Consider the following 121,032-nt stretch of genomic DNA (forward strand, 5'->3'; position numbering starts at 1 on the left):
TCTCGCTTAACGAGCAACTTCTCGTAAAACAACAGGCAACTTCCTGTGTCTTTCTGCTTTTAATTTACTGCTTTTAACCCTTGTATGGTAATCGGGTCTGTGAGACCCGTTTTCAGTTTTCTTTCGTTTTTTTTTTTTTTTTTTAACAAAATTAAATTTAATTATTTACTAGCTTTCTGTGAGTGAGCAACTTCTCACTTTTTAACGTACGTTTCAAGATAACAGGCAACTTCCTGTGTCACTCTTTGGTGAGCAACTTCTCACTTAACGAGAAGTATTTAAGACAACAGGCAACTTCCTGTGTCACTTTTTCTGAGTGAGCAACTTCTCACTTTTTAACGTACGTTTAATTAAACAATTAATTATTATTATTATTTTTTTTTTTTAAACAAAATTAAAATATTCAAGACAACAGGCAACTTCCTGTGTCCACCAACACCACACAAGGGTTAATTTACTTTATTCGGGGACTGAGGAAGTCGTCAGTGTATCTCTCTGGATCACTAAGTGAAACTTCGTCAGCATATCCCGTTTCTTTATGGATCGATCACTGAGAGAGGCATAATACGGTCTTTATATAAATATGAAAGACGTGTATTTACCTTCTGTCAGCCATCCCACTTCTGACACCAAAATTGAAGGAAATTGCCGTCCCGGGTTTCCTCCGTGGCGTGAGCGATAAGCAGAGTTCTGTCCTTTCCTTCTAAGATTCCTAATTATTTAAAGTAACACTCAGGTATGCCATTCAGCGTGTTAGTACGAGCTCGGGAGCAGCTTGGGAGAACAAGAAAACAGAGACTGCTTTAGGTTGCCTTCCCAATCGACTCAAAGGTTTATTTGATACACAGCAGTTTATATAGAGGAAAAAAAGGTTCGTGTGTCAGCAAGTTCTCAGTTCAAACCAGTACAGACCAAATAAGGAAACGTCTTCCTGCCTCGTGAGCAAAGAAGTATCCTGTGTGTAGTTTATCAGTTCAGCTACAATTTATGATCATCCCAGCAAAATACACAGAATACAGAGTTCTTTCATTAGTGAATTCTGAAACAAACCACCTGGCCTTTAACGAGCCTTTTTCTAAGAGATAAGGAAGGGAGGATGGGAGTAAGGAAGTGGTCTCGTCTCTGTGGTGTTTTCGACCTTGGGGTACCAGCCTGTGAGTCTTACACCTTAATTCTTGGGTCAGAGAGAAAGAGAAAAACAACTAGTAGATGGACCTTATTGAGTAACAGTTTTCCTGTATAAAACAATCTTCTGTAAATGCTAACCGTGGTATCAAAATATCATAACAGTATTAATCACATTATTTTATTGTATGATACCTTGGTGCCACTGGATTTTAACATGTCTCACACTCACACAGTAAGACAAATGGTGGGGGTCTAGTAGGGAAGTTGGAGGAAGCAGACAACTCCACAGGAAGAGTCTTTTGTCTCTTTGAGGACTCTGGTAGGTAGCAAGGGAGTGTGAAAGGAAGTTTTTTGCACTGCATTTTAAAATGAAAACATATTGCATTTATTTACAATTAAAGACACAGAGCAGAAAGTGTGTTACTGTTTTACATCCACAGACACAAGAAAAGAAGCAGGCAACATGAGGTCAAGTTATGGCAATTTTATTTGTGTATTTCAGTACATGTATTTAGATTAGTTTTTAAAAGACAAACAAACGTCCCAAGAAGAAGGATGGGGTGAAAGAAAGGTGGAGAGAGGAGGAAGAAACTATTGATCTCCTCAAACTCGATGCTGCTGGATCAGTTCTTTCTCAGCAGTCTGCTCCAGAATCCCCTCCTGTCCTCGGCTTGCTTTTCTTTTGCCTTCAGTTCTTTTAAGGTTTTGTTGAGCTGCTCCTCGGCATCTTTAAATTTTTCTTTCAGCTGCTGTTTGGCCAGTTTCACTTTGTGTTTGAGGAGCTCTTTAGCTTCCTTTTTGTGCTTTTGTATTTCTTTAAGTGCGTCTTTGCAGTCTTTCTTGGTCACCACAGAGCCAGTCATTTCTTTCATGAATGCCTTCACCTCAATTTTCTCTTCTGCAAGTTCTTCTTGCACTTTCATCAGTTCCTTCTTCATGTTTTGAGTGTAACTCTTTGTATCTTCCATTTCTTTCTTTGCTTCCTGTATTTTAATTTTCTCTTTCTCCAACACTTTTTGAGCTTCCAACAATTCTTTCTTCATATTTTCAATCTCATTTTCTGCCTCATGTTTACGTTTTTTCTCCTCTTGAAGTTGTTGCTTTACATGCAGTAATTCCTTTCTTAGTTTTTCAGCTTCAGCCATTACATTTGCAGCTTCTTGTGTTGCCAACTGCATTTTCCTTTTTCCCTCTTCAAAAGCTTCCTGCACCTCCTGTAATTCCTGAATCACATTTCCTGCCTCCTTCATTGCAGTTAGATATTTATTTTTGGCTTCTTGTGCTGTGGTTTTCTCTTCCTCCAATGCTTTTTGAGCTTCCAACAGTTCTTTCTTCATGTTTTCATTCTCATTTTCTGCCTGTTGTTTTCCCATTTTCTCTCCTTTAAGTTTGAGACCCACATGCAGTAATTCCTGCAATACTACCTCAGTTTCAAACTTTGAATTTTTAGCTTCTCCTCTTGATTTTTCTGCCTCTTCTTTTAATTTGACATTTTCAGCCTGTATCATTTCAAATTCTTCTTGCAGGTTAATCAGCTGTACTGAATTGTGAGGTGAAGCACTCGCCGATCCTCTTCTCGTTCTCCCTTGATTCATTTTGGCCTTTTAAACAAAGGAACCAACGTTTTGTAGAGGAGTGAAGTGACGTTTTTGATGTTTTCTTCGTCAACTGTCGTTTGTCCTGCACAGAGATGCTGCTGTAGATGTGTCTCTAGCTGTGTCTGGATACAATGAACAATGCTGTAACTAAGTGCTTGTGTTGCACAGTTCTACTAAACATTCCATTTCATGCATGCTCCGCCCACATGGTCAGGAATGTCAGGTGCTGTATCACCAAATGCTGCTCCCGTTGCCTAGCAATAACAGCTGTTTACTTTTTGGGGTCTGGTTCATTATTTAATAAAGAAAACATGTCCAAGTATTGGGTGCTGAGGCTCAGCGCATATTCTAGCCTGCTGTGTGGGTGGGCAGCTAGAAATCACTGGTGGGCAACATGAGTGAGGAGAAAACTGGAGCAGCCAAGCAGGGAGCTGCAGGTTGCTGGTTTGAGTCTCTGTTCAGATGCTGGTGTCTCCTCTCTCTGAGATGTCTGCAAACGGTCCCAGATAAAACAATAAGGATAATAAACAAACACGTGACTAAAATAACAATTATGACTCTGATGTGTTTCATGTGTAGCAGGATGGCCTCTATACAGCAGTCGCTGCAAGCATCCACATCGCCACACTTACTTTTCTTTAAGCAGGCGTGCTGGGCTCCTCCAAAGGGAAGTTTGAAACTTCATTTCCTTCATGCTGGTGAACTTTTTACCAAATATTTTCATCAAACCTTCTCCATCACTGACAGGGATTGTTTGGATCTTCACACATCTCCACCAACCCTAAAAAATGAGTCTCACTTTGCTCATATAATGCCAGGAGTGTCTCCATATTTCACAAAAGTCTATGCAAACATGTAACAGTATCCCATATTCATAGAAATATTATTGATATTATAACAAAAGCTGTCACCAACACAATTGTCCCAAGTGCTTTTTTATTAGTTATTGCAAATGCTTGATTGCAGTTCTTGCTAGATGACAAAACCACTTATTAGGTTTAGAAGGAAATGACTTTTTCTACATGAGGTAAAGTTGGAGAGCTGTTTCCCCAAACTAAACGAAATCATCATTTAAAAAACTACAATCTGTATTTACTCTGAACATCTGTGTTAACATTTGAAATTGGAGACATGTAAGTGTAACAAACATGTTAAAACATAAGAAATCAGGAAGGGGCATGTATAGGAATTTCTTTTACTTATGTATTAATCACATTATTTTATTGTATGATACCTTGGTGCCACTGGATTTTAACATGTCTCACACTCACACAGTAAGACAAATGGTGGGGGTCTAGTAGGGAAGTTGGAGGAAGCAGACAACTCCACAGGAAGAGTCTTTTGTCTCTTTGAGGACTCTGGTAGGTAGCAAGGGAGTGTGAAAGGAAGTTTTTTGCACTGCATTTTAAAATGAAAACATATTGCATTTATTTACAATTAAAGACACAGAGCAGAAAGTGTGTTACTGTTTTACATCCACAGACACAAGAAAAGAAGCAGGCAACATGAGGTCAAGTTATGGCAATTTTATTTGTGTATTTCAGTACATGTATTTAGATTAGTTTTTAAAAGACAAACAAACGTCCCAAGAAGAAGGATGGGGTGAAAGAAAGGTGGAGAGAGGAGGAAGAAACTATTGATCTCCTCAAACTCGATGCTGCTGGATCAGTTCTTTCTCAGCAGTCTGCTCCAGAATCCCCTCCTGTCCTCGGCTTGCTTTTCTTTTGCCTTCAGTTCTTTTAAGGTTTTGTTGAGCTGCTCCTCGGCATCTTTAAATTTTTCTTTCAGCTGCTGTTTGGCCAGTTTCACTTTGTGTTTGAGGAGCTCTTTAGCTTCCTTTTTGTGCTTTTGTATTTCTTTAAGTGCGTCTTTGCAGTCTTTCTTGGTCACCACAGAGCCAGTCATTTCTTTCATGAATGCCTTCACCTCAATTTTCTCTTCTGCAAGTTCTTCTTGCACTTTCATCAGTTCCTTCTTCATGTTTTGAGTGTAACTCTTTGTATCTTCCATTTCTTTCTTTGCTTCCTGTATTTTAATTTTCTCTTTCTCCAACACTTTTTGAGCTTCCAACAATTCTTTCTTCATATTTTCAATCTCATTTTCTGCCTCATGTTTACGTTTTTTCTCCTCTTGAAGTTGTTGCTTTACATGCAGTAATTCCTTTCTTAGTTTTTCAGCTTCAGCCATTACATTTGCAGCTTCTTGTGTTGCCAACTGCATTTTCCTTTTTCCCTCTTCAAAAGCTTCCTGCACCTCCTGTAATTCCTGAATCACATTTCCTGCCTCCTTCATTGCAGTTAGATATTTATTTTTGGCTTCTTGTGCTGTGGTTTTCTCTTCCTCCAATGCTTTTTGAGTTTCCAACAGTTCTTTCTTCATGTTTTCATTCTCATTTTCTGCCTGTTGTTTTCCCATTTTCTCTCCTTTAAGTTTGAGACCCACATGCAGTAATTCCTGCAATACTACCTCAGTTTCAAACTTTGAATTTTTAGCTTCTCCTCTTGATTTTTCTGCCTCTTCTTTTAATTTGACATTTTCAGCCTGTATCATTTCAAATTCTTCTTGCAGGTTAATCAGCTGTACTGAATTGTGAGGTGAAGCACTCGCCGATCCTCTTCTCGTTCTCCCTTGATTCATTTTGGCCTTTTAAACAAAGGAACCAACGTATTGTAGAGGAGTGAAGTGAAGTTTTTGATGTTTTCTTTGTCAACTGTCGTTTGTCCTGCACAGAGATGCTGCTGTAGATGTGTCTCTAGCTGTGTCTGGATACAATGAACAATGCTGTAACTAAGTGCTTGTGTTGCACAGTTCTACTAAACATTCCATTTCATGCATGCTCCGCCCACATGGTCAGGAATGTCAGGTGCTGTATCACCAAATGCTGCTCCCGTTGCCTAGCAATAACAGCTGTTTACTTTTTGGGGTCTGGTTCATTATTTAATAAAGAAAACATGTCCAAGTATTGGGTGCTGAGGCTCAGCGCATATTCTAGCCTGCTGTGTGGGTGGGCAGCTAGAAATCACTGGTGGGCAACATGAGTGAGGAGAAAACTGGAGCAGCCAAGCAGGGAGCTGCAGGTTGCTGGTTTGAGTCTCTGTTCAGATGCTGGTGTCTCCTCTCTCTGAGATGTCTGCAAACGGTCCCAGATAAAACAATAAGGATAATAAACAAACACGTGACTAAAATAACAATTATGACTCTGATGTGTTTCATGTGTAGCAGGATGGCCTCTATACAGCAGTCGCTGCAAGCATCCACATCGCCACACTTACTTTTCTTTAAGCAGGCGTGCTGGGCTCCTCCAAAGGGAAGTTTGAAACTTCATTTCCTTCATGCTGGTGAACTTTTTACCAAATATTTTCATCAAACCTTCTCCATCACTGACAGGGATTGTTTGGATCTTCACACATCTCCACCAACCCTAAAAAATGAGTCTCACTTTGCTCATATAATGCCAGGAGTGTCTCCATATTTCACAAAAGTCTATGCAAACATGTAACAGTATCCCATATTCATAGAAATATTATTGATATTATAACAAAAGCTGTCACCAACACAATTGTCCCAAGTGCTTTTTTATTAGTTATTGCAAATGCTTGATTGCAGTTCTTGCTAGATGACAAAACCACTTATTAGGTTTAGAAGGAAATGACTTTTTCTACATGAGGTAAAGTTGGAGAGCTGTTTCCCCAAACTAAACGAAATCATCATTTAAAAAACTACAATCTGTATTTACTCTGAACATCTGTGTTAACATTTGAAATTGGAGACATGTAAGTGTAACAAACATGTTAAAACATAAGAAATCAGGAAGGGGCATGTATAGGAATTTCTTTTACTTATGTATTAATCACATTATTTTATTGTATGATACCTTGGTGCCACTGGATTTTAACATGTCTCACACTCACACAGTAAGACAAATGGTGGGGGTCTAGTAGGGAAGTTGGAGGAAGCAGACAACTCCACAGGAAGAGTCTTTTGTCTCTTTGAGGACTCTGGTAGGTAGCAAGGGAGTGTGAAAGGAAGTTTTTTGCACTGCATTTTAAAATGAAAACATATTGCATTTATTTACAATTAAAGACACAGAGCAGAAAGTGTGTTACTGTTTTACATCCACAGACACAAGAAAAGAAGCAGGCAACATGAGGTCAAGTTATGGCAATTTTATTTGTGTATTTCAGTACATGTATTTAGATTAGTTTTTAAAAGACAAACAAACGTCCCAAGAAGAAGGATGGGGTGAAAGAAAGGTGGAGAGAGGAGGAAGAAACTATTGATCTCCTCAAACTCGATGCTGCTGGATCAGTTCTTTCTCAGCAGTCTGCTCCAGAATCCCCTCCTGTCCTCGGCTTGCTTTTCTTTTGCCTTCAGTTCTTTTAAGGTTTTGTTGAGCTGCTCCTCGGCATCTTTAAATTTTTCTTTCAGCTGCTGTTTGGCCAGTTTCACTTTGTGTTTGAGGAGCTCTTTAGCTTCCTTTTTGTGCTTTTGTATTTCTTTAAGTGCGTCTTTGCAGTCTTTCTTGGTCACCACAGAGCCAGTCATTTCTTTCATGAATGCCTTCACCTCAATTTTCTCTTCTGCAAGTTCTTCTTGCACTTTCATCAGTTCCTTCTTCATGTTTTGAGTGTAACTCTTTGTATCTTCCATTTCTTTCTTTGCTTCCTGTATTTTAATTTTCTCTTTCTCCAACACTTTTTGAGCTTCCAACAATTCTTTCTTCATATTTTCAATCTCATTTTCTGCCTCATGTTTACGTTTTTTCTCCTCTTGAAGTTGTTGCTTTACATGCAGTAATTCCTTTCTTAGTTTTTCAGCTTCAGCCATTACATTTGCAGCTTCTTGTGTTGCCAACTGCATTTTCCTTTTTCCCTCTTCAAAAGCTTCCTGCACCTCCTGTAATTCCTGAATCACATTTCCTGCCTCCTTCATTGCAGTTAGATATTTATTTTTGGCTTCTTGTGCTGTGGTTTTCTCTTCCTCCAATGCTTTTTGAGTTTCCAACAGTTCTTTCTTCATGTTTTCATTCTCATTTTCTGCCTGTTGTTTTCCCATTTTCTCTCCTTTAAGTTTGAGACCCACATGCAGTAATTCCTGCAATACTACCTCAGTTTCAAACTTTGAATTTTTAGCTTCTCCTCTTGATTTTTCTGCCTCTTCTTTTAATTTGACATTTTCAGCCTGTATCATTTCAAATTCTTCTTGCAGGTTAATCAGCTGTACTGAATTGTGAGGTGAAGCACTCGCCGATCCTCTTCTCGTTCTCCCTTGATTCATTTTGGCCTTTTAAACAAAGGAACCAACGTTTTGTAGAGGAGTGAAGTGAAGTTTTTGATGTTTTCTTTGTCAACTGTCGTTTGTCCTGCACAGAGATGCTGCTGTAGATGTGTCTCTAGCTGTGTCTGGATACAATGAACAATGCTGTAACTAAGTGCTTGTGTTGCACAGTTCTACTAAACATTCCATTTCATGCATGCTCCGCCCACATGGTCAGGAATGTCAGGTGCTGTATCACCAAATGCTGCTCCCGTTGCCTAGCAATAACAGCTGTTTACTTTTTGGGGTCTGGTTCATTATTTAATAAAGAAAACATGTCCAAGTATTGGGTGCTGAGGCTCAGCGCATATTCTAGCCTGCTGTGTGGGTGGGCAGCTAGAAATCACTGGTGGGCAACATGAGTGAGGAGAAAACTGGAGCAGCCAAGCAGGGAGCTGCAGGTTGCTGGTTTGAGTCTCTGTTCAGATGCTGGTGTCTCCTCTCTCTGAGATGTCTGCAAACGGTCCCAGATAAAACAATAAGGATAATAAACAAACACGTGACTAAAATAACAATTATGACTCTGATGTGTTTCATGTGTAGCAGGATGGCCTCTATACAGCAGTCGCTGCAAGCATCCACATCGCCACACTTACTTTTCTTTAAGCAGGCGTGCTGGGCTCCTCCAAAGGGAAGTTTGAAACTTCATTTCCTTCATGCTGGTGAACTTTTTACCAAATATTTTCATCAAACCTTCTCCATCACTGACAGGGATTGTTTGGATCTTCACACATCTCCACCAACCCTAAAAAATGAGTCTCACTTTGCTCATATAATGCCAGGAGTGTCTCCATATTTCACAAAAGTCTATGCAAACATGTAACAGTATCCCATATTCATAGAAATATTATTGATATTATAACAAAAGCTGTCACCAACACAATTGTCCCAAGTGCTTTTTTATTAGTTATTGCAAATGCTTGATTGCAGTTCTTGCTAGATGACAAAACCACTTATTAGGTTTAGAAGGAAATGACTTTTTCTACATGAGGTAAAGTTGGAGAGCTGTTTCCCCAAACTAAACGAAATCATCATTTAAAAAACTACAATCTGTATTTACTCTGATCATCTGTGTTAACATTTGAAATTGGAGACATGTAAGTGTAACAAACATGTTAAAACATAAGAAATCAGGAAGGGGCATGTATAGGAATTTCTTTTACTTATGTATTAATCACATTATTTTATTGTATGATACCTTGGTGCCACTGGATTTTAACATGTCTCACACTCACACAGTAAGACAAATGGTGGGGGTCTAGTAGGGAAGTTGGAGGAAGCAGACAACTCCACAGGAAGAGTCTTTTGTCTCTTTGAGGACTCTGGTAGGTAGCAAGGGAGTGTGAAAGGAAGTTTTTTGCACTGCATTTTAAAATGAAAACATATTGCATTTATTTACAATTAAAGACACAGAGCAGAAAGTGTGTTACTGTTTTACATCCACAGACACAAGAAAAGAAGCAGGCAACATGAGGTCAAGTTATGGCAATTTTATTTGTGTATTTCAGTACATGTATTTAGATTAGTTTTTAAAAGACAAACAAACGTCCCAAGAAGAAGGATGGGGTGAAAGAAAGGTGGAGAGAGGAGGAAGAAACTATTGATCTCCTCAAACTCGATGCTGCTGGATCAGTTCTTTCTCAGCAGTCTGCTCCAGAATCCCCTCCTGTCCTCGGCTTGCTTTTCTTTTGCCTTCAGTTCTTTTAAGGTTTTGTTGAGCTGCTCCTCGGCATCTTTAAATTTTTCTTTCAGCTGCTGTTTGGCCAGTTTCACTTTGTGTTTGAGGAGCTCTTTAGCTTCCTTTTTGTGCTTTTGTATTTCTTTGCAGTCTTTCTTGGTCACCACAGAGCCAGTCATTTCTTTCATGAATGCCTTCACCTCAATTTTCTCTTCTGCAAGTTCTTCTTGCACTTTCATCAGTTCCTTCTTCATGTTTTGAGTGTAACTCTTTGTATCTTCCATTTCTTTCTTTGCTTCCTGTATTTTAATTTTCTCTTTCTCCAACACTTTTTGAGCTTCCAACAATTCTTTCTTCATATTTTCAATCTCATTTTCTGCCTCATGTTTACGTTTTTTCTCCTCTTGAAGTTGTTGCTTTACATGCAGTAATTCCTTTCTTAGTTTTTCAGCTTCAGCCATTACATTTGCAGCTTCTTGTGTTGCCAACTGCATTTTCCTTTTTCCCTCTTCAAAAGCTTCCTGCACCTCCTGTAATTCCTGAATCACATTTCCTGCCTCCTTCATTGCAGTTAGATATTTATTTTTGGCTTCTTGTGCTGTGGTTTTCTCTTCCTCCAATGCTTTTTGAGTTTCCAACAGTTCTTTCTTCATGTTTTCATTCTCATTTTCTGCCTGTTGTTTTCCCATTTTCTCTCCTTTAAGTTTGAGACCCACATGCAGTAATTCCTGCAATACTACCTCAGTTTCAAACTTTGAATTTTTAGCTTCTCCTCTTGATTTTTCTGCCTCTTCTTTTAATTTGACATTTTCAGCCTGTATCATTTCAAATTCTTCTTGCAGGTTAATCAGCTGTACTGAATTGTGAGGTGAAGCACTCGCCGATCCTCTTCTCGTTCTCCCTTGATTCATTTTGGCCTTTTAAACAAAGGAACCAACGTTTTGTAGAGGAGTGAAGTGAAGTTTTTGATGTTTTCTTCGTCAACTGTCGTTTGTCCTGCACAGAGATGCTGCTGTAGATGTGTCTCTAGCTGTGTCTGGATACAATGAACAATGCTGTAACTAAGTGCTTGTGTTGCACAGTTCTACTAAACATTCCATTCCATGCATGCTCCGCCCACATGGTCAGGAATGTCAGGTGCTGCATCACCAAATGCTGCTCCCGTTGCCTAGCAATAACAGCTGTTTACTTTTTGGGGTCTGGTTCATTATTTAATAAAGAAAACATGTCCAAGTATTGGGTGCTGAGGCTCAGCGCATATTCTAGCCTGCTGTGTGGGTGGGCAGCTAGAAATCACTGGTGGGCAACATGAGTGAGGAGAAAACTGGAGCAGCCAAGCAGGGAGCTGCAGGTTGCTGGTTTGAGTCTCTGTTCAGATGCTGGTGTCTCCTCTCTCTGAGATGTCTGCAAACGGTCCCAGATAAAACAATAAGGATAATAAACAAACACGTGACTAAAATAACAATTATGACTCTGATGTGTTTCATGTGTAGCAGGATGGCCTCTATACAGCAGTCGCTGCAAGCATCCACATCGCCACACTTACTTTTCTTTAAGCAGGCGTGCTGGGCTCCTCCAAAGGGAAGTTTGAAACTTCATTTCCTTCATGCTGGTGAACTTTTTACCAAATATTTTCATCAAACCTTCTCCATCACTGACAGGGATTGTTTGGATCTTCACACATCTCCACCAACCCTAAAAAATGAGTCTCACTTTGCTCATATAATGCCAGGAGTGTCTCCATATTTCACAAAAGTCTATGCAAACATGTAACAGTATCCCATATTCATAGAAATATTATTGATATTATAACAAAAGCTGTCACCAACACAATTGTCCCAAGTGCTTTTTTATTAGTTATTGCAAATGCTTGATTGCAGTTCTTGCTAGATGACAAAACCACTTATTAGGTTTAGAAGGAAATGACTTTTTCTACATGAGGTAAAGTTGGAGCTGTTTCCCCAAACTAAACGAAATCATCATTTAAAAAACTACAATCTGTATTTACTCTGAACATCTGTGTTAACATTTGAAATTGGAGACATGTAAGTGTAACAAACATGTTAAAACATAAGAAATCAGGAAGGGGCATGTATAGGAATTTCTTTTACTTATGTATTAATCACATTATTTTATTGTATGATACCTTGGTGCCACTGGATTTTAACATGTCTCACACTCACACAGTAAGACAAATGGTGGGGGTCTAGTAGGGAAGTTGGAGGAAGCAGACAACTCCACAGGAAGAGTCTTTTGTCTCTTTGAGGACTCTGGTAGGTAGCAAGGGAGTGTGAAAGGAAGTTTTTTGCACTGCATTTTAAAATGAAAACATATTGCATTTATTTACAATTAAAGACACAGAGCAGAAAGTGTGTTACTGTTTTACATCCACAGACACAAGAAAAGAAGCAGGCAACATGAGGTCAAGTTATGGCAATTTTATTTGTGTATTTCAGTACATGTATTTAGATTAGTTTTTAAAAGACAAACAAACGTCCCAAGAAGAAGGATGGGGTGAAAGAAAGGTGGAGAGAGGAGGAAGAAACTATTGATCTCCTCAAACTCGATGCTGCTGGATCAGTTCTTTCTCAGCAGTCTGCTCCAGAATCCCCTCCTGTCCTCGGCTTGCTTTTCTTTTGCCTTCAGTTCTTTTAAGGTTTTGTTGAGCTGCTCCTCGGCATCTTTAAATTTTTCTTTCAGCTGCTGTTTGGCCAGTTTCACTTTGTGTTTGAGGAGCTCTTTAGCTTCCTTTTTGTGCTTTTGTATTTCTTTAAGTGCGTCTTTGCAGTCTTTCTTGGTCACCACAGAGCCAGTCATTTCTTTCATGAATGCCTTCACCTCAATTTTCTCTTCTGCAAGTTCTTCTTGCACTTTCATCAGTTCCTTCTTCATGTTTTGAGTGTAACTCTTTGTATCTTCCATTTCTTTCTTTGCTTCCTGTATTTTAATTTTCTCTTTCTCCAACACTTTTTGAGCTTCCAACAATTCTTTCTTCATATTTTCAATCTCATTTTCTGCCTCATGTTTACGTTTTTTCTCCTCTTGAAGTTGTTGCTTTACATGCAGTAATTCCTTTCTTAGTTTTTCAGCTTCAGCCATTACATTTGCAGCTTCTTGTGTTGCCAACTGCATTTTCCTTTTTCCCTCTTCAAAAGCTTCCTGCACCTCCTGTAATTCCTGAATCACATTTCCTGCCTCCTTCATTGCAGTTAGATATTTATTTTTGGCTTCTTGTGCTGTGGTTTTCTCTTCCTCCAATGCTTTTTGAGTTTCCAACAGTTCTTTCTTCATGTTTTCATTCTCATTTTCTGCCTGTTGTTTTCCCATTTTCTCTCCTTTAAGTTTGAGACCCACATGCAGTAATTCCTGCAATACTACCTCAGTTTCAAACTTTGAATTTTTAGCTTCTCCTCTTGATTTTTCTGCCTCTTCTTTTAATTTGACATTTTCAGCCTGTATCATTTCAAATTCTTCTTGCAGGTTAATCAGCTGTACTGAATTGTGAGGTGAAGCACTCGCCGATCCTCTTCTCGTTCTCCCTTGATTCATTTTGGCCTTTTAAACAAAGGAACCAACGTATTGTAGAGGAGTGAAGTGAAGTTTTTGATGTTTTCTTCGTCAACTGTCGTTTGTCCTGCACAGAGATGCTGCTGTAGATGTGTCTCTAGCTGTGTCTGGATACAATGAACAATGCTGTAACTAAGTGCTTGTGTTGCACAGTTCTACTAAACATTCCATTCCATGCATGCTCCGCCCACATGGTCAGGAATGTCAGGTGCTGCATCACCAAATGCTGCTCCCGTTGCCTAGCAATAACAGCTGTTTACTTTTTGGGGTCTGGTTCATTATTTAATAAAGAAAACATGTCCAAGTATTGGGTGCTGAGGCTCAGCGCATATTCTAGCCTGCTGTGTGGGTGGGCAGCTAGAAATCACTGGTGGGCAACATGAGTGAGGAGAAAACTGGAGCAGCCAAGCAGGGAGCTGCAGGTTGCTGGTTTGAGTCTCTGTTCAGATGCTGGTGTCTCCTCTCTCTGAGATGTCTGCAAACGGTCCCAGATAAAACAATAAGGATAATAAACAAACACGTGACTAAAATAACAATTATGACTCTGATGTGTTTCATGTGTAGCAGGATGGCCTCTATACAGCAGTCGCTGCAAGCATCCACATCGCCACACTTACTTTTCTTTAAGCAGGCGTGCTGGGCTCCTCCAAAGGGAAGTTTGAAACTTCATTTCCTTCATGCTGGTGAACTTTTTACCAAATATTTTCATCAAACCTTCTCCATCACTGACAGGGATTGTTTGGATCTTCACACATCTCCACCAACCCTAAAAAATGAGTCTCACTTTGCTCATATAATGCCAGGAGTGTCTCCATATTTCACAAAAGTCTATGCAAACATGTAACAGTATCCCATATTCATAGAAATATTATTGATATTATAACAAAAGCTGTCACCAACACAATTGTCCCAAGTGCTTTTTTATTAGTTATTGCAAATGCTTGATTGCAGTTCTTGCTAGATGACAAAACCACTTATTAGGTTTAGAAGGAAATGACTTTTTCTACATGAGGTAAAGTTGGAGAGCTGTTTCCCCAAACTAAACGAAATCATCATTTAAAAAACTACAATCTGTATTTACTCTGAACATCTGTGTTAACATTTGAAATTGGAGACATGTAAGTGTAACAAACATGTTAAAACATAAGAAATCAGGAAGGGGCATGTATAGGAATTTCTTTTACTTATGTATTAATCACATTATTTTATTGTATGATACCTTGGTGCCACTGGATTTTAACATGTCTCACACTCACACAGTAAGACAAATGGTGGGGGTCTAGTAGGGAAGTTGGAGGAAGCAGACAACTCCACAGGAAGAGTCTTTTGTCTCTTTGAGGACTCTGGTAGGTAGCAAGGGAGTGTGAAAGGAAGTTTTTTGCACTGCATTTTAAAATGAAAACATATTGCATTTATTTACAATTAAAGACACAGAGCAGAAAGTGTGTTACTGTTTTACATCCACAGACACAAGAAAAGAAGCAGGCAACATGAGGTCAAGTTATGGCAATTTTATTTGTGTATTTCAGTACATGTATTTAGATTAGTTTTTAAAAGACAAACAAACGTCCCAAGAAGAAGGATGGGGTGAAAGAAAGGTGGAGAGAGGAGGAAGAAACTATTGATCTCCTCAAACTCGATGCTGCTGGATCAGTTCTTTCTCAGCAGTCTGCTCCAGAATCCCCTCCTGTCCTCGGCTTGCTTTTCTTTTGCCTTCAGTTCTTTTAAGGTTTTGTTGAGCTGCTCCTCGGCATCTTTAAATTTTTCTTTCAGCTGCTGTTTGGCCAGTTTCACTTTGTGTTTGAGGAGCTCTTTAGCTTCCTTTTTGTGCTTTTGTATTTCTTTAAGTGCGTCTTTGCAGTCTTTCTTGGTCACCACAGAGCCAGTCATTTCTTTCATGAATGCCTTCACCTCAATTTTCTCTTCTGCAAGTTCTTCTTGCACTTTCATCAGTTCCTTCTTCATGTTTTGAGTGTAACTCTTTGTATCTTCCATTTCTTTCTTTGCTTCCTGTATTTTAATTTTCTCTTTCTCCAACACTTTTTGAGCTTCCAACAATTCTTTCTTCATATTTTCAATCTCATTTTCTGCCTCATGTTTACGTTTTTTCTCCTCTTGAAGTTGTTGCTTTACATGCAGTAATTCCTTTCTTAGTTTTTCAGCTTCAGCCATTACATTTGCAGCTTCTTGTGTTGCCAACTGCATTTTCCTTTTTCCCTCTTCAAAAGCTTCCTGCACCTCCTGTAATTCCTGAATCACATTTCCTGCCTCCTTCATTGCAGTTAGATATTTATTTTTGGCTTCTTGTGCTGTGGTTTTCTCTTCCTCCAATGCTTTTTGAGTTTCCAACAGTTCTTTCTTCATGTTTTCATTCTCATTTTCTGCCTGTTGTTTTCCCATTTTCTCTCCTTTAAGTTTGAGACCCACATGCAGTAATTCCTGCAATACTACCTCAGTTTCAAACTTTGAATTTTTAGCTTCTCCTCTTGATTTTTCTGCCTCTTCTTTTAATTTGACATTTTCAGCCTGTATCATTTCAAATTCTTCTTGCAGGTTAATCAGCTGTACTGAATTGTGAGGTGAAGCACTCGCCGATCCTCTTCTCGTTCTCCCTTGATTCATTTTGGCCTTTTAAACAAAGGAACCAACGTTTTGTAGAGGAGTGAAGTGAAGTTTTTGATGTTTTCTTTGTCAACTGTCGTTTGTCCTGCACAGAGATGCTGCTGTAGATGTGTCTCTAGCTGTGTCTGGATACAATGAACAATGCTGTAACTAAGTGCTTGTGTTGCACAGTTCTACTAAACATTCCATTTCATGCATGCTCCGCCCACATGGTCAGGAATGTCAGGTGCTGTATCACCAAATGCTGCTCCCGTTGCCTAGCAATAACAGCTGTTTACTTTTTGGGGTCTGGTTCATTATTTAATAAAGAAAACATGTCCAAGTATTGGGTGCTGAGGCTCAGCGCATATTCTAGCCTGCTGTGTGGGTGGGCAGCTAGAAATCACTGGTGGGCAACATGAGTGAGGAGAAAACTGGAGCAGCCAAGCAGGGAGCTGCAGGTTGCTGGTTTGAGTCTCTGTTCAGATGCTGGTGTCTCCTCTCTCTGAGATGTCTGCAAACGGTCCCAGATAAAACAATAAGGATAATAAACAAACACGTGACTAAAATAACAATTATGACTCTGATGTGTTTCATGTGTAGCAGGATGGCCTCTATACAGCAGTCGCTGCAAGCATCCACATCGCCACACTTACTTTTCTTTAAGCAGGCGTGCTGGGCTCCTCCAAAGGGAAGTTTGAAACTTCATTTCCTTCATGCTGGTGAACTTTTTACCAAATATTTTCATCAAACCTTCTCCATCACTGACAGGGATTGTTTGGATCTTCACACATCTCCACCAACCCTAAAAAATGAGTCTCACTTTGCTCATATAATGCCAGGAGTGTCTCCATATTTCACAAAAGTCTATGCAAACATGTAACAGTATCCCATATTCATAGAAATATTATTGATATTATAACAAAAGCTGTCACCAACACAATTGTCCCAAGTGCTTTTTTATTAGTTATTGCAAATGCTTGATTGCAGTTCTTGCTAGATGACAAAACCACTTATTAGGTTTAGAAGGAAATGACTTTTTCTACATGAGGTAAAGTTGGAGAGCTGTTTCCCCAAACTAAACGAAATCATCATTTAAAAAACTACAATCTGTATTTACTCTGATCATCTGTGTTAACATTTGAAATTGGAGACATGTAAGTGTAACAAACATGTTAAAACATAAGAAATCAGGAAGGGGCATGTATAGGAATTTCTTTTACTTATGTATTAATCACATTATTTTATTGTATGATACCTTGGTGCCACTGGATTTTAACATGTCTCACACTCACACAGTAAGACAAATGGTGGGGGTCTAGTAGGGAAGTTGGAGGAAGCAGACAACTCCACAGGAAGAGTCTTTTGTCTCTTTGAGGACTCTGGTAGGTAGCAAGGGAGTGTGAAAGGAAGTTTTTTGCACTGCATTTTAAAATGAAAACATATTGCATTTATTTACAATTAAAGACACAGAGCAGAAAGTGTGTTACTGTTTTACATCCACAGACACAAGAAAAGAAGCAGGCAACATGAGGTCAAGTTATGGCAATTTTATTTGTGTATTTCAGTACATGTATTTAGATTAGTTTTTAAAAGACAAACAAACGTCCCAAGAAGAAGGATGGGGTGAAAGAAAGGTGGAGAGAGGAGGAAGAAACTATTGATCTCCTCAAACTCGATGCTGCTGGATCAGTTCTTTCTCAGCAGTCTGCTCCAGAATCCCCTCCTGTCCTCGGCTTGCTTTTCTTTTGCCTTCAGTTCTTTTAAGGTTTTGTTGAGGTGCTCCTCGGCATCTTTAATTTTTTAACTGCAAAATGAACTGATGAAAACAGTACAAAGGTTAAAGTACCACATGTGCTGTACTGAAAGCTGCAGCTGTTTTATTGATAAAGTTAAAGACAAAAAAAAACAAAAGGATTAATCACCCATGTAACTGTGTCACTATATATCAGCATTAACAGGACCTCAGTTTGTATCTCAGACCTGCACAGCTTCCATTTTAAACACTTGATGTACTCAGCTGCATAAAGAGCACGTTTGAGTTTCTCTAACACAATCAAATAAAACCTAATGAAGGTCAAAGGTCACAGTTTTCACAGTTTTTTGCAGATAGTGTGTTATTTACCATAAAGTGATTCAGAGTTATTTATACCAGAGTAACCAGAGAGGATCATATATTTTTAAATATATAACTTTCTACAGGACTGAATATAATATCGTTATGTAAAAGTCCGGAGCCTCTGGGGAGTATCCAAGTATTTATAACATTACACAAACCAAAGGTCTCCATCACAGTGTTCATGAAATGCTGGGTTTATCCATCTCCTGGGACGGGCCTACGGAGGAGTGCTGAAGATTTCCCTGTGAGGGAGCTGCTGGTGAAGATCATGAGTCCTGCTTGATCAATGCGATGAGCTTCAGTGTTCCTGGTGTTTCTTAAATGATGCCTCTTTCAGTGGGTCAACAGAACTTCTGGCACAGGACAGCTGTGATGAAAGAAAGGGAAGAAGTTTCTCCAAACCTCTGGACCCAGGAAACCCAGCTTGGTCCTGATGGTCTCCCTCACTAGTTTCTCTCCAGGGTGAATGTAGCTGTTATACATAATATGGATTATTATTAAATAAAAAGAACAAATTAGACTACACTACTGAAACCTTCTGCTGCTGTTTTCAAAGTTTCCATGTTACTGGGCTGTAGAGATTTAAACAGTTTTAGATCCATTACACTCACAGTCTTAAATGTTAAAATCTCAAAGGACAGCATTATATTTTTGATATTAACAGTAACTCTGGGCTTCTGTGGCGTGTGTAGCCGATCTCATCGCTGTCTAAAATGGATTAAAAAAAACAAAAGAAGTGCTGAATCCTTCAATAACACAGACTATTAGAGTAGCAGCTGTCTGTGTGAAGCACTTGCTGCAGGGTTGCGCCATGAATGTATTCAGCTGCCAACAAAAAGCAGGACTCAGTGCAGGCAACTGCCATGAGTCTGACGATGTTGGGGTGAGACAGTCTCCTAATAAAACAGAAACATCTCCGAATAAAAAACAAAAAAAAAATCACATTTCACCACTGTCGCTAGCTAGAATGAATTAGCCAGACAAAAATAGTACTGATTTGGTTTCGTACAAAACTAGCTTTCCTTCTCTGATATGTAACTTTCACAACATAACCGCAACTTAATATAACACAACTGTGGCAGGCTGCATCCTCCTGAGGACCCGGCCTTCGCGGTCTACGTGGGCCAGGTCCTCAGAAGGTCGGGTAGGCTGGAAGTAAACGGCCGTGAAATTGGACGGTCTAGCCTTCAGAATCAGAATCAGAATACTTTATTGATCCCTGGGGGAAATTATTTTTTGTTACAGTGCTCCATTTTAAACCAACATTAAGACAAGACAGACAATACGCTAACTAAGAATAGTACAATAAATTAGCGTCACCGCTGTCTCGGTGGAGTTTAATAAACTCAGCCGTCTGCTCCTTGCTATCTAAAATATAACAGGACACTGGCGTAAATTCTCGACTGTCTCATACTTCTGTTTAGTCAGTTTTCTGTTTGACGTTTAGTCAGCTGTGTAAAAACCAAGGAGGAACCCACCCGGGGGATTAATAAAGTTTTATTTTATCTAATCTAATAACTTTAATCTCAGCCAAACCGATTTACTCACGAACAAACAAAACACTGAAAAAAGCCCAACAATAACATTTTTAGGTTGTCTAAGTGACTTATATATTACGTTTAACCCGAGCAGCGAAAGTCCGCGGTGATCTGAAAATGATGTGCCGGGAGTTGTGCCGTTCTCGGCGGCATCAGTGACCCTCGAGCTCCCGGCTAGCTATCGAGCTGGTGGGTAGCAGACGTCTCCGAAAACGTCAAAGCACTTTTGCAAATATGCGATATCTTGATAAACCGAGCAGATATTTGATGTTTGCACAGCTACTTTCTTGCCTGAAAATATGTTAAAAGTTTATTTTGTGACCCAGAAAGATTAGTAAGAGTAATTTTAAAACTTAGTAGCGGCCGCCATTGTTGGAAACTGGAGTTTGGCTGGGCCGCGCTATGAATTCTGGGATATGGTAGGCCACGAAGGACACACCCGACCCATCCTTCAAATTCGGGGAAAAGGAGGACACATTTGTCGGCTGCATTCGGAGGAGTCTACGAATTTGGACAGCCTTCGGTGCGTCGCTATGACGTAATCGGTCTACAAATGCGGCCTCAGGAGGATGCAGCCCATGAATTTGGACACGACCAAAGTTAAACTTGGCTGTATCCCAATTCAGCGTCTGCAGCCTTAAAGGCCGCATTTTAAGGCCAATTACGTCACAGCGACACGACGAAGGCTGTCCCAATTCAAAGGCTGCTCGAAATGCGGTCCTCAAATGCGTCCTTCATTTCATTAAATTTTAAGGATGTGGCGGTGTAGACTTCATGGCCCAACATATCCCAGAATGCATAGCATGGCGGTGGGTGTGGATAATTTTGCCGGAAAAAAAAACGGCGGAAGAGTGGCGGCCGAAGAGTAAACTTTTAAAAGTAAGTACCGAATATTATGTTACTTATTTATGTGCGAATGTTTAATAACGAAGAACATTAAAACATTACTGTTGGCCACATGTCGGCAAAGTTATGTGACATTAGCGATGTTTGTACTAACTTGGTTTTAAAGCCTTTACTTTAAAATATACGCCGTTCAATAGATGACCTTAATCTTACAGAGAATATGATGATTTCATGGATATTTAAATTAAGCACTGAGACAAATTTAGTAATGCCAACATATTAAAAGAACAATATTTGTCTCTCATATATATATATATATAACACAGTTATATATACTGTGTCAAAGAAACCTGTCTTTGAGTGAAGATTTAAGGTGACAGGAAATATAAATAATATAAATAAATGCAGCTTGAATCTTTACTGAAGCTCAGTATTTGAAACAGAGTTCATTCACTGCAACTAATAATGATTGAAATTATAACTTTAATATTGGCCATATTATATTTACATTACTAAAGTGAGATGACTTTAGTCTCATGAACAACATTAGCTAATTGTTATTTACTAGGTAATCTTAAATGACTGTTCAGTACAGAAGTGAAGCCCAATAATCATGATTTCACAGTCAGCCTCAGATACTTATCAAATCAAAGCTCATGTACAAACAAACAAACAAATGAACAAAAGATTTTCTCCTTCATTTCTGTCAAACAAAGCTGTATGAAACGTTTCCAGCTGTTAGTGTCATGGTTGCTAGGCATCCAGGGCAGCGCGACGGAGGCTAGACCGTCCCATTTCACAAGCCTCTCACTTCCGGCCTTTAAGTACGCGGCTGCGCACTTTAAGGCTGCAGACCCTGAATTGGGATACAGCCCCTTGGCCGTGTCCAAATTCATGGGCTGCATTCTCCTGAGGACCCGGCCTTCGCGGTCTACGTGGGCCAGGTCCTCAGAAGATCGGGTAGGCCGGAAGTAAACGGCCGTGAAATTGGACGGTCTAGCCTTCTGATTAGCGTCGCCGCTGTCTCGGTGGAGTTCTTGAGAACTGAGACCTGACAATTTTTTGTCTGATACCTGACAACTTTTTTCCTGACAACTGACACCTGACATTTATTTGTCTGCTACCTGACAACTTTTTTCCTGACAACTGAGACCTGACATTTTTTTGTCTGATACCTGACAACTTTTTTCCTGACAACTGAGACCTGACAATTTTTTTTTGTCTGATACCTGACAACTTTTTTCTTGAGACCTGACGATGTCCTAAAATGTACACCGTACTCCAGTCTCGGCTAGTTGTATCCCATTTTGGATGGAGAAGTAAATTGAAATCTCCTGCACATATACATGTACCAACACTTTCTGCGGCAATAAGACTGAATATCTCCTTAAAGAACCCTGTACTACTACCAGGGGGTGCATATATATTACACAGCGTGACGTCTTCCTGTTCCATTTTCCCTTTCACCAACACAAATCTTCCCTCTTTATCTTTATGTTCTCCAGTAAACTCAAAACCAACCTTGTTCGGTATCAGAATGGCCACTCCTCTTTTTTTGCCAGATCTATGTGAGGCATAATAAATATTTTTGAATCCCATTCTCTTCCACTTCTCATGTTCTTCCTTTGATATTGCGTTTCTTGTAGAAACGCAATATCAATTTTTTCCCTTTTTAGCTTTGAAACTATCTTACTCCTTATAATGGGATTCTTTATACCATTTACATTCAAAGACAATACCTTATAATACCGCATATGTTCTATGTATTTCCAACTTATTTTCCTGCACCAACATAACAATACTCCCAGCCCTCAGAACACATAATAAACACACATGAACAAAGACAGAACTTGTCTTAACCAAATAAACCAGGTCTTCCATAATGCTGGGCTTACACTGTGCGATTTTTTCAGTCGCGCGATTCAGCTCCTACTCAAACTGTACGGTTGACTCGCAGGGGTTAGAAGTTCATAGGTCACGATGCAGGGTCTCACACCGATGCTCTGATGCAGTGGTCACACTGTGCGTCCATAAAATGAAGGTTATAACAGAAATTCTGTCGCTCGCTCTCCCTCTCTCTCTTTACTCACACAGACACACCACCACATCAACTTTGCTAAATTGCTAATGAAAAACATGATCAGGCAGCTGTGATTGAGCAGCAATGTAAATCCAACTATTTTCATGGTTGTTGTGGTCGTGATAATTTTGTGAGGCCACATCGAAAAGGCTCGGATGAGCTTTCCAAAGTTCTACAAGTTGTGCCTCCATCGCTTGTGTCCAGATCACACGCTGCACTGCCATGCTGCGCCGTCTTTTTCGCTGACATTTGTGTTTGCGCGTGCGCAGTGTGACAAACTGCGGTGACACCCGGTCGCGAGGTGACGACGGTCGCGAGGATTTCAAACCTGTTTGAAATCCTCGCGACCAAGCGATTGATGATCTGGAGCTGGTCGTGGGGTGTTAATCGCGTCTCGTTACCCCACGTATATTATACGATGCACGACGCACGATGAAGGCCAAAATCGGGCCGATCGCCAAAACGGTCGCACGACTCAAAAATCGGCTCAAAATCGGCCAAAAATCGCACAGTGTAAGCCCAGCATTAACAGCGAAACGGGGCCGGTGGGGCACAGGTGTTACTCCTCCGTGCGCTGGAAAACCTTCAGCTTTTCCCGTGCGCTCCCGCGTAGATCAGCTGTATTCCCGGTGTTGTGCCAAAAAGTGATTGTCTGCCAAAAAGTGATTTCCAGTGTTTCTGTGTATTTTTTATGTGTAATATCTTCACGTATGTTCGTAAATAGACTTCGGTGAACAGGGGATACAAAGGGGTTACATAAAGAATTAAAAAATTATCTGTTTTTTAAGTATCTTTACAACTTGTACTTACATTATAACCATATCTGGTCCTTTATCCCCACTTAACATATTTTTACAGAACTATTGTAATATTTGCTGCCATTTCTGCTGTGCTCTTGGCCAACTTACTCTTACAAAATACATTTTTAATGTTAATGAGATTTTTTTTACTGCATAAATAAAGGTTATATAAAAGTCGCTGCCAAAAACTGATTGCGGCTTGTATCTTGCTACACGAATGTTGTTTGTGGCTCAAGATGACTTTATGTCATCCATAAGGGATGCATTTGACATATGTTTAACATATTATAGCCCAACAAGTTACTTATAGCACTTTAAATATGAGCAATCGCTTTTTGGCAAATACCGGAAATCACTTTTTGGCAGACAATCACTTTTTGGCACAACACCGGCGCGTCGCGGCCCAACCACGCTCGTCGGTAGCATACTGCTGATCATCTCCGCCGTAATGCCTTTGGGCTTTCTTATGGCCACCGGTCCCACCGTGTATCCGCGTCTTCTTAGATCCCCCGCAGCTTCCTCCGCGCTAATAAGACCATTCCCGAGTCAAAATGAACCCGTATTTTAGCAAGCGGGGTCTGGAACTGGATGGCGTTTTCTTTAAGTACTTTTTTAACCGGGCCGTACTCTTTTCTCTTCATTTGTATGTTTTCGGCATAGTCGTGATCAAAGAAAATCCATTTCTCCTTTATATATGCAGGCTTCTTCCATGCAGCGCGTAGGATTTGTTCTTTAATATTGAACTTTAAGAAGCGCACCACCGTTGATTGAGGGGGCGCCCCCGGCGGCAGCTGCACTCCCAGCGCCCGGTGAGCGCTCTCCATCCCTAGGTTCTTCTCGCTGCCCAAGTCCACGCCGTCCCCCAACTCCGATATCATCATGCTTTCCACATACCTTAGCATGGAGGTGCCTTCTATGTTCTCAGGGATGCCATATATCCGTATGTTATTACGGCGTGAGCGCCTCTCCAAATCCGTAACCTTCTCTTTGAGCTGCCTCTGGTTATCCAGCAGCTGAACAATGGCATCCCTCACTCCAATGTCCCATTTCTCCTTCCCTACCATGTTTCTTTCCATTTCTTCCAGACGTTTCCCCACCTCCTCGATCCTGCTTGTGGCGGCGGTAACCTGTTGATTTATCTCGTGTGTTAACTCGCTCATTTGGGCTTTCATGTCCTCTTTCTAACTTGTTCTCACGAGCGATCCTTCTTCATCTCTGCCTTAAGGTCTTGCATGTCCTCCGCCACTACTTCACTCACCACCTGTCTGAGGGGGCCTAGCGCTGATGTTGTGGCCTCTGCCGCCATCTTCTCGCCCTCTTGCTCGGAGCGTGTTTCATTTGTCTTACTCTCAAGTCGCGTTTCTAAGCTTCGGCCGGGGGCTCGTCCCTTCTTATTTTTATCTCCGCTCATTATTCTTGAGGGGAAAGTCGCTTTTAATGGATTATATTCTTGAATTGCGGATTATTTTAGCTATCGATGCAGGAGCTCCTGTTTATGCTGCTACTCTCGCCACCATGACACCGGAAGTCCCCCACTTTTAATTCTTAACATTTGTACTATTCTAAAAAATAAATAAATATAGGATTTAGATGATTTCCAAATTGTTGCATTTGTTTTATTTACATTTCATTCAGTTTCCAAATTTATTTGGAATAATTGTAATAACCCAATGAAAAGGTACGGAGCCAAAGAATGCAACAACACAAAGTGCAGTGAACACCTGCATGTTTTATATATTCACCAGACAGTTCATTTGGCTTGACATTTGGTGTTTTTAGTTAGTTTTTACTACAAAGTATTATATGTAAATGTTTCCATGGCTAATTGTCTTTTTTGGAAAGTGTGGACAAACGCCAGGCAGGTTATGAACAAGGTGTGGTAGCAGGGTATAAAGGGCTCACAATTAACCAATTTGTTTGCTGGTTTGCTAGGAGAAGCCACTACTCTTCCATAGAGCGGCCATGTTGAGCTCGTAAATGAAAGCTTTGATAAATAAAAATAATAAAACTTGGGCTGTACTAAATCCTGTCTCTGCCTGCAGTGACTGGAGTCTTGATGCTCACTGACCATTTGACACAGAAGCATGATTAGTTGTTAACGAATAAGACCAAAAACAACGTTGCTTCATGGCACAAATCAAATGCAAATATAAAACGTGAAAATTAGAATAAGTGCAAAACTGTTCTAATATGGGGTTGTTGCTGTGGCATATAAAGCATGTTTTGATTGTAATTTATTTAATCAATAGCGTCAAAAACATAAACTAATCTATGGTAGCTTATTAGAGATTGTTAGCTAATTTTAGATATCATTTTAGATTTTAGGTTGGTGGGATCTCGCTAGCTGTGAGCCAAGGAGCTGATGTATTTTATTAATGTAGTTAATTTCCTATTCCCATTCCTGCTCTGGCTGAATTAGGTTGAACTCAAAACAGTCTGACCATCATTTATTTTTCACGCTTTTCTTTCTTTGAATAAAAGATTTTAAAGTAGTTTTTATTTTCTTACTTTGGTTTGTTCAGTCTCATGACTAGATGTAAACGGAAGACCATGAAACAATAACTAAACATGCACCTTATAAGGAGAATGGGACAATAAACAGAGGGAGAATGAAGACATAAATACACATCCAGGATAAGGAGGGGATGGAGAAACAGGCGGGAACACAGCTGGGACTAAACACACATAACGAGACAGAGAGGAAGCAAAACTGAATACACTAAACACAGGACAGAAGACTATCAAAATTCAACAGGAAACAAGAGGCACACACTGAGATACAGACTGACTAAACAGGGAGCAGGGGTAGCAAGAGGCACGACAGGGAAACAAATTAATAGACATGTGAGCTTGGCACAGTGACTTGGGAGACAAAAACACAGATACAAGATTTACTAAACACAAGAGAAGACTAGGCAGTGAGGGAGGGAGAACTATAATCACAAAGAACTGAAGGCAAACCGAAACACACTTTAGACGAAATAATAACGAAGAACCGAAAAACTACAACCTAACCAGAAACTAAATGATCAAATAAGAACACAAAAGTGCAAAAAAACAAAACAAAACACTAAATTTAGAATATTATTTCAGATGCAAAGCAATCCAAAACATAAACTCTGGATCACTGACTCAGGGCCATGACAAATAAAACCTCACAAGTTGAGGACTTACTGTCTTCCTACAGCCAAAAAAAGTGTTCAGTAGTAATCAGTAATAAATAATAAAATTATAAAAATTTGAGTTATAATACCAAATAATGATAATACTGATAAACTGTAATAACAGTGAATAAAAATCTTAATTACATCTCTGTTTTATTTGGAGTCATTGAAACCAGACTGGTGATGACTATACTTTATAGTCTTGTTATATACTTGTTTTACTAATAATACAGTCACTTCAGGCATAACCTTGATTGACTCATGTACGATAATAACCTATGTCAGGTATGAGCCTATTCGGTGGAACCTGTCGATTTAAGCAACAGCTAAAGCTTGTGTATTTAAAGTTACTGCAAACCTGCCATCTAGTGCACTACCCGACTCACTGGACCCTCTACAGTTTGCATACCGCCACAACAGGTCCACTGATGATGCCATAGCCCTGACACTACACACTGCCCTGTCACACCTGGAGAAGAGAGACACGTATGTGAGGATGCTGTTTGTAGATTACAGCTCAGCATTCAATACCATCGTTCCCTCGAAGCTGGACAGGAAACTGCAGGATCTAGGACTGAGCAGCTCCCTCTGCAGCTGGATCCTTAGCTTCCTGTCTGACAGACGCCAGGTGGTCAGACTGGGCAGCATCACCTCATCCCCCATCACACTGAACACTGGTGCTCCACAGGGGTGTGTACTGAGCCCTCTCCTGTACTCACTCTACACCTACGACTGCACAGCCACTAACAGCTCCAACATCATTGTGAAGTTTGCGGACGACACTACAGTGGTGGGTCTTATCACCAACGGTGATGAGACGGCTTACAGGGAGGAGGTCAGCGCCCTGACCCACTGGTGTCAAGACAACCATCTCACCCTCAACGTCGCAAAGACAAAGGAGTTGATAGTGGACTTCCGGAGGTGCAGAGAAGTACACACCCCCATCACCATCAACGGCGCTGCTGTGGAGAGAGTGAGCAGCTTCCGGTTCCTTGGCGTACACCTGGCTGAGGATCTTACGTGGTCAGTACACACAAACAAAACAGTGAAGAAGGCGCAGCAGCGCCTCTTCTTTCTCAGGAGACTGAAAAGATTCGGCATGAGCCCCCGCATCCTCAGGACCTTCTATCACTGTGCCATTGAGAGCATCCTCACTGGATGCATCACCACCTGGTATGGCAACAGCACCGCCTACAACTGCAAAGCTCTCCAGCGAGTAGTGCGGTGCTCTGAACGGATAATTGGAGGTGAGCTTCCCTCCCTCCAAGACATCTACAGGAAGCGGTGCCTGAGGAAAGCGGGGAGGATCATCAAGGACTCCAGTCACCCCAGCCATAAACTGTTCAGACTACTTCCATCAGGAAGGAGGTTCTGCAGCATCCGGTCCCGTACCAGCAGACTGAGAGACAGCTTTTTCCATCAGGCCATCAGACTGCTGAACACGTCATAGACACCTCAGCTTCACTACTGGAACTTCAACATTATGCACTCCACACTGTATATAAATGCCACTTGTTTTGCACATATTCAACTCTGTATATTTTATATATTTTATTATTATTATTATTATTATTTTATTTTATTTTTTTACTATTTAATTTGTAAAAATGTGTATACACACACACACACACACACACACACACACACACACACACACACACACACACACACACACACACGTAGGAAAATATTTAGTATACACATCCAGAAATGCATACACTATTATATATTGTACATATATTTATTAGTTTCAGGTTGGCCATTCTTGTATTTTGCTCGTTTGTGTTGTTGTGTTTGCACATCTCTGTTGCTTGTGGGGCTCGCACACAAGAATTTCACTCGCATGTGCTGTGCCAGTGTGCCTGCACATGTGATGTGACAATAAAAAGTGATTTGATTTGATTTGATTTGATAGTGATTGAACTCAAAAGTGCAACCAATCCGTATTTCACTGATAAAGGAGTGTTTAGTTTCACTAACACCCGCGTATAATTAAAGAAAGTTACAATTAAAGACAGATGATTTTACACAAGTGTTTTTCCCCCTCTTTCTTTATTTTACTTTTCTGTTTGGTCAGGTGGAACCTTTACACCACAGCATAAGTTGTTTCAGGACGGGATTCTGCCACGTACTCCCGGTAAACGCCAATGTTATGTGCGCATTTGTTTTTTTCGCCGACTGGAAACACGTTTATGCTATAAGTTTGTGCTTGACACGCCGGTCTCTTTGATTTAAACTTGAAGGTGTGGAGCCTGTCATCTGGTAAAAATGTCGGAGCAGTTGTTGCAGTGGTGTGTGGAACAGTTACATCACAAGTTTGGATTGGAGGCGGGTGAAGAAATCGTCCAGTAAGAAAATTTTACCTGCCTGTTATTACTGTCTGCCGTCTGGCTAATTGTAGCATCTGCAGATCAGCTAACTAGTAAGCTAGGCTGCGCTATGGTGTACTTATGTATGTATATGACGTGTCGTTGTCGTTTTTGATACAGCTAATTAATTGTGACACTACAGCTGTATGCCAGTGTATTGACTATTTAGTGGCTCACCGTGAACAAGCTGTTTTGGCTAAAAAGTCAGATTAAACCTTTTTCTACATGACAAGTGTCGAGTGGGACTTTGTGTCTTTATGTATTTTTATTTGTTTTAACTATTAAAAATCTACACACATGGTTTACGTGGTTTACATGGTTAGTGTATGTAAGCGAAACAGTGAACATAGTTTTCTGTTGAGAAATCATAACGTTTTTCATTTGGCAGGTAATAAGCAAATGATATGGACACTAAACCAAGCAAAGTTAGAGTCCACCCATCAGATCAACAGCCTGAAAGCTGATAGTTTATCATAAAGACAGAGATGAAGAACTGCATAAACGTGTACCCTAAAATAAGCAACTTTAACCAATTATATATGAAAAGCTTTTCGTGGACTAATATGGTAAATGGACTGGTATTTATATAGCTACAGTATATATTACTACAAGTTTCGTTCACCCAACCACACACACATTCGTACAAATGCTTTTTTTTTTTATACCTAAGCTCCTGATATATTAGCATACTTCTAAAATTACTGAAAGACACATATTTTAAAAGTAATTGATAATTAAATGACAGTTCGTCGCTATTTCTGGTCTTTTAAAATGTTAGGCAATGAATTTGTATAGAAACGTCAATAAATGAAGTTGTGGTGTTGTATTTCCAAGATATATTCTATCAATCGAGAAGGCTGAAGAGATTGAGGAATATGTGGGAGACCTCCTGCAGGGTACAGATGGGGAAAAGGGGCAGTTCATTAACGAGCTCCTCAGCAGATGGAAGAAGACTCAAAGACAGGCAGCAGATACCACAGGTCTTTTCATTCTCAAAGAATCTGTTTCATCACCAGGTAAGAAACAAATTTCATTCAGATAGACTACATAAAAGGAACTACAGTAAAAAAAAACGCCTCAGTTGCTCTGAAACAACGTTGATGAAGGTAATTTTTAAAAATATTTTAGATGCACAAGATATGACCCGAGATACCCAGAAGAAATCTAAACGAAAAGGACGCAACAAACAGGAGGTGATGACCGTGAGCCAAGCAGAACCTGTGCCAGAAGCTGTAAAAACCCCCATTGATCTGATGAGGGTGAGTACAAATAATGCCACACTTTTGTTGTCTTCTCACCTGCTTTATGGAGATAATTTGTTACCAAATTGACAGAACTTATAAAATACCAGTCAGACGTTTGGACATGCCTACTCATCAGTGTGTGATTTTCTTCTTTCTTTTGTTTTATTTTAATTTTAAAAAAAAATATTTTTTACATTGTAGAACAATATGGACATCAAACCTGTGAAGTAACTTAATATGGTAGTCAGATGGGATGGTGTGTCAATTCAGTGCATTCACAGCCTTTCACAATATCCATATCTAACAAAGACATAAAACTGCATTCATCAAAGCAACGGACGGATTTCCACTGGTGTAATATCCAGTTCAGTAATGAGCAGACTTCTAAAATTACTTGTAACTCTGTTTCTTGTTGTTTAAAGTAGTGGATTTTGCTTTTGCTATTCAGTCATGAAGGGCTGAGTCACAGACATGCTTTTTAATGTTTAATCATTTTTATCTTTTTATGGCCTGTTGATAGAATCTCGCTTATGGCATCCCAAATCCTGCTTTGAATAATTTAAAGTAAACTTTGTTTTCTCTTCATATATTCAGGTGATATTTCTGCGTTCTGATACAAAAAAGAATAAAAATAATAAAGAATCCTTAAAAAAAAAAAAAAAAAGCGGGATCCAAACTTGTAACTGATATCAATATCATGTTTATTTGTACATGTCCTGTGCCATTTTTATTGTTGTGTTCATTTGTTAAACAGATGTCTTCCTTTCTACTTCTCTTCATTCAATTGTTCTTCAGGCCCAGGAAAATAGTAATACATCATCATCAAAGAAGAAAACAAAGTTTGTCAATCTCTACGCTAAAGAGGGTCAGGACAGGCTGGCTGTGTTACTCCCAGGTCGGCATGCTTGTGAATGCCTTGCCCAAAAGCACAAGCTTATTAACAACTGCATCACCTGTGGCCGTATTGTGTGTGAGCAAGAGGGCTCAGGACCCTGTTTCTTCTGTGGCAGCCTGGTACATATCACTTTAAGTCCTTAGATTGCGTTGTTGTTTTGGGGCTTTTTTTGTCATTCTTCTTGTGCTAAAAGTGTTTTCTGATTAAGGTCTGCACAAAAGAAGAACAGGAGATCCTCCAACGAGACTCCAACAAAAGCCAGAAACTAAGAAAGAAGCTCATGGGCGGTGAGGGTCTTAAGTAGTCAGGACTTATGAAAAGAAACTCTTTGAAAAGATCAACTGGTTTGATACTGTGAGTTTGTTTTTATTTTGGTGACAGACTTCGGAGAAAGAGAATATCTCTCACACCAAGAGGCCACGATGAAGGCTGGGCTGGAGAAAGCAATTCAGCACAAAGACAAACTGCTGGAATATGACAGAAATAGGTATCATAAAACACACAGTTAAGAAAAGAGCTTTACAAGAATGGATAGGTTTACTGCTCTGTGTGCAGTGTTTACACTTTAACAGGACATTTTGATTGCTGTTGAAGATAGTGATGAAAGTTGGTAATAACACTTCACTGCCTCCCTTTAACCCCAGTATCAGAAGAACACAGGTTCTGGATGACGAGTCTGATTACTTTGCCACTGAATCCAATCAGTGGTTGTCACCCAATGAGCGAGAGAAACTGAAGAAAAAGGAAGAGGAGCTGAGAGAGCTTCGCCATGCCTCTCGCAAAGACAGGAAGATCACACTTGACTTTGCTGGTAGACAAGTAATTGAAGAGGGAAACAACCTGAATGAGTATTACAACAAGTAAGATAATCTGACAGCACCTGAATCACAACAGCAATTCCAGATTTATGTTATGTGGTTGTGTTAAACAGCCAGACTTTCTGAAATGTTTCCAATAATTTGCAGGTTGGATGAGACCCTCAAGGCAATGAGCAATGAATCGGTGTCCAAATCACCAATGTATTCTGAAAGAAAGGGTGGACGGCAGGGCCTCAGAGATCTGGTGAATCCCAACATAATGCAATCTGCGCCAGAGGTAACTTGATCCATTCTGAACGTGGCATTTCTTCTTTAATCATTCTTCTTTAGTCATTTGTATTATTTTATAAATTCAAATGAAATATCAGTCAAATCCCTTGAGTTTGCTCTGCACTTTAACCCATCACAAAACAGTGAGCATTGAAACAGACTCTACTGATGTTTCTAACGAATGCCTATTTCAGTGGGTTGATGTTGGAGGGAGTGAAAGCCACAAGAAACCAATGGAGAAGGGAAAGAGTGCAATGGAGGACAAGGGAAGAGAAGAACGACACCGGTTGAGGCTCCAAGACAAAGAGCTGCAGGAGATGTCCGATGGCGGCTGGTGCCTCAGCATGCACCAACCGTGGGCCTCGCTACTGGTAAAGGGCATCAAGAGGTAAGGACTGTGCAGTGTGTGTGTGTGTGTGTGTTGTATATATGATAAACTCCTATAGACACTTGGGTTTTGGCAAAGTGTTGTAATATGTGACATTTTATGTGTGTATGCAGGGTAGAAGGACGAACGTGGTACACGTCACACCGTGGGCGACTTTGGATTGCAGCTGCAGCAAAGAAGCCCACCCCTCAAGAAATCGCAGAGGTGGAAGCTATGTATCGCCACATTTATAAAAAAGGTGCAGATGCTGTACAAAGGAATCATATTGTGAATACTAAAAATGTATTTCTGGTTTAAACAGATTTAAATATGGTGCTGCTGAAGATAGAAAAAAAGCTGCTACAAAATATAATGCATGGGTAATGCTTTCCTTGGCTCAGGAAAAAATTATATAGAAATATTTATGTTAAAAATGCCCCCAGTAGCTTTGTGTGGGCCCTCTTAAAGGCTGTTGTAACAACATTAGCGCTAGGTTTTGTAATAGGCCCTTTGGATCTTATTGCCAAGCTTTGGCCTTTCTCTGTGAAAGCTGTGAAAGGACATAGTGTCTTTAGGGCATATTTAATAAACTTTTTTATTGCACACAGTAAAGTATTTCTAGCAGAAAAGTATATTTGTTTAAATTTGCTAACAAGCACAACTTTCTTTTCATGGGCATGATAAAATGCTGTTAATAACATGTCATAATGGTATCATAATTTAGCGCTGATACAAGTAATATTAATGCTAAACTGGGCTCTGTCATGTTGCTGTCATAAAGTGATACTGATTGCTTTTAATTCCACACATTGTTGATTGAGTGATCCTGGTCTTATCTCCACAGGGCCCATGTTTCCTAAAGACTATCCCACTGGCTGCTTGCTGGGCTGCGTTAATGTGACTGACTGTCTATCTCAGCAGCAATTCAGGGAACAGGTTAGTGAAAGATGTACTTTTACAACCAAAAAAAAACCAACCAAAATGTGAAACTCTCAGGTTTCACTACTCTTAACGTTTTCCTTATGACCGATTGGTATTATGGGTTCTGTTTGAAGTCAGTCGTGGGTTCACAGAAACATGAAATGTCTGCAACTGGATTAAAGATGACAGCCTTCCTGTCATCATTTGTGCTTAGTTGTGATCTAAAGTAGTTGTACATTTAAAGTATAAATTAATTCACTTGAGAAAATGTCAATAAATTCTGGGTTTGTACATGAAAAAGGCCATATATAGGGTTTATGTATTTGTCCATGTGAGCCTTGGAGACAGTGTTAAAGTGACGCATCAAACACTTAACTTGTATTAAGTTAGAGACAAAGTTTTGTAATAAGTCTTTTCATTCAGAACTCTGTTAAGTAATGACTCAGTTCCAGTTATAGCAAAAAACAGTAGTGGTTGTAAAAACATTGAGACTTCTCATTGTGTTTGAAATGCCCAGTGGATAATTTTGAGTAATAAGTATGATCTCAAGCTCTAGTCCTAGTATGTCAGTACTGTTTAGTGACTGTGTAGTTGGCTGTTCTGTGTAATTGTGAGTAATTTGGTGCAGTGCCACTTTCTGTCAGCAGAGAGCAGACTCCACCCTTTTCACAACACCTCCCTGCCAGTTTACAGTGTTACACTAGGGGCAGTATCCACCACAGAAACCAAATACAAGCTCTCGTTACACCAAAATACCTCCCACCAGAGTGGTGGTATGTACATTTTACAGTGGTACCAGTCTTTGTGTGTATTTCAGATATGTTCACAGGAGAAAGCGATTCTACTTGAAATGAAATCCCCACCCCTCTTAGCTCACACTGTTAGAGTGACTGCGAACATGTGATGTAGCAAATAATGCTGCTGCTCCATTAGTGCCATGGTCACTGTTGCCTTGTAGGACTAATAAACTGTTTACTTGAGCTTTTGCACCTAAATCAGTTGAATTAATTGCAGTGTTACCAGATATAAGCTGGAAAATGCACCCTACTTTCCATTACAGCATTATGTGGAAACAGAGTGGCTCTCCCCATTTGCTGTGAATGGAACACATTTAAACTTAATTGCATTGCCATCTTCATTTGGCTGTTTTGCCCCCGGCTTTGCAAGACACTGCTTGTCTCAAATCATTCTTTTACAGACTATTAAATGTGTGTATTATATGTTATTATAACACTTCACCAAGGAACGTTGTGTTTTTTCCTTTAAATTTTCATCTTTAGGTACATGCCTTATTTGATTACATTAGTTACTTTTTATTCTGTACTCTACACCTCTACCTGGTATACTCCATATATATATCGTAACACACGGATACACTCGCATCCATGTAGAATAGTCTTGTTGAACTATTTAAGTGGGGGAATTCGTCAAATTCTACACATTGCATAAACATGCTCTCACCCAGCAAAGCTGCAAAACCTCTTGCACATGTGCATACATGATCTTCTGCCATCTTTAGTGATAAACAAAAGCAGATCACATTTGGAAACTGCACAGTCTTAAAAAAAAGACTCATACACACAGAAAAGGCAATAATCTGCTTGTGGGTTGTTGTATTTCTGCACATCTCTGCATACACACACAGTATCTCCCTGCATAAAGGCAGTTGTTGTTTTGTTTTTTTCTGAGAAGCTGTGCTTTTGGTTGAAAGAAAAAAATAGCCTTAAAAATGTGTCCTGTTTCATGGTTGCATTCTGACTGCTGGGACCTGTAAATCTAAGGGCTTTCCCCTTTTGTACTCTGTCCTCATTCTCTCCTCCACCACTCATTCCACCCAGGGCTGTAAAATCATGTTTGCAGGCAGTGTGGCTGCCCTTTCATCCTGTGAAAGGGTGTGTGTGTGTATGTGTGACCACTTGCACAGAGCAGCCATAAATAACACCCCCACCTCACACAAGGCCCCTCAGAAAAAAAGAAAGCAAGACACATGTAGAAAAAAAGTGAACCAACTAGAAAAGAATAGAAAAGAATAACAGCACCAAATGCCTAATGATGGTGCTGAACTGTTAGCTTTTGCCTATTGGAGTCGACATTTTGGAAAAAAGGAAAAGCCATTAATGGTTTAGCGTTTGAATCTTGATTCCTTTTGTGTAAGTAGAAGAGGGCATGTTGTGCTAGTGTATAGTAGCACATAGCTGCACTGCTGGGTTGGGAGAGTGGGTGAGGTGTAGGATTTACTGTCCTGTGCTGGCAGCTGTGGGTGGTTAAAAGGGGGGTGGTGAAGGACAGACAGCCATTATTCTTCAGGCTCTTCTAAATCTGTCTCTTCATGATGTATGAAATATTCAGGGAAAGTGGAATGTGGGAAGATCAGGAGAGCATGAGAGAAACACTACTGACTCACAGAAATGGAAAAAAATGTTTTTAACGCTTAAATGTCACTGATCGACGATTCTGTGTCATTGCACTCGTTCCTCTGTTGGGGCGCTATTGCACAACACCAAAACCCGGAAACCCTGCTGACAGACAGTGCAGAAAGACCACCTCAGGCAGAGCAGGATTTCCATCTGCTTGACTTGGACCAATTCTTTCCCTCATTAGAAACTGACTGGTGTATTGATCCGTTCTCCCTGTAATCTCTCACTCCTCCCAGCTTCCCATCCCCCCCTTAGTACTGATAATTGGCCAGCCATTATGATCTGTATTCTGTCTCTCCACTCCTACCCCCCAGTGCTCACTCAGCAATGGGTGGAGATGTATGCCTGACCTGCCTGCTGCAGAGGGGGGTTGGGATAGAGATGGGTATGTTACAGATTGAAAATGGGAATGTTTTTGCTGCAAAAGGCTAAGTGAGATAATTAAGCATCAACAGAGAGGTGCAGCCAATCTGAGCAGCTTTATAGGTGGTAAAAATGTTACAGATTCTTTATGTTGAGTAAAGCTGCTTTAAGTCAAAAGGAATTTCTCTTTTCTTTTTTCCCTTTTTTTTTTTTTTTTACAACACATCCACATATGTGTTCTCTATCTCCACGAAAGCTTCTAGCACAGACAAAGGCACATCAGACCCCATGCAGAGCTTGAATCACACATCTACTTACTCCTGCAGTGAAAAAATTGATTGGATCAATCCACACTCTCATTTAAGGTCTGATTTGTTACCCTGTTTCAAAGACCAGATCACCAGCTGCAGAGATACATGTCTTAGTGAATACAAAAAAAAGGTCTTCATTCATATGATATGACTAAGAGGACAAGAAGTCAAAGTGGGCAATGTGTGTGAGGGAGGTTTGTACATGTATTATCTGAACAAAGAGCCCTACACATTTCCTGATGATAAAATATTAACATAGTAATCTGTAAGTTGCATCATTCTTTTTTTGCACAGTAATCCAGTCTGTGGTATCTCAGATAAGCATATGTTTTTGACCTCAGAACTGTTAACGGCTGGTATGTAACACATTTCCCAGCTCACGTACCTATCAGTTAAATGCATATTCGTGACATGACTCGAAACCAACTGTTAAAGTTTTTGTTTTGTTTTTTCTTTTGTCATTAATTCCACTTTAAGAGCAAAGAAATGTACCTTTATTTCACGAATGATTTATTTATTTTTGTTGTTAGACAAGAACAGGCTTTGATGTGTCACAGCAGGAATAACACAAGTTAAAATAATCAGGATGGTGGCTGAATTTCAGTTAGCTTCACTTTTAGGGTATTGATCTTGAGCATGCTCACTGTCACGCTTTCATTACTAGAATAAAGCAAATATTAATGTTAGAAGTTAACGATACTTTGCCGACATACTGAGTCAAAACTTACATTTGGGTTTTAAAAGGAAATGCAAGCACTGAAGTGAGTGCTAACTCAGGTGAAACTCTTATTTACAGCATAGCATGTAAAGATAAGAAGATTTTATATAAAAAGCAAGAATATAAAAGGATTTTCTTATGGTGTTCATCTGCTGCATGAATAGATATATATGTTATAGTATACCATCAGCATATATGTTTAGTTGACAACAGCGGCATATGCATATATTTATTGTTTGCATCTGAACACTAGTGAGAAAGTCAAAGAGCCATTATACCGCAATAATTAACAGTAATAAAAAAAAAAAAAGCACATACAAAATTAAGTAATTCTGGAATAACCCACTCAGCATGACACATATGACACAAAAACAAATCTAAAGTCGGAACGTGGTGTGAGCACTTTTTGACTAGCAGGTTCTTCCCAGCATCTTAGTTCTCCGGAGGATTTAGGCTGCCTCAGTGCCTTTGGCTTCTTCATATAATCCCAGACTGACTCAGTGTTGATGAGATCAGGGCTCTGTGGGAACCATACCATCTGTTGCAGGACTCCTCGGTCTTCTTGTCACTGATAATTCTTTATGGCCCTCGCTGTGGTATGTTTGGGGTATTTGTCCTGCTGCAGACCTGCTGAGTTTAAGACGATCAGGTGTCTCTCTGAATATACTGCAGTACATCTTTTTCCCCCTTTTACTGAACATGGGTTGCTGAGTCAGATGCTTCACAGTTCAGATTTTACTGATCGCAGACTCATACTGCCAAAATAGCTGAGCGTTGTTCTATGTCTGCCTTTCCCGCTACCTTAATCTCATCTAATCTAATCTGCTGTGCATTGGTCAGTTAATAAAACGAGGCTTTAAGTTATTCTTCACTGTGGCTTCAAGCCTATTTTTGTGGAATTGTGTATGTAATCTTATTCTAGCTCAGTATATATATTATATATACTGCAGCTTGGTACATCTGTGCACACTAGCACATGTGAGATAACTGAAACCAGGCTTATACCACATCACACAGCTGCAAGGCTACAGCCACTTATCTGTTAAAAGAAGTGCTGGTTCCTGTGGAATTCCATTTGTGTAAGCTCTGCCTCTGACCTCCAGAGTGGAGCTCCTGTGCTTGTTAGGCCTGCTGGAAGCTCAAACTGATGCCTGCGTTTCCTTGTGTGGTAATGTGATATTTATATGCTGAAAGCCTTCCTGCCAGCATGCCACACACGCACATACACTCACACTCACAGGATATATTGGATGCATTCCAAAGGAAGGGAAGTCAGGCAATGCTGTTTTTTTTTCATGCCCCTTTTCTCTGTAACATTGTGTGAATCCTTAGCAGTGGTTGCTTCCCTCTCTTCCTCCTCTCCTCCCCCCTGCATTATTCCATCCATATTTTTCCCTCTCTAACAGTATGTTTTACAGGTCAGTGCGGTGAAGTTGTGTGTGGATGCAGAGAATTCAGTTTACGCTCAGTAAACAGACATGCAAGCTCATACTCAATCATGCATCTTTGGGTCTTGCTTTTGCTCCCTGCCTCTTTCTGTGCAACCTCAGTCACACACTAACACGCTGACATTCCTCCCCTTCCTCCCTGTTCCTTGCTGGGCAGTTTGCCACGGCAGAGAGGTCAGACATCATGTGATTCTGCAGTGATGTGTAGAATGCATTCAGCTCTGGGTCCCCAGGCACTGGATGACAACCAACCGAACCTCAGTCACAGGTTTTCCACAGCATGAAAAATACATAGAACCATCTGCCAGACTCGAAATGGCCTGATACACTGTTTAGAATTTCACTGCAGTCCACAGACCACTTAATTAAATGTCACACAGTTTCTACTGTTGGGGAAACTGCCTGTTAATACCCATTTATTATCTCTGCTTCTTCTCTATTTTGTTCTGCTCATTTAATAGGACTTGTTCCTCTCTCAGTATGCTGATCACAGGAACTCGGAACAATGATAAAGCCAATGCGAGAAATGTTTCACGCAGCTCCCTTTTGATGGTTTGAAAGACAGCACCGTTGATGAAAATAAGTCAGAATCAAAGAGAGTAACTGAATATCAACTTACTTGAAGTCTTGAATGCAAAACAGGTTCAAATCCTTCTTTTCTCTTTAAAAATGGTGTGATGTGTTTTTGCTCTTTTAAGTCAGAGCTTTTCAACATATTTCTAATCCACAGCAGTCTTTTCCCTTTTTTGAAGAGATAAAATATCAGTGAAGTCCTAGTCGCTTCTAAACTGTAGTCTCCTGGAATATAAATGGTGAGGGTGTACTTAATTACATGGTTGTTTTTAATATATCAATGAAAATCCTCTGTGACCAACTTTGTCCTCAGTAACTGAAAAGCAAGCTCTGTTGGGTTGAGATCAGGTCCCTGATTTAGCCATTGAAAAATATCCTAATTTTTGGTTTGGGTCACTATTCGTTTGCTCTGTGAAGCTCTGTTAGATCAGTCTTGAAGCATCTGGCTGAATCTGAGCAGAGAGCATAGCCCTTACACTTCACAATTCATCCTGCTGCTTCTATCACCAGTCGCATCATCGATAAACACTAGTGACTCGGTTCCACTAGCAGTCATATATGCACATGCCCTTACATTGGTTCTGCCATGTTTGACAGATGATGTGTATATTTTTGATCATAAGCTGTTTCTTTCCTTCATATTTTTTCCTCCTGATCGTACTGTCACGGGTTAAGCTTGGTTTTTTCTGTATAAAAACGTTTTTTCTGGCAGTCTAATCTCACCTTCTTGTTCTTGAGTGCAGTTGGTGGTTTGGACCTTGTTGTAAACCCTTGGTATTTCCATTCATCGTGGTGTCTAATGGTTTAACAATGATTGCTTAACAATTTGAGTGTTCTTGACTTCATTAGATGCTTATTTATTAGTTTAGTTGTTTTCAGTGATCTTTCTGACACTTTGAATCAACTCCAGTTTCTCTATTTACATAAGGCGCACCAGATTATAAGGTGCACTGTCGATGAACGGGTCTGTTTTCATACATAAGGCGCATTAAGCGAAACAAAACAGTCAGATAAGTCAAACTTTACTCAACTCATTCTTCTTGCTTCCTCCACTTCCATACCATTGATTCATTAATGTTGAATTCTCTCGCAGCTGCTCTATTCCCATGTTTTTGCAGTATTTTAATAACTAACCTCGTATTGTGGATGGATTATCTCAGTTGTTCTCCTGACTGAAGTTTGGTCCGTTTACAGCATCCTGTCATGCGATTGCATTTGTCCTTAACCATCGGGAACCCTCACGTTAACTTTTATAGAGTGGAAAAAAGTTAGCGTTCATCCTCCAGCTTCACTGTGTTTGTTATGCTAACATAGCTGTGTAGCTAGCGATTACGTAGCACATCATTATATACCAGCTAGTCCAACTTCAGTAACCCTACAAAAGTCACTGCTGTTTAGTTTTCTGTCTTCATTTATGTTGGAAGTGATAGCAGAGCTGTACGTTTGAATTTCTTCAGAAATCTCTCAGTCAGAACATGGTACATCATGTTTAGGTGGAAACTAGCGAGCTAACTTCCTGCTAACTTCTAACTCTGTTAAATGTAATAAATTCTGTTTTCATGGATGCCTGGATGTTAAACTTGTTACACCTGGTAAAGCAGCAACACTGATCATTTTATTAAAGATGAAAGAATTTAGACAGTTTTTAACTCTCAGTGATGCCGCAGTGTTGACTTTGGACGGAGTTTTGGACCCGGGTTACTCCGCGAGGCTCCTGACTACGGTAGCCGTAATGCTCTGACAATCCATCAAGCGGTGCGGCTTCATAGCTTACCAAAGTCGTACTAAAACATTTTTTGACAGATTTTTGAACACTGTGTACCACATAAAATCGGTTCAAGGTCAGGTAGCACAACCAGAATTCATACATAAAGGTGCCCTGGATTATAAGGTGCACCGTCGATTTTTGAGAAAATTTAAGGATTTTAAGCCTTAAAGTCTGAAAAATATGGTAATTTGTATTAGAAGAGTAAGGGAAGAGTCACAAGTTCCAGTGTCACAGGCTGGCAAGTGTCCATTTACCTTTGAGGCTCCTTGAGTGTAACAAGGTTCTAGGTCAAATTCAGTCACTTGACAGAAATCTGTTGTTTAAAAGATAAAATAAAATAACTGTTGCTATTTTTGACAAGTTGCATTTGCAAATCACTCATTTTGGCTCTGCAAACAGTTTTGAAATCTCAGCTGGAACAGAAACACCATTTTTGTTTTTACTTTATGAAGCAGTGTTCTGGCTCTCAGTTTGTACTCTCTTTGATAATGGCACCAACTGTGTTAAACAATGTTTGCATAAAACAAGACCTCGGTGGATGTTGATGTTGTGATCTGTTATTACCATTGCCGCAGGCAAACTTTACCCCCCATAATAAGCTTTAATGAAGCATAGAATCAATATGTTTGACATTTATCTCCCAACTACACATCTGGTGTTTGTTGTTGATGCCCCAAAATCGCTCCTCATGAGGCCCGTGTCTGTGCCAATTTTCTGTTTTGGAATGGGAAAATGAATGAAGGTTGTGTGTTGTAGTCAGTAAGTACTTGTGCAAAGTCAGTGGGCGACCATGTTTCCCTGCTACGATATTATCAGGAATCGGAAGAGCTCTCAGTTTAATCATTATTCTTTATGCCTGTTCACATCCAAATGTGAGAACAGGCATTACTTCTCTCATTATGTCTAGCTGAGTTTGAGTGTTTTTGCCAACATTCCCCAGGCATGTCTATGCAATTCCTTCATGTCACACATGCCTGTGTGTGTGTTCACTTGAGAAAAGATCTTTATCCAGCCCAGCCCAACCCAGCGTCAGTATTAACACAAGTATCTCTTCTCAAGAGAGAACCAGAGAGACAGAGAGCGTGAGACTCTCTGCTGCTGCAGGGTCACTGATTACAAACTCAATTGTACTCCACTGGGCAATACGTCTGTTCGGCAACTTCCTGGTAGTGACAAGAGATAAATGGAAAGTAGGGGTGGGCATTTGTTTATTGTAAAAAACAAATCAGTACTTACCCAGAGTTAATTTACAATGGCTTTCTCTGTCTGTTAAAACTGTCTCTTAAGTGTGGATATGATATTCATCGCATGAAGTAGGGATGATCTCATTTCAGTCGATCCAACCTCTGCCGTTTGCCATTTGGCTTCTCAGTTCAGCCATCCTTACAAAGCACAGTCACAGTACAGATAACATCTTTGCCACATGCCTGTTACACAGCGGGCTATTTTCAGACTTGGACTCGCTCCCATCTTGATGGAAATTGATTCTGTATCGGTCTGTACTGTTATGTTGGGTAACCACATCTAGGTTTTCTCCATGTGTCATCCGGAGTATTCGTCAGAATGTCTGTGACAGCTCATCTTTGGTGTATTTGTCTTTGGTGTGTTAATCTCACTCAATCAACATTTTAATTCCAAAACACAGGAACTGTGCTTTTGATATGAGGTGCTGTCGGTTTAAATGGCAGGAGGAGCGGGGTGATTATTTCCAATGAGGCTCTAGTGATATGTGCTGTGGGAGGCAGGGAGTTGATTGCCTGCCCCATACACACCACTAGGTACTCGTGTGTGATCAAGTAGAATTTACGTCAAACGTGACACGCCTTCGTGCTCAACTCATCGGCTTTCGGTTTTAAAGCCGACAACATAAAAGTACAGAATTTTCCTCATAATTTAGCCTTAGTAGCCACAGACACTATCTTATTTGAGAAGGTTTTTTAATAGAAAAAAAAGGCAGTTCACTTGTTAATAAAGCTATTATGCAGATAAAATGTGCATGGAGATTTCAGTTTTCCAGTGAAGCTTTCAAACTCAGTTAAAGATCGGTTGGTTTCACTTAAAGTGGCCTGGGTGCTATTGCAGTTGCTGTTGCAGAGGCCCAGGTTGTGCTTAACTGGACTCCTCTGTTAGTATTATTTTTTTGTGTAAACAAGATACTATAGCTAGTCATTGCATTAGGGGTGAAGGAAGATGAAGATGAAAGCATTGATAAAAAGTGTGAGTTTACTGATTCATGCAGTTTCTAATGGAGACATGAAAACAGGGGGGAAAAAAGTAGGCCCAGTGTCATGTTGTTTTATGTTTTTCTTGGTGAAAGAACTGAACAAATAAGATGTATAGTAGATAGATTTTTCTTAATATTTAAAAAAAAGAACAATCAAGGCTGGTGTCATATTAATATAACAAATTTCCCACGTGTGGGACCAATAAAGGTTGTCTTATCTTAATGAGTCATAGAAGTATGTTTGTGCTCTACAGTGTTACTGCTGGAATTATAGAGTGTAGTGAGCAATGGCAGTCAGACGTTTGTTTCTTTAAATCTAGTAACGCAAAACATAAATCTGTTTATGGCCAATCTAGAGGTCTACTTTGTGAGAAAATAACTATTTTCTGACACATGTACATTTAAAGAATGGTAAGTTACATGTAAACTGTTTCCTTGACTGGAGAGGTTTTATCACATTAAGCTCGTTTTAGAATTTGGCCAAAGGCCTTCATAGATTGATCTCCTGTTTCTGTATTTTAGCTTACATCAAGAAATAAATGTATTCTGCAGTACAATGGAAATCCAATATTCAGGAATTTGCAGTGTTACTCCACCGCCAGCCGGGACTGTTTCATTCTGCTGCCTTTTCCTATATTTAGTGATGCTTGTTGGCGCACCCACTCCACAAGCCCTTCTGCCATTGTTCAAGAAGCAAATATGACACGATTTGCTGTTGTTGGCCAACTGTGTGAAGTATTGATTTACATGTCAGACCATCCTTGGAATGTAACCGTTTTTGTGGTCATTGATGCAAGAATATGACGCAACATAATTACATTTTAATAGTGATGTTTTAAACAACACATGGTCTGTGCGGAGGCATGTTATCACCATGAGGAAAGAATCTTTTCTTCCATTTAAAAGATGACCTTTTTTCTAAGAGCTGTTTTGTCAAACTGTTTGAGTCTAGATGTAATAATATTGGAATTTCCTAAAAGCTAAAAGGTTTGTGTCTGCTGTTCAAATAAAGATGCAGTTTTAATATTTAACAGAAAGTTGGATAATGCACAAGACAGAAAGTTATCGTCCGGATTTGTACTCAAATGTTTACTTTGTCTGGGAAAACATAGTTTTATCTAATATGTTTGAAGTTTAATCCATCATAAATAAGTGATATAAGAAGCTGGCATTTACATAGAACATTGTGTAGTCGCAAAGCTAAGTACTGACAAGGTCCTGTTGAGACTACAGAGAAAAGTTATGGCTCTTTGTTGATTTTCTGTTGTTTTTTCATACATTATCTCTGCCAGCCAAAATTGGTACCAGTTAGGCTATATCAAGAGCAGGGCTGGGAAGTAACCAAGTACAAATACTTCGTTTCTGTACTTAAATGGAGATTTCAGGTGTCTGTACTTTACTTTTGTATTTATTTTTCTGACAGCATTTTTCTTTTGCTGTGTGCATTTTCACATAAATATCTTTTTGTTCCTTACATTTTCAAAACAGGCTAATTACGTTTGGCTTAAGACATTTGAGGGGAGTTGTTGTTTCACATCACTGCACGCTTTTAAACATCAAACCGATTTGAGCCTGAACAATAACACAGGAAAGGCAATCCTAATGGTGTATCAATCAATCGCATGCAAAGAGATGAAAGAGGCAAAACTTTGTAAGTTATGCATAATTTATATCGCCATAGTTACAGGTTAAAGTGGGCTGATGTTTTGTTTTGTTTTGTGTAGATGTCCATAAGCCATGGTACCGGTACTTCAGCATCTAGCTAGCCCTATGGAAAAGGAGTGAGAATAAAAGGAGTAAAGTTCTTAAAGTTTAAGTGACAGGTAATTTCAAATGTAACATTTCTATCAGCTCAACAAATATTAGCAAACGTACAAACTTTTTCTGTGCAGTCTGTCGCACACTGTGTCTGTTGATTTCTCTCTAAGATGTAAGAAAGACAGGACACGAGAGACGGGGAATAGAAAAGAGCTTATATTTAAAGATATTCAATTCAGTTCGGTTTTATTTATATAGCGCCAAATCACAACAACAGTCACAACAACAATAATACATACAGAGAAAAACCCAACAATCATATGACCCACTATGAGCAAGCACTTTGGCGACAGTGAGAAGGAAAAACTCCCTTTTAACAGGAAGGAAGCTCCGACAGAACCAGGCTCAGGGAGACTCAGCCATCTGCTGCGACCGGATATGGATTGCTCAGTGGTATTTGATAAACTGGGAATTTAAAGATTCATGTAAAGTCCTGGGTTTGTTTTCAACCAGATCTTGGCTTTGTATATGATGTGAAGTTATGATTTTTCATATTGTGAAACATCCTGCAAAACAAATTAATGTATACATAAATACTTTGTGCTATTTAAATTGGATTTTTCTCAACACAAAACCCCTCGAAGCAGTAGTTGTTGTGATTTGGTGCGACATAAATATAATTGAATTGGATTGAAATGGAGATTGCATGAAAATACTCTGCAGTGTAGTGCAGGATAAACAGGTTAGCTTGTTGTACTCTGATGGATTTAAAGTGAGAACAGCGTGTTGGTCTCGTTCAGAGTGTCTGATGTTCCATGGCCAGAGTTAGGTTACATAAAGTGTAGCAGAGATGAATTTCCATTTTAGCTAAAGAGGCTGAGAGTCAGTGACTGAATTCTAACTTCACACCAACTGTATACTGTCGAGTATAAAACCAGTAAACAGTATACTGGATGGATGGAAATCGGCCAAGACAACTCACGAAACATCTGTTTACATGTGGTTGAATTTAGATGCGTAAATCCACAAAGAGCAACAGCAGATCACATGAAAAAAGAACACTTGAATTGCCATCAGGATATAGTTTCAAGAAGGTCTGTAGGTGATAACTGTCCCTGTATTATTGTCAGCTGCTTATGTGCAATGCAGAAAAATGTATAGCAATTGCCTAATCTTTTTTTTTTTTTTTTTTTTTTTTTTCTATTAAAGCAAAAGATAATTCAATAATGCAAAGAAACCTAAAGTATTAATTCCATCTCTTAGCTGTATTTAACCACTCAAAAAATTTGGATTACTTGGAAAAGGCTGTAAAGATATAAATTGAAAAGGGGCTCCTATTCAGCACCCTTGTACCCTCCGTTAGAACATATCAGTCGGATCACCTTATCTATTGTACGGTATAGTACTAACCCATGGGCTTGGAGAAACCTAAAACATGCCTTTGATAAGAATCGAGGGTTCTTTTTGTGCTCCTTTCTCAAACCATGCTTACTGCCAGCTTTGAAGGAAGGAGGGAAGAGACAGTTGTTTCCCACAGAGGCTGAGTGAACACAGATGGCAGGGCTGCACCCCGACGTCAGAATATCAAAGCAAATATTCACCTCAAGAGACAGACGTGTTCATAAACTCCCCAGTTCTTCTCAATTTCCACATTATGAAATAAAATGCCCACTGTGAAGTGGTTTGTTACCTTACTTAAAATACAAGCATTTTTGCTGACAGCACCTGTGTAAAGGAGAGGTGGATTTGTGGCACCGATAAAAGGAGATTGTGGTGGAAAATAAGAAGTTTTAATGCCTTAGATTGCCTGGAATTTTTCTTTGAAGTCGAGGGTTGAAGGCAGACATAGTAATTGTCTCCAGGGGTTCGTGTGTGTGTGTGCGTGCGTGCATGTGTGTTTTAAAGGAAACCACCAAGTAGAAGCGCTTGCCATGAGGTTGTCTGATAATTATAACATCCACTTTTTCCATGTTTGGTACTTGCAGCTTCTTAACTGCACTGTTAAATGCATTGTTTTGTATCTCCACTATATTTTTCACTGCACATTTGAAATAACTCTATTTTTCAGTATTGCCAGAGTCCAGCAGTCATCAAACAGAAGCTTGACTATGAGTAAAAGAGAGGACCCTTTTTCTTGGAAAGTTCCAGCAGTTTGTATTTTTGAGTCTAAAAGGCTTTGACTGTTGTGAGACAGTCTTGTTTTCCTCTTGCCCAAAGGCCTCCGCAGGAGGTGAAGTCATAAACAAGGCTGGGAAAGTGGAACTGGGCTAAGTGAGGAAGTCTGTGTGAATCTCACTGCAAAAACACATGACTTCACTACACCTGTCAGCACTGGAACTGGCTGAAAAGCCTAATGTGCAGCTTGCCCTTTACCAACATTTTTATTTGCAGAGCTGAGGTGTTTGCTTATGAGTCACAAAGGTAGAAAATTGATAAATACCTTTTGCTCCTTAGTCCTTATGGGAAATTTCAATACTGTGAAATTTCAGTACTGGGCTGGTGACACCTTGAAGTTATTTGCATGAAAATAAAAAATGAGTTACTGACTGGCTGAGTTGATTCTTGAGTCAAAACCACAAAACCACACAATTAATATAGTAAAACCGTGCATAGACTTTTGGGTAGAATTGAGATATAGCCCATTTTGCCGCTGCATCTTACTTCCCCAGTCATGGGCTAAATGCAGTTTAATTCACTCTCAGAGTGCTGGAGTTAGGCTTTGTCTGGGTTTACGATGCATTTTCTGTCCAGTGATGACAAAAATATGTTGGCTGCCCCAGGTTTAATGGAATTTCACATTAACGCTGATGGTTTGATTAGAATTGAAAATGAATTTTAACTTAATTTATGGCAAAGTGCAATCTTATGTCTGACCCTGCATATCTCGTGAAACCGGAAGTATTTTTTTAGGGTTTTTTTTTTTTTTAGTTGAACACTGACTGACACGGGGGCAGTAATTGGAAAATCGTGGCCTTGGTGCCGAGCTTCTAATAATGAGACATGTCTCTTGCGTTGAGGATATTAATAATGTAAAAAAATTCAGGAGCCAGTGTTGGACACTCCTGGATAATTAATGTTCACTCTCTAACTTGACACCAGTTGATTCTGTAGGTGAAGGAGTATGCTAAATTTTTAATCATCACCATGCAACTCTGTGCCTAAGCTCCACTGAAAGAGACTAAATGAGCTGCAGTAGCTGGTATCGGTTTGGGTTATGAGCAAGTACGATCTTAATCCTGTGTTTTGCACAAGCTGAGGGCTTCTCGTTTTAGTCTTGACAAAGGTTTGAGAATTATTGTTCTGTAAGCAAAGGTAAAAACATTGATCGTTATAAGGTGTCAGTTCATAGATTAACTTGCAAGCTGTTCAGTTGATCACATTATTTCCTCTTAAAACAACTCTTACATGGTTTTAACATAGCTGAAAGGATTTGCTGCTGGTACAAGTTAAGTAGTTGAAACCTGGGTATATTTGTCATTGGTAAAAAAGTAAACAAAAAAAATTTAATTAATTAATTAATGACAGTTATACGTTTATCAAAATAGTTGCTGACAGCCAACTGGGATTTATTGGAAAAAATGGTGGCTGAGAGTCAAAAAGACAACTGAAATGTATGATGTCTGCAAAGAGGCCACAGGCTACACTTACATGTGCTGTGCAATTTGGCCGCTAGCCAAACTCTGGTAGAGCTGTTTACATGTACCCTTGATACCGTGCAGCTGAGTGACTTTGTTACCATGAATAAACCAGTTAACACAATATTCCTATCCACCTGAGCTGTTTAGCCCACAAATGGCTGACCTGCAGCTCCTCCCCTTTGTGAGTGTGGACGCTTCATCTCTTTGCTCTTGAATGCTTTGCTTCTTATATTGATTTTTATTGATTTTTATGCTGATTTTTTTCCCTTTTTTCCGTGTGAGCTTACCTGCGATAACTTCTGGACACTTGTAGATCATTAGGACTAGAGTGTTCTTAACAGAAACAGCAACATTTTATGGTTACCTTGTCCTCAGCGCTCCGTGTGTCTGTGGCCTAGACACAGCTGAAGCCTGATTACAGCGTCTGGGCACCGAGCAGCCTCAATAGCCTGGAAAGGTGCTAACCGCTAGGCTAACTAGCAACAAGATGCCTTCCCTCTCCACAGATGACTACCACAGCCTCCTGCAGAAGATTGCAGTACTGGAGACAAAAATTCATCGCTTAGAAGTAAACGTGGAGGTAAATGGACTGTGTGGAAATGAAACAACCTTGCCTATTTGATTCAAAACAATGGCGATGAGCAAGCTAGTACACAGCTAAGGAGCACAGATAACATGACCAAGAAAGTAGACTCTGTGCATTATTATAAATCCTCAAGTGATAATCCCCCCTTAGACTGTCTTGGTGCAAAACCAAGACATAAATCATGTCTCCTGGAAGGGGGAGGACGTATCACAGGCAGGGCACAGCGAGCTGAAATCTCTGAAACCGACTGGCCTTCACTTCCTACGAGACAGAGAAGCTCTTCTACCCCTATATACGGGAGGAAACAGGACTGGACAACCGTGAATAGGAAGGTTAACAACAAACCTCCAAAACAACTGAATGTGAAACTGCAGAACAGATTTGCTCCACTATCAAAGGACCCTGGATCTATATCGGACAACCATCCATCTAAAAGCAGCGAAATAAGGTCTGAAAATCTGTTGAAAAGTGAAAGGCCACAGGGAAAGCTAAAGGCTAGGCCTGAAACTCTGATTGTGGGTGACTCTGCCGTAAAGGATGTACAAAGGATGTGCGGTAAGAACACTAAAGTCCTCTGCTTTCCTAACGATATGGTCAACAACCTGAAGGAGAGAATTCTTCAAATTGCAGATGAATATCCAACTGTGACAAACATTGTTCTGCATACAGGGTCAAACAATGTGTCCAAACAACAGTCGGAGGTTCTGAAACGGGACTTTACTGGATTATTAAATACTGTAAACTCTCTGAATGCAGCTGTATTCATCAGTGGACCTGTACCGCCGGTCAGAGGAGGAGACGAGAGATTCAGCAGGTTGTTTACACTGAATAAATGGCTTATATCAGCATGTGCTGACCACTCAGTGCACTTTATCGACAACTTTAATATTTTTTGGGAACGCAGGCATCTGTTCAAAGCAAATGGATTTAATTTTAACAAGTCAGGGGTGAAACTGTTCACCTCCAACTTGTTTTATTCCATACGTCATCCATCCGTGCTTGGTGCCAAGGCTGAGATAAACGAGGAGTTATCTCATAAAGAGGAACAAACAGTACTCCAAGAACAGACAAAGCCCAGCAGAAACCTTGAGGAGGAGCTCCATTTGCCCCCACCCGGGAAGAGCCTCAGAAAGGAGAGACATCCATGGCATCTGAGGAAGAGCCTCAGAAAGGAGAGACATCTAAGGCAAGAAGAGGGGTCCCTATTTGCCTCCAACTCTCTCAACAACACCAACGACCAGGACAAGGGACCACGACCTTCCCCAGTCCCCCAAACCCCTGACAGGCCATCACCCTCCTCCCCCTCCCTTTCTCCCTCCTCCCCACACCTGAAATTCACTGAGGAGATGATGGAGCGGGTCAATGCTGGGCTCAGATCTACCCCCCGTCCCAATCCCTTTTTGTCCCCCATAAACCCCCCACCAGAGCGGCCAAAGGTTCGCCATCGAGCCCCACCCTCAACAGAGCAATCGAAGTCACATTGCCCAGCCTCGCCCCCCTTAGTTCCTCTTCATGCCCTGTCTCCGCAGTCTGATGCGTGATGTGTGAAGGGTCCGGGCTGTGAGGATTATGGCAGTGATGACTTTTCCCAGGAGAAGCTGGGACCCTGTTTACTAGAAGGTTTTAAAATTTCTGTACTTTTAGGTGACAGGAGACATGTGGCCTGGTCAAAACACAGAGAGCTGCACTCTAAAAGATCTTTAAATATAGTAAACATACCTTGTGTGCCACAGACTGCTCCCAAACACGAGGGGACAAGTAATACCTCTAAAACACTTAAGTTGGCTTTATTAAACATTAGATCTCTAGCTGGGAAAACATTTTTAATTAATGATTTAATCACTGAGCACAGCCTTGATTTTATGTTTTTAACTGAAACTTGGTTGGACCAAAGTAACAGTGGAGCTGTTCTCATCGAGACGACCCCTCCTAACTACAGTTTTATCAGTGAGGTCAGGGCGAGCAGGAGAGGAGGAGGGGTTGCTGTCTTATTTAATGAATCATTTCAATGTAAGCAGCTATCTCCTGGAAGTTTTCAGTCTTTTGAATATGTGGCTTTACAGCTGAAGGCCCCATCCAAAGTCGTGTTTCTTAATGTTTACAGGCCTCCCAAATACTGCACAGACTTTTTTAATGACCTCAGTGAACTGCTGTCTGTGATCTGTGTTGATTTTGACTGTGTAATTATTGCTGGGGATTTTAACATTCATGTGGACAACCCTCAGGACAAAGGGACTAAAGACCTGAGTAACACTCTGGGCAACTTTGGGCTGACTCAGCATGTAACAGAGGCCACACATAATAGAGGACACACTCTTGACCTACTGATCTCCAAAGGCCTGAGCATTTCAAAGGTTACTGTGTCTGATGTGGGCCTGTCTGATCATTACTGTGTTTTCTTTGAAAGTAAAATCTCAGCCCACACAAATATATCAACAACAGTGATCACAAAACGGTGTATAACTGAACACAGTAGTGCAATTTTTAACCAGGTCTTCCCATTAACACCTGACCTGTCCAAAGGTTCAGTCAATGAGCTCGTCAATAGCTTCAATGCTAACATGTTAAATGTAATGGACACTATTGCTCCCATTAAGGTGAAGGTTATCTCTGGAAGGAAAAAGTCTCCATGGAGAAACTCCACACTAGTGAAAAATGAAAAAAGAGAGTGTAGGAAAGCTGAGCGCAGATGGAGAAAAACAAACCTCCAGGTTCATTATGACATTTATAAAGAGAAACTTCACAATTATAATTTACAACTGAGGAATGCAAGGAGGTCCTACTTCTCTGACATCATCACTAAAAACAGCCATAATGCTCGGGTCTTATTTTCTACAGTTGACAGGCTAACAAACCCTCCTGTGTCAGTGGCAGCTGAACTTCATTCGACCATGGCCTGCAATGACTTTGCCAAATTCTTCACTGAAAAAATCCAAAAAATTAGACAAGCAATTGGTACATCAACAGCAGATCCAGGATATGTACTGTGTCCACCAAAAAACTGTTTAAACACCATGAAACAGTTTCAACCTATTAACAGCAAAGACCTGGAGGACATCTTAGGTAAACTGAACTCCTCCTCCTGCTGTTTAGATGTCCTGCCAACAAGTTTTTTCAAAAAGGTCTCAAAGACTTTAGAGTCAGACCTGTTACAGATCGTCAACTTTTCTTTATTATCAGGTGTGTTTCCAGAATCACTAAAAACTGCTGTAATCAAACCTATACTGAAAAAGGACAATCTTGACAAGACACAAATGAACAACTACAGGCCGATCTCAAATCTCCCGTTTTTAAGTAAGATCATTGAAAAAGCAGTTTCTCAACAGCTCAGTTACTTCTTAAAACAGAATAATTGCTACGATGCCTTCCAGTCAGGTTTTAGACAGAACCACAGCACTGAAACCGCTCTGACCAAAGTGTTTAATGACATATGTCTGAATACAGACAGTGGAAAAATGTCAGTCCTAGTTTTACTGGATCTCAGTGCAGCATTTGATACAGTTGACCACAACATATTACTCAAACGACTGGAGAACTGGACAGGTCTTTCAGGAACTGTACTAAACTGGTTCAAAACATACGTAGAAAACAGGAAATACTTTGTATCAATAGGTAACTTCACATCTGAGCAGACAAGTATCACATGTGGAGTTCCCCAAGGTTCCATCTTGGGACCCCTTCTGTTTAACATCTACATGCTCCCACTGGCACAGATTATAAACAACAACAAAATAAACTATCACAGCTATGCAGATGACACACAAATATATATCACAATGTCACCAGGAGACCGAGGCCCTGTACAGGCTCTTGGTAAATGCATTGAGGAAATCAATGACTGGTTGTGCCACAATTTTCTCCAGCTAAACAAAAACAAAACTGAGGTAATAGTCCTTGGCGCCAAAGAAAAACGATTACAGGTCACCAGAGAACTTCAATCTATACATCTAAAAACCACAAACCAGGCGAGAAATTTGGGTGTAGTGATGGATGCAGACCTAAACTTAGAAAAACACATTAAGACAATAACAAAGTCAGCTTACTATCACCTCAAGAATATATCAAGGATAAAAGATCTGATGTCTCAACAGGACCTGGAAAAACTAGTCCATGCATTCATCTTTAGTAGGCTTGATTACTGTAACAGCATCTTTACAGGTCTACCTAAAAAATCAGTCAGACAACTACAGCTCATTCAGAACTCTGCTGCTCGAGTCCTCACTAAGACCAAAAAAGTGGACCACATCAGTCCAGCTCTGAGGTTCTTACACTGGCTGCCTGTCCGTCAGAGGATAGACTTTAAAGTTCTGATGCTGGCCTATAAAGCTCTGAATGGTTTAGGACCAAAATACATCAATGACCTCCTGACCCAGTATGAACCATCCAGATCCCTCAGGTCATCTGGATCCGGTCTTTTATCAGTTCCCAGAGTCAGAACCAGACACGGAGAAGCTGCATTCAGCTTTTATGCTCCTTATATCTGGAACAAACTCCCAGAAAGCCTCAGATCAGCTGAAACACTCAGTTTATTTAAATCCAGGTTGAAGACTCACCTGTTCTCAGCTGCATTTGAATAAAGCACCAAATCCACACTTTAAGCTTAAATTTCAAAACTTACATTTAACTACTGATTTTATCTACTGTTCTGATTTTATCTGTTTTGATTTTATATACTGTTTTGTTTGTTTGTTTGTTTGTTTGTTAATTAGTTAGTTAGGTTATTTGCTTGTTTTAATCAATTTTAAATCATGCTTTTTATTTGTTCTTGTTTCTAATGTCTCTGTAAAGCACTTTGAATCACCTTGTTGTTGAATTGTGCTATACAAATAAACTTGCCTTGCCTTGCCTTGCCTAATGTCTATTGATGTAGCCACTAAATACAAAAAGCCAGCTTTTTAATGCAATAACATCTGTTATTATATTTGATGCATTAATAAGTTTGCATAAGTGAATATCAGAACTGATGTACAGGAAGGAAGAGCTGTAAATACAAAATGCTTGGTGTGTGAACTGTAGTTCTCATTGTGAAGGCTGCATTGATACATTTTTATATTTATAAGGAACATTTAAGACATGTGCACTTATTGCTGTTTTTCACTTTCAAACAGAAAAGCTGTTTCATTCATTCCAGTCAACACCTCTTTGTTGCTCTTTCATCATTTTAAGTTTCTCTTAATGAAACTCAACACTTCCTGCAGATGTTTAACAGTAAATGTGATGTGAAAATATTTTTTTCTCCTCAACTGCTGGAAGGTTTTTAATGTCAAACAGATGAAGGCGCGACTTTGAATTAACAGCAAACGACAGATGGTGGCAAATCAGAAAACGTGGAGGATCCCTGCTAAACTACCGGAGTCGTTTTTTGTAAATATTAAAATCGTCTCAGTCTTTGACGGCAGCAGCAGCTAAACAGCCGCACCTCATTGCTGGTGGTTTACTTCAACAGTGATGTAGATCTTTGCTGAAACTGCTGTTGGGTGACTTTTTAGTTTGATGTTCTAGCATTTTTTGTGAAGCGCTTTGTGATATTTATCTTGGAAGGTTCTGTGGAAATAAAATTTTACTAGACTGACATTTTCTGAAGTTGCCCTTTGTCACAGGAGATGGTTCATGTCCGCTACATTCTCACTGGTAGAAATTCGCATTCTACTTTGGTTAAGGATGCTGCCTAAATAGTGTGCAGAAGGCAGGACGCATAACTTGTTCACTGTGAAATGATAAAACCATTACATCTGTACTGTGGAGGTGGTGGGTAAGGAACAACAAATGCCCAATGTCCATCCACCTCCTATAAAAAAAGTAATATCTAGAGAACTTCAGGGCTGAAATGCCCTGAAAAGGGGTCTTTTCATGTTTAACGTAGTTGGATGCGCTTGTGAAAAGAAAGACTTAACCTCGATATAACTGGGGTTTAACTTAAACTTTAACGTTGCATAAACTATCACATCAACTTCAACTTGTCGGCCCTGCGAACGACCGCTGCACCTGGCTCAAACAGTCTCTCCTCCACAGATTCCTCATTTATAAAGTGATCTATGAACCCTAACATTATGGCTAATAGGTGTAGTCTCCCATATCAATGCAGCTTGCCAATATTGAAGAACCATTTACTACCTAAGAGGCAAAGAGTGAAAGCATGTTCTTGGTTTTTAACATTAAATTTATTGTTGTAGACAGGGGCAGTACAAAAGTGACCTCCTGCAGACTGCTTTTAAGCTTACATGTACTTGGTTTCCATTTGATTAATTGGTTCTGTCACACACAAGCGCTAAAACTTTACACCGCTAAAACACCTATTTTTTAAATACAGCTCCCTGGACAGTGTTAAATCTGGTATAGATGTTTATACGTGTGTCTAATTCATGTAATGTTTCATATCCAATCTAGAATTCACTATCAAATTAAACATGTTCTGTCGACTTGTGAACTAATAAATAGAAGAAAATATCAAGGGCCATTTTCTGCTGAGCTGATTATTCAAACACAGAAGAGAAAAGCGATGTGTGAACATCTTTAGGGCTTCATACCTTCGATGACAATCTTGCCAACACAAATAAGGCTGCATGCCAACTTTGCGGGGAGAAAAAAAACAGGTTACCTTACTATGACAACAAAAGTCTATGCTCATGAGTTTGCCACCCAGTTTATTGGCAGTGGAGCGGAAATTAGTGCATTTCTGCATAGAGAAATGGAGCATTGCCAGCTTTTCAGTCTTATCTGAGCACCTATTGTTCTCAGTTGTTAGAAGCTTGTAAAGAAAAATTCCATTCATCGCTGATAAATCAGATTTACAGGCACTGCTATGCAGCTCATCAGTTACAGATTTTAGGATAGAGACAGAAGTAGAGTCACATTGTAAAAGTCCAAGTAGCACCAATCTCAGTGATTGCTTATTGATAGATCCTTTAAAATTATTTTGAATTTATCACATTTATGTGGGGTTTTTTTTCTTCATTAATGAATTTTTTGAAACAGAAATGTAACAAGACGGCATGAAAACAAATTGGCACCGCTCATGATGTCATTCAGTTAAAGCAGGAAAATGTACAATTGTGTGTCTGTGTTTGTGCAGTCATGTCTGTGCATTTTGTTGTCTTTGAATGTCTGTGCTGCCTGCATGTGCTCTGTTCCTGTGTTGTTCGGCGATGGAAAAACAAATAACACACTTAGTGCGTGTAAAAGGCTGAAAAGCAGTTTGAGTACAAGTTTCCTCGGGGCAGCTGCATTTGTTGGCGGGTTAATGAATGCCAGAAACATGCTTGTGTTGTTTGGGGAACACAATAGATTAAAGAACGATTGGCAAAGGATTGCTGTTGCATACAGTTCCCAACAACACCCTTTCACCTCCCACATGTAGCCCATAGCTCAGAGACAACCCATCTGTTTCTGCATTCCCAGGGTGAAACCAGCCTTGACAGAACTGGCTAAGCAGTATTTCAAAAGTGTCCTCTCAGGGAAGACGCAGTTGGTTTTGTGTAGTTCCCTATCTATCAGAGTCTCCGCCTCTGTATTCTTATTATCTGTCTTTCTTCCCGAATCGTATTCCTCATTTTTACTCTCTGGTCCCCCCCCCTTCCCATTCCCCTTATTCCACCCTCCTCATTTTTAAAAGCCACATGCTCCCAGCCCGTCTGGCTCAGTTGCACCCTGCCAATGAAGGGCTTTTTATTGGGCTGAGATTGAGTGCAGCCAAGCAGGGCCTGGCTAGGGCTGAGGTAGGGGCCAGCCTCGCAGTCCCCCAACCCCTCCCCCTTTCACTGCACAGCCCACTCCACATGCCTGTTCTGGTCTGGCCCTGTCGCCCAGAAGGAGATTACTTGTCTCTGCTGCCCTTAATTGCCGACAGCAGCTGAAAAGAGCCAGAGAGAGGGAGAGAGACATTGTAGAAAGAGGAGAGGGAACAGTGTTGGCTTGTTGAGCTGTTACTTGACAAGCTTGGGCTTAAAGGTTTGTGTTCCTGCTGTCAAATCCTGACTCTGTTTTAGCTGTTTTTATTAAGATGGATGTTGTTTACTTAAATACCGATGCTAGCTCATGGTATTTGGACTGTATTTTGAATAAATAGTACAGTATATCGAACGCAGATGACTTGTTGAGGAAGGAAAGCTGATAAAGTACGCATGTGAAATATAAAACTCATAAACCTCAGTCCATGTTACATTAATATAAAGATGTGTGGTAAGAGCAGTGGGGTCACCGTGTCCTCTCACTGCCCTCTAAGCCAGTGTTATTCTTTTATGGCCAAAGGCTTCCTTCCAGCAGACCCTTTTTACTTTTTCCAATGAACTTGTGAATTTCATATTATTGCACTTGGTTATTGTTGAATCCCCTCCGGCTTGATCCCAGCAAATTAAATAGTGGGCAGTTTATTGAACTGGCAGTCTCTGAAGAGGCTGTGATGCTTTATGAATTTTTCACCTCTTCATTTTGCTGTTTAGTATGTTATATCAGCCTTCATTCAGCTGTGCTCCTGTTAAATATTTTGAGTCCATATTTGCAGCATGTTGCCTGCTTAACTCCCACACATCGCACTTCAGCATGTACTTCCAAAGCATTGCAGTATGTCTAGCTTGCAAATACAAAGATGTTTCAGTTTGTTGGAGCCCTGTTTTTTATCCCCTGGCACAAACAAATGATTAAACAACCTCTGTGATGTTTAAATACCCCCCTTTTTTTTGTACACCGCTGTGCATGAAAACAGTACGCCAACATATAACAGACCTGACATTGTCAGCTCCTTGCTACAAAAATGGAGTCCATTCCGATTGAGCCCACATGTGAAAGATCAGAAAAATATTGTGTGTGTGTGTGTGTGTGTGTGTGTGTGTGTGTGTGTGTGTGTGTGTGTTAAGGAACTCTTGGTTGCCTTCTGTGTGCTCTACGTAAAAGCCATCTTTTACCTAATTCAAAAAAAGCATATTTCTAATAGTAGAAAATTGTCTCAATGGAGAGCAATCCCCTGTTTCCATTATATTTGTCAAAAAGCAACTCTGGACATCATCTGTTTAAGCAGTTAAATGTAAAACTGCCATCAGGAAACATCTGAGGGGGAGAGTGTGGTTGCTGGCTGTTGCTAATTAAGAAAAAAGTGTATGATGCTGTACTGAAAGTGTCCTTGTGATTATTTTGGTTGCTAACAGGTTGCCATGGATTGCCCGTAGCGTGGAAAATGCAGACTTGTCTACAACCAGTAACCTGATAATCGCAGAGAACTAGAGAAACAGTGAACATGCAACTTTTATTTTGAAGGTGAAATTTCTCACTCTCTGGCTTGGTTCACAGCTTTACATTTTACAAACATTGCTTAGTGTTTACAGACAACATTGTGTGCTGTCAACTACTAACCACAACGCTCGCAAGAAAGTATTCTGTGCACTACCAGTTTTTCTCAGCAACCACTACCAACTCGTTCGCAAGGGTAAAATATGCATTCCTAACCAGAGGTTGCCAGCTGTCATCAACTGGTCTCTAGGTCTATGTAACTCATGCTTTTGCCTGCAAACTATTGGGCGAAGATGTATATAGAAGGATTTAGGAATTACTTGCTGTGTTGTACCACTTGCTCAAGAAGCTTGTGCTTTAATTTTGGTGGGTACAATTCTAGTATTTCATAATTCTGTGACTTAGCAGTGCCAATATCTGTGTGTGGGTAACACCATATAGTTTATGAATGCAGGTGGCTATCAAAGCTTGCTAACCTTAGCTGATATCTTAACAACCTGTCATCCAGATATTATCATTTGTGTCTCCAAAAAAAGAAAAACCAAACATGGCATCAGTTAAGGATACAAAATGTGGAGTCCAGAACCTTCTGGGTTATTAACATCACACCAGAAAACTTTCTTCCATGTTGAACACATTAAGCAAAGCAAAATGGCTGCAGTTAGTAGCTTCAAATGAACTGTGAAGATGTGAGAGTGACATCATTCTTGTCTCTGAGGGGGAAAAAAATAATAAGTACATTTCCCAAAATGTCAAGCTGTTGCTCTAAGAGTGCTAACCAGATGATTGAATTATGCACACTCAGTCTGATCCACAGCTAGGACAGTGGAGCTGCACTTTTGTTGAAACACTGGCAAGAATTATCATCAGTTGTCACGCCGACAAGGTCGAGGTGTGTTTGCATCCACCTTTTCAAAGCAGCGTGGAACGCAGCCATGCAGCGGACGTGCACTCCGTGCGACGTTTGTGACAGAGCGGAAGCGTTTTGTCTCACGATTGAGTAAGCCAAGTAAATTAGAGATCAACTAGTGATACACAATTCGAGCTGAGGCATTTGAATGCAGCTGTACACACAGGCCCTCAGATCTCTCCCCATGTCGAACACATTAGGCAGTCTACCCAGAATGCCCAAGGGCTGTAAGCATGACCTACCATACTAACAAACTGACTCACTAACGAACGAGTGTGCCACTGCGAGGTCACGTGACAGTCACCCACGGTGTTTTCGTGTAAATTCACTTAACAGTTTCCTAATTCAATACCTGTGTTTAACTTTAATTGTACTTGTAAGCGGGTCCACTCAGACTACATTAGATCCTTCCTGATGAATATGGAGGGCTTTAGAAAACCTTCTTGTCACACAACCACAACGTTTCGTGCCCTTTTGATTAACGTGGAATGGAAACAATTAAGTGGGGGAGGTAGTGAGGCAAAGCAGCACATTCAACAGCTTTAAATGCTAATTAGCTAATGGAGGATGAAAGAGCAGGCAACTGGCAGGGTCTCACATGAGCACACTCGAGCACTGGCTGCAGCTAGGCTCGTTTCATCTGAATTCAGACCACCACCATTTTGTTTCCTTGAGTACAACTGACAATACAGCCATCTTGTGTAACGAGAGATTTCTCTTTTTTTTTTCCGTAATGATCTTAAATGCCTCTGTGCTTCTTTCTTCCTTTTGAATCTTCTCTTATTCCCAATTTTTATCTCTCACTTCTTAGTTGTGATATATTCTTCTTTTATCTGCCACGTCTTATGTAATTATTCGAAGATCACAGAATATTCTCACAGGCGTTGAAGTCAAGTATAGTTTTTCTTTTATGTGCTTCTTATGCTGCAGGCAGCCCACTTATACACAGAGATAACTCTTTTCACTTGTGGCCCAAGTCACATTGTTCATCATGCTGTTAAAGTGATTTTTTTTTTAGATTATTGCTCCTTGTAGTCTTACTCAGACAAAAAAGAGCAGCGTGCCTGCACAGTACTTTGCATCTGCTGTGTGAGAAAGTGGTGTGTTAACAATGTTAGAATAGCGAGGAAGACTACCTTTCACAGGCTCCATTATTGAAGGATTTTGGAGCTTGTTTTCCTGTTAATGTGATAATGACCACTGCAAGCATGATGAATGCGCTCTCTTTCTTCTATACAGTTTTATTTTTGTCTTTGTAGCAGCATTTCACAAAAGTGATCTCAAGGAACTTTGTATTGTTGGTAAAAAGCTGCAGTATTAAGCCATTTTCACACATGCAGTGCAGCCATGAAAGTCTTGCAGAAATAACCTGATGAACACAAATGTTTAATGTAGCTCCGTCAGACATTAAACGGCCTTTAACCTGCCAAGTTCGTAGTCCGTGTAACTGATGTGCACAGATGAGAGCGTGCCTCTAGGCTAAAGTCTGTTGTGTTTGCAGCTAGTGAGTGGTTGTCCTGTGTTCTGCCTCCTGCACTCTACCCAGGCAGCTCTGTCGCCTAGACTTAATGGATTTTGCAAGTATAAAAGTGTAAAGTGAGGGAAGGGTGTGTAAAAGGCTCTTCTTATGTTTCAAGGGTTTTAATGTGTTTAAGAATCATTTCTTGAATTTTTTAAAATTGGCGTAAATATTGGACTTGGAGGAGCTAGTTAGAGTGATTTGTTTTCTGATGTTCACAAATGTCAAAGGGAACAAAATTATGAAGTTAAAAGTTTCATGTCCAAATAGTTTCGTACATTCAATAACACTATAACTAAAACTAAACAACAAAAGGAATATGAAAACCCAAAAAACTGACAATACTGATTTTTGGTGCCTTTTGTTTTCACATGGACGATTCAACCATAAAGCTTTAATTGTAATTGGTCTCCTCAATGGAACCATTACAGGAAAATAGTTTGGCAGGATTTAACTGAGACTAAGAAGAAGTTTCCTTTGGCTGCTGCTTACTTCCTGATATAACAGTGTCTCTTCCCAGTCTCAAAACAGGGATCTTCCATGTGTTAGGTGAGTGTGTTAACCACTACTGGTAGGGAAATGTTGCTTACTTTGATCCCGTCATAGACAGTAAAAAAATTAATTTTAAAAGTGTGTGGGCCCACCTACAAATTTTCATTGATTGTTTGTTCACAGTCAGACCCTCCTCTCCTCATCATATTCAGTTTTTTGATCACCAAGATGGCGATGGCTGAAGCGCTTATCTCAAGGCCTAAGAACACAATTTCAGAAACCCAGGAGTGACATCACTGTAGCTACGTCCATCTTTTAAACCCCACTTAGTAAGGTTGTTGCATGAGCGTAGGGAACGCCTAACTTCAGAACTCAGCTGTATCGAAGGATATGATGAAGTCCAACTGTGCAGCGTTTGAAGTTTTTGCTCTTTTAATTTGTTATATAACTATTTGTGGTTGTGTGCAAAGTGATGTATGGGCAGACTCTAATTGGTGGACTGTTTTCTAAATCTTCTAAAGTAGAAAGATGGAGTTTGGAAAACAGTCCTGGTCCAGTAGCCAAATTACACATTAGTGATGTATTTCAATTTCCCTAAGAATGATGATTTACAACCATCCTATATCCACTATTTAATATTCCATATTAAGGAACCGTAGGTATTTTATATATAGAGATTTTTTTTAATGAAAATTGCTCATTATTATTTATTAATATAATTTATTATCATTTGGTTTTGTTTTATTTTTCTGTATGCTTCACATTTAAGTTTACTAGTTCACACCACAAGACCAAGACGTTCTGAATGTGCCTAAGCCATCCCATAAACAAATCAAAGAAATGAGCTCCAACACCTGTGCTTCTGGTAGTGAAGGAACGTCTTTGGCACACAGGAATAAGCTACCAACAATTTCCATTGTTGGTTTTGATGTATCTCCAACCTCGTCCCCTCGTTCCCTCCGCCTTGTTTAAAACCTGCAAAATTACAGATAATTTTGTTCAAGGACAGCCAGGAGAATTTTCCAATGGGGGAATCTAATTTAATTGGAATCACTGTGTCATTTGCCATAGGAAGGGAGCAATCAAGGGGCTCTTTCAGGAGTGTTTACATATTTTATCACTCAGCCGTGAGTGAGATTCAAGTCGACATGGGGTTTAATCAGAAATAAGCATCTCTATCATCTGTCCTCAGTTTGCAGGGACCTTACAGATAGGTTGCAGACTCTGTTGATTTCCTTTAAAAGCCCCAAATTTGTCACAACCTTCAGTGCTCCTTTGAGGGAGATAGAGAGGCTGTGAATAAGAGAGGGGGGGAGGAAAAAGCATGCTGTCATGAAAAGAGCTGCTTCCTGGCTGGGTAGATGCAATCATGGGCACTATCTGATAGTGCTGGAGGAAATTGGATGAGCTGAGAACTGTTGGCTGCCTGTGATGGGAAAGATGACTCCTTTGTCACTGTGTCAGTCAATTCCCTACTCTCACCTGAGAGACTAATCAATAACAGAGGGAGAGAGAGAGGTTTTCTCTTGTCTCTTGGCCTCTGTATGCTGTGGGCTGCTGTCACTTATAGGCTGTAAAACGCCCACTCTTACACAGGAATGTGAGACAGATAAATATGTTATGGGTGTGTTTTAAATTCGATGCATTTCTGTAGATGTGGAAGAATGTGTTTGATTTTGAAATTCGAATTATTCCTTGTTCTCCTTATTAATAAATGAACACAAACATTGTATACATGTTCCTTTCTTTCTTTCTTTTTTTAAATTGATATTCATTATTTTCTGTTGAATAGTATGTGCACACAACACTGCGTCTGAAAAAGGAATTTCTTACCGGTTGTCATATATTTTGAGTCGTCTTTACTGCTCACAAGTGCTGCAGCTGCTCTCATTAGCGACTGCATCATTAGTTGTGCAATTATAGTGCATAAGACCCAGCGAGACTCATAACTATCAGTTGCTGTCAGGCCCGTAGTATTACATCAGGCACGGAGGACAGTTTGCACGACGTAGGCGTATAAACAGGGACTCGCTGAATGATTCATAACTGTAACGCTGTCATGAGCGCCAACATATTTTCTGTGCACAGTATTGACATGCTAGTCCTGTGTAAGACGATGCTAAACTGTTCTTTTCATTATCCCTCCCCCCACCATCCCTGCAGTTCCCTGATACCTGTGAGGAGTCTGCTTCTCCATTCGTCTTCATCTGCACCAACCCCCAGGAGTTGCTCGTGAAATTCCCCATGAAAGGGAAGCACAAGATCTGTAAGTCCTGCTTCTTTCATGTCCGGGGAAGTGGAGTGGATGAAATTAGCCTGAGCTAACTAAGAATTGCTTTCTTTTTTTCTTCTTCTTCTCCTTTTTTAAAAAAAAATCATCTTTAGTATGTATGTTTACACCTATTCATAAAAAAGACAGGTGAAAGTGATAATGCTACACAATTCACAACTACTATATTGTCATTAATAAAAACAAAATTACACACATGGACACAAAGCTCTCACACACACACACACACACACACACACACACACACACACACACACACACACACACACACACACACACACACACACACACACACACACACACGCAGTTTCTCTCTGAGAGCCATCTGTAAAGACAGGATTTTGCTGTCAGGTTGCCTGGGGGACTAACTAGGTCTGGATGTGCAATGTTGTTGCTGTATTGTGTGATTTATAAGAGAGCTCAAACACATTTTCCCTCTGCTGCCATAGCTGCTACTGCAAAAATGATGTACCTGCAAGCTCCTTTGTTAATATTTCTAAACCCTCTAAAGACTTGAGAGGATTGTTTATACAGCTGTGCCTCTCTCAGATCGTTTGATATCGACGGAGAATTCTTTTTGAGATTCTTGAGGTAAAATGTAGCAGGAGCCATGACACCCCCCCCCCCCCCCCCCTTTTCCCTACAAAACTGGATATGATCGCCTTGTCTCGGTTTTTGTGAACATAATGAGCAGTTAAAAATGGCTTTGGAGGTGTAGCTCAGACCTGAACATCAAAGGATTAAATGAAATTCTTGTTAAGTAGGATGTCAGCAGGTCTTAAAGAAATTATTACTGGTCTGGAGGGTTTTAAAAGTCTACTTTTTGTACTGAGTACTTTTAAAGCTCTTTTTTGGGGGTTGTTTTGTTTGTCTTTCACAATTCCGCACTTTCCTGCCACGTGAAGTGGAAAAAGGCTCGTGTACGCCTGTTCTTTTATTTTAATTTTCACATTTCAGTGAACCTAAACTGATGCTCTTGAATAAAAGGTCGAAACGTGCTGACACGTTGTTATAGGCTTGCTGATGTAGACGCAGATTGGAAAATCTGGTTCTGCATTATTTAAACTGACTGTAGGTTGTTGTTTATGAATCAGCAGTTTTCTTTTTATTGGTGAATAAATAAATATGGCTTTGTTAAAGTTCCCTGCTGGAAATTATAACCACTAATAGATTTCATTTTCTTAATTTTAACGGTACCTGGAGCCAAGTTTTTTTCCTGCTACAGCTGCATGCACACATTTGTGAACAGTCTGAAATTGCTAATAAAATATAACCTGAGCTTCGTCCAAGAAGATACGAAACCAAACTCAGAAGACAGTCATGACAAAATGGCCAAAGCATGTCAGGACTTGGATTTAGAGATTTGTATAATGTAGATATTTCCTGCACAAAAGTGAGGAGGAATATTTGTCCTAAAAATCTTTCAGTTCATCGATATTTTTGGGACGTCTTGATTGAACAGACCTCTTTGGGTCATGCTGCAGTTTTTTTTTCTGGTTTTATTCTGCCGAGGTTTGTTCTCAGCTTCATCCCATCTTACTACCTTGAATTTCCCTCTGCTGCTCAACACAAATGTGACTGTTTTCCATTAGAAAGATGTCTTCAGCAGCTGCCAGCAACTTGTTGAGGTCTTTTGCTTGCCCCAGTTTCCTTTAATGGCCTTTTTGCATGCTGTTAACAGTATTTGACTCAAGCAACTTTTGCTCCAAGCTGTGCTTTATTCAGAGAAAAAGCAGCCTGCGTCTTTTCCATTTTATTTGTTCCGTCCTTAACATCCGTCACTGGATGTGTGTGTCAAACACTGAACGTCGCAGGTCTGAATAATAATCCATCACCACATCCTGCTTCTTACAGAAGACACACACTTTAGCAAGCCCTTAACCTGTGCTCTGTTTTAAGACGTTACGATTCTGTTACCCATAAAGAAATGTCTATTAGGTTAATTTTATGTCGTCATGTCTTTACCTGCTGAGATATTTGACAGTGTAATAGTCTGTCGTCAAGGTCCCTTCCTGCTTTGTTCCAGCCAACGCCTAATTTGCGATATCTAGACTATCTAAACAGTCACAGATGTTTGATGACTGTTTAGTCCAGGAACATTAGCACACTTGATCTGCCTTATCTCAAATCATTTTCAGAGACCCAATAAGTTATTTACATTAATATAACCTAAAAGGGGCACAAACATCAGGTAGTATCAAATAATGTCAAATAACAAAATGTAAGTACACAAAAGTTATTTCATCGTTTACAAGATCACTTTACCTCTCTCCTAATTACATTTTCTCCTTGTTTGCAACACAGAGTATTAAAGCCACACATTACTGGCTCATGTTATACTCAGTGTAACAAGATGCTCCCAGCTGTGCATGTTAGCTCAGTATTTTAAATTGGTTATCTTGACCTACACAGTCCCACTTGTGTTATCCTTCTGTCACCAGCTAGCTTTTCACTCTGCCGTGCTCTTGCTCTCTCGCCCCTTCTTCTACCTCAATTCCCACCACATCTCACGGGTCAGGTCATTGCCGCTCATCTTAGTCGGCGGGGTTTAGCACTAGTATTTTTATTTTTTTGCTCCTCAAGCAGTTTACGCTGACAAGATCTGCTTGTTACTGTTATTGCCGGCTATGTCACACCTCATCACAATGAGCAAGAAAAGGGATGAACAGCTTTTCAAACAGCAGTGCTGCTGCTGTCTTACATAATGGTTAAAAATTATTTCTAATAAACTATAATGTGCTGCAATGTGTCATTCTGTATATAAAAATGAATTGTTGAAACTGATGGATGGACTCTGCTATCAGTACTGTGGAAATATAGCTTGAATGAATGTCAGCCGGCTTGCAAAGGCTGCTTTTCTTTCTAAAGATTCCCATTTTTTAGGAATTAACTGCTGAAATTTTCTGCCAGGCTCTGTTAGGGTTTATGTTGAAATATATGTGCAACATCTATAGTCCCTTTCATGGAAACAGTAGTGATCCCATCCTATTAAGACAGCTAAAACAATTAAATATTATCATCTTATTGCCGTACAGGATTTTTTCACCAGGCAGTGGTCATTTAGTTCTTCGTCATTTTTGTGCTCTTGCCTACATTTCATGTGATTAAAATGCTGATATTTGTCATATCTGCAGGCCACATGGCAAAAGCTAGGGCAAACCTAGCATATCCAAATACTGTACACAGGAACGATATTGGATACGATAGCCGATACCCAAATCAGAGATTGAGATCGAATCGAATTCTGCCCTTTTCTGCAGCCAGTTGCATTACTTGGTATGTGATGGCAATACGAGATGCAAACTCAGTTGATTAGTCATTACCCTGCGGAGGAGTCTGTGACATTTAAAATGATGTACAGTCAAGACTCACTCATGTAATAAGGGATGTGCATTAAGGTTTATGGTCACATCCTGTGTACATTTGTATCTGTATGTGTGTGTCTTTGTGAGCTGAAGGTCCGTTTGGGTTTTGAAAGCTATTTGACTCTGTGACATGAATCCAGATTTCCTTCTCCTATACCTCATGTAGATAACCTTCTCTCCCCTATGTTTTTTCTAAGCCTGACATCCTCTGAAGTGGCTACGTACACAGCGCTGGAAAAGTAAAACACAGACCATATGCCGCTCTACTTAAGACATTTAACCATACAATGCTTGATAAATCTAATATTAACTGACAGGGGCTTGTCTTAAACACTTACATAAAATAACCCAGACGTAAACAAAGTAAAGGATGTGAAAAGCAATCATAATGTTCACTGGGTCATAACAGCTGGCTGTATTTCAGCATTATAAAAGGAAATAGAACAAATGCCACTGAACAGTTTATTATCTCGTAGCACTCAAGGATCCATGCAGGAAATCTGTGTTCCTGCAACCGAACCTCAAGTCAGTTGGATTCATCACAAATAGCCACCAAACAAGACTGATTTAAGAATCGTAGGTGCTGTAGCCTGCTGGAGATCTGAACTATTAGTCTGCCTGCTTTCATGCACAGGTAGTTTGTGCCCTTTATTATCTTAAACTCTCCATCACGTCTTATATTGTCAGATATATTGACTGGACTGCCTGAAGCTGCTACTTGAGTTTTTGCAGAACAAAGTAATGAGATACAGGGTTGACCTTCCTATTATGATGCATCCAAAAATGTAAAATTCAGTTGCTTTCAAGCAGGAGTACATTCCCAGTGTAACGCTCCATGAGTGAATCACATGGCTTTAAGCCTTTGTCTAAGAGTTCTCAAATAAGAGAAAAAAATGTACAAGCATTCCTATATTCATCTGACTTGAGCAATGATTTAGAAGTGCAACAGTTGAGGATCAGTGTACAGAATCATTCATTAGCTCCAGGCAGCGAATGCCTTGTGTTTCCATCTTGCATTAATTTGCTTGCTTCAAAGAACCGCTGGCTGATTGTGCTACAGTGTGTATTTGTTCTACTGGGATTCTTGGACTTTTATTCAGCATACTATACAGTACTGTGCAAAAGTATTTAGCCACCCCTCATTCCTTTGTACTTTGGTTTAAAGAAGCAAAATATATAGTATTTATATTGCATTGGTCTTGAGCAGTAGCTCTCAAGGCTTTCTGAAGGTGTTTCAGTTATTCTTTGGACATTGGCTGCTCTTTCACTTCATTTTCAGTCAGTAATTTTTTGTTTTTCCACTTAACACTGACCTATGAATCATTCAAACTTGAAATAGACATCTAACTAAAGTACGATTCACTGTTGTGTCTGCAAATAACAGGCAACTAACAACAAACCAATTTTAATTTCTGTCTTTAGGCACTGATGCAAAAACACATAATTTGTTCCCATTTCTTTTGTTGAGTCAATGAAAAAAAATAAAACAGTTTGACAGGCTTAAAATGGTATTTTTGGTCTAACAGGATGAACACTTGACATGTCTCAGCAGGGTGTCCTTTAAACAATTGGACGAACTGGACAAAAGAATTGGCGACGTAAAAACTATTAACAGCATATGAACAATATCTAAAAGTCATGTCCTTAAAAATTATGGAACAATCCAGCAAAGACCTGACACGGGACCTGAGACATGCATCTGGCTCTGGAGTTGATCCATCTATTGAAGCCTCATCAGAAATTATGAACACAGATGATCCACCATAAAATACCATCTGAAAAGATGGCATTGGTTCCCAAACAAACTGCCAATGCAGTAAAAATATACCTGATAGTGTCCCACTGTTTGTTTTTCTCTCAGTCCTGGATTGGCCTCCCCAGAGCACCGTTGAAGCGGTATCGGATCTTCTTGACAGAGGGCAGAACAAAAGGCAGCCATACAAAGAAGAGCTTTTAATGTCCTACAAGAAGCCTGGAGAACTATTCCCGAAGACTACTTAAACTTAAATACTCAAATATTAACTTTTAAGCTTGCTGGAACTGTATAAACTTTGTTTTTGTGTTATGTCCCACATGTTTCCCTTTTTCTAGCAAAATATATGAATTGAGGGAAGGTTCCAGTCTTTTGCTTAGTATTGTATGATGGAAATAATTCATTTGCACATAAGCTACATATGCAAATGAATCTCTGTAACCACATGCAGTGTTTTGGACAGTACAGAACCAAAATGCAATTGTTCCTTATTAGAGATGTAAATAATAGTCCTTTAACAGCTTTTAAAGAGCTCTTCATTCACTTTCCACTGAACATAGAGTAACTTGTGAACATATGACTCCACTGAGTACTTTGTGAACAAAGCTTATCTTCTGCTGCACAGATTAGTCACACTGATGGCTCTCCAGCAGATACAATAGAGCTCTCTTTTGTTCAGGTTTCTCACGACAAGAAAGGAAGTCAAGGGTATAATTGCCAAGATGAGAAATTCAGCTTCGACACCAGGTCACGATGGAATCTCAAGTAGTGTAATTCATTGACATATATAATCTGAAAATCGCTGGAAACTGGAGTCTTTTTTTCCCCCCGAGGACCTCAAGGTTGACAGTGTAGTTCTTCTTTAAGCCTGAAGTGCCGCCAACATTTTCTTTCATCTTTTTTAAAAGCCCTCTAAATAGTTGGAAAGCATAATATCACAGCATTACTTTTATGCTGACATTATACAATAAAGCAATTTCGCCAAAGTATTTAGTAATATTTTTCTCTCCAGTGGACCATTGATAGAAACTATGATAAAGATGTTAACTTAAATTGTTGAATGCTGATGAAATCATGCACTCTTGAGAGATGTTATTAATAATTATAATACCACTGTTAGTTATGCCTTTGCCTTTCCTTATGAGAAACAACCTTCTCATAAGGAAAAATCAGTGGTTTTCCAGTGATCGCACTGAATTCTTTCCAGTTGATTGACAAATAGTTGCATCTGATCACCAGACAGATTGCTAACACGCTGTAATCAGTGCAACTTGTCCATAAACTGTCTGTTTGCAGACAAGCTGACCTGGTATTTGCATTATTATTGCAAACTATTTTTTTAAGCAATCCTTTCAAAGGCAGTGAGCTTGTAAGGCTATTTCCTGTCTGAAGAATTGTGCTTGCAGCACAATGTCAAGCCACCGGTTTCCCTAGATTGGATGTAGCACTAGATCCTATTGGATGTCTCGAGTAACTCGTGGTTTCAGATAAGCTTACATTAATCACTCTTGGAAAGGTCTAACTTGGTATTTCTTTGTCAGCAGGGAAAATTAAATTACTTGAACACACGTGCTGTAAAACACTGCTCGGATAATGATTAGTCCATCAGTTTACCTCTGCCAAAAACACAGGTTATTGTTTATTCCTTTTCTCTCCCGTGTTGCCTTTTATTTTAGAAGAAAACACAACACAGTTGAGGCTTCTCAGTTTACTCTGCCTGTAATCAGTTGGGTTTTTTATGCAGAGGACTTTCCATTCGTAGTAAGTTAATACAGCTCAGCTGCACCAGTGTTGTTGCTGAGATTATAAGTTTAACTACTATTTTACTTCTGATATTCAGTTAAGTGAATTGTATTAGAGATGGTACTTCGATTAACAGTGTATGTAACACTATCCCACAGAAACGCATAATATCCCAGTAACACACAGACAGTACTTTGTTGTGTAGTAGCTCCATTGCATGTTTATCATATGATTTGTCTCCAGGTTGCTCTGTAAAAAATGCAGAACCTATTAAGTACTCTTGAGGGAATTGCTTAAAGCAAAGAAATCCATATTTACATGTTCTGTGTAACAGCCACAAGCCCGGGGACTACACATCAAAAATACACATTTCTCATTATTTATTTGCTAAACATTCAACATCTCACTTCCTGCTCTTCTTTCAGTGTGATTATGATTTTCTGTGTGCATACATTATTGAGCTCTTGCAATATGTATAGCCCATAATCACTCAGTATGGAAATCACACAACATATACCCTGAGAAAATACTGCATCTTAATTTTGTTCTACTAACCATCAGCTACACTGTTACCTTGTGATTACCGTTTTTGTTTTAAGTGTGAAATCACTGCACCATGGGATTGCAAATTACCTAACAAGTGTCCATCTTTTCTCTTGAGATAGTCGTGATTTTCTCTTTTTTTCTCTCTTCTGTTTCTCCCTTGTGCTGTTCTTCTTCTTCTGTCGTCCACTGCTGGGAGACAGAAAGAGGTTAGAGCAACGGAAGTCCTTTTTTGGTTATTTATTCATGGATTTTCCATTTAATATTCATGCCTTTCTCAGGACTATCTGGGTGCAGAAGAGAATTTGCTGCCTCGGAGGCTGCAGGGGCCAAAAATCGGGTTTCAGCTCCAATGAGCCCAGCAGATGAAGGGGAAAAAAAGAGAGAGAGGGAGATAGAGAGGGAATGAGCAAGTGGGGTTTCATGTGTTCTCTAGTAAATGAGAGGCAGGCCTTGAAGGTGACAGGCTGTGTTTATTACTGATCTGTCAGCCGGTTAATGGGGAGAGTAGAGGAGAAGAGAGAGGAGGGAGCTGAGCTGCTGAGTAGAGACCAGAGCACACAGACATGGGAGCCAGAGAGAGCCCCAAGCAATAAACTTTGCCATGCTAGATCTGCTTGTCCTTACAGATTCAGTAACAACACTCCTGCATGCTAAATTAGGAACTGTAAATAACTGAATGAATAACAATGTGTTTTTGCATTGTTTTAAAATTGGGATGTTTCAGTAAATGAACACTGGCAGAAAGCTCTGCGATCAGTCGTTTCCAGACTATACTTAGTCAAGACTTTACACACAGAGGAATGTGTTAGCTGGCATCCAAGTCAGTATGAAGAATGAAGCATGGCCTTCTTTTTTTACTTGTGTTGGGAAAGGATTACGCGTTTTTTCTTTGCTCGTCTAAACTCACCTGACCTCCACGTATGTTTGACATGTAGGTCTGCACTGAGTTTGGTGAGCATCTTTTGCCACCTCTTAACTTTATGAGCTTTCAGGGATTGATTGTTATGCTTGTTATGCACATTATGATATTACAAAAGCCTAACAGACTACAGTGATAGTGATGGGAGATTTTACCTAAAATCCATATTACAGTGATGTAACCGTTACATAATTCACTACAAAATGGGTTTTAATGTGTATATTTTTACATTTTTACAGTGCAATAAGAAAACAAAATTGACTTTGAGCCCAACTAAGTATTTATTTATTTACATTTTGGCTTAGTATCTTAAATAGATTTGTTTTACACCCCAGTTAACAAAGGTTATGAGGATACACTAACTGGGCACGATAAGGCAGCTACAGTAGTTGCAGATTGGCTGACTGCCTGCGTGAAAGATTTAATTTATTGAATATATCGACATGAGTAAAATTAGGTCGGTTAGAAAGTCATAATGTTGATTAATGGAGTTATTTGATTAATTGCCCAGCCCCAGTGAAAAGAGCGAGCGATTCGTCTTGGTGCTGACAGGATATTGAAAGGATGTCTTTACATTTTGAGACACGATATGTTGAATATTTTTTTACTATGTTTGTTTCCCTTCACTGAGTTGAGTAAGGGAAAAGATGCTTTGAAGTAGAAGCCAGATCTTTGTTTGGAAAATTAACTAAGAGCGTATTTAAAAAAAAAAAACATTTTTAAATATTGTGTAGCCCCAGCAGGACATGCTTTGCCTCGGAGCTTTGTAGCATTTGATTGCAGTTGAGCTCAGAGGTTTTATCAGCTGCCCTTTGTAATGAAACCTTCTGGCTTTATATTTTACTAAAGGGTGAAAAGGCAGTGTAAAGAAATTGCTCTTTGTTGTAACAAGAGATTTGTCTTTTCTTATCTTAACAAGCATTGTTGCCTTTATCAGACGCCGTTACAAAATACATATCAGTCAGCATTTGACGTGCTACTGCTGTCTTTAGTGTCACGTCGCTGTGTGTGCAGCATCCTTTCTGTACAATTCATATGGCTGTTTTTTTTTTATTCATATTGCTACTGTTATTTTAATCTTTACAGTGAATGTGTGAACACACCATATGTGGCACTGGTTTGAACAGCTTGTATCCTTGTCTGTGTGATAAAGGCATTTGAATATACTGCACTGTGTCCTTCATCGAGATGCATCGAGTAGTTATAGATTATCTCTGGATCAAGTTCTGATGGTATCTGAGAGGGTGACACTTAAAAAAATTAGTTTTCTCATCAGGTACGTGGCAGGCGGGAGAGTAATACTTGTACCTTACACTCAATTCCAAATTAGAGGTTTTGTAACCAAATTATTTTAATGCTACAAATAGTCTTCACTTTTTTCCAGGCGAGAAGGGAAAAAAAAAAAAAAAATTTTCACATGGCTGCTTGGCTCATCACACAGTTGGTTTCAATCTTACCTGCGGCTTACAGAGAACACAGCTAATTATTTATGCACAGTCTACCCAGATCCAGGGTTTCAAGCACGCGGCTACTCATCGACTTAACAAAGCAGCAAACTCAACACACTTTCTTCTGTGTCTCCATTCGTGTGCAGCATTTATATTACTTGGTGAACACACTATACATTAATAGCACCTTTTTCTAGCTGCATTGTAAATATATAACACTCTAGTACAGATTACTTATTGTGAAATGTATAATTCAAAAGACCGGTTTAAAACATCTGGCCTTCTTCTCCATTTAAGCTCCACCTTTATGTTGTGTGCCCTCAGTTTTGTGTTTTCATTCCCACATTTCAATCGGTGTCAGCACGGTGGGGGATGGGGGGTAGAGTGCAGATAGATGTGTTTTGCGATGTAATCAATGTCCTTGATTAGTGAGCGATTACTCCTGTCTGTGTGTGTGTGTGTGTGTGTGTGCGTGCGTGTGCATGAGCAGGTATGTGCACGCACATTTGGCTCTGTGTTTGTGTTGAAGTAATTACGAGCGGTCTGCTAGTTAGCAAGACTGCAGTTGGGCTGCGGCCCTGATTTTGTTTATTTGTCAGTTAAGGAACTAAAGATCAATGGGTGGATTATTTGCACAGTTCGAATAGCTGATCGAGGTGAGGATGTTAAACTAGACATGGCCAATAAGCTGTTGGTGAGTGTTTACCTACCCAGCTATGTGTTTTTACATTTTGATGTTGCCATTTCGGTCAAAGAAAACATTTGAAGAAATGAGTTTGAACATAACAGGAACTGTAATAACGCTGTCTAAAATTAGAGCTGATCCATTTTATCTTAGCCAGTTAGTAATGTATCATAAATCATGAAGAATTAATGAGTGTATTCAGCTGTTTGCCGATGTTGACCTTGCTTCACAATAACAGCATCAACAGTGAACATTCAGCTGTGCGAGATGTGGTCAAATTAAGCTTGTTTGATTGGGGTCACTGTAAAGGGAGAGTCAAGGGAAATCAGTTTTAGTTCAATTATTTAAATATATATATATGTTTAAAACTCAACACTCCCCTTTAAGCAAGCATTTGGCTACAGTAGGAAGGAAAAACTCCCTTTTCACTTAAAGGAACCTCCAGTAGAACCAGCTCAGGGAGGGGCAGCCATCTGCTGCGACCAGCTGGGGGTGAGGGGCTGAAGACGGGATAAAAGACCCACTTTGGAAAAGAGCCAGAGATTAATAATAACTACTGATAATCTAATGATTGCAGAGTGGTGTATAAACACGTCGTAATCTCATCAATGAAGTAGCCTGAAAACATTTAAAATTCTACTTTATTAAACTTCCCTTTTTGAGGTGATGAAACTCAATATATATTTAATAACTTGAGCCATTTTTTAAAATAAGCCCCACATAAAAGTATATTTTCAGACTACTTTTTTATTAATGATCTACTTTAACATTAATATTATAGCATCCAAATGTGGTGTGTCAGGGAACTTCCTGGCATGCAGTAGAAAATTATGGATGTTAGCTAGAATATTATGCATGCTCTCTGATACTGATCTGTACTGTGCCGGTCCCATTATGCTGGCAGTTCAAATGCTGACTGTGTGTTTTATTTCCCCTTCATGTCAGAATAGCAAAGCTGTAACGCTATCAGCGAATTGGGTAGCGGGATTAACTGTCAATCTGCTAAATGAAGAAAGGAAAGATCTCTGAAGTATTGCTGATGGTTGTCAAGAGTCAGTAATCACTCCTAATAAGGCTCTATGCATGAATAATGATTCCATTTAAATAGCTGTAATTGCGTATTTACTTTAAGATGTTAGTTAGGTTACTCGTGCCTGTCTGAAGTAATGGAATTACAGGGATACTTCGTTTTTGTGTAATTAAAAAAAATCTAAGCACTTCAATTCACGTCTAAGTGTAGGTCCAAGTGCACATATAGCATATAATTTACCCATTTCCTTAATTGCTTTTTCCAGTTTAGGTTGCAGGGAGGCTGGATCCTATCCCAGCTATCAAGGGTAAAAGGTGGGGTACACCCTGGACAGGTCAACAGTCTATGATAGGGCTAACACAGAGAGACAAACAGTCATTCACACCCACGCCCACAACTCCAGCCAATTTAGAGTCATCAGTTAACCTAACAGGCATGTTTTTAGACATGTTTTTAGACTGTGGGAGGAAGCTGGAGAATCAGAAGAGAACCCACCCAGACGCAGGGAGAACATGCAATCCGACTTCGACTCATGCCAAATTCTGGAGGTTTGCTATGTACGGAATTTCAGACTTATGAAATCCATTTTGTTAAGAGGTTTTTATATTGTCAAATAAATGAATGCATAAAAAACGGAATGTACTTTTTAAGAGTAAACTGTATCTGTTATTAAATGTTTATATAATAGTCTTACAGCAGCGTTAATATCCTGGGTCTCCCTGCAGCACTTTGTAGCCAGATGTTATTATATTGTTATGTTTATGTTAGGCGGCCTTGAGAGAAATATTGCGTTACCTATTAATGTAAAGACAGACTTGTGAAAAGCACAGTGGTATTAGTGTAAACACTGACACTCTGCTGCTACAGAGCTATCAACATTTCTTTCAAAGCACATCTTAACTAATGTGATCATCTGACTGCGCTTGCGAGAAAACATCAGCAGCGGTAATTCCCCTCAGAGGCGGCTGTCAGCTTTCCATCATCTGTCACTGTTTTCACTTTGCCTGTTTTCGAAAAAGCATTTGATTCTTGTAGTTTTCCTCTCGCTCTGAAAAGAAGCAGACAGATGTAATAGCCATTAGCCTCGGGGAGAGACGGCACAGATGTGTCAACAAGGCTTGACTTTTACAGTCCAAGTGAAGTCTGAGCAAACAGTGGCTGTGTAGAGGCCTGTGTGGTTGAGCAGTGATCCAGGGACACGGTTGCACGCCGTTGCCCCGGGACTCCAAACAGACCGTGACTCTAGCTCTCATTATAAGAGTGGGTCAGACCACCCCAGTACGGAAAATAAATAATGCAGGGGAAAACCTGAGTGCTGCCACCTCATGACAACATCGATACAACCTCGTCCTTCACGGAGAAGTGCTTCAGCTCTTTATATACTCCTGCTGTGAGCGGTATTTTTATACTCTCTGCATTTTGCTGCTTCTGAGAGCGTTTATTTTCTGATTATCATCACACCTAACTAATTTGTTGTGTCTATGAAACAACACTTAGAATTTCCTCACGTCCTAATTGATATTTTGAGCTTGCTTAAACTGCGTAACCCCAAAACACACAGTCTAAAATTGCATATTGCAAAGAGAAGAAGCAAATTTGTAATTTACTAGCTGGAGTAATGCAGTTGTTGCTTATTATTATTTTTTGTTAATCGATTCATTGTTTTAAGCTCTGGTATCAGCATGTGTCTGCTATTTGGCAGATCTAAATATCTGTCTTATATTATCTAAATCCGCTCATTTCATCTTCTCATTCTTTCTCATGGCCTCCAAAAATCCTTCAAAAAAGGAAAAAATATCCAATTCTCTATCTTAATTTGATCTCAATTTCCTGTAGCTGTTGCAATGCAAAGTCTAAGATGAAAGAGTTGAAATTCTAATTAAGCTGTAATGGCAGCAGCAAGTTGATATCTTTCCTCCTTCTACATTTCTCCCTAGTCAGTCCTCACCCTCCATGTATGTTTAGCTTGATCTCTTCAAATTTATTTCCTACTTTGTAACCAGAGGCAAGAGCCCTTGACTCGCTGCCCCCACAGCCGCAGCCAAGGCAGCCATTTAAGTTGTGATTAAAAATTAATGGTTGAGTGAGAGGCAGCAGAGAGGGAACAGGGGAGGGCAGAGAAAGAAAGACACAATACTTGAGCATGAGGATCGGCTTTGGAGAGGGGAACAAGCCCGAGCTGCAGCTGCTCCCTGATAGAGGGCTGCAAGGTCTTCTCACAACTCTGCTGTGTTTAACTGCTCTGCTCACACCCCACCATGAATATTGCATTACCGCACTATAGGGCTCCTTGTGTTACCCCCACTGAGTGCTGAGCAGTTGCGGCCACGGTGCAGAAGCATCCGAGTCGAGCCGGCCCCCACTGCGAGAGGGGCCTCCACATTTTGTTAGACACACCACACAAACCAGACCAGCTTTCACGCCACATAATTGGCAGACTGATTCAGAGAGAACCCTGCCTCATTACATGTCACAAGCAATTATAATAAGTGCAGAGACAGAAATATTTGCTGACATTTAAAACCATTGTTACTGTTTTCCTTTGCCGTCAGATCTTTGATGAAGCTTGGGGTTTTTTCCATTAGTATTATTTCTAGTGACTGAGCAAAGGAAAGCAGAGATTTCAGGAAACGCCAACATTCAGCAGCCGTAGTTATTGAAAATGGTTTTATCGTGAAATGTTTTAGCTCTCTGTTAAAAGAGAGCTTTCTGAGCAAGGTCAGTGAAATAAAGGGCAATCAACTGGAGCCTTGGCTAGCAATCTTGGTGCACCAATCTTTCTCTCTGGCCATTTCTTTAAAAGCGAAACAGAAATACCATGGGACCACATGGGGTCCTGACCTTGACTACACCAGATGATGAGTAGTGACACTTACATCAGGGCCTGGCCTTTTCTTCCTTCTGGCCTCGTTTTCAATACCGTTTCATTACAGCATTTCTCAGAGTGCATTACCCACTAGTACATGAGCTCACTTCAGCACAGCCAACGTTTTTCCTGTGCAGTATAGCCTCTTTAGGATTGCAGCTCATAGTGTCTAAAATATAATATTTATATATCCACAGTAGTATACAAAAGCCTTGACCCATATATTTTACCAAGAAAATAGGAAATAGTATGTGGAAATATAATATTTAAGACAAAAACAGAGTTTGTACAATTCGAACAAGCTTCAAAGTCACTATTTAGTAGAATCTTTTTTCTTCAACACAGCTCGAACTCTTATTCAATTTTCTTGTCATTTCTTTAAGTTCTCTTCAGGATTAGTTTACCAGGCTTCTTGATTGGCATTCAAAGCTCTTCTTTTGATGTTGTCTGCCTTTTTATTCTTTTTTAATAATGTTACATTATTGGGGAGGCCAATCCATGACTAATAGTGTTGCATTGTCTACCGAGGTATACTTTTACTGCACTGGCAGGGTGTTTTAGATCATTATCATGCTGATAAATGAAGGCGTTGCCAATCAGACAATTCCAATTTGGTATTGCACTTGGATCAAAGTCTGTTAGCTTTTGTCTGCTTTCATAATTGCATCAATTTTGACAACATCCCCAACGCCACTGTCTAAAATGCAACCCAATGGCAGAGCCTCCACTGTGTTTTACAGATGGACGTAGATGCTCACTGTTGTACTTGTCTTGATCTTCACCATAAATACATAAAATGAGAGTTTGAACCAGAAATGTGACCTCTGGATTCACTACCCCAAAGGACATATTGGCATTGATTTTCATTCAAGGTCTTGTATTTTTTTGGGGGGGGGGGGGCATACCGGAGCTTTTTCTCCATGTTTCATTTTCACTGAGACCAACAGTAGATACAACTGAAGGGTTAGATGTATCTCTTAGGTCCTGTGTCAATTTTTTTTTTCATTTTTTAAGGACATAACCTTTAGATACTAATCTAGTATAGGTAGCTTTTAGGCCTGCAGCTTCTTTTTCTTTTAGTGTTTTTGTTTTAGCTAATAGCGCTTTAGGAATCAACTTGGTGGTGCAACAATACTATTTTGTGTCTGTCAAACTGCATGATCTTTTTTTAGATTCAGCTAAAGAAATGGGAACAAATTTCATGTTTTTGTGACAATCTGCAAGCAACAAAGTGACTAAAGATACACCACAACAGTAGTTCTTCCTTTGAGTTAGGTGACTGTTTTATGCCTGAATTATTCGTAGGTGGGTGTTAAGTTGCTTAACAAAGACTTTCTTCTGAAAATGGTCACGTACAACAACAACATCGTTGAAGAACTATTGCTCAAGACCAGAAATGAGGGGTGGTTCAAAACTTTTAGTAGTAGTGTGATGCATGTGCGTATCTCCAAATAGATAACCAGCACTGGCTCTGGTTACCTCTGACCTTGATATTGTACTTCTGACAGTTAGAGATATCTTTACTTTTCGAGGTTCGTGTGTTTCGAGGAGTACACACAGCAAAACAGGCACTCAGTGGTAAGTAGAGAAAATAATACAACCTTAAATAACAGCGGAGACTCTCAGTCAGCGACGATGAAAAGTCCATATAAGGTAGGTGTATAACATAAAAACCAAAGTGTTCTTTTTGTTTTTGTCTGACAGCAGAGGAAGTGTCAATAAACAGGTTATAGGCTGCATTCCAACTTACCTTTTTATCTTGTTGGTGTCTTTTATTGTCGCTTTTGTTTTGTCTGCTTAATGTATTCAACTCCCACATCTATTGATTCCTTTTGTGTGTTGCTTGTACAGTTGTATTAACCCTAATAGCTGCTAGAATTTCTTTTTCAGGCATATTCATATGGCAGCTAAACATGAGCATCTTACAGGAATAACGCTTTCAAGTCTTTGAGTCTTTTCTCCCAGAGAAATAGGCTCCTGCTCTCAGGCGATGTTCTCTGGCACCGTAGCATAAAATATTGTTCTTTTCTCGATCGTAAATCAATAATGTGACTTTGAAAATGTGTTTAAATCATTATGTACTCGTGAAAGAAGTTCTAAATTGTCTGTAAATATTAGAGAACATCAGACTAAATCCTCCACTCTGTAGAAGTCGTTTGTTACGTAATCTCACTGCGAGCGCTGGTGCATCTTTCTTTTATTGTTGTGCAGAAAAGCAGTGTACAGAAAGGTGTCTAATCTCAGCAAGATTGAGGTATGGCACCAGTGAAAGTGGATGTCATCTCAGACTGTCAAGTCTAAGGTGTAATCAGATTTGTAAGATGCTCTTCCCACCTCCTCCTCGTTGTCACCCACCTTCTTGTTGCTACACTCTGTTCCTTCATTCCTTTCCACACTTCTTACATAATTTGTTAATTCTGTCCCATTTCCTCTGCTGCTGCTGCCATCGCTGTTCTTGCTCTAGGTGCTATTTGCAATGCTAATGAGGCGAGGCAGCAAGAAATGGTTTGTGGGGAAAAGAAGCTGCCTGGAAACACGGTGCAGTGGTGTTATGGCTCACTATGCCACACAGGCAATATTCTCTTGGCAATATATTATTGCATACATGTTGTCATCATGTAAATTTTTACTAGATCTCATCGCATGATATGAGAGTGGTCACCAAATCTACAACCTCTTGAGTGATCAGTTTTGTAATGAGGTGTGGAAGTGCAGTACCAACGTTTTGTTTATGCAACACAAGAAATAATGGCTCATTGAAAACTCCAGCATACATCCATAATCTAAATTATTAATAATGGGAATGATTTCTCAGTCTTAAAATTGGTTGATAGTTTATTCAGGGAGACTAAAGTATGCCCGTTTATAATGAGAAGAAATCTCTACAGTGTCCTTGGTGTCTGCTGGAATAAGTAAGGTAAAGAATCGCTCCATTGGCAAGTTTAGCAGCTTTGTATTCCCATCCATCCGTTACTGTGAATGAATGAAGTCCAGGCTCTAACCTAAATTTTACGCCTTTCTGTTCCCATCATTGTGGCGTGCCAGACGAGCAAGCAAGGAACCACTGGTTAATTTCAACCCATGTCACCACCAGGCACCTTTCAGTAGTGAGCTCCCCACTTATCTGCCTCGTGTCTGCGTGATTGAAATTACAGTCATGGCAGCAGCAAATGCAAGTAAATGGATTATTGAGCAACTGTAAGTGGCTCACTCTACTGAGCTGGCTGTGTGTGCGCTCTCTGGCCAGACATGAAAAATCTAACAATGGCAATCTGCTGCATGTTCCAGAGTACAGAGGATACTTCTTTTGTGTGTGTTTCAAATCTCACACACAGATAGATAGATAGGTAGTAGGGGTGCAACTCGTATCGATATTGAACCGTTCGATACAGTGCTTTCGGTTCGGTACGCATATGTATCGAACAATACAAAATTTGTAATTTATTTTATCAACTTTTCTTCTGACGATGCTGTCTGTGTTGAGAGCTCAGTGGATCTGCGTTCGACTACTCCGCCTAGGCTGCACTGTCAAGCGCAGATCCACTGAGCGCAGCGCAAGCTAGCGAGATAGAAGCTAAGCTCGTTGCAACATGGCAAATTGAACCTCCCCCACCCTCATTCAGATCTGGACTTGGGAACTATTTTGGTCTTCATGTGACGTATGACCCTGAAGGTAAGCGCGTCATGGACAAAAGTAAAACAGTATGTCGGATGTGCCACGCAATGCTCAATTACATTGATGGGAACTACTGCGTTAGCGCAGTTTGCTCGCTAATGTGTTGACGCAGTCCAGCCCCATGCACGGGGCGATCCGTGGTAGCTCGTTAACGGAGATTTGCCGTGTTGTGGCGTTAACGTCATTTCAGATTAACGCTGACAGCACTAGTGGGAACACAACGAATATGACTGCACATTTACTCCGACATCATCCTAGTACAAAGACAAGTGGAAGCAGACAAAAAAGTTTCGGGTGTGTTCATTGTGGTGGGGCCAGGTTTCACAATGAACTCACCCGAAACTCTGGCTGATTGGGACCCACACCCAGTTTCACACCTTGGCTCAGGCGATTAGAGGATCATCAGGGGGTCTTTTTGTCCCTCTGTGGGGGGTTACTCCCACTAGGTTTATATCTGGGACTCTCCACCATTTGACCTTAGAACTGAAGAAGCTTCTCGGATGAGAGGTGAAACGTCTTCAAGCAACTTAAAGAAGTCCAGACGCTTTTCTTTGCAAGCTCCTTTGAATTCTGTGTATCGTTGCACCCCTTATAAATAAATAAATAGATAGATAGAGAAACATTGTTCTTAGATAGAGAAACATTGTTCTTTCTTAGGACCGTGATTGGACAGTAAAATGATGTTCCACTTGTACTCTCCCAAACCAGTACTAAAGTTACAGCTGGTTACAGAGATAAATCACTTGAAAGCCCTCAATGAATCAGTGAAGCACCACATAAGACTGTAAAAGATGCTTCTGCCAAACTGTGCTTGTGCATTTCAAATGAGCCATATTTGAGATAGGGATGCACTGATACAGCTTTTTCCACTTCTGATCTAATGCAGATACATTTACTCATACTGACTGTAGCTCTGATACGTTTTAAATGAGTAAGCTGTAGTCCTCACTGTGCCTGGACGTCATTCTTTATGTGGAAAGCAATATCAGACTTTACTTAGACATCATTTTCATGACTTTATAAGGTAAAATAAATACATCCAAGAACACAATTTTACTGAACTGGTATTTATTTATAAGATTATAAATTATGACGTGACAAAATGAATTAAAAATAAGCTAATGTATTCACTGGATTTATATCCACTAGTGTCATTTCAGCCCAGTGTGAGTTTTTAGACCATAGCTGTTATTTACAGTAACGCTAGGTTCTCCTTTTCCTCTCAGTGTGAGTGCACGCATCTCCTTTTACTCCATACTGAGCACACACAAAGCATGTGAACTCCATGATTTCATGAATAAAGAATCCCAATATAAGGGATAATAGCAGCATACCATTTCCCTGGGAACATAACTTCTTCCACAGGAGCTATACACTGTGATATATATTGTTTGCTGTTGGTGAATAACATAAACACTAACTGTCGAGGGAAAAGTCAAGGGACTAAGTATCGCATTGGAATACTATCTAATAAACTTTCAACACTTGTTTTGTTGGGCTCCATGATTATGGCCCTAATGAGTCTCACAATTATTTTAATCAGTATTGGGATCAGAATCAGATCGAGAATTATTCGTCACCATTGTTGACTTTGGTAACAAAAAGATGTTTATTGCTTTTCAATTTTGTTGCATAAATGTGTTTTTAACGTAGCGTTACTCGTACAGACTAGTCCAGGAGACTTGGAGATGCACGCCGCAGGGAACAGCTATGATTGGAGCATGCAGGCACGTGTTCGGGCACTGATTTATGAAGCGCTTGGTTTGCTTTCGCTTTGCGGTCTTTTGGTGGAGCACGCATTTTTAACATCACTCGATCACGTTCGTTTTACTGTGGAAAGCCGAAATTGTGATCAAGATTTCAATCGATTCATTGTGCAGCCCTGCTTTATTGCACCCAGATGCTGCGTGTGTGTGTTTTACATCAGTGTGGTGTTTAGTTTATCTGTTAGACTTGTTCATGTCAGTTTAAATGTTAAAAACTGTCAACAATCTCACTTTTGGCAAAGCCAGTATATCATTTTTGTTGATCTGACCAAATTGTCTTATCTCATTTTTTTGTTCTTTCTTTGATTGTTGTGTAGGGCTTAAAAACAAAAGTGTAATGAACTGGATGTTTGTACTGGGTACGCTAGAACGAGAGAGGAAAGGAGGGAGATAGTGGCAGTGAGGGTACGATGGTACATTTACATTATTGTAGCAGCGAGTGGATTATGGTCTGCGGACTGCGCTTGAAAGGAGGATTAATCTTACCCCTTTTTCTGAAGAATAACAGAGTAAAAAGACTATTGATTTTGCTTGTATTTGATTATATTTGCCTTCAAGCCTCCTTGGACTCGCACAGCTTGATCGATGTCAGTTTTGTTTCTGTATGCGTCGTGCACGACTCCGGGGGTGCTTTCATTGCCTGTGGTGTGTCTGTGGAGTAATGTGAGTTTCTCTTCTATGCTGTTAGTTTGTCATTAAACCTACGATGGTGGTTTTTCTCTTCATTTATTCAGTCAAAATTAGAGTCAGCAAACTGTTGCTTATACACATCCAGCAGTTATCAAAGCACTTTGCCATTCATGTGGAAATGCTCCGGTCTCCCAGGGGTACTCTGTTTTTGAAATGGCTGTCTCCACTATGTTCCCTAGCTTGTCACTTAATCTGCTGGCCTGTCATTTGATGGATAATATAGAGTATACAGTGGGTTTTAAATCTTTTTTTCTAACACCTAGGACTGGAAATTATGAATAAACTGAAACTAAAGTCACTAGACAGCGTAATAGGCAGCTGAATCTACTGGAACTGATGGGCCATAAGTACAGGTGACCCATTTCAAATGGTTTTCACATTTTCATCTGACACCTTTTCAATAAAAACATTCAATAAAATATCAAGCTTAGTCACTTGAAATTGTGGCTACATTTAATATGAAGATCTAACACTGTGATATAATATATTAGAGAAAAAGTATAACAGATTCCCTTTGAGCATTTGGAGCCCTAATAGTAGGCATTTATCATTTAATGTGTCTTCTTTTTTCTTTTTTTGTGATATTGATGTGTATGTGTATCATGCTAGTTGAAAAATTGCTGCTTGCAATGGTGTAAAAAAATGAGTAGAAAGGAAATAAAAGATGGAATATGTGAACGTGTTCTAGTCTTCAGAAAGATCTTTCTAACATAATGAATGTCAGGGTCCTGGGTCTCCTGACCCAGCGTTTTAGTTCTTTGTGATTTTTGTATTATTGTACTTGGTGTGAGTTTCTATGGTTTCTAGTTTCGATCCCTTGCCCTTCATGTTTCTCTGTGTCCCCTCTGTTCTGTGTAAGTCTGTGTCTGCATGTTTGAGTTCCCCTCTGTGTCTCTCGGTTCTTAGAGTCCTCTGCCTTATGGTTTATGTCTCTGTTTTTCTTAGTTGCTGTCTCCACTGTGTCAAGTTCGCGTCTCTGTGTGATCCTTCCTGTTTTACTTTGTAGGTCCGTGTCTTATGTGAATGTGTCCTGCTTTGCTTGTCTCATCAGTTCTAATTTCCCCCAGCTGTGCCCTCCTTCTGTGTCTCATTCTCCTCGTTACTTCCCAGTGTATTTAGTCCCTGTGTTTCTCTGAGTCAGTGTTGCGTCGTACCCTCAACAAGCTGTGTGTGTTTTGCCTCCGTGTTACCAGTGTTTTGTTTCCAGCTCTAGCTCCAGTTCAGTATTTCTGCTTCAGTGTTTTAGTCCACCAGCGTTTTTGTTGTCCTTTGGTGAGTTTAGTTTAGTAAGAGGTTTTCCCAGCAATAAAGCTGCGCTTTAAGTTGAACTTCTGTGTCTGAGTCCTGCATTTTGGATCCACCACTCCTGCTTGCCTGCCTGCCACACAGCCAACCATGACAGAACGACGCAACCATCAAATGGATCCGGCGGACTCACGGTCTCAGTATCTCGCGCAGTTGTGGAATTACTGCCGGGAGGTAATCCACGCTGAGGACACCCCCAAGAGACTCCTTCAGGTGGTCTTTTTCGACAACTTTTTGTCTTCCACCCTCTGCACAGCTGGTTTTTTGGACATTAACGGATTAAAACAATTAATAACAGCTCTGAGAGCCAGGATTTGCTTCGAACTGTTTGGCATGGGCGGTCCAGGCAAGGTAGAGTCAGCTACCCTCCTGGAAGCCCTCGCTGCCTGGTATTCTCAGCATCAGCATCTGTTCCCATCAAGCTTTATCACTAAATCATTCCATCCTCCCTTAAGAGAGGGACTGCATCCTCGTTGCCTTCACCCCAGTACACCAGTGTCACCTGTGTCTCCAGCAGCTCAGCTCCCAGTGTCGCCTGCTCAGCAGCCACTCTCGGCTCAGGCTCCTGTGTCGCCTCTGTGTCAGCCAGTGGCCTCCATGACTGCTGGCTTAGTGATGACTTCTGCTGGAGGGTCCGAGGGACCGCTCCGGCCTTCGTCTCTAGTCTCCGCTGGAGGGTCCGAGGGACCGCTCCGGCCTTCGTCTCCTGTCTCCGCTGGAGGGTCCGAGGGACCGCTCCAGTTTTCGTCTCATGTCTCCGCTGGAGGGTCCGAGGGACCACTCCAGCCCTTGCTTCATGCCACGTCAGCTGGAGGGCCCGAGGAGCCCGTCCAGCCTCATGCCACGTCAGCTGGAGGGCCCGAGGAGCCCGTCCAGCCTCATGCCACGTCAGTTGGAGGGCCCGAGGATCCCGTCCAGCCTCATGCCACGTCAGTTGGAGGGCCCGAGGAGCCCGTCCAGCCTCCTGCTGCAGCTTCATCATCCTCGTCTGGTCCAGCTTCATCATCCCCGTCTGGTCCAGCTTCATCCGAGTCTTCATCCTCGTCTGGTCCAGCCTCATCAGAGCCTTCAGCCTCGCCAGGCCCAGCCTCATCAGAGCCTTCAGCCACGCCTGGTCCAGCTTCTGCCTGTGCCCCGTCTGGTCCTGCCCCGTCTGGTCCTGTGTCCACCGGGCCTCAGCCAGTACGCTTGACACTGGAGCGCCACCGCTGCCTTCCGCGCGGCCGGCCCCCTGAACTGCTCCGTCGTCTCCTTCGTCGCCGCCGCTGCCTTCCGCGCGGTCGGCCCCCTGAACTGCTCCGTCGTCTCCTTCGTCGCCGCCGCTGCCTTCCGCGCGGTCGGCCCCCTGAACTGCTCCGTCGTCTCCTTCGTCGCCGCCGTTGGCTTCCGCACGGCCGGCCCCCTGACCTGTTTGGACTCCTGTGCTGTCGGCCCCCTGGCCGGCCCCCTGAACTCTTCTGTTTTGGCCTCCTGTGCTGTCGGCCCCCTGGCCGGCCCCCTGAACTCTTCTGTTTTGGACTCCTGTGCTGTCGGCCCCCTGGCCGGCCCCCTGAATTGTTCTTTTTTTTGGGCTCGTGTTTTGTTTTGGGGCTTTCTTGTGCTTTGGTGTTTTTGTTTCGTGTGCTCTCCTTCTGTGTCTCATTCTCCTCGTTACTTCCCAGTGTATTTAGTCCCTGTGTTTCTCTGAGTCAGTGTTGCGTCGTACCCTCAACAAGCTGTGTGTGTTTTGCCTCCGTGTTACCAGTGTTTTGTTTCCAGCTCTAGCTCCAGTTCAGTATTTCTGCTTCAGTGTTTTAGTCCACCAGCGTTTTTGTTGTCCTTTGGTGAGTTTAGTTTAGTAAGAGGTTTTCCCAGCAATAAAGCTGCGCTTTAAGTTGAACTTCTGTGTCTGAGTCCTGCATTTTGGATCCACCACTCCTGCTTGCCTGCCTGCCACACAGCCAACCATGACAATGAAAGAGCCAGCAAATACGTGACTAAGCTTTTATTAACCTCTAAATAATCTTCCATGCTTCCATATTGGGTGATTTAATCAAATGTCAGTCCAGAAATGAAAAATATTTCATTTATTGTGCTGTGGGACCAAGAACACCTAAACACGTGGATGGTTAAGGGGAGTTTGTGGTTTAGAAAACTCCAATAAAATGTATATTGCTTGATGATAGCGGAGGCAAATATGGAAAGATGTATGATTTGAGATTTGAGTCAGCTTCTAGTAGAAACAGTGGCAGTGAGGTCTCTTAAGCTTACAGGAGTAGGGAAGGAAGTGACTTTTTTTCTCTCGCTTCAACTGGCTCTGCAGCTTTTCACTGTATGAGCTTTTAAGTCTTTATCGCTCTCTTTCTCTCTCTGCCTCTTCACACTTCGCCTGAGAGCACCTGAGCTTTTAGGAAAGGACACATATATATATATACACTCTCACAGACACACAAAAGACATACACACCAACTCCAGCTGAGCTCCCCTGCTTATAGTGGTGTTACGACTGCATCTTCCTCCTTCAGCTGTGGAAATAGCCTGATTACTGATGGCTGGGAATGGATTTGACCCAACACCGTCAGGTTGGCTACTGAAAAATATCAGTCAATATAATGTTGTTAAACTACATCTTTATGTCTTGTCTTTCCTTCTATATATATGGACACATTTGGAGTAGTTTTTCCAGTTCTAAGCAGTGATGCCAAGCTTAGTTAGCAAGTTGCATCCATACACTTTTTTGATACACTGCACAGATAATCCCTAAACAAATAAAAAATTAGAATTTTACTCACTAAAGATAGACCACAGATCTTCTTTTTTAAATTGCTGTTGGTGCTGTTAAGAACAAAACAAGCCTTATTACTTTATAGAAAATGTAATTAAAAATGCTCCAAAAGAAAACAACACTGCAAACATTGAACATGGTAGAGAGGAGGGGTACCAACGCCTAGCTAACTACCAGCCTTTTCGAAACATTAGTCAACTAAAGCTGCCGCACACCTGAAACCGATAACTTTGACCTTTTAGTACAACTGAAATTAGTAATTTATCTAAAAAAGAAACATGGAGCCAGTCTGGAGTGGCTATTTCAGGAACTGGTGTGTTTTGTGTTTTTAACCCTGATGGTTGGTGTTTTCCTTTCATGGTGATGTGCACCAACTGCCCCTTACTGATGTTTGTTTTGTCATTTTTGTGGATTCACTTTGACACCAACAGCAAAATTCAAAACCTGACGTTCTGATTAGAAAGGCTGGTCTTAATTAGGTTTTGTATTTTGTGTATTTTAATAAAGGAGGTCCTAACTATATAAGCCCAAATCATTAAAAAAAAAATTCACTGAAGTATGCTTCAGTGTAGGAAATAAAAGAAGAATTGCCAGAGCATATGTGACAAAGACTGCTTCTGAAACCATTTCCTCCTCTGCTGTCTGCACTCACATCAAACAGAGCTGCTTCCTCAAAGGTCAAAATCAGCTTTGCATCGCCTTGCTACTGTGAAATCTTTCCCTTTTTATTTTATGGTTTAGTTATGTTAAAGCAAATGTGAAACAGTGTCAGATTCACAGAGCAGCCAAAACAGAAGGGCAAGAGTTCTCTGAAAACTTAAACGTATATGTGTGAGTTCACACAGCTTAACAGTTTTGACAGATGACACTGAACGAAATGATCACAGAAGGCTGAAATAATACAGCATTTTATTATAGACTGATAAAATGTATGAAGTTCAGTGAGGACATGTGAACTAGAATATTGGCACACAAATTGATTCAATAGTGGCTGAGCTGTAAAACTAGGGGAATCTCATAGGAGAAAAATAGAAGCGCATGATTGAAATAGTCTGATTTTTAGATTTGTCGCTTGCTAGTCCAGCCTTACACCCAGTCGTTCTCTCATCTGCACCCAATTCCCTCAAACACGCTGCTTCTTCTTCCTGCTAATTATCGAGTGCACTGCCTTATTCCTCTAGCAGCTTGTTAAGCTCTCCAGGAGCACAGTTGACCCACTTTACATGCAGACCTGTAGGCTAAAGCCCCGCTGATTACTCCTTTTTTCTCTTTCCTAGTGAGCTCCACAACACTCTATATATTAGACACAAAACCTGCATTTGAGGTACAAAAAAGAAAAAAAACTGCAAGGGGAAAGCGCAATGATATATAGCCATATTGTTCATAGCAGAGCAGGTTTGTTACAGTGTGCTGTAGACATAAAAATAACAAGAGAAAAAAAAGGCACAAGCACTCTAATGTTTGTAAGTGCTTGTGCCAAATGCTTCTGTAATAAATCACTGCAAAAAAAAACCTTAATGCTGAGGTGCAATGGATGAGGGACAATTATACCATGCCCTGTTTTTTCTTTTCACAATGCATTTTTAGGGTAGCAGATAGGGCTGTTCGATATAACGATATATATCGGATGATGATATAAAAACGTCTATCGTTTCATTTTACGCTATCGTTTGTTTTGTGCTGTCGCAAAATAAACTGTTTACGGCAATAATTTTTCATCGTTTTGATGGTCACTGTAGTGGTTATATTAATTTCCTAAAGTTCTCTCTTTCTCTTATATTTTATGTAACCACACTACAGATGGACAAGCGCCTGTTTTTATGTGTTGTCGTTAGCAACAACGACGGTAAAACCATCACGTGTCCGCTTGTTTATTTTCCACATAAACCTTTCACAATAAAGCTCAAGATCCTGTTGAGACTTTTCAAAATAAACTGAATCACATGAAAGAGTATGCAGAATATGATGATGAGAAGCAAAAAAGGAGCCGTCAGGTGCTAAAACATAAACCTTAGACTCAAACGTTAGAACAGGCTTTTCCCCGCAGCATGCCGTGTAATAAATACTCACAAAGAAAACGGCGGCCTTTACAACTTATGTCTAAAAATGTGTAGTTTAAAGCATCGCTAAAACACTCGACTCCAGATACACGATGCCCAGCTGGAAACACTTCACCTTACCCAAGATTCACAGAATTTACAAAAAATGTAAAAGATTTTGTGATTTATATCGTTATCGGCTGATAGATGTTTTATATCGGGTTATGAGATTTTGGTCATATCGCACAGCCCTAGTAGCAAATATTTTATGATACTGTAGAACAAATTAAGTTAAACTCTGGTGATTCATAGCTAAGATTTGAGGCCAGTTCATGGTTTCCAAGTCCTCGAGCTTCTGCGGGTTCGCAAAAAGAGAATTTCTTATTTGCTGAAGTAAAAAGGTCTTGGGATGTCCCAAAATCTGTGACTGCAAAGGCTTGGCAGCTCAACAAACCACTAGAAAAAGCCCACTGGATGCTCATTTCACGTGCTGTATGTTTACTGTATGTTCTGTGTCCCATTTGAAGCTCTTATTTAGACCACCTCCAACTTGTTGCCTTCCTGTTTTATGTGTACTCGCCTGCATACACATATACCACTGTAGAGCAATAGAACTGTCTGCGATCATTCACCAGCATGCAATAAACATGCACTGGCCTTTAATTTAGTTTCCACTTCAGTTATGATGCACAACCCAGTGGATGAAGCAGCTGTGATCCTGCTGGGAACTGAACTAAATAAAGGTGCCATAGAAAAGGTCTAACGCTGCCTGTAGTTGATTCATCCACCATCGAAGTGTTTTATTCATGAAAGCATTAACGTAAGTCAAATCTGTCGTTCAGTTTTAATAAAGACTCTTCATTCTTCAATGTAAGCAGTAATTATCTTGTGATGGACATGAACCTAAATTGTATTTATAGACATTAAATTTCTGTGGCCACACGGGCATTAAAAGTAACTGAACTAAATCACAAATGTGACATTTTTATGGCTGGAGACACACCCTTTACCCAAAACACATTTGTGGCTGTATTGCACTGCTTTGATCCAAGTGTGGCATTCCACTGTTTAAATGTTGAGCTTTCATTCCAAATAACAAGTCTATCATTTTGCATATTTGCTGTAGTGAAACAAATTGCTTCAAACTTTGGTGCCTGACACCATTTAGTTGGGTAAGATACATCTCAAATGGCAACTAATCTCTGATATATATATATATACACACACATATGTATATGTGTATGTGTATATATGTATGTATATATATGTGTGTATATGTATTAGGGGTGGGGGAAAAAATCGATACTGTGTAGTATCGTGATATTTTGTTTGCTAATAATGTATCGATACAGGGACAGCAGAAATCGATATTTTGTTACAAAAAAGTTTTTGTGGACTGGAACATGCTCTAACTTCAGAGCATGTTGATCCTTTTTCTGAGCAAGAATCCTGACACTGTCCAAATGTGTTTAACTTTTTTTTGGCAGCAATAAACATGTTTTATTTTAATTAAGTTTAAAACTTTTTTATTTAATGTAAAATTATATTTTGTTTTCATTTACTTTCAAATTCTTCAGTTGCTAGTATGTATGTGTATATATATGTATGTATATATATATATATATATATACATATGTGTGTGTATATATATGTATATGTGTGTATGTATATATGTGTATATATGTATATGTATATATACATATATACATGTATATATTAGGGGTGCGACGATACACAAAATTCACGGTTCGGTTCGGTTCGATACTTTGGTGTCACGGTTCGATATTTTTTCGATACAAAAAAATGTTCATGCCTTTTTAATTTGTCATTTATTAAAATTATAAATATATATTTTAACTCAAAAGTACAGTTTTTAAATTTAATGTTGCTGAAACAACAAAGTAATAAAAAAATAAATCTATCTGATCGAGAAATCACTCATCTTTGGAAAAGAGAGTTTATTACAGAGAAATGGCTCTTTCCAAAATAAAAGCTGTACTATACGCTTCTTCTGGGCTATATTCTCAGCAGCATATTAAACATATCAGGTCCCCATAAGGAGAATCATGTGCTAACGGCTGTCTAAATGACTCGGGTAAAGTTTGTAGCATGCGTGCTTGTTGTTTTTGTCTGCTTCCACTTGTCTTTGCACTAGGATGATGTCAGAGTAAATGTGCAGTCATATTCGTTGTGTTCCCACTAGTGCTGTCAGCATTAATCTTGTTGAAATGATGTTAACGCCACAACACGGCAAATCTCCGTTAACGAGCTACCGCGGATCGCCCCGTGCATGGGGCTGGACGGCCAACACGTTAACGAGCTAACTGCGCTAACACACTAGTTCCCACCAATGTAATTGAGCATTGCGTGGCACATCCAACATACTGTTTTACTTTAGTCCATGACGCGCTTACCTTCAGGGTCATACGTCACATGAAAACCAAAAGAGTTCCAAACGCCAGATCTGAATTAGGGTGGAGGAGGTTCAATTTGCCATGTTGCAATGACAGCTTAACTTCTGTCTCGCTAGCTTGCCCTGCGCTCAGTGAATCTACGTTCGATTACTCCGCCTAGGCTGCACTGTCGAGTGCAGATCCACTGAGCTCTCAACACAGACAGCATCGTCAGAAGGAAAGTTGATAAAATAAATTAAAAATTTTGTATTGTTCGATACATATGCATACCGAACCGAAAGCACTGTATCGAACGGTTCAATATCAATACGAGTATCGTTGCACCCCTAGTATGTATGTATGTGTGTGTGTGTGTATATATATATATATATATATATATATATATATATATATATATATATACATATACACACACACACACACACACACACACACACACACGTATGTATGTGTTGTTCACACTAGAAATTAGATATTAGATTTCAAAAGACAAAAAAAAATCTAAAGTAAAGCATAGGCAGCCCATTTGAATTCGAGCTAATCTCTTGTACTCCCCTTCCTTTGCCACTAACTACATCAATATTTACACATCAAAGTAAACAGAGACAACAGTGCATCTTATTAGCACTGTGAAGTAAATATTAGTATGCCCATCATGCTCGGCTCAGGCACAATAAAGCCTGGAATATTCAGCAGCAATTATAAAAATGCTTGCTCTGCTGATGCTGCCCGAAGTCCCGTCTCAATGACGCTTCCTTTCTGAAGGTTACACCGTGTCCAGTGGAACTGAGGATCCCCCATTAACACCGCTCCCTGTAAACGCATCGAGTCGTTTTGAAAATTTCCATCATTAGCCTTACCTCCTCTGTGCCTCCCCACCCCCACTCTTAAAGAAAGAAAAAAAATCAATAGCATCTGCTACCCTACAGTTAAGCCTGCTTCGTTGCTGAAGGAGACAAACTGAGGGGGAGCTAAATTGATTAAGTATCCGTCTATTTTTAGAGGTGATCCTCAGTTTGTCCACGTTGATGAGACAGTAAAATATAAAAGATGATAAATGCATTCACACTCAGGATTTCTGTATAGGTCATTATTTGCTGTAACTTTGCGATAAAATAAACATGAGCGTGTAACCCGTGCCTGCCGCAGCTTTTGAAATGATGATGAAACGGTGTCGGCACGCCTGGTGTCTGTTCACTGAGCGTTTGTCACATGTCTGCAGTGCTTGTGGGTAATTAGCATGTGACACGGAACATTGCTAAACTAACAAATGATGCAAATAACAGAGCTAATTTCGTGTTGTGGCATATTTGCCATAATTATCGACTCCGCCCACCTCTGCAGCCACCCGTGCGCTACTGAAATGTTAGACCCTTTAAGTATAATCATCATACATGTGACAGCAATCTGTTAATCAGCAAAGGGCTCTTACTTCCTTCAACCCTGTGTGCTCCCTCTCTCAGCTGCCTCTCAGTTTATTTGCTCTCCATATGTTTGAAGTGTTCCTTTGCATGAATTGCAGAGGGAAACAGTGGTGGAGGAAATGTTTGTATATTTACCATATGTTCAAATAACACCACACATTTCCCCTCACTGTTGGGAGACGTTGGGGCCACGATATTAATGAATCTTGCACAGAATATGTGCACACCTTATTTTTGCACCACTGTGTGGATATATTTATTTTTGGATGGATTTGCCGGCGTGCCGAGTGTCAGCCTGCACACGTGAAAATAACGTAGCTCAATTTCCATTTTTATGAACAAGCCTCTGTCAGGGAGACTGATGGAGAGAGATCTGCTGGATCAATGTCATTCTGCCTCAGGCATGCCAGGGAGCTTGTCCACTTCTTTAGACTGTCTTCAGCATAGTCTCACACACACAAGTACTTACACCTTGATATTCATACTCCCATTTTTCACAAGTTCACATTCTTCTCTCGCTATCTCTAGCACGTGTGACAGGTCCATACGCAATTTCTCAGCTGCGTAGACACTCAGCTGTAACCTTGAGTTGAATGATCGGTTTAACCAGACTGGAGGGATTCCTGATATTAGAGATGGGCGCTCGAGCTCAGTCGTGAAATGAGTTCAAACTTGACGCTAAAGCGTTTGTAGATAAATGCGACTAACAGGGTTGGTCGCATTTAAAGCCTCAACTGTTGTTGTTATTGTCAGAACTTCTCCTCTCACCCACACATTAACACACACATGCACCAGTTGGTGCAGGCTTTTGTCCAAAGTAGTAAGAATTATGTGCAGTGGGAGTGTGAAGCACCAACCCTGGCAGCGCCTGTGCTCTTCTCTCCCATTTGAGCCGTGCAGCACCACATGGAGCACACAGATAGATAAATCCTCGAGCGGTGTAAGATTAATCAGAGAATGATGGTGGCTGTTAGACAATGTCAGGCAAATAAAATGTGTTCCCCTGATTCTTGTTGATGGCAGTGCAAGAGCACAACTTGCCAAATTAAATCCCCTCCAGGCTCTTTTTGATAAACAGCATGAAGATAGTCTGGCAAAGTGTTAGGTCTTTGAAATTGTCTGTCAAAAGAAATAATTCATCCCCGTCAAATGTCTTGTCTCAGACATTTGAAGCAGAGGGTTTTGTTCCACTCACCTACTGAGGATTTTAAGTATTTGAAAGACGTCAAGTGTGCTGCAAAGAGCTTCATGCTAACATTATGCAGATATCATATAATCCTGTGAAAGGACCCCGGAGACACATAGTGTGATACTACAAATAAAAAACATAAGGATATTAGGTGTAAAGCTCAGCAGCTAATGCACAGCCTATTTGCCCATATTGCAAAAAAAACTATAATGGTATACATGTTACTAAATTATTTAGTATAGTGCATTAACATATCTATTATCCGAGCAAAATCAATAATGTACTTGTGTTCTCTCTGTCCATTTGCTCCTTGTTGTTGGTCAAATCCTCCTCAGTCAGAAGAGAAACACAAGATTCATAAATGGTGCAGATTTATGGAACCTCTAAGACTGAACCCTAACCCTGCTCTGAGAAAAAGTAATGAAAATTAGAAAAGGTAATTACTTGTTCTGCAAAAACATTGTTTAATGAACTTAGAAGAACTTGTTTTCTTTAAGTGCAAGGCTAGCTCTTCATCCCTTTATTCTACACAAAGCTGATTTTAGAGATACTGCACAAGCATGAGATTGACATCAGTGTTATCATCAAACTCTTGGAAAGAAAGCCAAGCGTCATGCCCCCCAAAAATGGCTTAATATACCGATATGTATACAGAGTATAGCTCCGTCTGTCTATTTATACAGTGAAGGAAATTGCATTTGTGGGTTGAGCCTCTGTTACCCCAGGTGCAGACAATCAGGTGCCTGATTAGCACTTTTTAGCGATGAGCCCACATTCTGCCTACAGCAGCTGGATCACAGGGTTAAAGTGTGAACAAGATACCGAGCTCAGAACAAAAGGTAGTAGCAGAATAAAATGTTTGGCAACGGCAAGTTCTTCATGGGTGTAACCCACATACTCAACTCTGCTGCTCAACCCACAAATGCAATTTACTTTACACCATATATATATATAGATATATATATCTATATATCTATATAGATATATATAAACACATTGGTGTATATATATGAATAGTTATGTCTCTGAGTGGCAGCAGTGAATGGCCTGCCTCACCGGTTCCTTTCCCTAGAGATGAGTCTTGTACTTGAACTGACTGTTAAACAACAGGCACTACTGTACATCACTGTGCAGGAACAAAGCAATGCACAAAGCTTCCCATCTCCTGACCTTAAATCTAGTGTGTGTGTGTGTGTGTGTGTGTGTGTGATTGTGTTCCTTCCACCGTGTATCAGAGTACGTGAGGAGAGAGTGCCTGCAGGGGTGTCAGCGGAGGTTTAAGATATTCAGCTTGCTGTCAGCACCGACACATTTCTCCCTCTGCACCGCTGCACAGATATGCAAATCCAGCCTCCTCAGAATGCAGAGCACCAGATCAGCTTCAATTTATTCCATTCTGCTCTCTCTGCACTCACCCTCCCTCCTTCCCTCTCCGCTCTCGCCCCTGTCTCTTTCTCTCCCCGTCTCCTCCTCTTTCTAGCTGTCTCCATTCTGTCTTTGGTTTTCTGTTTGGTCTTCTGTTCATGGCATATGCCCTCAGTGAGGAATTGAGGGGGGATTTATTCTGAGCAGCTTCCAGCCTAAGCTTGATGCAAAGAAGCACATCATTCTTTCAATCTAGTACAACAAGAGGAGCCGGATTGCTTGATTGTGTGCGTTTAAGTACATATATTCTCACCTGTGCATGCATGCTTGGATATGTATGTTTTAGCGTTAACGACTGTGAGCGTTGTGCGCATGCAGCAATCTACCTCTCTTTCGCTTAGTTAATTACCAGCAATATAACAGCAGTGGCCTACATTGCAAGTGGTGAAACACAATTAGTCAGTTGCCAAGCCGCTCTCAAAAAGGCTATCTCACCAACACACAGTGTCATCAGTAATCTAGTCTCAGCATAATCTAAATGCCAATGTCTATCCTCTGTGATCCATCCCCATCCCGCACTACATTTACATTCTAATTAGATGTGGCCAAGGCCGCTTTATAAGGACCCTCTTTAATAACATGGCTGTATTCACCTTTTCAGAGTCCCATTGCGGCTGTAGAAAAGTAGGCTACACTTTATATTTTGTCCCTTTGACATTGTGGCTAGTGAGGATTTAAGTAGCTTTTCAAAGCCCTTGGCACATGAGTGTGTGTAGCCTGACAAGAGGTTTTCGTGTCTCTAGAGCATGAATTATAAAAATAATTGTAAGAAATGGAGATGTGGTGTCAGCGCAGGCATAAAATGATAAGACTATACACATCGGCTCCATTTTGTCCATAATTAGGCATAAAGAACATTTAATTGTAGTCCCTGCAGAATCAGTTATATTATTTATTTAAGTAAGTTCTTGACTCTTCTTTCTAATAATGCCAACAAATTTAAACTGGAATTAAAGATTTCATTAGTAATCTGCTGGAAGCTCATTTTTAAATTCGGTGATTCATTTCTTGACCCATTAAAAGTTGTTTAAATGTTAAAAATCTTTATATGAAAGCAAAACATAGCATTTTCTCCTTTGCAAAAAACAAAAGAGAAAAACAGGTTTGCATATTTTCCACAGTTTTTCTTTCTCACATGAAAGTATACAACGAGAAATAGTACACTTAAGTCATAGTCGGAGGTAAAAGACTAAATATTTAGCAGCTTTTTTAAAAAAAAATACATCAGTGATTGCTTTGCTTACAAGTTATTTCAAATTGTCCAAAAAACATTATTTTAAGTTATACATACATCAGATATAATAAGATTTTTTAAAGTTGGGGGGAAAAACTCCCAAAAACCAAATTCTTTGGTTTGTTTGAGATCGTGGTAGCACTTGGCACCGTATTTTCACGTCAGTTTAAATAGTGTAGGTTAGATAAACTCCCAGTCTTCTCTCAGCTTCAGTCTGGGGCTTTAAGAGAAACATGGAGCCTTTTAGACACATAATTGTGTTATCCTTAAATTAACACTGTCTGTTAATGTTGCAGACGGGCAGGACTTGATAACATTTGCTGCCCTGCTCCAACATTAGTGATGATTATACCGACAGCTAATGTGGCTACTGGGGTAATTGCTAAAAGTTAAATGGCTAATGTTAATGTGAGTGCCGGCCAGGTTAACACTGATGAAAACTCTTCAATACTTCATTGTTGTTGAGACAGGAGCTTTACTGACCTCTGAAATTCCTCCTCCAGTGCTGCCAGTGTTATGAACATTAACTACTTAATTTATTAGTGAGGCAAGGTGCGTGGCTCTCTGTCTGCAGCAGTGTCATGTGAAGTTGTGTGTCAGCTGGAAGAGGCGACGACAGCACTGTTTGTATCGATGTTGATGTGAATGAGTATCTAATCCAATCGATTAGTGTTCAAGCTTCACTTTTTCTTTCACACTATTCGAAAAAACTAACTTTAACATTTAACCAGTGAGTCATCAAAACATAAACTGGGGTTGATCTAATCAGTAATTCAACAAATTGTTTCCCTTTTTTGCTAAAACGAAAAATCTCAAAGAAACATCTGAATCCATTCACTGTATCAGTCTGGCCTGCTTTCACTGTTAGCATTTAGGTGTTTTTTAGCAGCTCTTTTAATATGAAAATTGTCCTTCCTAATTTGCTGAGACTTGACAGCTGTTTAAACAACGCGCGGTGACAGGGCTTTCAGAGTGTTTGGATATAGCTGCCTGTGTTGGTGTTCTGGTGACAACGCATTGCTCTAACAAGAGAATTTGATAGAAGCTAATGTGAAAAGAATAAAACATCTTCTGGATGACTGCCCTCATTTTCACTCTTGTAAATGCTCTCTCAACAGTGGCAAGCCTGATTTCCATTTTGAGCTGGCAATAGGTGCTTTCACCAGCTGTGGGAGAAGATTGGTGGTTTTCCTTCTTAACTGTATTTCTAATTACAAAAGTCATGTTTAAAAATGAACAGCAATGTCCTTCTTGGCTTTGAAGTAAAATTATTCGACACACATCACAGCTCGTTTTGAACCAGTTGAAATGTGATGTTAGTGTCTTCTGAACAGCACAAACGGTAAGAGGAATTTCTGCTCTCGTCAATTAGTGAGTCATAATTTTGAAGTGCTGTCATTTTTCCAAATCGCTATTACACTTTGTTTTACTTTCTTAAAGCGACAGACCACTCATTACCTGTCCTTATCTGGTGTAGCGGACATGACTATGAAGCTGCAATACAATAATAATAATATGTCATATTGGGGCATTTGCAGGTAATGACCAGCAGTGTTTTTATCTATTCAGTACTTCATTACACTTTGATACTCCTGTTATTTAAGTTTGGAAATTGTGATCACTGTCTTCAATTTAAATATGATATATATATATATATATATATATATATATATATATATATATATATATAATATAGTCTGTATTACAATATGACTTCTTTGACTTTATTAGTACAGAAATGCATTTCTTTTGTATTTCTGTAAGCCTTCACATGTCAACAGCAACCGGGCTTAGCTTTCTACATGTAAAGGCTTAATCAAAGGTGGAAACATTCACAACCTATAAAAGGTGTTTGTAACTTTAAGAAACTGATTTGGTTTTTAATTCAGCTATAACAAAAATGGGTGGTCCAATATGGCTTCTAAATTCTTCGTTAGGTCTAATATGACCTTTATAGATTACAGTGTATAGTGATACAGTGGAAATGGAAATAAACAACAGAGAATAATTATCTTCACATAATACATCTCATATAGCTCATGGTGTACCGTATTTTTCAGACTATAAGGCACATTTAAAATCCTTTAATTTTCTCAGAAATCGACAGTGTGCCTCATTTATGAATTCTGGTTGTGCTTACTGACCTCGAACCGATTTTATGTGGGACACAGCGCTCACAAATTTGTCAAAAAATGTTTTAGTACGACTTCGGTAAGCTATGAAGCTGCACCGCTTGATGGATTGTCAGAGCATTACAGCTACCGTAGTCAGGAGCCTCGTGGAGTAATCTGAGTCCTAAACTCCGTCCGCTTCAGGTCCCAAAGTCAAACGAACACTGCGGCATCACTGAGAGTTAAAAACTGTCTAAATTCTTTCATCTTTAATACAATTATCAGTGTTGCTGCTTTACCAGGTGTAACAATTAAGTTTAACATCCAGGCATCCATGAAAACAGAATTTATTACATTTAACAGAGTTAGAAGTTAGCGGGTAGTTAGCTCGCTAGTTTCCACCTAAACATGATATAGCATGTTCTGACTGAGAGACTTCTGAAAAAATTCAAACGTACAGCTCTGCTATCACTTCCAACATAAATGAAGACAGAAAACTAAACAGCAGTGACTTTTGTAGGGTTACTGAAGTTGGACTAGCTGGTATATAATGATGTGCTACGTAATCGCTAGCTATACAGCTATGTTAGCATAGCAGACCCATTCATAGACAGCGCGCCTTATAATCTGGTACGCCTTATGGTCCGAAAAATAAGGTATTCTTTAATTTAACCAGTTGAACCAGTCTGTCAATTTAAATATATAATGAGTAGCTTCGATAAAATTCTAACTGTGGCTCTTTCTTGTAAAGCACAAAGCCAAAATGGTAAAGTTGGTTCAAGTGAGTAAATTTGAAACTCTAATTTGTTTAAGCTGCATCTCAGGGTCTTTAATTTTCTCTGGGATTTTAGTCGAAGATTAAAGAAGACATTAATGCTTAGACACAGTTCTGTGGGGGAATGCTAAATAGATACATAAAACACAGTGAGCCCCTGTCAGTGATCTTACAATTTATTTATACTTCAAACAAGAAGTGACACAGTCTGCAGAATTCATTTTATTTTCTTCTGCGGAACTCATGTTGTCTCCAGCTGACTTTCCTTTGTTTCCTCTTGCGAATGAGAATCAGAACCCTGTGGCCCTGACAATATTATCTACTTGAAAGGAACACATAATAAAACCATATGCTTTATTTTACACCACATAAAACCTCAATAAAGCTCACTCCAAAAGGCAAAACGAAGTGATTAAAAAATCGAAATGGAATTGGTCGAAATTTTTTCCAAAGCTTTCGTTACCAAATTCAGAGCTGTGTTTGCAGACTCCTTTGTCTGTTGGTGATTAAAGGAAATAAGTTATTGTGAAGTAATTCTCAATAACAAACAGCTCTGCAGCAGGCACAAACTTACACTGCCCACACATGCTAATCTGTGACGGTCTGATGGTGTTTTCTGGAGGAACCTGCTCAATCTTTTGTGGCACATTAGCCAGCCAGCTCTCAGAAAGTAACAAACCTCATTACAGGCTCCCCTGTAATTGTGCTTGAAAAACCGGCATTATTATTTCTTTGAAACCAGCGGCGTTAAACTAACGACGCGTCAGTTAGACAGGTCAGGCGTCAGCAGTGCTGTGGCAAAGTAGGACATGTAATGCACGCCTTCCAGAAGGAACATCCATCTGCTCATTCACTTTTATCAGCAGGATATGAGGTGTGAGCAAATACCAAACAAAACAGTAAAATTCTGGAGAAAGAAAAACACTCCTCTGAATCTCTTCTTGTTCTTAACAATTTGCCATTTGGTGTGAAAGACAGTTGCAAAGTTTGTAAAAGGAAAAATGAACAAGATGAACTTCATTAATGCGTAAGCTGTTACAACATGTTTGGTTGCTCAAAATTCCTTTGCAGTCACTTTTTCTTGTTCTGTTTTGTGACAGTAAAAGGTGAAGAAGAGCTTTTATATCTTTTATCGAAGAAGTGTAAAACATTTTTAGAGGCGTTCGTAAATTGTCATACCAGCACTCCAGATTCATCACCTGAGCTATTTCTTTATTTTGATTTAAGCTACATCCACACAGGGAACAGTTTGCTACTCGTGCATCGCTTTGAAGGTGACTGTCAGCTCCCACTGGACTTTCCAGGCTCCAGTTGCCTAGGTAACCCTGTAACATACCACACTACCTTGTCATATGTCAATCAGTGATATCCTTCGCTGTCATTGGTAGTCACTTCAATCGCTCACCTTGAAGCTGATAACAGATTAGCTTACACGCCCCTAGTGTTCGTTTTATGTTTTTCATGTGTGTTTGCCACTTCACTTACTTTTTGTTTACTTTTGTTTGTGTGGATGCAGCTAAGTGTAAAAAAATGTGTAGTAGTCTCAGGCAGATATAGAAGTTTTCAACTTTGAGAATATATATTTTTTCCACGGCAGTATCGCCTGCAAGGCATCAAATTAAACATTATTTTCATCAAATGTGGAAGAGCAAAAAATTAGTGAATGTTAATTTCCTGAGCTAATTTGGCTCCAAGCAATTCCTGAAACTTTTATCATCTGTCTCCAGAGGTTTGAATAGATGCAGGGAATTTGAAATTCTTTGTCTGACAGGATTTAAGCTCGGCTCTACTGGTTGTCCAGTTTATCAGAAGATTAAGCTACATTTTGGACGTTCTTTATCATTTGTCTTTGCTGTGCGAATGTAGACGAACGGGGAAGGAAAAACAATCACTAGAACCACGATTACATAAAGGATGCGTCTAATGAGAAGCTTGGAACAGGTTGGAACATGTTATAAGATTAGATCAAGATAAGATGAACTTTATTTATCCCCAAAATTGGGAAGTTATTGCGTCACATCAGGCTAACTATTAAACATATCATATTACAAAAAAGCAGACAGCGACTTGGATGAGGAGGAACCAGGTCATATGAATGACACACTAACAAGCAGAATGAGAGAAGATCAATGAGATTTAAAGCACAGGGAACAGCTGATTGGCTCATCAACGGCAAGCAAGAACACAACTAGACCAGAGTGATGATAATAGTTTGATGTAAAGTAAAATTATTAGAAATACATTCACGAAATGTAACTAATTTCTGCCATTAGTAAAACTTTAGGAACAATTCCTTTGTGCTACAACAATATTCATATATCATAATCGCACATTCCCGAGCATTTCTCTTTACTTGCTAACAGTTACATGAACCTTTTTGAGCTAACGGGTCTAAAGCAAGGACAAGAATGTGTTAAAATTAATAAATGTATTCCTAAGATCTAAGCAGACACATTTAGCAGGCTGTTTATGCGCACTGTTTTCTTATAAAGATAGCACTCATTGTATGCTAACGTGCTAAAAAGGTAACTGGCTTTCAGAGCTCCTCAGACTCCTCAGATTGAAGTTACCCTGTGATACATGCGTATCCAGTCATTTGCCCTTTTCCTAATAATTTCCAGGGACAGCTTCTTAAGAGTTTTTTGTGTAAATGTCTTATAAAACGTTGCCTTGCAAAATTTGTACTTGATCTTGTAAATTAGTAAATTATAAAGTCTTTATTAGGGACTATATCAGTGTTGGCGATCTGTATTTAAAAAAAAAGAGGCCTCACTTTTTCCTTGTTGGAGGAGAAAACAGCTGCTATTGAAAAGGCGATGTTTTTGTACTTAATTCAGTGTGACGTTTTTAACTATGATATCACCTTAATTTGAAAAGACGTTAAAGTGAAATGTGAAATATGCAGCATTGATGATGAGTACTCTTTGTCGGACAACCCTGAAAGCTGTGAAAACTGAACCATGGTCTCGTTTTCACACGCGGGATCGCCTCCGTTGTGTAATCAATATGTAGACTGTGTGGCACAATTGTGTCAATGTTACTTCAAGCTCACACTGTTAGACTGATTACTCCCAATGGGCCTCTTTCCCTAAAAGTAATGACACTTTTGTATTGTTCAGTTTTGGGGGTGGGTTAAAACTTGCCATTATTACAGATGTTTGTGTAGACGTCTGCAGAGACTCCACCTCTGTCTCAGTTTAGTTTAGCTCATTTTTGCTGAGTTGTAGTTTGTTTGAAGCAAAATTCTGCTATAAGACATTTTCCAAAGGCCAGGAGAGTCAACAGATGTCTTATCTCCCGATGCAGCCCTTTAACGACGAAGATGTTAGGATTCAGCACTTTCAGTTTTTGTCTGCTTATCTTGAAGTTTGAACTGTTAACCTGTGGGGCCAGACGGATGCCGTTCCAACCGTCTACTTTCAGTTTGTCAGAGGATGTCTTCATCACTCAGTTTGTAACGTTGAGAAACTGACAGTCATGCTCGCTTTCCGCAGAAGCTAGCCAGGTTTGTGTTTGAGTAAAAATGGGAAGAGCTCCAAACTGTTTTTATTTTTTTCCTCCAAATTCCTCACATTGCTGCTTTTGCTACTGTTTATGTTTGCAGGTGAACTGTAACACTTTTTTCAGTGCCGGCAGCGACTGAGTTGTTCTGCTTTCAGAAAAGAAGCAGGAGAAGTGAGACTGAAATTGAAAACAATTTCCGAACAAAACCAGGACTGATGTGCAGCGATATTCAGGTTCCCCCTTCATCTTTTTACTTTAGGTTTCTGTATCAGAGTGACACAGCTGGTAGTACACAGACATCCGTCTTTGTTCTGTCAAATGCAAGAAATTGGAATTTAGACTCACCTTACAATGGCAATCAGTTTTTACCCTGCAGCTTTAAAAATTAATATAAACTTAAGAGCTCTAACATGAGGGAATGCTCAGTATTTATTTTTTTTGCTTGAAATGTTAATGGAGCTGTGTGATTGTGGATGACTAAGACTGGCCACTGGCAAGTTTGAAAATTAACTGGCAACACTCTAAGTCTCCCTGTTTGGGGCCATGTAGGTGCTTAATAAGCAGCTTTTTAGTGCTTATCAATGTGCAGCGTTTCATATGAAAACATATGTTGTACTATCAGTAAGTGTATTTCATCTCTAATCTTATGAATGAACATTTACAGTACTGTGCAAAAGTCTTAAGTCACCATTCATTCCTTTATATTTTGCTTGGAGGACGTACAGCGTATAAGGAAAAGCAAAGTTTGTACATTGATTTTGAAAGTCAGCATTCATTCTCTAACAAAGCCTGAACACACTCCTGATTACTGTGGATCATTGCCACATTGAAAAATGAAGGGGCTGTTTGATAAGATCCCCAAAACCACTGCCTGAAATGCAGACCCGAACCATTACAGAGCCTCCACCATGTTTTACAGATAGCTGTATATACTCACTGTTGTACCTTCAGACATATTGAAGATGATTTAAATCAAATTTGGATTCATCACCCCATAAGTCCCCATTGTCTCTTTTGGCCCAGATCTTGTCTAATTCAGGGTATTTTCTCCCTGTTTCCCTTCTATAAAGCCAACCTGAGGTCCTTTGTGATGATTAGATGGATAAGATGAAGGGCCAGATGTACCTCTCAAGTCTGTCAGGTCTTTCCGCTTTCTTAAGGACATGACTTTCAGAAACTGTTTACTGTTCTGCTATAGATATATATTTTTAGGCCTCCCACTTCTGTTTTTTGCACAGTACTGTATGTCTACTTATAACCAGACTCTATACATGTACATGGTGCTTATGAGTTCCAGACTGGGGTTTTTAAAGACATACAAAATTGTATTACAGCAAGATCGCGAAATTATTTAAACTCTTTATTTATACTTGTTCTTACAATTGAAACTACAGCACAACATTGAAGAAGAAAAGGTAAACGGAGCAGTAACAGAGTCTGAGTTCTGTTTTGTGTGGGATTTTCGAAACACCGATATGAATGAGCTATCATCATGTCCTCACTGCTCTACATTCTCCCACCAACCAGCAGCACCTTTGCTGTCCCTGCCTTGTCAGACACTGGTTCTCTAGCGAGTTGTGACGAACTGTCATGTGCGTGACTAAACCGGCTCAGCAGCCCGCTGTTGGTTGGAGAAATCACTCAGCCATTACGGCCCCTCAGTTTCTGTGAAAACAGCTTCAGGCAGGAGATTTGGACAGACCAAGAGATAGAGAGAGACTGTTTTCACTGCAGTGGGAAGCATGGTTGATGCGTCTCCCTAACCCCTTGCAAACAGCATGCCAACACAAGTCTGAAACAGCACCTTCTCTATCCACTTGTAAATTCACCAGCTCGGCAGCACAGGAAGGGAATGTAAATTAGGTGTGACTAACAGCAAGATGGGAATCCAGGCAGTTTTTCCCCTCCTCTCTTGCTGTTCTCCCCTGGCTACTGAGGGCTTTGTACACATCCACTTTCCTGCAGTGCTGCAGGCTGTCAGCTTGGTTTCACATGCAGAATGACTTGAGCTGGAGGTGCATAAGCTGAGGCCAGATATGGTAAAGAAGATAAAAGGGCAGATCTGCTGAACTGGAGTAGCATGAAAAAGGCTACAGGATTTGTGATTAATTGGGTGCCCTTTTTCTCCTTCTTCAAAAGCCACTGGACCAGCGTCATACTTACTGAGATATGGGAAACACCACTGCCATTTTTGACTTCCCTAAAACATTTGAGCTTTGTTAACCAGCTCAAATCATTTATGTGTGATACAAAACCCAAAAATCAGCCAAAGATGCAGTCAAAGAAAAACAGCCAGGCAATGACGGAATTATAACAACCAGATTGAAAACTATTAAAAAAAATAATGTTCATTGATCACTTTCTGGTGCGTGAGTGCACTTACAGGCTGCACTATTTTGGCCCAAATCATTGAGCAACAAACCATTTCAGTGATCAAGCAAAAATCCCCTCTCAGTGCAGGCAGACGCAAGTTTGCCCCTCGTAGCGATGCTGGTGACTTTTCCTTTTTCATATCTATGTTGTTTGATTGTGATCAAACAACAGTTTCTCGTAAACCCAGTGCAGTTCTTATCTGGCACTGTTTATCCATTTGCTAAACCACGATAATTTAAAGGAAAGACACAGTTTGACATCTTCAAGTTAAAAATTGAAAGAAAAATTAGGACTTTTTTTGTCATGTTAGTCTAGAAGTTTTTAACTCTTTGATAACATAAAGTAATAAAGGAGAATTTTGGACTTTACCCTGGATAACGCATTGGTACCTCGCACATGTTCAAATCACCTTGCGAGGCAGCTGGATTCGATCACATAGATCACAAGAGAGTCCTTCATCCCAAGGCTCTAGCTCTGTGTTTGTGGCTGAAACCCGGTCAGTACAGTCCAGTCAGCTTTCAGTGAGGAACTAGTGGTCAGTCAGTTCAGCCATGTTTTAGGCGCAACAGCAGATAAAAAGGTTCCTCCAACCATCTATTATTGTAACTTGCATTTGGCTGCAAATGACTTTATGTGGGAACATCTTACAAAAATGATATCAATTGGCTAATGATAAACTTCATAGAGTTCAAAGTTACTCAAACTTTTGGATTATTTTTGATTTTCCTGGCTTCCCGCGTCGTCTGGTTTATTTCGTTGACGTCTCGCGTCAGGGTAACATTCAAAAAGAGGGCTGGGACTTTTTATCTTGCATAAAGTGACTTAACAAATGGGTTACTACTAACGAGTTCAGCAACATTTAAGCTCTTCAAATGGTCCTCTAAGAAGCTAGATTTAAAAAAAATCCAGTTTAAAAATTGTATTTTTGTTTTATCCTTTGTGCTGAAAACATACAAAACTGTGACTCAGAAACAAAGATTAATATCCAACCATGATTTCTGTGTACAGTCACAGCCCCGCTCTCCAAGCACTATGCCTGTCATAGACTCTGCACTGGTTATGGTGAGATCCCAGTGGGGAGGAGATACTGTTGAAGGTGTTATATTCAATCACAGCGCTGATGGTTTTCCACTTTCCTTTTCAGCGGTGTCATCGTTTGTAGGCATAAAGTAATTTCCTCTTGTCAAACTGTCTTCATAAGGTGTGTCAACATGTGGTTAATGTGTATATGCATAGCTGTTCTAAGGTTTATTATTCAGGTGCACTGGGATCTGTGTGTAATAAAAAGACACAATAAGAATACCAAAATCAGCCTTTTTTTTTCTATCTTTGAGTGCGTAGGCAGTTACTCTCACAGAAAGAGAAACAGCAACCAGCCAATTATTCTTGCGATTATTATTGCAAGGGAGCGGATGGGCCTGCATGTTATTGATGTCAGGAAGGATGTCAATGGACCTCCATTTCAATCCAATAAATACTCTTTGCACTGCTGCCCCTGGATTTTCAAGGGGGGTTATGCAAGAGTGCTTTCCATCGACGGTGAGCCGCGTTCTCCCATTGCGCGTAATGGGAATAGTATGCACGCAGTCATATTTGTTAATACGTAAGGAAAGTATCCAAGTGCGGTGCGTATCTGTCTTTCTGGCACAGTATGTTTTACAGGGCTGATGATGGAGCTGGCCCTCTGCAGACAATCGGTGCTTATTTTATGGCCTCTTCCCCAGCTGCAGCGTGTGGGCAATAAACCTTTCTCCAGCAATCTCCAAACAGTGCAGCAATCAATGGGAAATTATCTCAGCCAATCGATGGGCCAGGCTTTCTGTTCCTCCCTCTGTCTACCTCTCCTGCTGTCCTCCTGTATGTATCCCCTTTCCCCCGTACACCCACCCTCCCCCCACACTTCTCCTCCTCATCCCTTCTGTCTCATTTTTGCTGTGTCTCTGTTTTTTCCACCCACTCCCTCTCCCCCAGCCCCCACCCCCCCAGCCCCCTCTCACTTGCATTTCCTCTAGCTCTCTCAGCTCTGCTGCGCCTATTTTGAAATGCGACAGCTCAGCAGCTCCATTAACAAAAGTCGCCTTCACACATGGAGCATGTCACATTACCGGACTGACTTTCCTGTTGAATATGAGAGTCGAACTTGTTGTGAAGCCCAGCGTCTGTGCTCCTTGTTGCCGTCCTTGGTTTTCTGTGCCCAGTTGCATAAAACGATGTTATTTTTCCATATTTCGCTTCAGGGTGTATTTTAATAGGTTTACAAAATTGCCACTTCTCAAACTCTCAGACTAAGTACCAAGTGGTTTCCAACAGCTAGTCTAAAAGCAAAGTAAATACCGAAGGGTCAAAGAGTTTTTAGTTTTTTTTAGACTTTATTCTTCAGATTAACTCTTGAAGGTACTGATGAAAAAATAACTTTTTGAAAAGGCTGAACTGAACAAAAGAAACAGCTTTCATTTTCCTGATTTCATAATCACTATATTTATGTAGGACAGCATGGGGGCAAGGTGATTAGCACTGTTGAAGGCCCTGGGTTCAAATCCACCACCACGCTAGGTGTAGAGCTGTTCTCCCTGTGTCTGCGTGGGTTCTCTCCGGGTACCCCGGCTTCATCCCACAGTCCAAAGAGGTGAGGTGAATTGGTGTTCCTAATTGCCCATAGGTGTAAATGGTTGTGTGTCTGTCTTGGTGCATTCCCGAATAAGGTGAAAATTCTGAGTTCCCAGTCGGAAATCTTTTGTGGAACTCAACTTGGAAAGTCGAGTGGGAAATCCGAGTAGACCATCATACCCTGAGTTAGCAATCCAAGATGCTGACACTGAATGTAAACAGTTATCTTTGGATCTGTACTCCCACTGCTGTGTATTTTCGACTGACTTGATAAGTCACTGAACACACTGACCAAGCTTGATCCGTGAATGCGTTTTTTTAAGCACAAAATAGAAGTATATGCTGTGTTGCTAGGGTTACGTGCATGGCCCTACCTTGCCAAGAACCAAAACAAGTCCTGGAAAGCACCAACTCTGGAATGACGTCATCTTGAGTCCCAACATCTGAGTTCCGACTTATCTAGAACGCATCACCTGGGTTAGCCCCGCAACGGACTGGTAACCTAGCCAAGGTGAACCCTTCCTCTCGCCCTGAGGTAGCTGGGATAAATATAAATATATTTGGATATATTTATATTAACACAAGATCAAATGAAGAGCTCTCCTCAGCTCTACAGAGCTTTTCTTTGATATCTTTCCCTAAGAGTTTTGGTTTTCTCTCACCTTCTCTTATCAGAGGTTCTATCACAGCACTCTACTGTGCTCAGAGAAAAGGCTTTTGAAAACAGATTTAAGCTGTTTGGCACATCCATTTTCACACAAACTCTGGAGAATATTGGGAGAATCGCAGCATTACATTTCTAAAAGTAAATTTTCAGCGCTGCTTCAGACTCATTCTTACTGAGAATTCTCCTTTTGGGTGAGCCGAGGCGACTGTGGACACAGCGTGTGCAAGATGAAGCACAAAATACACCCATTCACCACGAACTGTCTAGTTAGGTGAAGTGTTCTCTCGTGAGCACAATTTGACATCGCAGACTGTGAGCTTGGTGGTTAAAGCTGTTTACAGGTCTGAAATTGTCTTTGGTAAGTGGAACATAGCAGAGCATTTATCAGCCAAAGGGCTGGATGGACTCAAAAACAAAGTGAAGATTGAATTGACAGTGACCAGGTGCCTGTATTTGTAGTAAATGCTAATCCTTCTCCGTGTCTGCTGGAGGTGAGGTGTGAATAGGACCTGTTTGCCAACACATTCACCATAACACCTTCAGGAGGTGATATGTCAATGCCGCGTTGTCACCTTGTTGCACTGAACTCAGGTGGCTTAAAGATTCATTAATAGATCCTCCCGAAGTTGAGACCTTAAGACGATCTCTGCAGCTTAAGTGTCACGTAAAGAAGCCCACATTTTCTGAATTAAACTGAGTATTGGAGCTTTTTTGAATAACCTGCCGTCTTCGACCTACTACTGGTTTACTCAGCTGTTCACAAAATAAATTAAAATGCAGCACGCTGGCTGTCCTTAAAATTGCATAACTAGTCATTTTATAAGGAAACCCAATGCTTCCCACAGATTGACCTCTTTGGGGTGCGGTTGGGTGGTTTGTGTTCATCAGGCTTCCAGATATTTGGAGTCAGCCAGCATCGCTCCATCTTTGGTTTTAGATGAATTAACACAGGTTGGAAAACTGTTGTTGTAGGCAAAGAGTTTTAATCAGCTTGAGTAACTCTGCCTCGTCTTTTCTGTTAGTGTGCTACGTGCTCTGCTCCATCCCTCCCCCTCTCATACACAGTGACAGCCATAGACTGAAGTCTTTGGACAGCAGAGGAGAGAAATTAGCATGACTATGCAGTACTGTGAAAAAGGTTTGAGTCACCCCTCGTTCTAAACTTTTTGCTAGGAAAATGGGAAGTAATTGAGGTGCAGTTATTTTTTTGAAATGTGGAAACATGCATGCTAATACAGCATATAACACAAAAACAGAGCTTGTACAAATTTAACAAGCTCGAAATTCAGTATTTGGTGACAGCCTGAGCTCTTTTAAGCTAGCTTTCTTTAAGTAGTGTTCAGGGATATTTCTCCGGGCTTCTTGAAGGACATTTAAAGCTCTTCGTTGGATGTTGGCTGCCTCTTGTTGTGCTCTCTGTCAAGATGATCCCACACTGCTTCAAAAAAGTTGAGGTCCGGGCTCTGGGGAGGCCGATCCAAAAAGACTGATAGTCTTTGTATGATTTTTAATGCTATGGCAGTGTGTTTAGCATCATTGTCATACTGAAAAATGAAGCTTTTGTCAATCATATGCTTTCCATTCTGCATTCATAATTACATAAATTACATAAATTTTGACAAGATCGCCAACACTACTGGCTGAAATGTAGCCTAAACCATGACAGAGCCTCCATCAAGCGTTATTTACTGTTGTTACTGTTGTTCCTCTCTCTGATCTGAATTTAAAAAAATAAAATAAAATTCTTTTGCTTAGTTGTCTGCCATGTAAAGACACAACACTGGTCCAAAGAAGCAATTTGAAAGACTTTCAGAAAGCCTGGAGAACTGTATGTGTTTTTCATTATGACTAACAGGATTTTATGACCTATCACTTTTAGAGGGTGTCAGGGTGGGGGCTTTGTTTTTACGTCAGGTTGCCATTGTCACCGAGACAAAGTAACATGGACAGTCTAGTTAACGAATGCTTCAAGTGCTTGTTTCGATATCATGTTTGTTTCAGTAAAAATATACACAAATGTCACTGTGTCAAATTGCCAGTGGCGATTTTTCCTCGATTTTGATCCCAGCTGTCACTCACACAGCACTAAAAGGAAGTTTTTGTGATTTTGTTTTGTTTTTTTAAAGGCTGAACAAGTCAGAGAAGTTGAAGTGCTAGAGAACCCTTCAGGGAAAATAAAGTCTGCTTACGCTGGCACAACACCGCTCTGACTTCAGCTCTTCGGAGTTCAGCTGCCATCTCGATATTTTATGGTTTAGTCATTGCGCTCTTAACATCTAATATTTATTTTCCTCCTAAAATACATGCTACAATATAACCACTCTTAGACCTCGTCTGCTGGATGGCTCAGAAAAGCCTTTTTAACTTAGGCTGCGTTTCTGTGTGGGTGAATGTATCATTACAGTAATCTTGGATAACCTTTTGGCAGCACTCACCTAACAAAATTCCAGGGGTGTTTCCACACCTAAGCAGCACTCGCTCCTGGCAGAACAGACACACACTGACAGCCATTCAGAGAGGTTTGGAAATGGTGAGCAAACAGCACTTCTCCTTAACACCTTATTTATGCTGCTACTACCCACAGAGTTCAGCCATAACATGACAACATGAAAAGAAAGCATAAGTGACAACCACCGCCCCTGCCTGTCACACTTGTATAATTTTTTCCCCCTGCCTCAGCCACCGGGTGGGGGGAAAGCAGTTAATGTCGTAGTTTGACAAACAGGAGGCTTGTGTGAGGCTGAGAGACGCCGGGTTATTATTTGCTTCGCAGTAAGAGACGGGGTCAACAAGGGGTATGGAAAACCGGCAGAGGTTGTCCTGTGCAGAATAGGGACAGAGCAGTAGACCGCGGGCTGTAATAGAGAAATTCTGAATGTGATGAAAATTCGGAATGCCGCTCTGACAGACAACAAGTTGCACTCACGATAGATTAGGAGGTCAGCTCCGGTCAATGGCTGCGAGAGTTTTTGTTTACGCGCCATAGCTACAGGCATTGGTTTAAATAGCAACTCGATAAAATCCCTCTTCAACATTCTCAGCTGTTTCATCGGTGTAAACAGTCGCAGCAGAGGTTCCCATGAGTTTGGTGAGCAACAAGTTGTAACCGTGGATCTACAACAAAAGCGGCTGCCTGTGTATGGTTTTACAAATAGAAGAGCATTAATCAGCAAGTTTGTGCAGGTGCTGCTTCAACTACCAAATCCAAAAGATTACCAAGAAATCCTTCACTGATGCATTCTTGGCAGATTGGAAGACATGCAAAGACATAAATTTGTAATATTTATTTGTTACTACTGACTTTTCATATTTCCTGATTTCCATTGACTTCCTGCTATTCTGTTTGCTACTGATATAAATTCTGTCTTTCTGCTGGAGATAAGACTGTTTGTGCAGATGGACTTAAGCCAAGCTGGGTGTTAGAGGTGTCGCACAAGGATCAATATTAGCCTCCTTACTTTTTACTGCACACATAAATAACTTTTATTTTTCTGCACACTGCAGTATCCAGTTTGTATGCCGACTGTTATGGCAGTGAGGATACAGGAGTTGTAGAACAAAATCAACTAAACCAAGCTAGTGCTGCAGGATCAGCTCAACTAATTGCATAACAACAACATGATAATGAAAATTTCCATTAAATTGTCAGATGATGTGGTTCTCCAGGCTCATCCCGTTATTTTCCTCTAAGCTCCTCTTGGGCTATCTTAGGCCTGACTTAGCTGTTGTAGAGCCTACGATGCAGCCTTGCTAATTGGCCGCTCCTAGTTGTGGTCTTTTTCTTTCTGGTTCTTACTGTCTCTCTAAAAATGCAAAACCTGTGAAGGCGTAAATGCACAGAAGGAAATGACACTGCTGAACAGGTGAACCACAGTAGTTTTGCTGGCAGTGTCGACCTGACATGTAGTTACTCGGGATTTGCACGTCAGGTTACTACCCGAAGAAGTCTGAATTAGTCATCAGATGAAAAGATCTTGTGCCAGAGTTGGCCAGGCTTTTTTTTAATGTAATTTAGCAAAGTCTAATCAGTCCTACCTGTCCTTGAGAGCTGTGCATATTGAGGTGAACCCTCAGTATTTACATCCTGACGCCTCGTCATGATTGTACACCAGGGCAATGATACGAATCGCTTCTTCTCTTTCTGACGTGTGATGTGAAGGAGGTTTTCTTAACTGAGGAACCAGTAATATGACCATGCACACCAGTGGTTTTGCGCTCTAGTGAGCCTCAACTTTTCACTTTACATTCGAAAGATCCCCACTTTGAGACCAGGAGGAGACACAAACAAGCTAGTGTGATCAAGACCATATAAATGTTAGGGTTGCATCAGGAAAGACATCCAGTGCTTAAAAAAAAAAAAAATCTCTGTTATACATCCAGATGCTCATCCACTATGGCGACCGCTTGGAAAATAATGGAGCAGAGCTGAAAGTACCTTCTTCTGTTCACCTGATCGTTTGGAAACTCCAGAAGTTTTCTGCTTGTTTTTTAATTGTTTTTTGTTTTTTAGCGTTGTGACGATTTCTGTCAAGAGGGCCGATCTTGATCTTTAACCTACACAGGGTTTAACTGTCCAATGAGCCTTTACAAAGTGGCTTTAATTCTAAACAGTTATTACAATGTTTATATTAAACCAATTGAATTAAAGCGTGACTGGTTCATTTTAAATGCACTGTGGTTGTGAAAGAGAGGATTATAGGAAACTCCTTTACATTTCAGGTAGTGTTAGATCCATACACGTACTCCTTTTTATCAGCTTTGTGTGTTTAGCCATCGTTGCTGTTGAATTATACTGAATCCAAATCAGGGCTGTATATGTATATTAAAAGGCTGTGGGCTAATCTCTCTTTGTCAGTGAATAAAAGGTCTCCCTGGTCTTTTTTCCTCATCATCTCACTGTCTCCGTCTCTCTCTCGGCTTGTCTTTGTGCATCTACCCGAGTCCGCCTGTAATCAGCAGGCCTTGAGCTCTCAGAAAGGTCACCCTGTCCCTTTGATGGTGTTTTGATTCATCCCTTCCTCTTTTCTCCACTCCCACCCTTCCCTTTCACCCCCATTTTTTTCTCACAGGGAAACTGGAGAGCCACTACCACCAGGGTGCCAAGAAGGGACTGGTCCCATCAGCTGCAGATTGACTGTAAAGGAGAAGCTGAAGAGGACAAAAAAACCAACTTCTTTCCCCCCACCGCTATTTTTGCCAGGAGTTTCCAGAGCTGACATATTATTAGTATCAGTTTGGTCTTTGTTTTGAATTCCTGGTATTTGTATTTAATTAATCAATCCTGGTTAATTGTATAGAATACAAAATTGTACGATTACAACTTTTGTGAATGCATAAATAATTTTCTTTCTTGTTTTAATTAAAGAACGCGTTTGGCAAAATGGAAAAAGACTCTTTTGAAATGTTTCAATGATGCCATTTTCTCAGGGTGCAAGAGATCATTTTCTTTTTTTAATGTTTTTATTAACCTGTCTGGTTAAATGAGGTGACAGGGGAAAAATGAGTTCAGCTTTATTTTTAGTTGAGAGCATAATAACCACAGGAGAAATGCGGTTCATCTCTTCTCAACAGAAGCAAGCCTGTCATTACCCTTCTCACACCTAAAGCCTCATCTAGACCAACAATAGCAGTGTTAAAAAAAACACACATACACAGAGCCCTCTCATTAATTTCAATGAAGCCGTTTCATTGGCACAGCAGGAGGAAAGGCAGAAAAATTGATCATGTTCCTGCAGCGTGATCTAACATCACCCAGCAACACACTGATTAGACTAATCAAATATACAGCTGGTCCACGCGCTGTAAACTTGAGCATTGTGTCAGTTACTTTGTTTCCCCCGCAGTCTTTAAATGCACAGAGAGAGTTATTGCTGCCGCGATAACCTTTCAGAGTCCCTCCTCAACCCTAAACCGCCGTCTGATAAGCCCTCAGACTCGGCAACTCATTCAGCTGCTCGGATGGTATTTCGTCTCCTCTGCCGTACCTGCAGCAACATGCCCGCATGGAGGAAAACCCTTGGAAGCAGGGGTATTTTCAGTCATAACACCACAGATTAGCTGGCCTGTGTCTGTGCTCCCAGCTCACCACACAACTTTAAACTAGTTTTTAAAGATTTTTCCCCAAAGTCAACACCTTTTTTTTTTTCCTTTTCAGTTGATTGAACGATAAAGGTAAGAATTTCTCGTGGATCTGGTCCGTCGCACATCTTCTCTTGCTTTAAAAAAGAAAAACACCAAATCTCCAGCGAGCCTTCCAGACCTGCATGCTCAGACAACTACCACTGAAATCATTTGTTGAGTTTATATTCAGGCACACATAAAGTCTTTGACACCTCTGTTATTAAGTGCTGCTGTGACAGGCTCTGATTGATATTTCTGACATGCACATTTCTACCTGCTCTTGAGCTGCTGCGTGTTTACTTCCTTGCAAATGTGTTGAGTGGCTCTTTGACTAAGCTGTTTCTTGCCCTGGGGCGTATTTCACCGTGAAAAGCATAGCATGAATCACCAACACACACACACACCCATCCCGAGTTGTTATGTTTTCGCCTGTGCCTGGCATTGTAATTCTCCGTTGATTAGCTTAGATTTACTCTTGTTTGAGTTGCAGATTAGCTACAACTCTCTGCTCCACTTCATTCAGAACGAGGAGGCATAATTGCACCAACCCTCCCAGTAATCTCCCACCCGGAGAATGTAAGAGGCCTCTTTTGTAAAGTTTCTCAATAGGTGTTTTTTCAAGAGAGGTTGCTTAAGAATTTACTATATTCATCCTGCAGTGAATCAACGATGACAGCTACTTGCCCTGTGGGTGGCCTTTTCTTCTGTCTTCGGGATCGGGGACATTTCTTCGGATGAGAACAGACATCCAAGTTCACATAAACAAGGGCTCTGTGCTGCTACGCTGCACAATTAAGCGCATGCAGTTTTTACTAAGCCTCTTTAGATAAACACCATGAGATCATATGCTGTTGGTTTTTCGTGCACAAAAGATGATGCGATGTGTGGAGGAAATGCTCGAGGTGATCCATTTTATATAGTAAACCTGACACGAAGTCGGAGCCACGGTGAACTGCAACAGATGAAAGTGCTGGCAGCAAATCATCCGGATTTTAAAGTGTCTGTAAAGTGTTTTTTCTCAAAGCATTTCTAAACATGCTAGTTTTCTCTAGAAAGCGTGACTTATTTCTATTTCCACACAATCACAAAACTATTTTAGTGAGTGGGGGTGGGGGGTGGGGGGGGGGGGGTGTCAAGAACTGGAGAAAAGTATCATCAAGAAATTCAAAGAACAGACAAAACCAGACAGAAGCAAAAAGTTTCAAAGATCCTTGATAAAAAAAAAAAACTAATGATACCCCAGAACCCTGAACGGGACTGAACTGTGAGGTTGCATACCAAGAAAAACTTCTACAGAAGAGACCCCCTCAAGCAACTTGAACATAATTCAAAATACAAGTATGCTGAGGACAACCTGGAGAAAGATTTTGCGTACTGGAAGCTCATCCTTTGGTCAGATGAGACGACACTAGAGCTGTTTTGCCACAGAGAGGCTGTTTGTGTTTGAAATAAAAAGGGAGCGGTGAACAATGCAAAGAGCATCATCGAAGCGAAACGTGGTGGGGGTGTTATGATGTGGGAGTGTTTCAGTGCATCGGGAACTGGGAATCTCGTCAAGGTGGAAGGAATCATGAATAAAGAAGGATATGTGAGATTCTGAAAGAAAACCACAAGTTTCAGCAACAAAACTGTCTGTGTTGTCGCTTTGTCTTCCAACACGACACTGACCCCCAACATGTGTCACTCCTGGTCAAGAGCTACCACCAGAAAACCAAAGTGAATGTTATTGACCGGACTGTCAAAGACACAGGTTCATACCAGACCACTGAATTTGGAGGAGATTGAGAGATTCGCCAAATAAGAACGGGCTGGGATTGCACAGGAGATGTGTGTCTGACTTTTGTCACACATGCGTATCCTTGTGGTTGTTTCCTAGCTAAGAGGATACACAAATGACTGTTAGCATCAGGGGAGTTAATCATTTTGTCTCTGGTAGTTTTTGTGAAATTATTTTGTTTTCAAAGTAACATAATGTCAGTGATTCAGCTTCTTCATCACACACCAACCACCCTGCTGTTAATTCTGCTGGTGAACAAGGGAGAGGAACTAATCAGAGTAGATGAAGCAATATAACAAGCATGGCATCATCCAATTTTGAGCACCACCTGTTTCAGAAGCAGGAACTCCAAGTACAATTCCTGCCACCCTCCAACTTTGATCCGTTTAGCTGAAGTTATAAATTAAATTAGACATAAATAGGATAACCTGTTTATTTGTCATTAGGGCTGAAATGATGCCCAACTGAATTTTCTAAATGAAAAGAAATGTAATTGACTCCTTTCCAACAGCATGCCCTCCTCACCGTCGAGCCAAGTTTCCAGTTGTAGAAGCAGCAGGACCTTTGTGTGCTTGCTGAGAGACTGATTGGTCTGAGGGCACAGGGTCCCATCCTCCACCGCCACCCCCATCCCCACAGGCCTGGAAGAGGAATTAGTGCTTCGCAGCACTTCAGAAGAGGTGGTGGCAGGCTGGGGAACAATACAAACCCGGTAACAGCTTATGGCTCATCCATCTCATAATCTGTCATGGATCGCTGCCTGTCAAGCCATGGTGGTTGTACAAAAGGAAATTTTGAGGAATGAGTGGGTCAAAATTTGCTCATTTAAGACAGCTTGACCGCAAAATCTGACGCAATGGTCGCTCGTTACTTCAAAAACATCCTGGGATTTAAGACGGTGTTTTCATCTCAAGCCATCAGGACTTTCAAATGGTTTGTGTGTGACTTGAGAAGCCAGATGCCACTTGAAGATAGATCTGTAAGCTTAATTTAGCACATTTGATGGTAGGGGAATTATGTTTGGAGGGAGTTTAGCTAGGTGTTTCCAGCTCCACTAAGCCAACTCAGCTGTAGCATCGTATTTACTGTGCAGCCACTGAACTTCTCATTTAACTCTTGGCATTTCCCAAACTGCTGCACTATTAATTTCTATAGCTCATACCCACTTGTTCACAGTCCTCACAGCTTTTTTTGTTGTTGCATGAAATCCCATTCCTTCATCACAACTGATGTTGATGCATAAACTAAAAGAGCACAATTGCTATCTTTTCCATTCAGTGTAGAATCTACATAGTCCACAGATCTAAGGTTGGGCCCCATTGGAGGAGGGAAGGCGCATGAGTCTTTTGAAAGCTTATATTCCCTCAAGGGCAGTGAGAAATACACACAGTGGGAGCGATAAGAAGTGGATCTCTTTATGTGACCACAGCTCAAGAAGAGCTATGACCTGCTTGCACCTTAAAAGATGGGCCACCGTAAATGTTCATATCAGATCTATAAATTACCTTCTCCACAAATAATCCTGATCGGAGAAATAAATAAATAAAAGAAACTATCTCAGATTCCGAAAGCCTGCTGACCTGACTTCCAGGATTCACAAAGGGAGTGCAGTTGCATCAGTTCAATTAAAAATGGATTTCCCATCACAAACGGCTTTCAATTGCTGGCCATTTCTAAAGATCCACTGATAAGAAGTCAATTTAATCCCTGACCTTTGACCTTGCTGTGCTCCTGAATGAGATGGTATCTGTAGTGACACAAATGGAGTAGGTGATACTTAAAATTATGGCCATGTTGATTTTTCTCAAAGTCAATCCGACAGAAGCGCCGAGGGAAATTGCTCCAAAACTCCAAACTAAACAGACTCTGGGGTCTTTAAATCAGAATAAAATGCCCACCTACAGAATCCCCCACCAAGAAGTCTTCACAGCTTTCGGGTCTTATTAATTCACATAATGCCACACTGTAGACATTACTGTAGACCGTCTGTCTTCATGGCCTCCTCTGTCAGGAGGATTACCGTAAATCTCTGAACATAGTGATTTGTAAAGCCTTAGACTCTTGAATATGTAAAATAGTCCCTTCCAGGCTTCTGTTTTCTCAGGAGCAAGCACTGTAACAGATACATAACATGATTACTCTGGATTAACTATTTGCATATTGCTATATGATAGACAATAAATACAAACACTTTTTTTGCCAACAGCTTGTTTGTATAAAGAGTTGCAGATGTGTGAGAAAACTGCTGCCATTTGAGGACACGAAAGATTAAAACTTTTAGGAAGGGGGGAAAAAAAATCGACTGTCTTCTAATCACCAAACTGACAATAAAGCTTTTGTTCTCAGTCTCTTACATGCAAAGATGTCTTTTGCAAATGCCTCATGACTGTGGTATGATTTCTGTTTGACTAATTGGGTCAAACCCCAAGTTTGTCCCAAATTAGATGCTTCATACAAATTTAGAACATGCAGTAAAAGATGTCATTGCTTTCATGCTTGATCTCATTTTGCTTGTCAGAGGAGGGGTGCGTTGCTATGAGCGCAATCTAGACAAAAGAGTACATCTTTAACAGTCTGAACCCCCACCCCACAGTTTCCTTTGATTGAGCCTTTTTATGCATTATTTAGGTCACGTATTTGACCTGAGATTAGTCTAGGAAGCAGATTGGTCTTACAACTTTGCTTTAAAATAATCTCCCCAGCATAATATATCTCATATTACTTTACTGACGTCTATGTTCATTATGTTGATTAATTCTTGGCTCTTAAGTGACCTTATATTCAACAAGGGTGATTTCTCCTCGTCTTAATGTACTTTGTTGTCTGCATGACTCCAATCCATTACACGACCTTCGCTGATGGCTACGACCAGACAAGTCAGGTCATCAAATCCCAACAACTGCAACTCATCTTCTGTCCGTCTCATTCTCTCGCAACGCGGGGTTCGCTCATTCACTGCTTCCTGTGAAAAAGAGGAGTGTACATAACGCTGTAACACTTTATAATACAGCCCCCAACTAAAAGCATAATTACCCTGTAATTCAATGGCATTTCAATGTACTTTATGTGAAATAAGAAAGTAAATATATTTACCTACAAACACTTAAAGGTAGGTAAACTAGAAAAAGAGTTTCACAAGTTTTACAGGAAACAAAGAAATGATTATACTGTAAATAATTTTAAGTACTGCCAAATTTCTTGGTAGTTTTGCTGAAAAACAAACTATATTTCCCCATCTTGTGTTGTTATAGTAATACTGTA

The 121,032-nt window shown here is 40.2% G+C and overlaps 1 protein-coding gene across 1 annotated transcript; it reads left to right on the top strand.

The window, feature by feature from the left end:
* Positions 1-28,609: 28,609 nt before the first annotated feature.
* Positions 28,610-115,071, top strand: trip4 (thyroid hormone receptor interactor 4). Its single transcript, XM_085349833.1, has 13 exons — positions 28,610-28,783; positions 29,639-29,820; positions 29,933-30,063; positions 30,844-31,062; positions 31,152-31,230; positions 31,325-31,430; positions 31,588-31,803; positions 31,909-32,038; positions 32,226-32,419; positions 32,533-32,657; positions 33,243-33,334; positions 63,430-63,532; positions 114,944-115,071. Exons 1-13 carry the CDS (start codon positions 28,704-28,706, stop codon positions 115,006-115,008), a joined length of 1,722 nt encoding a protein of 573 aa, XP_085205959.1. The 5' UTR covers positions 28,610-28,703; the 3' UTR covers positions 115,009-115,071.
* The last annotated feature ends 5,961 nt before the right edge of the window (positions 115,072-121,032 follow it).

Source organism: Diplotaxodon limnothrissa, linkage group LG1 (assembly GCF_057381915.1).
Source record: "Diplotaxodon limnothrissa isolate DT_005_m linkage group LG1, D_limnothrissa_male_GT1.1, whole genome shotgun sequence".
Lineage (NCBI taxonomy): Eukaryota > Metazoa > Chordata > Actinopteri > Cichliformes > Cichlidae > Diplotaxodon > Diplotaxodon limnothrissa.

Excerpts from the sequence above, each read along its gene's own strand:
- trip4 (XM_085349833.1), top strand. The coding sequence starts at position 28,704 with ATGTCGGAGCAGTTGTTGCAGTGGTGTGTGGAACAGTTACATCACAAG. Across the intron at positions 28,784-29,638 it reads GCGGGTGAAGAAATCGTCCA|ATATATTCTATCAATCGAGA; the intron begins GTAAGAAAATTT and ends TGTATTTCCAAG. Across the intron at positions 30,064-30,843 it reads CCCCCATTGATCTGATGAGG|GCCCAGGAAAATAGTAATAC; the intron begins GTGAGTACAAAT and ends ATTGTTCTTCAG.